Source organism: Oncorhynchus nerka, linkage group LG9a, assembly GCF_034236695.1.
Source record: "Oncorhynchus nerka isolate Pitt River linkage group LG9a, Oner_Uvic_2.0, whole genome shotgun sequence".
Classification (NCBI taxonomy): domain Eukaryota; kingdom Metazoa; phylum Chordata; class Actinopteri; order Salmoniformes; family Salmonidae; genus Oncorhynchus; species Oncorhynchus nerka.
Genome location: NC_088404.1, coordinates 30,955,772 through 31,099,950, shown reverse-complemented (window position 1 = coordinate 31,099,950; position 144,179 = coordinate 30,955,772). Strand labels below are relative to the sequence as shown.

The following is a 144,179-nucleotide window of genomic DNA, read 5'->3' as shown; positions in this document are numbered from 1 at the left end:
TTTGAAAAAGCTAGCCTTAGCTTTCCTAACTGACTGTGTATATTGGTTCCTGACTTCCCTGAAAAGTTGCATATCGCTGGGGCTATTTGATGCTAATGCAGTACGCCACAGGATGTTTTTGTGCTGGTCAAGGGCAGTCAAGTCTTGGGTGAACCAAGGGCTATATCTGTTCTTATTTCTACATTTTTTGAATTGGGCATGCTTATTTAAGATGGTGAGGAAAGCACGTTTAAAGAGCAACCAGGCATCCTCGACTGACGGGATGAGGTCAATATACTTCTAGGATACCCGGGCCAGGTCGATTAGAAAGGCCTGCTCACTGAAGTGTTTTAGGGAGAGTTTGACAGTGATGAGGGGTGGTCATTTGACCGTGGACCCATTACGGACGCAGGCAATGAGGCAGTGATTGCTGAGATCCTGGTTGAAGACAACAGAGGTGTATTTAATCAAATCAAATCAAATTTATTTATATAGCCCTTCGTACATCAGCTGATATCTCAAAGTGCTGTACAGAAACCCAGCCTAAAAACCCCAAACAGCAAGCAATGCAGGTGTAAAAGCACGGTGGCTAGGAAAAACTCCCTAGAAAGGCCAAAACCTAGGAAGAAACCTAGAGAGGAACCAGGCTATGTGGGGTGGCCAGTCCTCTTCTGGCTGTGCCGGGTAGAGATTATAACAGAACATGGCCAAGATGTTCAAATGTTCATAAATGACCAGCATGGTCGAATAATAATAAGGCAGAACAGTTGAAACTGGAGCAGCAGCACAGTCAGGTGGACTGGGGACAGCAAGGAGTCATCATGTCAGGTAGTCCTGGGGCACGGTCCTAGGGCTCAGGTCCTCCGAGAGAGAGAAAGAAAGAGAGAATTAGAGAGAGCATATGTGGGGTGGCCAGTCTTCTTCTGGCTGTGCCGGGTGGAGATTATAACAGAACGTGGCCAAGATGTTCAAATGTTCATAAATGACCAGCATGGTCGAATAATAGTAAGGCAGAACAGTTGAAACTGGAGCAGCAGCATGGCCAGGTGGACTGGGGACAGCAAGGAGTCATCATGTCAGGTAGTCCTGGGACATGGTCCTAGGGCCCAGGCCAGTTGAAACTGGAGCAGCAGCATGGCCAGGTGGACTGGGGACAGCAAGGAGTCATCATGTCAGGTAGTCCTGGGGCATGGTCCTAGGGCTCAGGTCCTCCGAGAGAGAGAAGGAGAGAATTAGAGAACGCACACTTAGATTCACACAGGACACCGAATAGGACAGGAGAAGTACTCCAAATATAACAAACTGACCCTAGCCCCCCGACACAAACTACTGCAGCATAAATCCTGGAGGCTATTTAGAGGGCAAGTTGGTCAGGATGATATCTATGAGGGTGCCCATGGTTACGGATTTATGTTTGTACCTGGTAGGTTCCTTGATAATTTGTGTGAGATTGAGTGCATCTATCTTAGATTGTAGGACGGCCGGGGTGCTAAGCATATCCCAGTTTAGGTCACCTAACAGTACGAACTCTGAAGATAGATGTGGGGCAATCAATTCACATATGGTGTCCAGGGCACAGCTGGGGGATGAGGGGGTCTATAACAAGCAACCACAGTGAGATACTTATTTCTGGAAAGGTGGATTTTTAAAAGTATAAGCTCGAATTGTTTGGGCACAGACCTGGATAGTATGACAGAACTCTGCATTCTATCTCTGCAGTAGATTGCAACTCCGCCCCCTTTGCCATTTCTATCTTGTCTGAAAATGTTGGGGATGGAAATGTCAGAATTTATGGTGGCATTCCTAAGCCAGGATTCAGACACGGCTAGGACATCAGGGTTGGCGGAGTGTGCTAAAGCAGTGAATAAAACAAACTTAGGGAGGAGGCTTCTGATGTTAACATGCATGAAACCAAGGCTTTTACGGTTACAGAAGTCAACAAATGAGAGCACCTTAGGAATAGGTGTGGTGCTGGGGGCAACAGGGCCTGGGTTAACCTCTACATCACCAGAGGAGGAGTAGGATAAGGGTACGGCTAAAGGCTATAAGAACTGGTCGTCTAGTGCGTTGGGGACAAAGAAGGAAAGGAGCAGATTTCTGGGCGTGGTAGATTCAATTCAGGGCATAATGTACAGACAAGGGTATGGTATGATGTGAGTATAGTGGAGGTAAACCTAGGCATTGAATGACAATGAGAGTGGTTGCGTCTCTGGAGGCAACAGTAAAACCAGGTGAGGTCTCCGCATGTGTGGAGGGTGCAACAAAATAGCTATCTAAGGCATTTAGGGCAGGGCTGGGGGCTCCATGGTGAAATAAAACAATAATAACTAACCTAAACAGCAGTAGACAAGGCATATTGACGTTAGGAGAGGCATGAGTAGCCGAATAATCATAGGGTCCAATGAGCAGCAATAAGTGAGTCGGGGCATTTCTGTAGTTGCTAGTACGCTAGGTGAGCTGGAGACACAGCGATTCAGAAAGCTAGCGGGCTTTGGCCAGCAGATGGATCTTTGGCGATGTCGCAACGGAAAAGCCTGTTGAAACCACCTCGGACAATTATGTCGGCAGACCAGTCGTGATGGATCGGCGGGGCTCCGTGTCGGCAGTAAAGGGTCCAGGCCAATTGGCAAAAGAGGTATTGTAGCCCAACAATTTGCTGTTGGACCTCTTCGGCTAGTCGGGAGATGGGCTTAGCTCGAGGCTAGCTCAAGGCTAACTGGTGCTTGCTTTGGGACAGAGACGTTAGCCAGGAGTAGCCACTCGGATTGCAGCTAGCTAGTTGCGATGATCCGGTGTAAAGGTTCAGAGCTAGCGGTAGGAATCCAGAGATGTGGTAGAGAAAAGCAGTCCGATATGCTCTGGGTTGATGTTGCGCTGGTGTCCTAGTTAACTTTGAAGACCGCTAGCAGTGGCTAACTGAGTACTAGCTAGTAGCTAGTTAGCTGGCTAGCTTCTGATGGGGGTTCCGGTTCTAAAGTATAGAAAAAGCAGATCCGTACCACATTGGGTGAGGCGGGTTGCAGGAGAGTATATTCAGCCTGTAGTTGGAAAGTGAGATTAAAATATGTACGAAATATATACAGAAAAAAACGAGGAAAACTATATTTACACCAGACAGGACGGGACAAGACAAAACACACGTCCGACTGCTACGCCATCTTGGATACTGAAGAATATACAGTCTATATTAGGAGGGTAGAGATTATTGTCTGAATCTGATTTCCTTTAATCAGTGTTCATTTGGAGGAAGGTTGGTGTGTTGGAGACAACTCTGACCAAACTTTACAGCTCTTATCACTGAGCAGCCGTATCGGATATGTTTTGTTTATATTCAACTGTTCTAGAATGCTGGATAAATGAGTTAGCCAGCTAACAAAATTGCTTGAAATAAGTTCCTCTTTTTGAGAAATATAGACTTATAATTGACTCAACAACCCATATACAAATGTAGCTTTCTTAATCAACCAGACAATCAAGTCATATGTGGCTGTTTTATCAATGTTAGCTGGGTAATTTAATAATCCTGCTTCCTGGAATACCCCACTAGTATACCTACCTCAGCAACAACAACAAAAACATCCCTTTTTCAGGACCCTGTCTTTCAAAGATAATTTGTAAAAATCAAAATAACTTCACAGATCTTCATTGTAAAGGCTTTAAACACTGTTTCCCATGCTTGTTCAATGAACCATAAACAATTAATGAACATGCACCTGTGGAACGGTAATTAAGACACTAACAGCTTACAGACGGTAGGCAAATAAGGTCACAGTTATGAAAATTTAGGACGCTAAAGAGGCCTTTCTACTGACTCTGAAATACACCAAAAGAAAGTTGCCCAGGGTCCCTACTCATCTGCGTGAACGTGCCTTAGGCATGCTGCAAGGAGGCATGACGACTGCAGATGTGGCCAGGGCAATACATTGAGACGCTTAAGCAGGACGGACAGCTGATCGTCCTCACAGTGGCAGACCACGTGTAACAACACCTGCACAGAATCAGTACATCCGAACATCACACCTGCGGGACAGGTACAGGATGGCAACAACTGCCCGAGTTTCACCAGGAATGCACAATCCCTACATCAGTGCTCAGACTGTCCGCAATAGGCTGAGAGAGGCTGGACTGAGGGCTTGTAGGCCTGTTCTCACCAGACATAACCAGCAACAACGCCGCCTATGGGCACAAACCCACCGTCGCTGGACCAGACAGGACTGGCAAAAAGTGCGGTCGGATTTGCGTTTATCGTCGAAGTAATGAGCATTACACCGAGGCCTGTACTCTTGAGCGGGATCGATTTGGAGGTTGAGGTTCTGTCATGATTTGTGGCGGTTTGTCACAGCATCATTGGACTGAGCTTGTTGTCATTGCAGGCAATCTCAACGCTGTGATTTACAGGGAAGGCATCCTCCTCCTTCATGTGGTACCCTTCCTGTAGGCTCATCCTGACATAACCCTCCAGCATGACAATGCCACCAGCTATACTGCTCGTTCTGTGCGTGATTTGGCCAGCGAAGAGCCAGGATCTCAATCCCATTGAGCACATCTGGGACCTATTGGATCGGAGGGTGAGGGCCAGGGCCATTCCCCCCAGAAATGTCCCGGAATTTGCAGGTGCCTTGGTGGAAGAGTGGGGTAACATCTCGCAGCAAGGAACGGGCAAATCTGGTGCAGTCCATGAGGAGGAGATGCACTGCAGTACTTACTGCAGCTGGTGGCTACACCAGATACTGACTGTTACTTCTGATTTTGACCACCCCTTTGTTCAGGGACACATTATTCCATTTCTGTTAGTCACATGTCTGTGGAACTTGTTCAGTTTATGTCTCAGTTGTTGAATCTTATGTTCATACAAATATTTACACGTTAAGTTTGCTGAAAATGAACACAGTTGACAGTGAGAGGACGTTTCTTTTTTTGCTGAGTTTATTATTCTATGGCGTGAACTCAAATCAAATACCAGGACGGCCCAGTAGAGGGCATACATGGGCTGTCACTGTGCATTCTCAGTGCTGTGATATTCACATCTTGAAAACAAATGTTCAAAATTATTCCTGTATGTGGGTGTTATCATGTATAGAACATTGGTTTTGCATTGCACGGTGCCCCAGGTAGGCAGCGTTTGTACATTTTAGACCAATCCATTGGTCCTTAGCCGAAATCTCCACCCACCTGGGGCACCGGGTTATGCAAAACACACTTGCCCAATGATGGAAATGTTACTAGTGACCAAAACAAGTGCATATACACCACAGCCACTGCTGCTGGAGGTGGGGCATGTGGTCTACATGTGCCTCTCCTCAGGTTACAGGTGTTTGAATGGAACTACAATATAAGCTCACAAATCATTGGCTCACTTTAATTGGACTTAATTTTTTTCTTCACATTTACAATGTTTCTCTAATACTTAGCTATTTATTTGCATGGTAGGTCATTAAATATGGATATGTTGGTCATCAGTTAAACAAGCACAGTGTTAATGTGCAGACTTTGTCTTTGGATTATTGAGGATCTTGTATTGTGATATTGATAAACTAACAACAATTCAACATAGAAATAAAAAATATTACACTGAATATGAACCAAAGTACCTCAATTTCAAGTTTATTCTACATCATTTAACACAAACATGATACAATACAATCAAGCAGTTATCTTCACGAAGGCACATAATCAATATACAGTATTAGTTTCATTACAAATATTTTCTAACGTCCCAAAATCACAGATTTCAGTTATAGTGAAACAGCCAAGCAACTTAATAATCAAGTATGTATAATTGACTACTACCCTCTCAGACTTCACCATCATTCCCTCCACCATTGAAGTGCACATATGACTCATTTGTTTACACTTTGTTTATACTTAATTTGCTTATACATATTTGTTGATTGAACAATCATTTTGTGGTTTTCATATACATATTGTTGCTGTTGTGGTTTTCATATAAATCCTCTGGTTTCCAACGTTACCTGCACTGTATGTCTTTCACTCGTTTTTTTGTGTGTGAATAACTAAACTGTATATGCGTATCATTGAATAGGTGTCAGTATCCTCACAGATGAGTCATCATAATACAACCCAAACGCTGTGTGTGTGGTCAGAACTCTGTGGAGGAGGGTCATTGTGTCAGAGACACTAAAAGGACAGAGTTCCTGCCCTGTGGTCCATGTACACTCTTACTCTGGAGGGGCAGGGGACAGGGATATCCGTCATGTTTTGATTGTGCCAGAAAGTGTGAATGGGTGAGTTGCAGTTCAAACACCAGAACTGATAATTCCATCGAAAATCACTCTCATATTCCTCTCCATCCCTGCTGATGCTTCTGTATGAGACAGCTACTTCAACTCTCTCCCTGCTCCACTCTACTTCCCAGTAGCAGGCTCCAGACAGACCCTTTCAATGTCGATAAATCTGTCTGGATGGTAAGGATAGGACTGAGACTCTTCTACATATCCCCTTTCTGTTCCCCTCAGACAGCCAGAGGTACTCATTGGCTGGGTCTGGATCCAAAGTGAGCTAGCAGGAGTCTGAGAAAAACATATACAAATGTTTTATGAAATGCCGTTAGGTGTGTGGGTTTGTGTTTCTGTGATTGCTAGTAAATGGTCATGAGTATACATACTTATGGGGTATATACACTGTACTGTATGTATATTTCGTAGTAGAATTAGAACAAAATTGCTTACATTTCAAGAACTCTCTGGTATTGGGATCAGTAAGTGGAACAATGTAAACCTTTTTGACTAATGAAGAAAAATAGTCATATTAATGGTCATTGTCCACAATTATCACTTGGTAACATTGTGTATATTCTTGTAAAAATATTCAATTTCCCAGATATATTTCTGTCAATATGTGTTCATCATTACCTGCTCCAGATATCTTCACCATGTTCTTTTTCATCAAGTTTTGTAGTGGCTTTTTCAGGTCAGAGACACATTTCTTCACACAATCATAAGATTTGTGTTAGTTGACAGAGATGCTGGGTACGGCTTTAGATCCAGGAAGGACACAGAGAGACTGGAAACTCTACTGAGAGATAAATAAGTGAAAGAAAAAGACTGAGAAGCAAAGGCATTTACAATCTAAAACTATTTGAGATCAGGGAAAATTAGACAGGTGTCCCATAAAATGACAACAATTCCACATGGTCTTTCAGAGGACAAGATGGAGCAAACACCATATTGCCTTACCTATCCAATCCTCTCTGATCTACACAAGCGCCTATGTATGGGATGATTTGGTATTCAGGGATCATGTGAGACTGCTCAGGACTGTACAGAACCAGTGATGTAACCTAGGTTGTCACCTGGAGGAAATGGATGTGGGCCTCTGTGTGAGAGAGCTGCTTTAGAAGACAGTCTTTATACTGTCACCTGACCTGGAGGAAATGGATGTGGGCCTCTGTGTGAGAGCTGCTTTAGAAGACAGTCTTTATACTGTCACCTGACCTGGAGGAAATGGATGTGGGCCTCTGTGTGAGAGAGCTGCATTATATCCACATCTTTCCTCCTCAGCTCAGCCACCTCCTGCTCCAGTTGCTCCAGGAGTCCTTCAGCCCAACTCACTTCAGCCTTCTCCTGGGCTCTGTTCAGCTCCTGCACCTCAGAGTGCCTTGTTTTAATGGAGTAGATCAGCTCAGTAAAGATCCTCTCACTGTCCTCCACTGCTGCCTGTGCAGAGTTCTGTTAGGACACACAGAGAGCAGGGGGGGTCCATTTGAACAGCCCATTCACCCAGCTCTCATCAGGATCCTAGACAGCCTGTAATATATATACAGTACCAGTCAAAAGTTTGGAAACACCTACTCATTCAAGGGTTTTTCCTTATTTGTACTTTTTTCTACATTGTAGAATAATAGTGAAGACATCAAAACTATGAAATAACACATATGGAATCATGTAGTAACCAAAAAAAGTGTTAAACAAATCAAAATATATTTTATATTTGAGATTATTCAAAGTAGCAACCCATTGCCTTGATGACAGTAGGTGTGTCCAAACTTTTGACTGGTACTGTACTTATGGTATGACACCTCCTCTCTTTCCTGGATTATCTGGTTGAATTTCTGATGATTCTTCCCAATGGGTTTGTGCAGAGAAATACATCATACCACATTGAAACAAGTGTAGTGTCTAATGCATCAAACAGCCCTATGTGAACTTAATGAGAGACCATGTATAAATATAGTTTAGGCTGAAATTAAATAGTGTGGGGTGGCATGCTATCTGTTTAGATGATGTATATAGCTAGAAGATAGACACATTTTTGTAAATAGCCTGTGTGAGATGTTACAGTGGGGTTCCTATCCTTACCAGTTTCTTTATCCTTTCTGGTGCAGCTAAACCAGCATCACGGCCTTTATGTTCATCCATCGTACACAGATACAGCAGTAAATCTCTAGCAGTTTGTCATGATGAGATTATATTTTCTCCTGTAGTTGTGTCAATGCTTTGACCAGTTTGTGCTTCTTAAAGGCAGGGGATCCATTGTGAGTTTGAGATGAGTCTCACAGTAAGAGGCCAGACACACCAGACAGGACTTGACTGCTTTGAGTTCTCCCAGTGCAGACGTCACACTCTACATTTCCAGGTCCAGTTTAACAGAGAGCTGGAGGAGCAGCTCGGGGTCCTGTTTTCTTTAGTTTTCCACCAATTCAGCCAGAAGAGTGTTTTTCTTCAGAACAGGCCTGGGAATTAAGCTGTCTTTACACAGGGGATAGATGTAGACAGCCATCGGGTCATCCTGATCCCATCATCCCTGAATACGGGTGGGTATAATTTGTGGAACGTTAAAACAGGAATCTGTTCCAAAAACTTCGTAAAGTACACGGTTGCCAACAAATGCATACAAAGTAACATTATCAATTCACCTAACGTTAGCGAAATAGCTGCCATATAGGCATCAACTCACCACGTAACGTATTCTTAATGTTTGTCAATAGGCTACCAGAGTGAGGACAGACATTTTTTCGGAATAAACATGGTGAGTGAAAAACGTAATTAATTAGTCCACTACCTACCCGGTATCATATTCTGCCGCAATACAACTTTGTATGCGTTATTTGTAGGCAACCTTGCTATTTACGAAGTTTTTGGAACAGATTCCTGTTGAAACGTTCAACAAATTATACTCACCCAACAGCTGAACCTAACCCGATATTTTAAAAAGACCTACCTACGTGTAGTTATTTAGTGCACCACCGATTAAAACCTGTTTCTTAACAAGTTTACAGTTTTAATGAGGAATTTTAAAAAATCACGACACTAACGGACAGTGTGTGTAGTAGAGTAACAAAGACCATATACGTTTCCTTATTTTCCTGTGGCTTCCTGGTTTTGTCCGTGATGATAGGTACCAGGTCTGCCCAGAAGAGGGTGCAAGTGGTCTGTCACTGGACTGAGAATAGAGATGCCGAAATCTCACAACAAATCACTGTCTCATTTTTGTTAGACTCATAGTAGGATACTTCATCCATAATATCCTACTAAATATCCTACTAAAAATGTAGAACTAAGAACAGATGTAGCCCTTGGTTCACTCCAGACCTGACTGCCCTCGACCAGCACAAAAACATCCTGTGGCGGACTGCAATACAATAGAATTATCCCAACAATATGCAACTGTTCAGGGAAGTCAGGAACCAATACACACAGTCAGTTAGGAAAGCAAAGGCTAGCTTTTTCAAACAGAAATTTACATCCTGTAGCTCTAACTCAAAAGAGTTCTGGGACACTGTAAAGTTCATGGAGAACAAGAGCACCTTCTCCCAGCTGCCCACTGCACTGAGGCTAGGTAACACGGTCACCACTGATAAATCTATGATAATCGAGAATTTCAATAAGCATTTCTCTACGGCTGGCCATGCTTTCCTCCTGGCTACCCCAACCCCGGCCAACAGCTCCGCACCCCCCGCAGCTACTTGCCCAAGCCTCCCCAACTTCACCCAAATCCAGATAGCGGAGGTTCTGAAAGAGCTGCAAAACCTGGACCCGTACAAATCAGCTGGGCTAGACAATCTGGACCCTTTCTTTCTGAAATTATCCGCCACCATTGTTGCAACCCATATTACCAGTCTGCTCAACCCCTCTTTCGTATCGTCCGAGATCCCCAAAGATTGGAAAGCTGCCGCAGTCATCCCCCTCTTCAAAGGGGGTGACACTCTAGACCCAAACTGTCACTGACCATTTCGAATCCCACCATACCTTCTCCGCTGTGCATTCCGATTTCCGAGCTGGTCACGGGTGCACCTCTGCCACGCTCAAGGTACTAAACGATATTATAACCGCCATCGATAAAAGACAGTACTGTGCAGCCATCTTCATCGACCTGGCCAATGCTTTTGACTCTGTCAATCACCGTATTTTTATCGGCAGACTCAACAGCCTTGGTTTCTCAAATGACTGCCTCGCCTGGTTCACCAACTACTTATCAGACAGAGTTCAATGTGTCAAATCGGAGGGCCAGTTGTCCGGACCTCTGGCAGTCTCTATGGGGGTACCACAGGGTTCAATTCTCGGGCCGACTCTTTTCTCTGTATATATCAACAATGTCGCTCTTGCTGCGGGTGATTCCCTGATCCACCTCTACTCAGACAACACCATTCGGTATACCTCTGGCCCTTCTTTGGACACTGTGTTAACAAACCTCCAAACAAGCTTCAATGCCATACACCACTCCTTCCTTGGCCTCCAACTGCTCTTAAACGCTAGTAAAACTAAATGCATGCTTTCCTACCGTTCGTTGCTCGCACCCGCCGCCCGACAAGCATCACTAATCTCTTGAATTCACATTAGTTGACAACTCAACCAAATGTAAATCAAAACTACAAAACTACACATGGAATAAACAAGCGTACAGTCAATAACACAATATAAAAAAAGAAAGTCTATATACAGTGTGTGCAAATGGCGTGAGGAGGTAAGGCAATAAATAGGCCATAGTAGCAAGTAATTATAATTTAGTAAATTAATGATAGATGTGCAGATGATGATGTGCAAGTAGAGATAATAGTTGACCAAATATAAACTCAACAAAACATTTCACCATGTCATTGGATTTAGGTAAAAAGTTAGGTGAAAAAATACTAAATTCCCTTATGTTGATGACTTTTTGCAAATCCAACACATTTTCCACATTGGTTTATTTTGTTGAAAGGACATGTAAACAACATTGATTCAACCAATTTTTGTGCAATTTTTTGACCTAAGATGTTTTGTTTGACTTAGTATAATTAGGGGTTCACAGCCATGGTTTGCATTCTGTATTCTTTTTATAAGCAGTCCCACATAAACACTCATATCTGCTGCCTAATTTGACATAGAGACTTGAAACTATGTACTACTAACCTATGTACTGTAGGTGTCTTTCCTAATGCTGAACAAATGTGCATCAAGGATCCATAAGGTCTGTCAGGCTAGATTTTCCACCATCATGGACATTTTTTTAACCTTACAAGCCAGCCGCACCAATGTGTCGGAGGAAACACCGTGCACCTGGCGACCTGGTTAGCGCGCACTGTGCCCGGCCCGCCACAGGAGTCGCTAGTGTGCGATGAGACAAGGATATCCCTACCGGCCAAACCCTCCCTAACCCGGACGAAGCTAGGACCTCCCGGTCGCACCCGGGATGTCCTCAACTATGCAGTTTTAAGAAAAATAAGTGTTAAGTAAAGAATAGATAAGTAAAAAAATAAAAGAATTAACAAGTAATTAAAGAGAAGCAGTAAAATAACAAGGGGGGTACCGGTCCAGAGTCAATATGCGTGAGCACCGGTTAGTCAAGGTATATAGGTAATATCTACATGTAGGTAGAGTTAAAGTGACTATGCATAGATAATAAACAGAGAATAGCAGCAGCGTAAAATAGGGGGGACAATGCAAATAGTCTGGGTGGCCATTTGATTAGCTGTTCAGGAGTCTTATGGCTTGGGAGTAAGCTCCCTGCCATCCAGGACCTCTATACCAGGCGGTGTCAGAGGAAGGCCCTAAAAATTGTCAAAGACTCCAGCCAACCTAGTCATAGACTATTCTCTTTGCTACCTCACAGCGAGTGGTACCGGGGCGCCAAGTCTAGGTCCAAGAAGCTTCTAAACATCTTCTATCCCCAAGCCATAAGACTCCTGATCAGCTAATCAAATGGCTACCCAGACTATTTGCATTGCCCCCCCTCCCTATTTTACGCCACTGATACTCTCTGTTATTATCTATGCATAGTCACTTTAATAACTCTACCTACATGTAGATATTACCTCAATTACCTCGACAAACCGATGGCCTGCACATTGACTCTGTACCGGTACCCCCTGTATATACGTCGCTGTTGTTATTTTACTGCTGCTCTTTAATTATTTATTACTTTTATTTCTTATTTTTGTTAGGTTTTTTTCTTAACTGCATTGTTGATTAAGGGCTTGTAAGTAAGCATTTCACTGTAAGGTTTTACACCTGTTATATTCGGCGCATGTGACAAATGCAATTTTATTTGATTTGATTCCAGTCTGTGTTAACAAAACAGTCCTGTAACTTAGTATCTGCTTCATCTAGTTTTTCCTTGTAAGCAGGAATCAAGAGGATAGAATTATGGTCAGATTTGCCAAATGGAGAGAGATCTTTGTACGTGTCTCTGTGTGTGGAGTAAAGGTGGTCTAGAGTTTTCTTCCCTCTGATTGCACATTTAACATGCTGGCAGAAATGAGGTAAAATGGATTTAAGTTTCACTGCATTAAAGTCTCTGACCACTAGGAGCGCCACCTCTGGCGGAGTGTTTTCCTGTTTGCTTATGGCTGTATACAGCTCATTGAGTGCGGTTTTAGTGCCAGCCTCGGTTTGTGGTGGTATATAGACAGCTACGAAGAATATAGATGAAAACTTTCTTGGTAAATAGTGTGGTCAACAGCTTATCACGAGATAATCTACCTCAGGCGAGCAAAACTTCAAAACATCCTTAGATTTCATGTACCGGCTGTTGTTTACAGATATACATAGACCGCCTCCCCTTGTCTTACCAGAGGCTGCTGTTCTATCCTACCGAAAAAGGTAAAAACCCATCTAGCTGTATGTTATTCATGTCGTCGTTCAGCCACGACTCTGTGAAACATAAGCTATTACAGTTTTTAATGTCCCGTTGGTAGGATATACGTGCTCGTAGCTCGTCTATTCATCTTATCCCTTTTATTATTGGCTAATAGGACCGATGGTAAAGGCAGATTATCCACTCAACAATAGAAATTGGTTAGGGGACCATAAAACGGCAACCATCTCCTCCAAAGCCATTATTATATCATACCATAACACTTTTAACTTAGTTTGAGAAAAGTCAAGGGATTGGTTAAGAGATGGCTGAGTTATCGATAAATCAGGAAATCAGATTTAAGTGTAAATCCACAGTGGCCTATCAGACAGTGGTGTAAATCCACAGTGGCCTATCAACTTGTCATCGCGTTCATGGATGTCCCTAAAATGAACTACACTGAATTTGGTATTGATTTCTCAAAAAACAAGGCAATTATTAACAACTTATTCTTTGCACATGTAACTAATGCTCAAAATCATCTTCCCGTCATGAACCATACGTCAGATTCCCTCCAGATGTTGTATTTAGACTCATGATTGCGCATAAAGGAAGGTAGTTCCTACATGATAGAGTGCTTTCTTTGTTAACCAACTGATCTTGAGTCCTTTTTGTTATTGTGTGAAACCTGTTCATTGCTGCTTGCAGCTCTATTATTGAATGAGTTTCTGCATTGGGTTAGCTTCTGAATGTGGTCCATCCATAATGTTTTCTTCCAGATATTATCAGCAGGCAGACCTACACATGTGCCTTTACTGGCCTCTATAGGCCTATAGCCTTTATATATCCACAGTTTTAACGTTATACCTTTTGCCATTAGCATGTGTAGCCTGCATTTATCTGGGTTTATATTTCTCTGCTATTATTTACTTTTTCATATGCATGTTTATAATACAGATTTGTCACTGATCGTATGGAATGCTTTCATACAACTGCCTGGTTCCTATTGAACCCTCTGTGGATCCTTAGCATTCAGCATTTAGCGGGTGGTTCAGAAGCTGACCACTCAGAACGGTTCCAGCTAGCTTTTATTTTTTTAATTTATTTTTACAGTCAGTGAACATGAAGTATGTGTGTGCATGCGTGTTTGTACTTTACTCACATTCTCTCTGGTCTTTTGCTCAGAAGGGTGAACAGTTGGAACAGACACCCATCATCAGTTGGCTACAACAACTTTTAGGAGGGCAACATCACTGAGTGATGGTAATTTAGCCATCAAATAGCACAAATGATTTAATATCTAGCAAAAACTAATTTACAAAAATAAGACTTTAGCGCTTCCCAGATATCCTGTCAATTTCTTCCTTGCAGATGGCTTGCAGTCACTCTTTCAGTTCAGAGTCAAATTTCCTTGCATGCGAAAATGAGACTGAACCTTTATTTAACTAGGCAAGTCAGTGAAGAACACATTTTTATTTACAATGACGGCCTACCCACGTCAACCTGGACGACACTGGGCGCCGCCCTATGGGACTCGCAATCACGGCCAGTTGTGATGCAGCCTGGATTTGAACCAGTGACTCGAGTGATGCCTTTTGCACTGGGATGCAGTGACCGCTGAACCACTCGGGAGCTTAATGATAGTGGGTATAGCCTCAGATATAGGAGGGACACAGAGGGACTGGAAATTCTACGCTATTGACAAAGACAAAGGTTGTTTTTTTTAAGTACATTTCACTGAGAAAGAAGTCTAGAGATAGTCACTGAAAAGTCATTTGTGAGGGACATCTAGGATAGAGAAGTCACCTGGAGGAAATGGATGTGATCTGTGTGTGAAAGCTGCTCCAGCTCAGCATCTCTTCCTTAGCTCAGCCAGCTCCGGCTCCAGTTGCTTCAGTCACATTTTAGCCTGTCTCACATCAGCCTTCTCCTGGGTTCTGATCAGCTCCTTCACCTCGGAGCGCCTTCCATCAATGGAGCGAATCAGCTCAGTAAAGGTCCTCTCACTGTCTTCCAATTACGCCTGTGCAGAGCATTTTTACGACACAGAGAGGATGGGGTCGATTTCAACCACCCTATTCACTCAGCTCTCGCCAGGACCCCAGACAGCCTGACTGTAATTTCACTATATATGGACCTAACATTCACCTTCAGAGAGACCACAGCCTGTCTCAGCTTCTGCATTTCCTTCTCACTATCCTGGGTTTTCAGCTCAGATTTCTGCTGATTCTCCTCCAACTGCTTCTGCAAAGAAATGTATCATACCCATAGGATGATTCAATTGCTATCAGACAGGCTGCTGTGCATCTGACAAGGTAGTATCTGAATGTTGTCACTGTTTCATCTTGCTCCATCTCCTCCCATTGCCTTGCCATTGGAGTTGCTTCTTTATGTGAGAAATCTGGCTTTTCTGTACAATTGGTGATATTACTGAACAGACAGAAAACACTCCATTCTCAGCTCAAATGGGTTGGGCTTTACACTGATTGGATGACCTCTTTTCAAATGTAACCTATCATTCTCTGTTTTATATGTAAACCTAATAATAATAATGTAAATGTAATATTAACCAGATGGAACATGAGGTAGCAAAGAGTTAGCAACAGGTTGTGTGAGTCTCTCTACTCTTCGTATTACACTTTTCTCAGTCACTGGTCTCGATGCTAGAGTAAAAGAGATGAACAAATGTTTATATGTAGATGTATGATATTTAACTGTTCCAATCCTTACCTGTTTCTCAGTCCTTTCAGCTACAACTGACACCGTATCATGGCCTTTATGTTCATCCATCACACACAGCAGACAGATACAGTGTTGATCGGTACAGCAGTAAACCTCCAGCAATTTATTGTGATGAGAGCAGATCTTCTGTAGTTGTCCAGTGGCTTCATGTTTTTTTCCCAGGTTGAGGTCATTATGAAGTTTCAGGTGAGACTCACAGTAAGAGGCTGGACACAGCAGACAGGACTTGACAGCTATGAGTTTTCTCCCAGTGCAGAAGTCACCCCACACCTAAAGGTCCATCTTATCAGAGATTAGGAGGAGCAGGTTGGAGTCCTGTCTTCAATTTCTCCACTAATTCAGTAGAGTATTTTTCCACAGAACAAGTCTTGGGGTGAAGGTCTGTCTGCACAGGGGACAGCTGTAGACACCTTTCAGATCATCCTGATCCCAGCAGTCCTTAATACAGCCCATACAGTAACTGTGTCCACAGGCAGTAGTCACTGGATCCTTCAGTAGGTCCAGACAGATTGAACAGGTAATCAAATCCTTATCTTCTAAAGTTGCTTCTGCCACGGTGATACACAGACTAACAGACTAAGCAGCAGAGTCTCAGAAATACGTTTAGTTTCCCTGTTTGTTCTGAGCAGTAGGAGTGGCTTCCACTGAACTTGAAACTTGGCTTTCTGCCTGGTTCAGTGTGAACTGAGATATCAGACCGTGTCTGGCTAGCAGAAGGCACATGTGGTCCATCACAACCAGAGAAAACCGGTTTATTGATACTGAAACATTTCAAGTTTTATGAGTCGTATGTACGGGATACACATGAAATGCTTACTTGCAGGTTCCTTCTCAACAATGCAACAACAATTAGAAATAAAAAAGGATAAGAATACGAACAAAGTAAATGGCTCGGTAGAATAGAATAAACATTTTAAGGAAGGCACAATTTATAGATACACAATTTACAATATTTACATGTGTTTTGGGGAAGGGGGGATTGGGGGGCAAGGGTTTAAATTGTGCAATATTTAGCAATCATTGTAAGAGTGCTAGCAGCAGTTGTAATGTGTGTGTAGCATGAATGTATGTATGTGTGTGTGTGTGTGTGTGTGTGTGTGTGTGTGTGTGTGTGTGTGTGTGTGTGTGTCTGTGTGGGTGTGTGAGTGAGTGAGTGAATGTGTGCTAAGTTGCGGAGAATCAGAGCAGGTGGTCAGTCCAGTTCAAGTGTTCAGCAGTTTGATGGCTTGTAGATAGAATCTATTTCTGAGCCTGTTGGTATCAGACCTCATACTCAGATACCGTCTACCTGATGGTGAGAGAGTGAAAGGCTCGGGCTGGGGTGTGTCTTCACATACCTGCCGGAGGACCTTGCGTTCATGGACAGAGCAATTCCACAACCAGGCCGTAATGCAACCAGGCAGGACGCTTCGATGGCGTAGCGGCAGTATTTGGACGGACCCGGGGGACCCGGGGGGGACATGCTGAATTTCTTCATCCGCCATAGGATGTAGAGACGCTATTGCATCCTCTTGACAAGAGTGGTGGTTTTATTGGTCCATGTCAAGTCCTCTGTGTCCACCGAGGAACTTAAAACCACTGACTCTCTCTACTGCAGTCCTGTTGATGTGGATTGGGGCATGTTCCCACCTCTGCTTCCTGAAGTCAACAATCAACTCAATATTGGGAAGGTGTTCTTATGTTCCTAATGTTTTGTACCCTCACTGAATATGGACAGCATGTTATGTACTTTAGAAAGCAGCCCACAATCTGCACTGAGACTACACATTGGAACCGTAGCAAGACTTAGTTTGTTGTTAGATTTCATTAGGGCGGCAGGTAACCTAGCGGTTAAGATCTTTGGGCCAGTAACTGAAAGGTCGCTGGTTAGAAACCCCAAGCTGACTACGTGAAAAATCTGCTAATGTGCCCTTGAACAAGACAGTTAATTGCTCCTGTAGTCGCTCTGGATAAGAGTGTCTGCTAAATGACTAAAATGTTCCAAAACTTCAATTCAAATTCAATAACTTAGTAAGAGAACAAGTGGTCATCCCTAATACCGCTGGCCTGGCAGACTTACTCAACACACATGTATATATTGTAAATAATGTCTGAGTGTTGGATTGTGCCCCTGGCTATCCATACAATTTTTAAACAAGAAAATGGTTACGTCTGCTTTGCTTCATTTAAGGAATTTTAAATGATTTATTATTTTACTTTTGATACTTAAGTATATTTGAGCAATTGCATTTATTTTTGATACTTAAGTATATTTAGTACTTTTAGACTTTTACTCAAGTAGTATTTTACTGGCTGACTCACTTTTACTTGAGTAACTTTCTATTATTAAGGTATCTATACTTTTACTCAAGTATGACAACTGGGAACTTTTTCCACCACTGCTTATTCGTAACCTATGAAATGTGTACGTCTGCTGTACTGAATAAGACATGATTCTCTCTCAGCAGAAAGCTGTCAAGAATGGTATTTATCTGTTTGACACTATCACAGTTCGTCTTGGCAGGTTTTCAATCCTCTCTCTTCGGTGTAGCAAAGGAAAAATGTTCAGTGTTTGTTTTCCTGACACACACACACACACACGTGCACACACACACACACACACACACACACACACACACACACACACACACACACACACACACACACACACACACACACACACTAACACGCAGCTGTAGCAGGTGTGGAGCAGCTGAAGAGATAAGCCATTTCATTATGGTATGCTGTAGGGCCCAGACCATGTTTATGGAGCATGGCGTAGTGGATTTTTCTCATACAAGCAATTTTTGAATCCGTGTTGAAATGTATCTATAGCAGAACAGTAATGATCAAATGCTCAAATACATTCACAGAACTTCTGATCATTTCTTTGCCTTTGTACATGACTTGCATATCTTAAACCACCTTTTGCAAAACTTAAAATACAAATGTCATCAGCGAATTGTCACCCGGGAGGCCCATTATTTGCAATTTTGACGGTATAATATAGTATCGATGAATGTATTTATGTTTTGCAAAAGGCCACTGAGTTCTGTGTCTTGTGGACTCTGTTTTGAAAATCGACAGCATTGTTCCAAAAAATACCTGTACGCGATTAATAAAAACTATAATAACTGGGTGGTTTATTTCTCTCCTCCATTCTTCCCTTCTTCATTAATGATTAGCTGCTAGCTCCTAGGTCAGGCTAGCACCCCCAGCGGAAATGGGCCGGCGGTATGTATTTGCGTCTCTGTGTGTATGTTATGCGTGCATGTGTACACAATCTGATCTCAGAGCTTTTTGTATTATTCTGTACGTAAATCTGAGACACTCCATTTAGTGTGATATGTTAGGTTGTGAGTTGGAATCTCATTATGAACAACTTTAGCATTTTAGCTAATTAGCTACTTTTCATCTACTTACTTCTTTTGAGCTACTTTGCAACTACTTAGCATGTTAGCTAACCCTTCTCTTAACCTTAACCCTTTTATCTAACCCTTCCCCTAACCCTAATCTTAACCCTTTAACCTAACCCCTAAACTTAACCCTAACCCCTTAACCCTAAGCCTAGCTAACATTAGCAAATTCATAACATATCAAACATTTAGCAAATTGTAATTCATAACATTCATTCACAATAATTCTAATTGTAATTCATAACATATCACATGGGTGGTGGACATCCACAACATAATACACACCATACGAAATGTAACATATCATACTAAATGTAGAGTCTTGGTTTACGTACAGAATAATACAAAATGCTCTGAGACCAGGATGGTGTACAAGACTCCCTCCATATACAGGCCCCACCCTCATCAGGCACTCTACACCTATACAGTATACAGTACACACAACAGACCCTGACAGTTACATCAAACCAACTGTCTCTTTTTCACTCCCCCTCCCCCTCTCTTTCCTTCCTTCCCCCATCACTCCATCCCACACGCCTTCTCCCACCAACCACCCTCCCCATATTTCCTTCCTCCTCCTCATCCCTTCTCCCCTAGCCACCCCTCCCCGAGGCTTCCAGATCTTTCTATATCTTTCATTGTCCCTGACATCTGTTCTGCAGGCTGATTAATTGAGAGTAGCGTGTTGGATGAGACCCCCCCTAGGTAATAACTGAAGTCAGAGAATGAACTTTGAAGAATGACTGACTGGCACATTATGTTCACTGTCAATAATAGATCAGGGCCAACCCAGGTTAGACTGACTGTCTGTCAAACTGTCTGTCCGAATATGCTTGGCTGTACACAAATAGACGTTGATTGAGTTCTAGGAAATAGAGCTAGAAAAGCAAAACTGTGGATAAATGTGGCCATGAGCAAACTAGTATTTGGTGGTGTAGGAGTTTCTATATCACTTTGTTTCTGCAGTGTTATTTTACCCTGTTTAGGAGAGGAGGTCTGACATTGTCATCAATTTCTCTCCTCCCTTTCTCTCTTTCTTCCTCTGACTCTCCGAAAGTGAAGTGATTAATGTCTCCCCAGGGACAGAGGGAGAGCAGTAATAGAGCCCAGTTCAGAGGTCACAGGCTCAGGTCAAAGGTTAGGGGTCAGTGGTCAGGGTGCTGAGTTAAGTTCAAAAGCCACTTGGGGAGCGTTGTTGATGTGACACATTATATAGTAGTGACTCTTGTGTTTCCAGTCTGCACAGTGAATGGTGGTCAGGACAGGGTGAGACAAAATGGCTGACAAGGTGAGACAGGGAGAGGCAGAGAAATAAAGAGAGATAATTATAAAAAGACAGAGAGTGATATGGCCATTGGCTCCGCAGTGATACACCATCTGGACAAACAGAGCAGGGCCAAAGATACATACGCACACACACACACACACACACACACACACACACACACACACACACACACACACACACACACACACACACACACAGTAGGCTAATTTCATGTTCAGTTTGACTGTGGCTCTGCTCACATGTTTGGACAGACAGATGTATAGATGGTAGAGAAGGGGGGAAAGAGAGAAGGAGAGAAAGAGAGCGAGAAGAGGAGGAGAGAGTGGGATAGACAGATAGAGAGGGAGAGATGGATAGAAAGACTAAGAAAATTCTCACTACAAGAGATTCTCTAGATGTTTTGAGAAAATACCCTCTGCTAGCAGCCAGGTCTCTCAGGATCCAAAGCGAGATTCGACGTATGTGCAGGTACCCAGGACGTCTGGAGATGACTTAAAAACTGTCCACTAGGGGCAACGGGGAGCCCTATTATCAGGCGGTTTGCTAGGGTGTCGTGGACAGGGATGGTGGATGGGCATAAGCTGTGAGCTGCAGCTCCGAGAATCGCGTGTTCAATCCCAGTGATAGGCACTCGTTTATACATGTTTTGTTTGAACCCAAACCATAACCCTTACCTCAAGGGTCTCCAATTACACTCAGCCGTGGGCCGTTTTTCCTTGAGCAGAAGGTCAGGGGGCAGTAACATAATTTGTACACTGCATATTGACCGCAAACAGATATAGTATTTGCTCAAAAAATTATCCTTTTAAACCTTGATTACATTGGGATACGATCAATAAATGAAATTAGCTGGGTCTATGTCTTCTACAAAGGATAGGGAAGGTTGCCAGATATTATAAAATGTAATTGCAGATGCCCTAACGGAGTAGCGCATTTTCTCTAGTATTAGATGTTGCATAACTTCCTTTATCCAATTGCTAAAAGTAGGAGGAAACCGATCCTTCCATTTAAATAGTATGAGAAGTCTAGCTAGAAGAGTAGTATATGCCAGCATGTTGCCCATATAACTGTTTAGAGGGGCCTCCTGTGGTGCCACTCCCAATAATGCAATAAAGGCAGAAGGTTTTACAGGTCGCTCCATGATCTTAGATCATGTCTGAAAAATTGACATCCAGAAATTTGTCAATTTCAGGAATGTCCAAAACATGTACAGTAAAGTACCAGGAGCCTGCTTCCATAGGTCACAAGTGGGATCTACGTATTTCTGGTCTAATCTTGGATCATTTTGCCTTTGACTAATTCAGTCGATGAACTATTTTAAATTGAATTACAGCATGTCTTAGACATGTGGATGAAAAATGTATTCTCTGAAGCATACTCAAATTTCATCTGAAAGTTGTTCACCTAAATCATCTTCCCATCGGTTCTTAAGAGAGTCCAGGGATTCCAAATTGTGCAAGTTTAATAACGTATAGACCAAGCCTATGCCCCCTTTGATATAAGGATTGACTTTAAAACATAGTCTGGAAGGTGGGCATGATGGGAAGTGACTAGAGCATGAAGATACAAAACCATGCAGTTGCAGGTACCTAAAGACATGGGATCTAGGGATATTGAACTGCTCAAAAGATGAAAAATCCATATACATGTGCAAGTGGTTCAGTGAGGAGATCCCTTTTCCAGACCAGATATGAAACGCCCTGTCTAATAATGATGGAGACACGGTATGGTTCGGTAATAACGAGGCAGAAGTTGAAAATTCACTGAGAGCAAATGATCACCTGAACTGTTTCTCAATTTTTTTTAGAATGTTTCACAATAGGGGTTTTAGTGTATTTGGAAACAGGCTCAGCTAAAATGAGTTTTGAGCAGAGTGTGGCAGCTAAGGAGGTGGGGCCACGGGATGAAATCTCTAAGGTCAACCATTTCGGGCCTGCAACATCAAGGAATTCTGTCATCCAATATAGAATGATTCCTATATTAGCTGCCCAGTAATAATATTGAGTGCTAGACCACACTGGGGGTGAGATCTCTGCAATACGTTTTAACGTATCCAAGGGTTTTTGTTGTTCCGGATAAAAGCAGATATCAGTTTATCTATGGAGATAATGGACAGTGTTATTTATTCCGCCAAAAGAAAGAGAAAGTTAATCCCAGTGTTCAAGATAGTGTTTCAGGTGGAGTATCAAGGGAGGGAAATTGGCTTTACAGAGGTCTTTGAAACCAGCTTGATCTGTAGAGATAATGGAGGGAAGGACTGACTCAAAAAGACAGGCAAGTATCTTAGAAAGTATCTTTACATCACAATTGAATAAAGAAATTGGCATATATGAACCACACTCAAGAGGAGAAGGTTGATCTGAGAATTTTTTAAAGAATTCGCTCGGAAATCCGTTGGGCCCAAGGAATTTACCACACGGCATAGATTTAATTGCCAACACAATCTATTCTACAGAGGACTGTTCTTCTATTTCAGCAGCTATCTCAGGTTCAAATATGGGAATATCTGAGTTCGCAAAGAAGGTGTTGAATAAGGTAGCATTAAGTTGATTACGAAGTGTATAATTGTGAAACCATGAATAGTTATGAAACCATGAATTGAGCTCTAAATGATCAATTGAATTGTTACCCAGCTCGTCATTTTTCTCAGGTATGGTTTGATTTGCACTTCTCTGACGCAGCGGGTGTGCTAATTTCCTGATTTCTTTCCATGTTCATCATTTTGGTGTCATGACGTTGCCCTGTTGGTAAGGTTTATAAATACCTTTCCCAATTTCCTCAGGCTACTACAGATTTGACTCTTGGAAAGCCCTTTGTTAACATAGAGAGAGTCTGGTAACATCAAAGGTGTGGGGAACGGAACCATATTTTGGTAATCCAACCAGTTGAAAATATCAGCTGGTACTTAAAGAATATGATGTCAGATCAGTTGTCGTCTGAGACTTTATTACTGATGATAGAATGACATAAACTGTATCTTGGAAAGTCTATACATTCTAGTTATCAGATCCATATGGAATTGTTGTGCAATTTAAATGTTTAAATATTAAACTATTTGTGAAAAGATGAAATGTTGAAATGAAAAGATAACATTTTAGCTTCTAAATGAGAGAATTGTTTTCATAAGAGAACTATACTCAACTAAGTGGCCCCGCCCATGAGAACAGACATTGGTTGTAAACTATTACATTTACATTTACATTTAAGTCATTTAGCAGACGCCCTATGAAACACACCACTACAAAAGCCCGTTGACGAAAAGTCAACCTTGTGTTCCCGATGACATGAGGACTGCTGTCCATACATTTAAAAGGGCTAATATCAACTACAGAACTAAGCCAACCTCAGCGTGAGCTCTGGTTGCGAATGGTTGAATGACTACAACCTAACGAAATTAACATTGACGTCAGGACTGATGTCCATATGCTTAAAAGGGCAAATTTCAACGTGGAGGTGATGATCGACACGCTGGAAGGATGAATTTCGACTATACCAGCCAGAATATAGCATGAGCTTATAGTATGGCAACTTGGTATGAACTTTGAACTCTTATTCACTAAAGAAGTGATACATCCTAGACGTAGAGTTAGCAGCAGCAGATGTAAATGTGGGCTAGGAAAGGATGGACAATTTCTTCAGAAAGACAGGGTACTACAGCGTATCCGTTCTACCACACGACGACGGTACTACAACGTATTCGTTCTACCACAAGACATATTCTTCAAAGGACAAGAGAGATCTCTGCTGGGCAACCCAGCCTTCAATCTACGACCAATCTATCGAAGTGCAGCTCAGAGTAAATATTTATTGCATTTTCCTTTTCCAAATGGGCGGATATTTAGAATGCATAAGATTCTGTATTTACGATAGCATAGCTTCATAAGGTCCGATAGCGACCCAATCCTTTTGTTCCTCAGTCTTCCCGCGCTTTCATTCAAACCCAACCCCCTTTCTTTATGTAACGAGCCGTCATATCGGTTCCGTCCGCTAGGGACGTTTTCTTGTATGAGATAATTAGTAATCAATGTATGATCCATCCTGTGTATATGTAATTCTGTGTGATTATTTAGGTATTTAGTAAATAAATAATTGAGCCAAATTTTGTATTGCTGATTCAACTTGTTAGCCAGGGTTCGTGAAGAAGAAGAATAATTTTACAACGTTCAGAAGAGACTGAATGAGGTGACGATTATTAATAGACTGCTATTGATATAAAAGATTACCAGGTCTTAAAGAGTTTATTCGGAAGACAACAGCTCTATAAACATTCTTCCGTGGTGCCCCGACTTTCTAGTTAATTACATTTACATGATTACTTTAATCAGGTAATATTAATTACAGAGAAATTATTTTATAAAATAGCATGTCATATCACTTAATCCGGCATAGCAAAGACACAACATTGGTATTGAGATTTAATAAATATGACTTTCAGCTTGTCGAGTTGAAAGAAGATCAAATTGTGTCTGAAGTGTCAAACGTTTTAGTAGGTCTGTGGATGAAGAGTGTGAATGTGCTATATCCAAATCCAAGATTTTATTTGTAAGTTCGGCAAAGGCATTGAATATTGCACTGCCTTATAATCTTCGTGCGACTCTCAAACCCGGATCCGGGAGCGTAATCATCGCCTGAAATGAATTAGCATAACGCAGTGGACATAAATATCCCTAGAAAATATTCCTATTCATGAAAATCACAAATGAAATATATTGAGACACAGATTAGCCTTTTGTTAATCACACTGACACTGTCATCTCAGATTTTCAAAATATGCTTTACAGCCAGCGCTAGACAAGCATTTGTGTAAGTTTATCATAGCCTAGCATAGCATTATGCCCTGCTAGCAGCAGACAACATTTTCACGAAAATAAGAAAAGCAATCAAATTAAATAATTTACCTTTGAAGAACTTCGGATGTTTTCACTCACGAGACTCCCAGTTAGATAGCAAATGTTCCTTTTTTCCCAAAATATTATTTTTGTAGGCGAAATAGATCTGTTTGTTCTTCACGTTTGGCTGAGAAATCGACCGGAAAATGCGGTCACTACAACGCCAAACTTTTTTCCAAATTAGCTCCATAATATCAACAGAAACATGGCAAACGTTGTTTAGAATCAATCCTCAATGTGTTTTTCACATAACTTATCTATTCGATAATATATCCACCGGGACAATTGGTTTCTCATTAGAAGCGATTGGAATAATGGCTACCTCTGTACTTTACGCAAGATTTTCTGCGGGAGCCATCATGTGACCACTTGCTCAATGTGGTTCCTTACGGCTATTCTTCAACATAAATGCATAAAAAGACGTCACAATGCTGTAGACACCTTGGGGAATACGTAGAAAGCGTAAGCTCATTCGTAGCCCATTCACAGCCATATAAGGAGTCATTGGCATGCAGCGCTTTCAAAATATGGGGCACTTCCTGATTGGATTTGTATCTGGGTTTCGCATGTAACATCAGTTCTGTTGCACTCACAGACAATATCTTTGCAGTTTTGGAAACGTTAGAGTGTTTTCTATCCAAAGCTGTCAATTATATGCATAGTCGAGCATCTTGTCGTGACAACGGGAACGTTTTTTATCCAAAAATGAAATACCGCCCCCAGAGTTTCAAGAGGATTTATTCTTGCGTTGTACTAAATAATTTGACCCCTAAGATAAGCCTTCATTGATTACCATACTGTTGTAGCTAATTTTGAGATTATATAAAAGCAACAAAGGTTTCTTCTGATAGCAGTAGTGAGTTAAACCGCCTAGGGTAATAATTAGGCTGTGTATTTGGTATAAGTCATTTCATGGTAAGGGGAGAAAGATCCAAAATGACTATAGCTTGGTAATTACACTCCATGATAAGTGGCAGAATTATATTGTCTAGGGAAAAGTAGTCTATAAGTGAGAAGGTCTTATGAACTGTTGAGAAGAAATAATACTCCCTGTGGGATTGTGGAAACGCCATGCATCAGATTTGCAAAATGTCTAAGAAATAGCTGAATTGCGAGTACTGTCTTTGATGGAGATGATACTGTAGGAGAGCTAAGATCCAGATTGGACGATAGTACACAATTCATATCACCCCATGTATCATGTGGTATTATTGAAGTGTGTAATGGTTTAGATGAGAAGCTGCTCGCAAGGAATTCTTACAAACGGTCTACTTTGTGATTCATGGTACTTAGAGGTATGCAGGCTGAAGGTAGCAGTGCAGAAGCCACGGTAAGTGTAGCTAATGTGATCACAAAACGTGAATATCTGCTGACTGACGAGAGAACAGTGCAGGTAGTCTGAACGGGCTTCATGCGTCAACAGTGAAGAGGCGACTCCGGGATGTTGGACTTCTAGGCAGAGTTCCTCTGTTCAGTGTCTGTGTTCTTTTTCCCATCTTAATCTTTTCTTTTTATTGGCCAGTCTGAGAGTGGCTTTTTCTTTGCAACTCTGCCAAGAAGGCCAGCATCCCGGAGTCACCTATTCACTGTTGACGTTGAGACTGGTGTTTTGCGGGTACTATTTAATGAAGCTGCCAGTTGAGGACTTGTGAGGCATCTGTTTCTCAAACTAGACAAACTAATGTACTTGTCCTCTTGCTCAGTTGTGCACTGGGGCCTCCCACTCATCTTTCTATTTTGGTTAGAGCCCGTTTGCTCTGTTCTGTGAAGGGAGTAGTACACAGCGTTGTATGAGATCTTCAGTTTATTGGCAATTTCTTGCATGGAATAGCCTTCATTTCTCAGAACAAGAATAGACTGATGAGTTTCAGAAGAAAGTTATTTGTTTCTGGACATTTTGAGCCTGTAATCGAACCCACAAATGCTGATGCTCAAGATACTCAACTAGTCTAAAGAAGGCCTGTTTAAATTGTTTCTTTAATCAGGACAAATCAAATCAAACTTTATTTGACACATGCGCCAAATACAGGTGTAGACTTCACAGTGAAATGCTTACTTAAGAAAATATTTACCAAGTAGACTAAAATAAAAAGTAATAATAAAAAGTAAGACAATAAGAATAACTATAACGAGGCTATATACAGGGGGCACCAGTACCGAGTCAGTGTGCGGGGGTACAGGTTAGTTGAGGTAATTTGTACATGTAGGTAGGGGTGAAGTGACTATGCATAGCAGCAATATACAAAAGGGAGGGGGTCAATGTAAATTGTCCGGTGGCGATTTTATTAATTTTTCATAAGTCTTATGACTTGGGGGTAGAAGCTGTTGAGGAGCCATACCAGGTGGTGATGCAACCGGTCAGGATGATCTCGATGGTGCAGCTGTAGAACATTTTGAGGTCTCCTGAGGGGGAAAAGGTTTTGTCATGAATGTCTTGGTATGTTTGGACCATGGATAGTTCGGTGGTGATGTGGACACCAAGGAACTTGAAACTCTCGACCCGCTCCACTACAGACACGTCGATGTTAATCGGGGCCTGTTTGTCCCGCCTTTTCCTGTAGTCCACGATCAGCTCCTTTGTCTTGCTCACATTGAGGGAGAGGTTGTTGTCCTGGAACCACGCTGCCAGTTCTCTGACCTCCTACCTATAGGCTGTCTCATTGTTGTCGGTGAACTACCACTGTTGTATCGTCAGCAAACTTAATGATGGTGTTGGAGTCGTGTTTGGCCACGCAGTTATGGGTGAACAGGGAATGCAGGAGGGGATTTAGTACACACCCCTGAGGGGCCCCATTGTTAAGGATCAGCATGGCAGACGTGTTGTTGCCTACTCTTACAACATGGGGGCGGCCCTTCAGGAAGTCCAGGATCCAGTTGCAGAGGGAGGTGTTTAGTCCCAGAGTTCTTAGCTTAGTGATGAGCTTCGTTGGCACTATGGTATTGAATGCTGAGCTGTAGTCAATGAACAGAATTCTCACATAGGTGTTCCTTTTGTCCAGTTGAGAAAGGGCAGTGTGGAGTGCGATTGAGTCATCTGTGGATCTGTTGGGGAGGTATGCGAATTGGAGTGGGTGTAGGGTGTCCGGGAGGATGCAGTTGATGTGAGCCTTGACCAGCCTTTCAAAGCACTTCATGGCTACCGACTTGAGTGCCAAGGGGCGGTAATCATTTAGGTAGGTTACCTTCGCTTCCTTGGGCACAGGGACTATGGTGGTCTGCTTGAAACATTATTACAGACTCAGTCAGGGAGAGGTTGAAAATGTCAGTGAGGACACTTTTTAATTGTACCTTTATTTTACTAGGCAAGTCAGTTAAGAACAAATTCTTATTTTCAATGACGGCCTAGGAACAGTGGGTTAACTGGGGCAGAGCGACAGATTTGTACCTTGTCAGCTCGGGGATTCGAACTTGCAACCTTTCGGTTACTAGTCCAACACTCTAACCACTAGGCTACCCTGCCGCCCCACTTTACAGTTTGTCCGCGCATGCTTTGGGTACATGTCCTGGTAATGCGTTTTGCCTGGCGACTTTGTGAATGTTGACCGGTTTAAAGGTTTTGATCACATCAGATATCAAGAGCGTTATCACACAGTCATCCAGAACAGCTGGTGCTCTCGTGCATGCTTCAGTGTTGCTTGCCTCAAAGCGAGCATAAAAGGCATTTTGCTCGTCTGGCAGGCTCGCGTCACTGAGCAATGGTTCGTCTGAGGGCATAGCAGGAATTCTTATAAGCATCTGGATTAGTCTCCCGCTCCTTGAAAGCGGCAGCTCTAACCTTTAGCTCGATGCGGATGTTGCCTGTAATCCATGGCTTCTGGTTGGGATAGGTACGTACGGTCACTGTGGGGATGACGTCGTCAATGCACTTATTGATGAAGCCAATGACTGAGGTGGTGTACTCCTCAATGCCATTGGATGAATCCCGGAACATATTCCAATGCCATTGGATGAATCCCGGAACATATTCCAGTCTGTGCTAGCAAAACAGTCCTGTAGTGTAGCATCTGCGTCATCGGACCACTTCTGTATTAAGCAAGTTACTGATATTTCCTGCTTTAGTTTTTGCTTGTAAGCAGGAATCAGGAGAATAGAATTATGATCATGTTTGCCAAATGGAGGGCGGGGGAGAGCTTAATTTTGGTAAACTGATTTTAGTTTGCCTGCATTAAAGTCCCAGGCACCTAGGAGCACTGCTTCTGGGTGAGCATTTTCTTCTTATGGCGGCAGGGTAGCCTAGTGGTTAGAGTGTTGGATTAGTAACCTAGAAGGTTGCAAGTTCAAACCCCTGTAATTCTAAGCACTCCTTTGTTTCAATGGCATGTTGTTTTTACCTTTATTTAACTAGGCAAGTCAGTTAAGAACAAATTCTTATTTTCAATGACGGCCTAGGAACAGTGGGTTAACTGCCTGTTCAGGGGCAGAGCGACAGATTTGTACCTTGTCAGCTTGGGGGTTTGAACTTGCAACCTTCCGGTTACATAGTCTAACGCCCAGCTAATTCAAGTTTATCATTTTAAAATTCTAATTGATCATTAGAAAACCCTTTTGCAATATTGTTAGCACAGCTGAAAACTGTTGTTTTCTAATGTTAAAGAAGTCTCGAGGTATTGCTCGCCTGAGGTAGAGTACCTTATGATAGCTGACCTGTGTCACACCCTGATCTGTTTCACCTGTCCTTGTGATTGTCTCCACCCCCTCCAGGTGTCGCTTATTATCCCCGGTGTATATATCCCTGTTTCCTGTCTCTCTGTGCCAGTTCGTCTTGTTTGCCAAGTCAACCAGCGGTTTTCCTTGCTCCTATTTTTTCCCGTCTCTTTTGGTTCTAGTTCTCCTGGTTTCAACCCTTGCCTGTCCTGACTCCGAACCCACCTGCCTGACCACTCTGCTTGTTCTGTCTATCCCCTTGTGCTGTTTGGACTCGGATCTGGTTATTGAACCCCTACGCTCCAACTTCCGGGTTGGAGCGAGCGGTCGCATCCGCACTTCGGTCCGCAGGTAGTATAACTTTTCATTACATTTCATTACATTTCATTATAGTACAACGGTTTGATTTGTCTAATCTTAGCAATTTCTTCTTAGCTAGCTACATAGCCGTCATTGTATCAAAGATAATTGCGTAATTATCGTATTTCGTCGTCCTAACGTAGTCTACACTGCTATCTGCCCAGCAGCTAGCCAGCTAGCAAACGTCCACCGTCTACCGAATAGCAGCACTGTAGAAACTATTACACTCAACTGAACAACTTTATTAGAGTAGTGTTAGCTAGCTACATAGTTGTCTTTGCTGTCTTCGTATCCAAGATAATTGTGTAGTTTAGAGTGTGTAGTTTTAGAGTGATTATCTTAATTTACCGAGGTTAGCTAGCCAGCTATTTGTCGTCCTTAACGTAGGAGACACTGCTAGCTAGCCAACAGCTAGCCAACGTCTACCGAATAGAACTTCCGCACTCAACAACCCGGTCGCATTCCGCTTCGCTCCACAGGTAGTATCACATTTTCATTTCATTTCATTACAGTACAACGGTTTGATTTGTTTGATCGTAGCTAGCTACATAGCTAGCTACATAGCCAAATCTTTGTATCAAAGATAATTGTGTAGTCTAGAGCGATTTTCTAGGTTAGCTAGCCAGCTATTGTCGTTCTTTTAGCAACGTAACGTAATCAACACTGCTAGCTAGCCAGCTAGCCCCGAATAGCAGCACTGTAGCCACTGCCAGCTAGCCTACAAAGTCAACAACGCAGCCACTGCCAGCTAGCCTACTTCAGCAGTACTGTATCATTTTAATCATTTTAGTCAATAAGATTCTTGCTACGTAAGCTTAACTAGTTGCTGAACATTCTACTTTTTGAACATTTTGTTAAAAATCTCCAACATTTCAGCGCCTCTTCTACTCATGCCTGTCAATATAGTCGTTCATATGGTTAGAATGTGTGTATAGGACACCCTCGGACGTTTTTAAAACTGGTTAAATCCGACTGTGGCTATTACATAACTGGTGGTACATCGGAAAGCGCAGGAAAACCTGATCACAGAAAATGGAAATAAATATCTGCGGTAGCTTCCAGGAACTGTTAACAGTGAGCGAATTAATAAGACAGAGTTCATCTCCCACAGCATCCCCATGTAGTCGAGTATCTTGTGAATTTAATCCTCTTTGATTCTTGGTTGAACCGAAAGAGGGGATCACCTCAGATCTCCGCTAGATCATTCCGGAAGAGCTCTCTCCTGAAATTTTTCCAAGACGACAGCTAATGATATGTACATCGCCACGGATGAATTTTATCAGCGGGGTAACGTTTACGGGATCCTAAAGTAGCATTACAAACGTATTTCGAAGTGTTTTCTGAAAGTTTATCGTCGCCTTTTGAATTAAAAAAATGCTGTCACAGTTGAAATCAGCTGTTTTTTCAAGTTTATCACACAGTCTATCATTTATCTTGGCTTTAGGTTCCCCGGATTTAATCAATAAAGACCCAATAGTGTTTATGGGACATCTAGGAGTGCCAACAAAGAAGATGGTGAAAGGTAATGACTGTTTTCTATTTTATTGTCTCTGGTTCCTTCTTTCCACCGAAATGCTAATTATTTTGTTTACCCTCTCCCTGCTGTGCTTTTCTGTTGTAGTGTATTGGTGCATGCTATCAGACCATTTTAAAAAATCTGACTTGCCTCATCTTTACTAGATGCTGTTCTTCCACTAACCTCATTGCAACTGCCTGGATTCCAAGTGTAGCTTTAATTTGATACCTGCATGTGTATTTTAATGAACTTTGAGTTTTAACTAATACTATTAGCATTTAGCGTAGCACATTTGCATTTCCAGAGCTCTAGTTGGGATGGTAAGCGTCCCAGGTCCCAGAGGTTAACTTTCTGAACATTCGAGACGTGTAGTCCACTTGTCATCCAATCTCCTTGCATTAGCGTAGCCTCTTCTCCAGCCTGTCAACTATGTGTCTGCCTCTCATCCCTGTTCTCTCCCTTTCTGCACAGACCATACAAACCCTATCCTCCAGGTGGCTCGGTCCTCCCCTAATCTCCGTGGTCCCAGCGCGCGGCGCACGTGGAGTTCCAGGTCTCCGGTAGCCTCTGGAACTGCCGATCTCGGCCAACAAGGCAGGACCTGGCATCCTTTCCTCCCTCCTCTCTACATTTTCCTCTTCTGTCTCTGCTGCTAAAGCCACTTTCACCACTCAGATTCCAAGCATCTGCTCTAACCCTACTGCTCTCTCTTCGTCCGCCCACGTGCTCTTTGCCGAGAGCTTCTGGTCTCCTGGGGTGGTGGCCCCGGGATCCTCATCTCTCTGCAGATGGTCATTCTCTCTTTTGAAACCCATCTGTCTATCGCCTCCTTTGAATTCCATGCTGTCACAGTTACCAGCCCTTTCAACTGCCTAACATCCTTATCATTTATCTCCCTCCAGGTTCCCAGATGAGTTCATCAATGAGCTTGATGCCTTGATAAGCTCCTTTCCTGAGGACGGCTCTCTCTTCTCAGACCAGTTCTGGGCGACCTTTTAACCTCCCCTCGCTCTCAACTCATCCCTGACCGCTGGCTACGTCCCTTCCGTCTTCAAGAGAGCGAGAGTTGCACCCCTTCTGAAAAAACCTGCACTCGATCCCTCCGATGTCAACAACTACAGACCAGTATCCCTTCTTTCTTTTCTCTCCAAAACTCTTGAACGTGCCGTCCTTGGCCAGCTCTCCCGCTATCTCTCTCAGAATGACCTTCTTGATCCAAATCAGTCAGGTTTCAAGACTAGTCATTCAACTGAGACTGCTCTTCTCTGTATCACGGAGGCGCTCCACACTGCTAAAGCTAACTCTCTCTCCTCTGCTCTCATCCTTCTAGACCTATCGGCTGCCTTCGATACTGTGAACCATCAGATCCTCCTCTCCACCCTCTCCGAGTTGGGCATCTCCGGCGCGGCCCACGCTTGATTGCGTCCTACCTGACAGGTCGCTCCTACCAGGTGGCGTGGCGAGAATCTGTCTCCTCACCACGTGCTCTCACCACTGGTGTCCCCCAGGGCTCTGTTCTAGGCCCTCTCCTATTCTCGCTATACACCAAGTCACTTGGCTCTGTCATAACCTCACATGGTCTCTCCTATCATTGCTATGCAGACGACACACAATTAATCTTCTCCTTTCCCCCTTCTGATGACCAGGTGGCGAATCGCATCTCTGCATGTCTGGCAGACATATCAGTGTGGATGACGGATCACCACCTCAAGCTGAACCTCGGCAAGACGGAGCTGCTCTTCCTCCCGGGAAGGACTGCCCGTTCCATGATCTCGCCATCACGGTTGACAACTCCATTGTGTCCTCCTCCCAGAGCGCTAAGAACCTTGGCGTGATCCTGGACAACACCCTGTCGTTCTCAAATAACATCAAGGCGGTGGCCCGTTCCTGTAGGTTCATGCTCTACAACATCCGCAGAGTACGACCCTGCCTCACACAGGAAGCGGCGCAGGTCCTAATCCAGGCACTTGTCATCTCCCGTCTGGATTACTGCAACTCGCTGTTGGCTGGGCTCCCTGCCTGTGCCATTAAACCCCTACAACTCATCCAGAACGCCGCAGCACGTCTGGTGTTCAACCTTCCCAAGTTCTCTCACGTCACCCCGCTCCTCCGCTCTCTCCACTGGCTTCCAGTTGAAGCTCGCATCCGCTACAAGACCATGGTGCTTGCCTACGGAGCTGTGAGGGGAACGGCACCTCAGTACCTCCAGGCTCTGATCAGGCCCTACACCCAAACAAGGGCACTGCGTTCATCCACCTCTGGCCTGCTCGCCTCCCTACCACTGAGGAAGCACAGTTCCCGCTCAGCCCAGTCAAAACTGTTCGCTGCTCTGGCCCCCCAATGGTGGAACAAACTCCCTCACGACGCCAGGACAGCGGAGTCAATCACCACCTTCCGGAGACACCTGAAACCCCACGTCTTTAAGGAATACCTAGGATAGGATAAAGTAATCCTTCTCACCCCCCCCTTAAAAGATTTAGATGCACTATTGTAAAGTGGCTGTTCCACTGGATGTCATAAGGTGAATGCACCAATTTGTAAGTCGCTCTGGATAAGAGCGTCTGCTAAATGACTTAAATGTAAATGTAAATGTACCTGGCCTGACCTCGAGACTGCCCTTCATCTGGCACTGTTTTGGACTCTGACTCGGTTTATGAACTCTCCTCCGTCCCGACCTACCTTTTGCCTACCCCTTGGATTAATAAATATCGGAGCTCAACCATCTTCTTCCTGTGTCTGCATTTGCATCTCGCCTTGTGTCCTTATACTATGTGCTTAATTTAGAGTTATTTATGTTACTTTAGTTGTGATACAAATGTTGGGCTATAAGTTGTGATTCTAATGATGATTTGAAAAAAAGTTGCATTAAGGGCATGAGCTCTGCTTTGTTTTTTTTGCGCAGGCTGTACACACTTCATCAGTCTCTCATTCAGCAAATTTGACAAGCACTCGATAATTCCTCGAATGTCCCAGCTGCATCCCCTTTGTGTGACCGCAAGGTCCCCCCAAAAAATCCATGTCTTTTGTGGCCAGTGGCCATTGTGCCCTTGGGCTGAAAATGAGTATTACCTTCTCCCGGCTGTGTGCCGAAGCACCTCTCACTCACATGGCTCATCGTCACGTGATCGGGTCTTTCTCACAGGCCACAACTGCATGCATTCTTATTTAATTCCGAGGAAGATATTGGAAGAAATGTTCACATTTACTTTTTGTCAGCCAACAAGATGAGTAGGCCTAATGAACAGCAAAAGCACTAACCTTTGTCAATCTACTATCCCCCATAGTACAACATTTGACCTATTCTGTGCGAGAAATAAATATTCCAAACATAGTCTGGGACAGTTGCGGGATGAGATAGATCCCAAATGAATACAACCAGCATCAAAAAATCTGTTTTAAGCAATGAGCCTTAGGCTTTTTCTAGGATGATGGATGATGGTGTTATGAGTCATGATCATTTCACGGCTACAGATGTGAGGGCTTTGGGGCGATAGTAATTTAGACAGGTTACCTTGGTGTTCTTGGGCACAGGGACTATGGTGGTCTGCTTGAAACATGTAGGTTTTACAGACTGGGTCAGGGAGAGGTTGAAAATGTCAGTGAAGACACTTGCCAGCTGGTCAGCACATGCTCTGAGTATGCATCCTGGTAATCCATCTCCCCCTGCAGCCTTGTGAATGTTAACCTGTTTAAAGGTCTTACTCACATCAGCTACCGAGAGCATGACCACACAGTCATCTAGAACAGCTGTGCTCTCATGCATGGTTCAAGTGTTGCTTGCCTTAAAGAGAGCATATAAGGCATTTAGCTCATCTTGTAGGCTCGCGTCAGTGGGCAGCTCGTGGCTGGGTTTCCCTTTGCAATCCATGATAATTGGCAAGCTGAGGTGAGCAGAACCTCAAGACTTCCTTAATATTAAAGATTGCGCATCAGCTGTTAACACCCTTAAGCTTACCCGAAGCTGCCGTTATGTCCTGCTGATACAGAGACAAACCATCTAGATGTAAATGATCCCTGTCCTTGTTCAGCCCCGACTGAGAAACATAGGATATTACTGTTCTTCAGGTCCCGTTGATAGGATAGTCTCGAATGGAGCTCATCCAGTTATTCTCCAGTGATTGTATGTTTGCCAATAGAATGTAGGTTTATCTACTAGCCAACATAGTTTAGCCAGGGTGTCCACACGTCGGCCTCTCTTGCGCTGTCTCTTTCTCGTCTCGGGGATTAGGGCCTGGTCTGGGGTGAGCAGTATGTCCTGCGCCTCCTCCCCACCTTTCCTGGAGGATCTCTACTCACTCACACACACACACACACACACACACACACACACAAGGAGTGAGGGGTAGGGGGGTGGACTGTGCTAACTATAGGTGTGTAGCAACAAACCAGAGTGCTGTGTGGTTTGCTGAGTTCAGCTGTAATTTAACTGTTTGACTGTGTTGAGCTGTGTTTAACTGTGTAACTGGAGTGCTGTGTGGAGATACAGTAAGGTGATACCTGTGCTTCCTGCAGGTTGTGCTGTCTGTCATTGGCTCAGCAGGTGAAGCCTATTTTATTCTCCAGCCAATTAATTGCATGGTCTGATGGGGAGGTTATGGAGAGTAGAGGTGCAGTTGTACACACACACAGGGAGACAGGTGTACACTACCAATATGGTATTAGAGCCTAGGGAGGAAGGGGGGTGAGTGAAAGAGAGAGTTAGGGGGGAGAAAGAGTGACAGAGGGAGGGAGGGAGGGAGGGCAGAGTTTGATTAAACAATGCTCTTTACTTCCTGAATTTTTCATGCTGGTTATTGAATTATACATCTGCTTTCATAAATGATTGAACCAAAGTGATTATGTGATGCTTTGTCATCATGTGAGTGTGCATGTGTGTGTGTGTGTGTGTGTGTGTCTCTGTGCGTGTGTGTGTGTTTCTCTCCTTGTCTACAGAGTGAATGGGCTCCCAGCCCCCCTCCTGGTCTAAGTGTGGTTGCTGTGGAGACAGTGTGTCAGCCACATCTACTAAGGCTCTACAATGATTATTTGGCAACAGCAGAGAGGGGGAGTGATGGACGGGGAGATAGGGAGAGGTAAAAAGGAGGAGAGAGAGAGAGGGAGAAGAGAGAAGTGGCCCTGATAGGATAGAGCTCTATGTGACCTTTACAGACTGTACCCCAGTGGTGGTTTGACTGTGCGGACTCTCTCTCTCACACACACACACACACACACCAGATAATTTATCATGAGTCAATAAGGTCAAAAAGCAGAATGGTTGACGTGTATGTTAGTCAGCCATATTTATTAGCTGTTGTGGCATTTCTAGGAGATGGGTGGCTGTGTATGACTTGACCCCTGCATGGATTCCCATGATGTGTGAGAGCTACAAGGACACCAAGCCTACTACACCCATAAACCCCCCCCCATAAACCTTTTTCTCACACACACACACACACACAAACAATGGGTTATCATGCTGTTAATGTCACACACACACACTGCTCACACAGTGACAGTCACACACACACACACACAATGGGTTATCATGCTGTTAATGTCGCCAGTGACACAATATGTCACGAAGCAATTGCTGCTCACTGACAGTGACAGTGACAGTCACTGACTGCTCACCCTAGTCGGGTTTTTTGTATATCTATGGGGTTTTGGTAAGTCTAGGTATATGTAGGTCTATGGTGGCCTGAATTGGTTCCCAATCAGAGACAGCTGTTTATCGTTGTCTCTGATTGGGGATCCTATTTAGGTGGCTATTTTCCATTTTGGTTTTGTGGGTTATTGTCTATGTGTAGTTGCATGTCAGCACTAGTTGTTTATAGCGTCATGGTTGTGTTGTTGTGTTGTTGTTTTGTTAGTTTGTTTAAGTGTTCTTCGTTTTAATAAAAGAAGAATGTATTCCAATCACGCTGTGCCTTGGTCTCCTCGTTACGACGAACATGACAGAATAACCCACCAAACCAGGACCAAGCAGCGTGAAAGGGAGGAATGCGCTTTGTGGAAAAATGGACCTGGGACGAAATACTGGACGGTAAAGGATCCTGGACGTGGGAGGAGATTTTGGCAGGAGAGGATCACCTACCATGGAGGCAGGTGGAAACTGCGCAGGAGGAACGGCGAAGTAAGAGAGGACATCAACGACGTCGGGGAGGTAGGCCACACAAACTCCAATATTTTTTTTTTGGGGGGCACATGGAGCAGTCGGCGAAGTTGAGGGGTGAGTCTGAGATTGTCGGAGTTATTGGACAGATTGGAGGAGAGTGAACGGAGGGGAGATTATGAGACATTCGAGGAGTTGTTGATGAAATTGGAGGAGAGTGAAGAGAGAGAGCTGTTGCTTTGGCGTAGTATGCACGGTATTCGCCCTGAGGAGTGTGTTAGCTGACCGATGCCACCTGTGTCAGTTCCTCGTACTCATCCTGAAACGTGTTAAAGTTCTAGAACAATTGATGCCGGCTATACACACCAGGTCTCCAGTGTACCTTCACAACCCGTTGTGTTCTGTTCCTACTCCTCGCACTCTTCTTCCAGTGTGCCTACAGGGTCCAGTACACCCTGTTCTTGCTCCTCGCACTCGCCCTGAGGTGCATGTCACCAGCCCGGTACCACCAGTGCCGGCACCACGCACCAGGCCTACAGTGCGCCTCCAGGGTCCAGTACGCCCTGTTCCTGCTCCTCGCACTCACGCCCTGAGGTGCGTGTCCCCAGCCCGGTATCACCAATGCCGGCACCACGCACCAGGTCTATAGTGCGCCTCGGGAGTCCAGAGCGTCCGGCGACAGGCCACAGCCCGGGGTCTCCAGCGACGGTCCCCGGCCCGGGGTCTCCAGCGACTGTCCCCGGTCCAGAACATCCGGTGATGGTCCACGCAGCGAGTGTCCCCAGCACGGGGCCTACGGCGAGGATCCGCAGTCTAGAACCTCAGACGATGATTCACCGGTCAGTGCTACAAGAGCGGACTCAGGGTAAAGAAGGGGGCGGGGTCCAGAACCAGAGCCGCCGCCGAGGTTAGAAGCCCACCCAGACCCTCCCATATAGGTTTAGGTTTGCGCCCGGGAGTCCACACCTTTGGGGGGAGGGGGTACTGTCACGCCCTGACCTTAGTTATCTTTGTTTTCTTTATTACTTTGGTTAGGTCAGGGTGTGACGAGGGTGGTATGTGTGTTTTTGTCTTGTCTAGGGTTTTTTGTATACCTATGGGGTTTTGTATGTCTAGGTATATGTAGGTCTATGGTGGCCTGAATTGGTTCCCAATCAGAGACAGCTGTTTATCGTTGTCTCTGATTGGGGATCCTATTTAGGTGGCTATTTTCCATTTTGGTTTTGTGGGTTATTGTCTATGTGTAGTTGCATGTCAGCACTAGTTGTTTATAGCTTCACGTTCGTTTTGTTGTTTTTGTTAGTTTAAGTGGTCTTCGTTTTAATAAAAGGAGAATGTATTCCAATCACGCTGCGCCTTGGTCTCCTCGTTACGATGAACGTGACACCGTCATTGTAAATAAGAATTTGTTGCCGAGTTAAATAAAGGTAAAATATATATATATATATATATATATATATATAGGAGACCATGACAACAGCTTTATTACACAGGGTACAGAAAACACACACACACAGCGCCCCAATCATGTGTGAACAAGACACCTCTCACCAAGATGAACATAACGTAAAGAATTCTCACACTGTCTATCCTTCAAAGATGGAAACTATGCACAGAAGAGGGATGACTAAACAAGTGTGTTTGGGTAACGTCTTGGGGGCGCAAAACAAGCATCCAAACAGCTCGAATTGATCAAAGGAGCTGCTGTCTCTAACGAGCTGTTAATTAACTGTCATTTCACTTAGCACACACACATGCAAAAGCACACACAGTTCTACAGCTGCACCATTGAGAGCATCTTGACTGGCTGCATCACCACTTGGTATGTCAACTGCTTGGCATCCGACCACAAGGCGCTACAGAGGGTAGTGCGTACGGTCATGCACAACACTGGGGCAAAGCTCCCTGCCACCCAGAACCTCTATACCAGGTGTTGTCAGAGGACGGTCCTACAAATTGACAGACTCCAGCCACCTAAGCCATAGACGGTTCTCTCTGCTACTGCACGGAAAGTTGTACCAGTGCACGAAGTATGGACCCTGAACAGCTTTTACCCCCAAGCCATACGACTGCTAAATAGTTATCCCTTTCCTGCAGTCAATGACCAAAAGCACCCTCTTTGGTCACAATGGTGGAACACTATTCATATTTTTCATAATATCATTTTTTTATTTTTTATTACAAAAATATGATGTTTCTATGTCAAACAGTTTTGTTATATTTCAGTCTTCTGTGATGTATATAAAGTGCATAATTGGGATGCAAACTCAAAATGTAATATTTTTCAACTCTATTTGACATGGTACAGGCGTCTTCTTCTTTTAAGCCCATAGCCATGTGTGTGATATGTGTACTTTTGCTTCAAAGTAGACCTGTTCAAGACTACTATCGATCTGTCTTTGTGACCATGATTTAGCCCACTGCAGTAAAAGCTTAACCAAACAGCTACCAGACTATCTGCATTTGATCCTCCTTAGCACTAACTCTTGACTCATCACATATACTGCTGCTGTTTATCTATCCTGCTGCCTAGTCACTTTACCCCTACCTCATTTACCTCGTACCCCTCCAGATCGACTTGGTACTGTTACCCCGTGTATATAGCCAAGTTATGGTTACTCATTGGGTATTTATTCCTTGTGGGGGGGCTTTTCTATTGTTTTTTAATTTCTCTCTGCATTGTTGGGACAGGGTCCGTAAGTAAGGATTTCACTGTTAGTCTACACCTGTTGTTTACGAAGCATGTGACAAATACATTTTGATTTGATTTGACAAACAGAAACACACACACACAAATGCACAGACGCACAAACTCACTCGTGCACACACACACACACACACACACACACACACACACACACACACACACAAACGCATGTGCACACACAAATGCAAGCACACACGCTCACTCTCTATTCTGTCCACTACTCTGTGTTTACTTGAAGTTGTAACAAACTAAATGCATTGAAGCAATTAATTAAAGAGGATCCACTGTTATCAATTAATTAAAGAGGATCCACACACAACACACACACACACACACACACACACACTGAAAACAGGAGTTTTGATAGGTGGAGTTAGTCTAGAAATGACAAGAACCTCTGTCATATAGAGAATAGGACATTGTGTTGTATACTGTATGTTGCATTTATATAACCGTGGTATAACACAGGCTCAGAGAGTTTTACACACACACACTCACACAGTTTACAAAATGAGCGCGAACACGCTCGACCACGCACACACACACACACACGCACACATTCGCACACACACACACATACATGCACGCACACACACACTGACTCAGTGAAATGGGGAGGGCATGTGGCACAGAGTGTGTGATCTTTGGCCTGAGATGATAATGGCAGCTCCTCGTTGGTGTGCTCACACACACACACAAACCACACACCACACACACAGGGCAGTAACTTTTTAATTCAGCAGCTCATTGTGTGACGGGGAGCAGATGGGAGCAGGATTAGCCAAATGAAAATACACTGGCTAACATTAACACTGTTAATATCTGACAGGGAGATAGACCCCATGCGCACACAGACACACACACACACACACACACACACACACACACACACACACACACACACACACACACACACACACACACAGTGATCCCTCAGGTCATATTTGCACCATCTGCATGTTCATGAAGCATTTCAAGGTGGAATGTGTGTGTGTGTGTGTGTGTGTGTGTGTGTGTGTGTGTGTGTGTGTGTGTGTGTGTGTGTGTGTGTGTGTGTGTGTGCGCGTGCGTGCGTGCAGGGGTCTATCTCCCTTTCAGTTACGAACAGTGTTAATGTTGTGCGTGTGTCTGTGTGTGTGTTCTTTATGGGGGAGTGCAATCCAACTGAGGTGCGCAAAATGATACAAAACAAAATGATACACAGAAAAATAATACAAAACAAAATGATACACAGAAAAATGATACAAAACAAAATGATACACAGAAAAATGATACAAAACAAAATGATACACAGAAAAATAATACAAAACACAATGATACACAGAAAAATAATACAAAACACAATGATACACAGAAAAATAATACAAAACACAATGATACACAGAAAAATGATACAAAACAAAATGATACACAGAAAAATAATACAAAACACAATGATACACAGAAAAATGATACAAAACAAAATGATACACATAAAAATAATACAAAACAAAATGATACACATAAAAATGATATAAATGCTTCAATATTCAGCCTCTGTTGAGTGCCTGCCACCTGGCCACAGCATGCAGGAGGTTACTGTTATCACTGAACACACACACAAACACACACACATATATATACACACATACACTCACAAACACACTCAGGAGTATAGACTTACACAGCGTGTGTCAGTGTGCAGTTTTGCAGCATGTGTATGTGTGCACACACTCGTGTGATCTCTCACCACCTCTTCCCGCTTCTGACCTAATTTGCATAATCTGCATAACGAGCCTGGTTGTAATTGGCCATGGTCAGGCATAGGAGATCATGTGGTTTAGTAGGAGATGAAAATGATTTCACTAATTGGCCTGACCATTACAAGCTGCTCCTCTACATCTACCTCATCTGGAAAGGAGGAAGGTGGGTTGGAGAAGAGGAGGAGGAGAGAGAAAGGGTGGGTTGGATCAGGGAGAGGAGGAGGGAGGGTGGGATGGAGCAGGAAGAGGAGGAGGGAGGGTGGGATGGAGCAGGGAGAGGAAGAGAGAGGGTGGGATGGATCAGGGAGAGGAGGAGGGAGGGTGGGATGGAGCAGGAGAGGAGGAGGGGGTGGGTGGGATGGAGGGGAGAGGAGGGGGGGGTGGGATGGAGCAGGGAGAGGAGGGGGAGGGTGGGATGGAGCAGGGAGAGGTGGGGGAGGGTGGGATGGAGCAGGGGAGGGAGGGTGGGATGGATTAGGGAGAGGATGGGATGGAGCAGGGAGAGGATGAGTGGGAGAGAGTGAAAGGAAGGAAAAAGGGGACGATATGTGTGAGGGGGATGACAAGAGGGGAGGGAAAGAGGGAGGGGGAGGTAGGGAGGGTAGGGAAGAAGGAAGGACAAGGGGAGGAAGATGGATGGAGAAAGGAGATGAGAGTCAGAGAAGAATGGGAAGGGAGAGAGGAGGGAAAAGGAGAGAAAAGGATAGAATGAATCCCTCTAATGTACTGCTGTTGTCATGCAGAAAAATCTATCTGCATAAGACCATAGTACAGGGATCCATCTCTCTATCTCTCTTCTTCATCTCACTCTTACTTAATTTATTTCTATCTCTCTAGCCTTCAGCTCACACACTCCTTCGTTCCCTCTATCTTTGTGTGTGTGTGTGTGTGTGTGTGTGTGTGTGTGTGCGTGCATGTGTGCGTGTGTGTGTGATATTGCCACTGTATCTGCTGCACAGACAAACAAAGGAAGGTAATTCTCTCTCTATAGGACACAGTACACTTCAAAAAAGCAGAGAAAACACACATACACACACACACACACACACACACACACACACTCCTCCCCTTTTTCTCCCTTAGCCCCCAGGAGTAAGCTGTTTGTGTGTGGAGGGCAGGGGTGTGTGGGGAAGGGTAATGAACAGGATTATAGCTCATCTAACAGCAGTGTGTGTGGCAGTGTGTGTGTGTGTGTGTGTGTGTTGTGTGTGTGTGTGTGTGTGTGTGTGTGGTGTGTGTGTGTGTGTGTGTGTGTTGCTTAAGATAAACAGCACAAGCAGCTAAACCCATTAGTTGAAACAAAGACTGTTGAAAATATCATGAACTATCCCTCTATCTCTCTTTCTCTCCCACCCACCCACCCACCCACCTACCTCTCTCTCTCTCTCTCTCTCTCTCTCTCTCTCTCTCCCACCCACCCACCCACCCACCTACCTCTCTCTCTCTCTCTCTCTCTCTCTCTCTGGATCTCTCTCTCCAAAATCTTCAACTGGCTTTATTTTCAGGGAAACATATATTGGGATGGAGCAAAGAAAGGGAAATAGATAATGAACAGTAGAGGAGGGGGAGGGTTCCAACAGGGAGGGTGGGAGACATTTCAAATGTGGGATGGATGGAGTCTATAGAGGAGTGGGGTTGTATGGAGCAATGGTTTTTGTTCTTAACTAGTTACCCTTTTCTTGTGGCAACAAGTCACAAATCTTGCTGCTGTGATGCACACTGTGGTATTTTACCCAAAGGATATGGGAGTTTATCAAAATTTGATTTGTTTTCGAATTCTTTGTGTGTCTGTGCAATCTGAGTTTATCTCAATACTTTGTTATATACCCTTTGTTGGCAATGACAGAGGTCAAACGTTTTCTGTAAGTCTTCACAAAGTTTTCACACACTGTTGCTGGTATTTTGGCCCATTCCTCCATGCAGATCTCCTCTAGAGCAGTGATGTTTTGGGGCTGTTGCTGGGCAACACGGACTTTCAACTCTTCACTGAGTCTGTACATAGTCAGAGCTTTCCTTCATTTTGTGTCAGTCACATTGGTCAGGTATTCTACCACTGTGTACTCTAAGTTTAGGGCCAAATAGCATTCTAGTTTGCTCAGTTTTTTTGTTGATTCTTTCCAATGTGTCAAGTAATTCTCTTTTTTTAATGATTTGGTTGGGTCTAGTTGTGTTGCTGTCCTGGGGCTCTGTGGAGTGTGTTTGTGTTTGTGAACAGAGCCTCAGGAACAGTTTGCTTAGGGGACTCCTCCGGGTTCATTTCTCTGTAGGTGATGGCTTTGTTTTTATTTATTTATTTTTTATTTCACCTTTATTTAACCAGGTAGGCTAGTTGAGAACAAGTTCTCATATGCAACTGCGACCTGGCCAAGATAAAGCATAGCAGTGTGAACAGACAACACAGAGTTACACATGGAATAAACAATTAACAAGTCAATAACACAGTAGAAAAAAAATGGGCAGTCTATATACAATGTGTGCAAAAGGCATGAGGAGGTAGGGAATAGGGAATACAATTTTGCAGATTAACACTGGGGTGATAAATGATCAGATGGTCATGTACAGGTAGAGATATTGGTGTGCAAAAGAGCAGAAAAGTAAATAAATAAATAAAAAAACAGTATAAAAACAGTATGGGAATGAGGTAGGTGAAAATGGGTGGGCTATTTGCAATAGACTATGTACAGCTGCAGCGATCGGTTAGCTGCTCGGATAGCTGATGTTTGAAGTTGGTGAGGGAGATAAAGTCTCAACTTCAGCGATTTTTGCAGTTCGTTCAGTCACAGGCAGCAGAGTACTGGTGAAGGCGGCCAAATGAGGTGTTGGCTTTAGGGATGATCAGTGAGATACACCTGCTGGAGCGTGTGCTACGGATGGGTGTTGCCATCGTGACCAGTGAACTGAGAAAGGCGGAGCTTTACCTAGCATGGACTTGTAGATGACCTGGAGCCAGTGGGTCTGGCACGAATATTTAGCGAGGGCCAGCCGACTAGAGCATAAGCTGCAGTGGTGGGTGGTATAAGGTGCTTTGGTGACAAAACGGATGGCACTATGATAGACTGCATCCAGTTTGCTGAGTAGAGTGTTGGAAGCCATTTTGTAGATGACATCGTGAAATCGAGGATCGGTAGGATTGTCAGTTTTACTAGGGTAAGTTGGCGGCGTGAGTGAAGGAGGCTTTGTTGCGGAATAAAAGCACGACTCTTGATTTGAAACGATTGGAGATGTTCCCACCCACCCACCCACCCACCTACCTCTCTCTCTCTCTCTTTGAGTCTGGAAGGAGAGTTTGCAGTCTAGCCAGACACCTACCCTTATAGATGTCCACATATTCAAGGTCGGAACCATCAGGGTGGTGATGCTAGTCGGGCATGCGGGTGCAGGCAGCGATCGGTTGAAAAGCATGCATTTGGTTTTACTCGCGTTTAAGAGCAGTTGGAGGCCACGGAAGGAGTGCTTCAACTGGCATTGAAGCTCGTTTGGAGGTTAGATAGCACAGTGCCAATGAAACGGGAAATAGTATAATGAACATGGTGTCGTCTCGTAGAGGTGGATCAGGGAATACAGACAGCAAAGCAACATCATTGATATATACAGAGAAAGAGTGGCCCGAGAATTTAACCCTGTGGCACCCCCATAGAGACTGCCAGAGGACCGGAAATCATGCCCTCCGATTTGACACACTGAACTCTGTCTGCAAAGTAATTGGTGAACCAGGCAAGGCAGTCATAGCCGAGGCTATTAGTCTGCCGACTTACAAATGACATCCAGTGGAACAGCCACTTAAGAATATGGTGATTGACAGAGTGAAAGCCAGTGGCAGGTCGATGAAACGGCTGCACAGTACTGTCTTTTATCGATGGCGAGTAATGATTATCATTTAGTACCTTGAGCGTGGCTGAGGTGCACCCGTGACCGGCTCGGAAACCAGATTGCACAGCGGAGAAGGTGGTGGGATTGAGATGGTCAGTGACCTGTTTGTTGACTTGGCTTTGAAGACCTTGGGGGCAGGGCAGGATGGATATAGGTCTATAGCAGTTTGGGTCCAGGGTGTCTCCCCCTTTGAAGATGGGGATGAGGGAGCTTTCAATCCTTGGGGATCTCAGGGATATGAAAGAGAGGTTGAACAGGCTGGTAATAGGGGTTGCGACAATGGCGGCAGATAGTTTCAGAAATAGAGGGTCCAGATTGTCAAGCCCAGCTGATTTGTACGGGTCTAGGTTTTGCAGCTCTTTCAGAACATCTGCTATCTGGATTTGGGTAAAGGAGAACCTGGAGAGGCTTGGGCGAGGAGCTGCGGGGGGTGCGGAGCTGTTGACAGAGGTTGGAGTAGCCAGGCGGAAGGCATGGCCAGCCGTTGAGAAGTGCTTATTGAAGCTTTCGATAATCGTGGATTTATCGGTGGAGACCGTGTTACCTAGCCTCAGTGCAGTGGGCAGCTGGGAGGAGGTGCTCTTGTTCTCCATGGACTTCACAGTGTCCCAGAACTTTTTGGAGTTGGAGCTACAGGATGCAAACTTCTGCCTGAAGAAGCTGGCCTTAGCTTTCCTGACTGACTGCGTGTATTGGTTCCTGACTTCCCTGAACAGTTGCATATCACGGGGGCTATTCGATGCTATTGCAGTCCGCCACAGGATGTTTTTGTGCTGGTCGAGGCAGTCAGGTCTGGAGTGAACCAAGGGCTGTATCTGTTCTTGGTTCTGCATTTTTGAACGGAGCATGCTTATCTAAAATGGTGAGGAAGTTACTTTTAAAGAATGACCAGGCATCCACAACTGACGGGATGAGGTCAATGTCCTTCCAGGATACCCGGGCCAGGTCGATTAGAAAGGCCTGCTCACAGAAGTGTTTTAGGGAGCGTTTGACAGTGATGAGGGTGGTCGTTTGACTGCGGCTCCGTGGCGGATACAGGCAATGAGGCAGTGATCGCTGAGATCCTGGTTGAAGACAGCGGAGGTGTATTTGGAGGGCCAGTTGGTCAGGATGACGTCTATGAGGGTGCCCTTGTTTACAGAGTTAGGGTTGTACCTGGTGGGTTCCTTGATGATTTGAGTGAGATTGAGGGCATCTAGCTTACATTGTAGGACTGCCGGGGTGTTAAGCATATCCCAGTTTAGGTCACCTAACAGAACAAACTCTGAAGCTAGATGGGGGCGATCAATTCACAAATGGTGTCCAGGGCACAGCTGGGAGCTGAGGGTGGCCGGTAGCAGGCGGCAACAGTGAGAGACTTATTTCTGGAGAGGGTAATTTTCAAAATTAGTAGTTCGAACTGTTTGGGTATGGACCTGGAAAGTATGACATTACTTTGCAGGCTATCTCTGCAGTAGACTGCAACTCCGCCCCTTTGGTAGTTCTATCTTGACGGAAGATGTTATAGTTGGGTATGGAAATCTCTGAATTTTTGGTGGCCTTCCTGAGCCAGGATTCAGACACGGCAAGGACATCAGGGTTAGCAGAGTGTGCTAAAGCAGTGAGTAAAACAAACTTAGGGAGGAGGCTTCTGATGTTGACATGCATAAAACCAAGGCTTTTCGATCACAGAAGTCAACAAATGAGGGTACCTGGGGACATGCAGGGCCTGGGTTTACCTCCACATCACCCGCGGAACAGAGAAGGAGTAGTATGAGGGTGCGGCTAAAGGCTATCAAAACTGGTCGCCTAGAGCGTTGGGGGCAGAGGATAAGAGGAGCAGGTTTCTGGGCATGGTAGAATATATTCAGGGCATAATGCGCAGACAGGGGTATGGTGGGGTGCGGGTACAGCGGAGGTAAGCCCAGGCACTGGGTGATGATGAGACAGGTTGTATCTCTGGACATGCTGGTTGTAATGGGTGAGGTCACCGCATGTGTGGGAGGTGGGACAAAGGAGGTAACAGGGGTATGCAGAGTGGGTCTAGGGGCTCCATTGTGAACTAAAACAATTATAACTAACCTGAACAACAGTATACAAGGCATATTGACATCTGAGAGAGACATACAGCGAGGCATACAGTAATCACAGGTGTTGAATTTGGAAAGCTAGCTAAAAACAGTAGGCGTGGCTAATCCGCTAGCACAACAAACAGCAGGTAAAATGGCGTTGACTAGGCAACGGGCCGACAGATAAGACAAACAAGCAGAAAGGAGTACCGTGATTAATGGACAGTCCAGCGTGCGTCAGCTATGTAGCCAAGAGATCAGTGTCCAGGGGGCAGCGGTGGATGGGCAGGGGGCTGGGCTGGCGAGTGTTATCCAGGTTTTTTTTTTTATTTTTTTTAAAAAAAATTTTTTTTAAACTAACAATGACTAACTAGCTTGTAGCTAGTTAGCTGGTTAGCGTCTGGAGGTTCTTGAGTGTGTCATAAAAATAAAAGTAAAAGTAATAGCGATTCCGTATCACATTGGGTGAGGCAGGTTTCCGGAAGGTATAAACAAATTAAAAATCAAAAAGAGATAGAAAGTAAATGGGGTCAGAGAGTGATTGGGACGCGGTGGTTCAGACGGTTAGCAGGCCTGTGCTAACAAGCTAACAGTTCGTAGGCCCGAGCTAGACAAGGTAGCAGTTAGCGGACCGGAGCTTGACAAGCCGTTAGCAGGCTGAATTAGCAAGCAGGGAGATAGCGAGGGCTAGAGAGTTAACCTTTGGGGACGTCGCGATGGGGGAGTCTGTTTATTCCTCTTCATGCGGTGAGCTGGAGATACAGCGATTCAAAAAGCTCGCGGGCCTTGGCCAGCAGATGGATCTTTGGCGATGTCGCAGCGGAAAAGCCTGTTGAAACCCCTCGGACGATTATGTCGGCGGACCAGTCGTGATGGATCGGCGGGGCTCCGTGTCGGCAGCAGAGGGTCAGTAGAGGGTCCAGGCCAATTGGCAAATTAGGTATCTTTGGACCTCTTCGGCTAGTCGGGAGATGGGCTTAGCTCGAGGCTAGCTCCAGGCTAACTGGTGCTTGCTCTGGGACAGAGACGTTAGCCAGGAGTGGCCACTCGGATTGCAGCTAGCTATTTACGATGATCCGGTATAAAGGTTCAGAGCTTGCGGTAGGAATCCGGAGATGTGGTAGAGAAAAAGCAGTCTGATATGCTTTGGGTAGATGTCGCGCTGGTGTCCTAGTTAGCGTTGAAGACCGCTAGCAGTGGCTAGCTAGTAGCTAGTTAGCGGCTAGCTTCTGATGAGGGTTCCGATTCTAAAGTATAGAAAAAGCAGATCCGTACCACATTGGGTGATGCGGGTTGCAGGAGAGTATATTCAGCCTGTAGTTGGAAAGTGAGATTAAAATATGTACGAAATATATACAGAAAAAAAACGAGGAAAAACTATATTTACACTATACAGGACGGGACAAGACAAAACACACGTCCGACTGCTACGCCATCTTGGAAAGCTAAGGGATTCACTTCCTTTTAGGTGGTTGTAGAATTTAACGGCTCTTCTATGGATTTTGACAATTAGCTGATATCAGCCTAAATCTGCTCTGTGTGCATTATTTGGTGTTTTATGTTGTACACAGAGGATATTTTTGTAGAATTCTGCATGCAGGGTTTCAATTTGGTGTTTGTCCCATTTTGTGAATTCTTGGTTGGTGAGCGGACACCAGACCTCCCAACCATAAAGGGAAATGGGTTCTAAAACTGATTCAAGTATTTTTAACCAGATCCTAATTGGAATGTCAAATGTTATGTTCCTTTTGATGGAGTAGAAGGCCCTTCTTGCCTTGTCTCTCAGATCATTCACAGCTTTGTGGCGCTGATGTTTAGGCTGAGGTAGGTATAGTTTTTTGTGTGCTCTAGAACAACAGCGTTTAGATTTCATTTGTATTTGTGGTCCTGGTGACTGGACCTTTTTTGGATCACCATTATTTTTGTCTTTCTGAGATTTACTGTCAGGGACCAGGTCTGGCAGGGACCAGGTCTGGCAGGGACCAGGTCTGTCAGGGCCCAGGTCTGGCAGGGACCAGGTCTGTCAGGGCCCAGGTCTGGCAGGGCCCAGGTCTGGCAGGGCCCAGGTCTGTCAGGGCCCAGGTCTGACAGGGCCCAGGTCTGGCAGGGCCCAGGTCTGGCAGGGCCCAGGTCTGGCAGGGCCCAGGTCTGGCAGGGTCCAGGTCTGGCAGGGACCAGGTCTGACCGAATCTGTGTAGAAGATCTAGATGCTGCTATAAGCCTTCCTTCGTTGGGGACAGAAGCACTAGATCATCAGCAAACAGTAGGGATTTGACTTCAGATTGTAGCAGGGTGTGGCCGTGTGCTGCAGACTGTTCTAGTGCCCTTGCCAATTCGTTAATATGTATGTTGAGCTGCATCCCTGTCTCACCCCAAAGCCCTGAGGAAATAAATGTTTGTGTTTTTTGCCCATTTTAACCGCACATTTGTTGTTTGTGTACTAGGATTTTATAATGTTAATAATTTCTGTATTGTTTTAGTGATTCACCACAGTGAAGGCATAGGCTCAATTTCTTTCTTAGGTTTTTGCATTCTTCATCAAGCCATGTGTCATTGTTGTCTGCTTGAACGTTTTTGATTTGATAGGTGAGCTGAGAGGTCAAATATTTGTATTTTTTATTTCACCTTTTTATTTAACCAGGTAGGCTAGTTGAGAACAAGTTCTCATTTACAGCTGCGACCTGGCCAAGATAAAGCAAAGCAGTGCGACACAAACAACAACACAGAGTGACACATGGAAAACCAAACATACAGTCAATAATACAATAGGGAAAAAGTCTATATACAGTGTGTGCAAATGAGGTAATGCAATATTAGGCCATAGTGGCAAAATAATTTCAATTTTGCAATTAAACACTGGAGTGATAGATGTGTAGACATACTGGGGTGCAAAGGAGCAACAACAACAAAAAATAACAGTATAGGGATGAGGTAGATGGATGGGCTATTTACAGATGGACTATGTACAGGTGCAGTGATCTGTGAGCTGATCTGACAGCTGGTGCTTAAAGTTAGTGAGGGAGATATGGGTCTCCAGCTTCAGTGATTTTTGCAATTCGTTCCAGTCATTGGCAGCAGAGAACTGGAAGGAAAGGCGGCCAAAGGAAGAATTAGCTTTGGGGACGACCAGTGAAATATATCTGCTGGAGTGCGTGCTACGGGTGGGTGAGCTGAGATAAGGCAGGGCTTTACCTAGCAAATACTTATAGATGACCTGGAGTCAGTGGGTTTGGCGACGAATATGAAGCGAGGGCCAGCCTACAGGTCACAGTGGTGGGTAGTATATGATGCTTTAGTGACAAAACGGATGTCACTGTGATAGACTGCATCTAATTTGCTGAGTAGAGTGTTGGAGGCTATTTTGTAAATGACATCGCCGAGGTCAAGGATTGGCAGGACAGTCAGTTTTACAAGGGTATCTTTGGCAGCATGAGTGAAGGAGGCTTTGTTGCAAAATAGGAAGCAGATTCTAGATTTAATTTTGGATTGGAGATGCTTAATGTGATTCTGGAAGGAGAGTTTACAGTCTAACCAGATACCTAGGTATTTGTAGTTGTCCACATATTCTAAGTCAGAACGGTCCAGAGTACTGATGCTGGACGGGCTGGCAGGTGCGGGCAGCGATCGGTTGAAAAGCATGCATTTAGTTTTGCTTGCATTTAAGAGCGGTTGGATGCCACGGAAGGAGAGTTGTATGTCATTGAATCTCTGTCCAAAGAAGGGCCAGATGTATACAGAATGGTGTCGTCTGCGTAGAGGTGGATCAGAGAATCACCAGCAGCAAGAGTGACATCATTGGTGTTTACAGAGAAAAGAGTCTGCCAGAGAATTGAACCCGGTGGCACCCCCATAGAGACTGCCAGAGGTCCGGACAACAGGCCCTGTGATTTGACACACTGAACTCTGTCTGAAAAGCAGTTTCTGAACCAGGGGAGGCAGTCATTTTAGAAATGAAGGCTGTTAAGTCTGCCGATAAGATTGTGGTGATTGACAGAGTCGAAAGCCTTGGCCAGGTCGATGAATACGGCTGCACAGTATTGTCTCTTATCGATGGTGGTTATGATATTGTTTAGGACCTTGACCTGCGGTGCACCCATGACCAGCCCGGAAACCATATTGCATAGCGGAGAAGATATGGTGGGATTCGAAATGGTCGGTGATCTGTTTGTTAACTTGGCTTTCGAAGACCTTAGAAAGGCAGGGTAGGATGGAAATAGGTCTGTAGCAGTTTGGGTCTAGAGTGACCACAGCAGCTTTCCAATCTTTGGGGATCCCAGACGATACGACGGAGAGGTTAAACAGGCTAGTAATAGGGGTTGCAACAATTTCGGCTGATACTTTTAGAAAGAGAGGGTCCAGATTGTCTAGCCCAGCTGATTTGTAGGGGTCCAGATTTTGCAGCTCTTTCAGAACATCAGCTAACTGGTTTTGGGTGTAGGAGAAATGGGGAGGCTTGGCAAATTGCTGTGGGGGGTGCAGGCCTGTGGCAGGGGAAAGCATGACCAGCCGTAGAGAAATGCTTATTAAAATTCTCAATTATTTATCGTTGGTGACAGTGTTTCCTAGCCTCGGTGCAGTGGGCAGCTGGGAGGAGGTGCTCTTATTCTCCATGGACTTTACAGTGTTAGTGCTGCAGGATGCACATTTCTGTTTGAAAAAGCTAGCCTTTGCTTTCCTGACTGCCTGTGTATACTGGTTTCTAACTTTCCTGAAAAGTTGCATATCGCGGGGGCTATTCGATGCTAATGCCGAACGCCACAGGATGTTTTGTGCTGGCCAAGGGCAGTCAGGTCTGGGGTGAACCAAAGGCTATATCTGTTCTTGGAGCTACATTTTTTGAATGGGGCATGCTTATATAAGATTGTGAGGAAAGCACTTTTAAAGAATAACCAGGCATCTTCTACTGACAGAATGAGGTCAATATCTTTCCAGGATACCTGGGCCAGGTCGATTAGAAAGGCCTGCTCGCTGAAGTGTTTTAGGGAGCGTTTGACAGTGATGAGGGGTGGTCGTTTGACCATAGACCCATTACGGACGCAGGCAATGAGGCAGTGATCGCTGAGATCTTGGTTGAAGACAACAGAGGTGTATTTGGAGGGCAGGTTGGTTAAGATGATATCTATGAGGGTGCCTGTGTTTACGGATTTGGGGTTGTACCTGGTTGAACCTACCAGTAATATACTGTTTAGGTTTTCTACAAACAAGTTTACACATTCACTTATAAATGGATATTTTTTGTTCAGGAAGTAAAAGGGATTGAATTTGTCATTGCCTCATTGTTTTTCTTAGGTTTCTAAACTACATTCCATCTATAGCATTTCTTAATATTACTCTGTTCCTTTGGCTTTGATGCCTCATGATTGAGTATTGCTCTGTTCAAGCAGGCTGTGATTTTTTTTTGTGATCTGATAGGGGTGTCTGTGGGCTGACTGTGAAAGCTCTGAAAGACTCTGGGTTGAGGTCAGTGATAAAGTAGTCTACTGTACTCAATACAACTCAAAAGGGCTTTATTAGTATGGGACACATGTTTACATTGCTGAAGCAATGCTCTGTCATTCTCGCTGCGTGTCTGTCCTTAGTAATGGCTACAGTGATATATCAGGCATTTCTCTCTTGGCTGGGTTAGTTGGACTGCATCTCAACAATCTAACATGACATCCCTTTCTTGTTCTCTTCCAACACTCTCTAAAGGTCACACTACTCTCTCTCTCTTTCTCTGTCTCTGTGTCTCTCAAAACACGTTGCAGCTGCCAGTGTTGAATGATGTGATGAAAAATAGAGACTGGAAAGTGAGAGAAAGAGAGCTTCTGTGACAGTGCTTGTTACAGTGTGTGTGTGTGTGTGTGTGTGTATGTGTGTGTGTGTGTGTGTGTGTGTGTGTGTGTGTGTGTGTGTGTGTGTGAGAAAAAGGTTTATGAGGGGGGTTTATGGGCGTAGTAGGTAATGACGGGGTCTCCAGCAGCAGTAAGACTATTAATGTTATTATTACCACTGTAGATTTACACAGTATAATGGCCTCAGTTACACGCTTCTTACTGGAGGGTGTACACACACACACACACACAAACACACTGTGATCCCTGTGTGTAGAAGGTCAAAGCGGAGTAGAGAAGGTTGGACCCCCACCTCTCTGAGGGGAATAGAGAGTGTCTGCCTACACAGCTACACCATTAATCATCTCTGTGGCTACTCTCTGCAGGCAGGCACACCACACACACACACCCTCACGCACGCACGCACGCAAACAAACACACACACACATTTTCCTGTCGCTATTCTGTGGCAGATCCTACTACCTATATGCTTTTCTCTCTCTCTCTCTCTCTCTGTCTTTCTCTCTTTCTCTCTCTCTCTCGCTCTCTCTTTCTCTCTCTCTCTCTCTCTCTTTCTCTCTCTCTCTCTTTCTCTCCCTGAATGTCAGTTACTCAGTTACTCCTTCAGAGGTTTGCTACTTGTTGTTTTCACAAAGAGTAGGGGGGCTCTGATCTGTGTGTGTGTGTGTGTGTGTGAGAGAGAGAGAGAGAGAGAGAGAGAGAGAGAGAGAGAGAGAGAGAGAGAGAGAGAGAGAGAGAGATGAGGAGAGGGAGGAGGCAGACGTCTCAGGAGAGATTGAAGAGATGAGGCAGGTTATGAAGTGCATGAGGTGGAATCAGCAAGTGGAAATCCTTTCATTTATTCATTAGCTCGTTCCTTTATTTTACACGGCTTATGCTGCTTATCTCCAAAAATGTAAGTTTTGTCAATAGTTTTGTGATAAAACACCCATCAATCTCTCCAAGGGTCCATCACTATAATCTAATAGTGTAACTGATGTATAGCCCTGTACAGGACTTTTCCTATTTGCTGTCTCTTACCTAGGGCATGTAGAGATAAGTTATACATGTATTGGGTGTGAGTGTTACCAGATAGTTACTGCCTGGCCATGCTATTACAGCAGTGTTATAATAACCCTTGAACACACATGGGCCTTCTATACCTGGCACACATTAAAGTCAGACATGTTGGCTCTGGACAGGGCTGTAAAACGTTATTATTCCCTGCCTCCTATCGCTCTCTACATTTTTAGCCTATATAGTGGCTGACTGCATGGAGATTATAATGATAATATTTCCATGTAAGCGACTTTGTTTTCACTGGAATTCTGTAGCATAGCCTTTGAAGCAATGGGCCTGCCTCTTTGTCCTACACATTTTGTTTTGTTTTTGTAGAAATGAGAGTGGCAACTGATGACTAATGATAATATAGGATTATAAAATACTGATGATTTCTTCCTCACAATGGGATTCGCCCATAGACTCTCAGTTATGGGCTTTGTTGCTACACATCAAATTGGCCACTGTTACCTAGTGTTGGTTTTTCAGTGTAACATTTATAGTGTTTATCCAAGAGTTAAATGAAATATTTAAGTGTTAAATTAACACGCATTAGTTTAAAATAACCCCAGTGTTGATGTTAATAACCAGACCCACACCCATCATTATCATATTTCCCAGCATACCATGTTGCAGGTTGATTTTTGAGAATAGTTTGTTTCAATATCTATGTGTTTAAATGTACATTTATTGATTCATTAACCTTATGATACTCAAATATAAATAAACAAATTCTAAATGAATCCAATCTGTTACTTGGATTTATTGCACCCGCTACTGAAATGGTTGTTCCAGTTTAGATGCTTTAAGTAGTCTCATATCTTAGTTTCCCCAACCTTGGAAGTCATTCTGAATGCAGGTTGCGGGTGACCTAAAATTTCCAAACGTTGGATATGTCCACTCTCTCTGGCTTGATTCCAATAGGAATTATACATCACTTTGCAAGCCAGAATAATAGAACTTGCAGGCCTGATGTGGCCTGTATACCATGAGCCACTGTATTAGGGCGAAACTAGGCTCCCAAAATAAGGACTTATTGTCTTTAACTGAACAATTACATTTTTATGATAAAATATTAACTTAGAATCACACTTGGTGAAGGCCTCAGCGCTAAACATATTTGCATTCAACAGCTATGTCTCTGTCACTAACAAATACAGTCACGGGTGGTAAATCTACAACTCACTTGAAAGGCACACGGGGAAATATGCAAATAAGGCTTTACACTAAGCAATATGTTAATCAAACACTGAAAATGTTGGACCATATAGACACTGTAACACTCTGTGTTGATTTAACACTGGAGAATTTGCTGTGTATCTTATCTGATCTATCAATCTGTGTCCTCGATGTCAGTCTGCAGCCGTGTCTCTAAGGGCGTGTCCATCTGAGCAGGTGCTTGCCCTCCCACCCTCTGCAACGAAGACCCGCCTCTCGATCGTGCAGCCGGAGCGAGCGAGAGAGAGAGAGCGTGTGTGTATGTGTGTGTGCGTGTGTGTGCGTGTGAGGCGGTAGCTGTTTCACACATCACTTTCATTTGAGTCTACGCCAAGGAACAGCGGTAGCCTATGGATATGTTTCTATACTGGGATTCATTTAAAAACGAGGATTTGCATGTACGTGGTAAGTAGCCTAAAGTCATTGAAGTAGTATATGGGCAATTAGTGTCCCCCCTCGTTAATTTATGTTGTAGTCCTACGTGTGAAATATGTGTTATCACTCCAGAAGTTCATTAAATCAGATAGAGGGAAAGATACACACTGCTGATGATGACTCGGCCGTCTTCATCTCTGCTCTTCATGTAGACTAGGTTAACCGCTGTGTGCTTTGTCTGTAGTGAGGGGATGGATCTCTCTCAATCTCTCTCGCTCTTGTTGTGTGTTTTACATGATTAATTTAATACCCGGGTATGATTATATTATAGAATTTAAGTCTAGACCAACCTATTGTCTATAATAGCTTGTGTGTAAATGTTTGCTATGGAAGTTCAAGCAAGATGTTTTGTTTAACCGTGTGGTTGGAAAGGCATTGCTCCATGAAGACTATATACGCATCAGGTTATATGTTACATGAGTTCGTCTGTAGATAGACGGGACCTTTAACAGCACCACTTTGTTTATCTGAGTTAATGCCACCGGCCTCATACAGCGGATCACGTTGCGTTGTGTGTAGGCCCTACACAGCCCGCAGGTGGAGTTCACAGACGCGCATGCACGCACACACACAACGGTGTGCCATGTGCTGCTGAGCTGCAAGCAGCTGTGTAGGGGGTAGAGTTGCCTACACTAAACCAACAACAATTCTGTCCTCTTCTGTTAAGGCTCTGGGGCCTCATTTATGAACGTTGCGTAAAAGTAGCATAGCCTTGTGTAAATGGGGGGTATATGATGACGCTCTTATTCCTAACAAAAAGGTAGATAAATATAATACCAAGAGGCAATAATTTACCGTTAGTGAGAACAGCTCAAATCGATTTATTTTATATTTGCATTCAAAAAATATTTGAAATAATAATATATCCTTGATAATCGCAGAATAAATTCCTCACCTTTTCCGTCTGTGATTGTTTCATACTGGAGAAATAGCCTATAGGCCTACAAGTGAGGATAGGCTACCATTCGTCCCGTCTCTCCCTTAATAATTAGACCCACTTCACAGTAGTAAATAGATGAACTAGTTCAAGTATTTTTCTCTATTCATCCGATCCGAAGCGCAGTTTAACGGTAGAACAGAGGTTCGCCCTTTCCGTTGGCATTGTAGGCTACATCTTAATACTGTAATGTCACATTTAACTAGTAGACAATATTTCATTTATAAACATAATCAGGTATTGCTCCTATCGCACAGCAATACCGTAGCCTACCCATTCTGTCAAATATCTTACATAAACTACCAGTCATTTTACTGTGCTGGCAGAATGTTTTCATCTTTAGCAGGAGTGTATGCTGTATCTGTAAAAGGACTGTCCGTTTCTGAACCAGAAAACAATGGCAAATTGAAATGGACCTATCAGCAGAACGTTTGAATTCAACAATGTTTTATTTCGACTTTTCCCACAACCTAAATATGATGGACTAAATTGTAGGTCAGAAAAATTGTAGGTCAGGCTATTCCAAAAAAAATACAATTAGAGTATTAACAGTAGTTACAATTCTATTTATCTTGTGTTTTTGTTCTACTTTACTTTTTTAAATAGTGCTACTGATATTCATTACTGCATTGTTGTGAAAGAGCAAGCAAAAAAGGCATTTCACTGTACTTGTGCACGTGACAATACAAACTTGAAACTTGATACATAGGCCTACTCAATGATGTAAAGTACTTATTAAGTAAAAAATACTTTAAAGTACAGCTTAAGTAGTTTTTTGGCATATCTGTATTTTACTTTACTATTCATATTTTGGACTACTTTGACTTTTACTTCACTACATTCCTAATAAAAATGTGGTACTTTTTACTCCATACATTTTCCCTGGTGCCCAAAAGTACTAGTTACAATTTGAATGCTTAGCAGTACAGGAAAAAGGTCAAATTCATGCACTTATCAAGAGAATGTCCCTGGTCATCCCTGCTGCCTCTGATCTGGTGTACTCACTAAACATAAATACTTCCTTTGTAAATGATGTCTGAGTGTTGGATTTGCCCCTGTCTGTCAAAAAAAAGTAATAAAAAAGGAAATTGTGCTGTCTGTTTTGCTATATATAAGGAATTTGATGTATAGCATTTATTTATACTTTGAGTACTTTTTCCACCACTGTACTTTTACAATCTGATACTTTTAGACTCAAGTAGTATTTTACTAGGTTATTTTTACTTGAGTCATTTTATAAGGTATCTTTACCTTTACTCAAATATGACAATGGAGTACTTTTTCCATCTCTGGGCCTAATTCAGGGTTAAAGATCAGCTGTTAAATTCGACTGTAAACTGGTATTATCAGCCAGGTCACCCGTTATGCAAGTCAGTATACGATGTCCATCCGTGTCTGAGGAAATCGGGTAGATTACATGGAAACCTGCCACTAGGGGCAACAGTGAGCACTGTTACCTTCAAGTAAGTTTCGGTTTTGCTAGGGCATTGTGGACAGGGATGGCGGATGGGTGTAGGTATCTGCCTCTGGCGACAAAGTTTGCATGTCAGAATCCAGGATAGAATATTGTTTTTGAGGATTTAGTTTTAAGCCTATCCCAAACCTTAACTCTACCTTAACCATTTTGAGTTAATAATGCCTAACCTTAACCATTCTGAGCTAATAATGCCTAACCTTAACCATTCTGAGTTAATAATGCCCAACCTTGACCATTCTGATTTAATAATGCCTAACCTTAACCATTCTGAGTTAATAATGCCTAACCTTAACCATTCTGAGTTAATAGTGTCTAACCTTGACCATTCTGAGTTAATAATGTCTAACCTTGACCATTCTGAGTTAATAATGCCTAACCTTGACCATTCTGAGTTAATAATGCCTAACCTTGAGATTACGGAGTTAATGCCTAAACTTAACCTTAAACACTCTGAAATTTGACGTTTTGAACAACATCAACATTTTTGTTTGAGAGACATGGATGAACGTCTAATTCTGACATGAAACTATGAGAGCTTGTTGGTATTATAAATCCTGATACCTATGATATTAAACATTTCAAATAGATATAGCCTATCTATTTACTAGGATACTAGGTCCAATTAAGTAGATGCACATTGTAATTTGTTGTGGTAAACATAGCCACAAAGGTTGAGGAATATATTCTGCAAAGGTTATGAAAATTGTATAAATAGGAAAACGATTCATATGTCTAATTTTAAATTCTAAAAATCAAACACAGATTTTCACTCTTCTCACTAATGGTAAATGGTTGCATTCTTGTTAATATATTTTCCAATTTTTAGCTTTTTGATTAATAATCTTTTCATCATATCCCCCATTTGCACAAAATCCTTACGTGTCAGCTTGCAATGCAATATTTCAACCACTAGCAGATGTGTGTACACATGGCCTACATTTTTTGCGGGGAGGTGAACACATTGTCACATCAAGTACATTTTTTGCGGGGAGGTGAACACATTGTCACATCAAGTACATTTTTTGCGGGGAGGTGAACACATTGTCACATCAAGTACATTTTTTGCGGGGAGGTGAACACATTGTCACATCAAGTACATGTTTTATAAATGCTAACCTTTGTGTGTAAACTGGCGCACTACACTGGTCCTTCACCTTTCACTTCAATTAACAAAACAGTATAGGCCTATTCTATTTCAATCCTTACCTTTGCACTTTGATTTGGTATGATAATGATTGATTTACAAACAATTTACAAATGGTAAACAAGTGAACTAATAATGATTTATAAACAGATAATAAGCATACCATCTAATACATTGTTCTAGTTATGCTTTATAGCTCTTTATTCAAATCGAATACAGTACCAGACTCGCTTCCTGTACCTTTTAATACTCTCTGTATTAAACACCTGTCTGTGGGGAGCGGTTTGTGTGTGGAGACAAGATGAGGATGATTCCACTATAGACTGCTGAGATACAGACAGTCAGTCCTAGGGCCTAAGGCTGGGTTATACCAGGTGGCTAACCACTCTGGCTAGACCACAACCTCCTGAGCAAACACAACATACATACATACACACTCAGAGAATGCGAGAGAGCGAATATAGCACCGTTTCATAAGATCTCTCCTAATCCTGGAGACCATAAGAGAAACAGTGAGATTGCTGACAAACTGCCCATGGAAAGGTTTTAATCTGTTATCTTCCCTCAATGGGAGACGCCAGGAACAGTCATATCACAACTCTACAACTTCCCCTCACCCTTCATTGCTCTCTTCTTCCCTGGTTTATGGTTAATCTGGGTTAATTGCTCAAGGGCACATTAACATATTTTTCACCTAGTCGGTTCAGGGATTCAAACCAGCAACCTTTTGGTTACTGACCCAACACTCTTAACCTATCTAGTTAACCTATCTAGTCCTTTCCAGATCAGTGTTCAAAACAGAAGATAAACTTGTCAGGGAAAGAGGATGAGGAAAGGATGCGATTCAAAACTATTAGGACACAGCCTCCTGTTCTGATGATTGGCCAGATATCCATGCAGGTCCCTTGTGGGCCATGTTTTACTAACTTTCTATCCTCCCCTCCCTCACTTTCTTTCCCCCCTCTCTCTCTCTCTGTCTCTCTCTGTCTCTCTCTCTCAATTCAATTTCAATTTAAGGGCTTTATTGACATCGGAAACAAAGCAAGTGAAGTAGATAATAAACAAAAGTGAAATAAACAATAAAAAATTAACAGTAAACATTACACTCACAGAAGTAAAAAAAAAAAATGAAGACATTTCAAATGTTATATTATGTCTTTATACAGTGTTGTAACGATGTGCAAATAGTTCACCTTTTCACATGTACCAACACGCGGGTGTGATCATTCTACAGTGGTCCCTGTAGCATACGCTCCAACCGGTGTGAGTAGAACGCTTATTTAGAACGGCCAGTTTCGAATGACGCAACCACCAGCATTTGAGCTGGCCACACTGTTTTCAGAAACTATTTACACAAACACAGTCCTTACAAAGTTTTGTCCAGAAAGTGAGCAGTTTATTTTTGGATGCAGTGTTCAGACATTCACAGAAGTAGCTACAGCAACACAATCATCCAAACCGGAAAAAGATAGGCTACATTTGTCCGAGCGCTAACTGAGGAAAGATTGAAGTAACACAAGCGGTCATATTTGTAGAACTCTTGCTGACAAACTACAATATGAATTAGCTAATAGAAATGACTATTTAGAATTCATCACATCACGGGTAATAATTGAGTAAAACACTCTCTAGAAATCGAAAGTAATCTGACGATGGGTAGTTTCAGCACGCTGCCATGCTTTTACCCCCTCACAGAAACCAAAGATAATAAGAGGAGACAAGATGAGTTTGATCTGTTTATAGTATGGGGGGGGGGGGGGGGGTTGTCTACCATCGTTCACATCCCACCATTCATTTCCGGAAGTCCTCAAAAAATGATTGAACCCTTACTCACCTCATTTTGTTATAACATCTTTGGTCCAACAGATGATTACGTGAAACCCAGAATGTATTGTATGTCAACAAACATGGCTACACATAGCTGGAATTAGCTTAGCTCATCATAATCAGTACAACCTTCAAAAAAGTATTTTACACATATAATATGTGCCCATTACAATCTATGCAAGAATCGGAATGCATGATTTATCACTGGTAATTGAAAAACATGAGAATACTGTAAATATATCAATAATTACCACACAAAACATTTTCTGATAGTGATTTATTGATATAAATGACGCGTGCAGGCAGTCAATCACGTAACCTCTCACTCCCACTCTGAGCCATTCAGTGCTGTTGTTAATGTATGTAGCTAGTGAGCTAAGCTGTAGCATTAGCAATGTCTTTCAAAAGGAGACAGCTCACAAATGTGGAAATTCTGGAGATTTCTGAGTATGAAAGTCAGGAATCAGATTCTGACAGTGAGGAGCTGCCCCCCAACCTTGTAGCCATTGAGAACCCTGAATCTGAGGATCCCTTGTCCACTGAGGAAGTACCAGGTCACATGAAGATGCTGGTGGTGATGGAGGCAGACCGACAGTGGATGAAGTACAGGAGCACCACGCCCATCGGCGCCCATCCACTGGGGGGTCGTCCTGCTGCAGACAATCCCCTACACCTCACTGCGCAGCATTTTCCCTGCAAAGTCCCTCAAACTGCTGCTCAAGGTAGTTGCACACAGAGGCACTGCAAAGTCTGCCTGTCTGGCACCAGGAGAAGTAAGCAGAGGAAGTTGACAAAATACATGTGTTTAGCATGTGATACACCTCTATGTATTTCACCATGCTTTGGGGAGTATTATATGCTCAAGCACTATTGAGCACATCTGCAGCAATTAGTGACTGACTGACCTGACAGGTGACTTGACAGGTGACCTGCCATGATACTATGCCTTTAGAGATGGGGGTGGGAATGCAGTTGTTGTTCAGTCACTGCATGGATATTAAATATTAGTTATGCGTATTCAGTTTTTTCCCCCTCTAGTAAAACAAGTTGTTGTTGAACTAACCACCAATACAGCAATAATATAGACGACTATTACATATTGGCCTGTGTTTTCTTGCTGTGTTTTCATCCAGTATAATTCTAGCCTAAAATGACACACCAAATCTAACTGCCTGTAGCTCAAGCCCTGAAGCAAGGATATGCGTATTCTTGGTACCATTTGAAAGGAAACACATTGAAATTTGTGGAAATGTGAATTGAATGTACGAGAATATATCACCATATATCTGATAGAAGAAAATAGAATAAAAAAAACAACCAGTCTTTTTCTACGGCCATCTTTGAAATGCAAGAGAAAAGTCCCAGTTCTAGCCATCACTCTGGATGTAATTCCAATGGTGTCCACAAGATGGCAGCAGTGCATGTGCAAAGTTTCAGACAGATAACTTATGAGCTTTCTCATGTGAAGTGTGAAGTCACCCAGGTACATTTGGACAAATTGTGAAGGAAACCTTTGCATTCATATTTTATTTTTCTGCAAGAATATCGTCAAATCTGTATATTTGGACTTTGATTTAGCTTTTCCAGTATTAGCAGCCATTTTATAAGTTCAACATTTGCAAAACAACCAGTTTTCATAACTTCATAACTCTGAATATTCTTAGACTTTTTGTCCAAAAGGAAAAGGCATGCTGTCGCAAAAGGTTAGCACCTACATTTTGCGACAGACACAAGGTTTCCGGTTACTCCCGTAAATCCAGTTCATTGGCTATCTAGCTAGCTTTGTTTGAACCCGATTGGTGCTGATGTGACAAAGATACAGTCGATCAAATGAAGACCGGCTGCGTCATTGTCGTGCCATGAAGGCATCGCTCTCTGACCAAATATGGTGTCCTATAGGATATACTACACCCCTAATGATATAGTGAAGTCTGGTTACGTTCTAGGATCTCTGAGGAATAGATATGAATGTGATTTGACCGGTTGAAACAACGTTTAGGGTTCGATTTTCACAGATTCCTTTCTTTGCAAATTGAACGAGTGGAAATACAAAATCGATCGTGCATGCTATATGGACCTTTTTAGGATATGAAAAGGGATTTTATCTAACAAATTGACTGACACCTCATGTTATTTCTGGGGCCCTTTGGATGATAAATCAGAGCAAGATTTCAGGTTGTAAGTACACATTTCACTCTCAGAGGTGAATTTATCAAACCTATCGTGGTGAATAAAGTGTTTTGTTGTTAGGAGCTCTCCTCAAACAATAGCATGGCGTTTTTTTGCAGCAATAGCTACTGTAAATTGGACAGTGCAGTTATATTAACAAGAATTGAAGCTTTCAGCCGATAAAAGACACTTATATGTACCAACATTAGTTGTTTCTCTAAAATCTGCAGATTCATCTCTCTGTAGGTGATGGCTTTGTTATGGAAGGTTTGTGAATCGCTTCCTTTTAGGTGGTTGTAGAATTTAATGTCTCTTTTCTGAATTTTGTTAATTAGTGGGTATCAACCTAATTCTGCTCTGCGTGCATTAATTTGTGTTTTACGTTGTACACAGAGGATATTTTTGCATGATTCTGCATGCATTCTCAATTTGGTGTTTGTCCCATTTTGTGAATTCTTGGTTGTTGAATAAATCGAACTTAATATGTTTCTCTAAATGTACATATTTTATGTGAGGATAACCAAAGATAGAGAACATTGAGTGATTGAACTAATTAGAAGTATTTTAATCTCCTTACACTTCCTATCTTATCACATGGCTCTGTTTTTAGTGCGTTGTGGGTAATTCAACATTTTAAAACTTTGTGATTGTTTTACACAATGTTGCATGTTTGAAGATTGAAAATAATACTTCTAAATAGTAGTATTAATCAGTTTGTTGTGCCATGGGGCATAATGGATCATGTTGAAAGGATATCCAAAATGACAGGCAAAATGATCATCAATGATGAGACGACCCATTGACACATTTCCAACTTTTAATGCCCGCTGTAAAACCTGCCAAAATGGGTTAAACTGGCAAATGGTCAGATACATCAATTCATGAAAATACACCAGAAGAAGTGATCTAGACAGGATTTGAAACACCAAAATAGTGTTTTCATCCTTTTCTGGTAGGGCTCCCAGTCCCTGGCAAGATGTTGCACAACACTTGATTAAGTGGTGTTACAACATACCGTGTCATGTTTCAAAACATCTCAGGATGACGTGTTTCGATACTCCAGCAAAGTTGAGGTTTAGTCTCCTTTGTGTTGGTAGCAGCTCAGTTGCCACTAGTTTTGCTGTTACAAAACACTTCATTTTAACAGTGCACATATCGGTGGGGGGTTTAAATAGAGAGTGGCAGGTAGTCTACCACTTCCATTTTAGTAGCAGTGAATGCATACATTTTCCCTTTACTGGTCCCCCATGGGAATCAAACCCACAACCCTAGCATTGTAGCACTATGCTCTACCAACTGAGCCATACAGTATTCAAACTAGGTCGCTGGTACCTCAGCTGACAAGGTGAAGTATCTGTTGATGTGCCTTTGAACCTCATTGTCTCCAGGGGCACCGTACTACTACGTCTGACAATGAAGAAAGCCCAGTACTGCCAGAACTTTGATGGTTTACCTAATAAATGATTTGGACTTTATACATGGAGTGTGCCACTCTCTTTGTTTTTATAGCTTCCAGTTTATTCACCGTTATTCAGCACCTCTACACTAAATCATTTTCTCTGGGTGTGTGCCAGCTCATGCTTTTTATATGACCTTGTAAAACAACACATTTCATTGCACCTACAGTATCTTGTATATGTGACAATAAAACATAAATATATGTTTTTATGTTTGCACTCTATGTTTAGTTATCCACTAGTATATCGTTTTTGCTAACATGCTACTGTAGATGTACTAAACCCTACATTTCCTCAGCTGCTCAGCGTTGAAGATGCTAGCTGGCAGTGTTGTCCCTGGAGATGAGATGATTAGGGCCATACGTTGTGTGATAAATGATACACAAATACTGAGTCAGCAGGTAGTGTGTGTGTGCATTTGCGTACGTATGCGTTTGCGTGCCTGCGTGTGTGCGCTTAAGATGTCAGTGTAACTGACATCATTATGTTATGTGATTGTGAGGCTGTTAACTCAACATATTAAAATTCCCCATGCACACACACGCACACATTGTACTGAATGATGTTATAGACATGTTTACAAGGGTTGTAAATGTGTTTGGCTCAGAATCTACTCTCTAAGTCAGTGGAACATAAAATACTCTGCCAGCTACTGTATAACACTGACATGGAGGGAGGAGGGATATGTGTTAACAGAGGAGGGAGATGTGTTTACAGAGGAGGGAGATGTGTTAACAGAGGAGGGAGATGTGTTTACGGAGGAGGGAGATGTGTTTACAGAGGAGGGATATGTGTTAACAGAGGAGGGAGATGTGTTTACAGAGGAGGGAGATGTGTTTACAGAGGAGGGAGATGTGTTTACAGAGGAGGGAGATGTGTTAACGGAGGAGGGAGATGTGTTTACACAGGAGGGAGATGTGTTTACGAAGGAGGGAGATGTGTTAACAGAGGAGGGAGATGTGTTTACGGAGGAGGGAGATGTGTTTACACAGGAGGGAGATGTCTTTACAGAGGAGGGAGATGTGTTTACGGAGGAGGGATATGTGTTTACAGAGGAGGGATATGTGTTTACGGAGGAGGGAGATGTGTTTACGGAGGAGGGAGATGTGTTTACACAGGAGGGAGATGTGTTTACAGAGGAGGGATATGTGTTTACGGAGGAGGGAGATGTGTTTACGGAGGAGGGAGATGTGTTTACGGAGGAGGGAGATGTGTTTATGGAGGAGGGAGATGTGTTAACGGAGGAGGGAGATGTGTTTACACAGGAGGGAGATGTCTTTACGGAGGAGGGAGATGTGTTAACGGAGGAGGGAGATGTGTTTACACAGGAGGGAGATGTCTTTACGGAGGAGGGAGATGTGTTTACACAGAAGGGAGATGTCTTTACGGAGGAGGGAGATGTGTTTACACAGGAGGGAGATGTGTTTACACAGGAGGGAGATGTGTTTACACAGAAGGGAGATGTCTTTACGGAGGAGGGAGATGTGTTTACACAGGAGGGAGATGTGTTTACACAGGAGGGAGATGTGTTTACACAGGAGGGAGATGTGTTTACGGAGGAGGGAGATGTGTTTACGGAGGAGGGAGATGTCTTTACGGAGGAGGGAGATGTGTTTACGGAGGAGGGAGATGTGTTAACGGAGGAGGGAGATGTGTTTACGGAGGAGGGAGATGTGTTTACAGAGGAGGGAGATGTGTTTACAGAGGAGGGAGATGTGTTTACAGAGGAGGGAGATGTGTTTACAGAGGAGGGAGATGTGTTTATAGAGGAGGGAGATGTGTTTACAGAGGAGGGAGATGTGTTTACGGAGGAGGGAGATGTGTTTACAGAGGAGGGAGATGTGTTTACGCTCTGTGTTTGTGTGTGTGTGTGTTCCATTCTCTTCCGTGGTGTAATGACAGAGCAGGAAATAACACACATATACACTGTAATTGCTTGTTCTCCAATCCTAATGACACACACACGCACACACATTCACACACATGTGTACACACACACACGCGCACACACACACACGCATACACACAAACACAAATACAGAAATACAGACACACACTTCAGCTTTTATGAGCTGAGAGGGCAGAGCAGGTGCCACACAGTGTGTGTGTGAGAGACAGAGATCTGAGTTGTTTCTTGTTTATACCGTATGTGTCTAAAGTGCTGGGCTGTCATGTTGTCCACTCTAAACACTTCACCGTCCCTTGTCAGCCCCTGTCCCCCTGGCCAAGCATAGACTCGGGTGATAGGTCACTGTCAGGGCCCCTGCAGCAGACAGGGCTGATGGGTGGAGACAGAGTGATAGATGAAGTTTACCTCTCCTCCTCCCTCCATCCTCCTCCTCCTGTTCCTCCTCATACTTAGGAGGGAGTAAGAATGAGGGGGAGGAGAGAGGGAGAAGAGGGGAGTGGAGGTATGAGAGGGAGGGGGTAGACAGAAAGGGGGAGTAGGAGAAAGGGGGAGAGAAAGCGAGAGTAGGAGGGGTATAGAGAGGATAGAGATAGAGAGGAGAGGAAGAAAGATAAGGGAGGGGGACAGAATGAGGGAATCACGTGACAGTGTAGCAGCTGCACAACTGAGAGGGCTGTTCCTGGAGGAGAGAGAGAACGACACAGAGAGAGAGAGAGAGAGAGAGAAAGAACAAGAGAGAGTGGGGCAAGAGAGAAGAAATGAGAGGGAGAGAGAGGGAACGTGAAGAGGAGTGAGCGAGTGTGAAAGGGAAAAAGAGCGTGTGGGAGAGAGAAAAGATAATGCAAGCAGGAAGAACACGGAGCCAGCCGGTGAGTGTGTTTGTTTGTTGTATGTCAGTTTGTATGTGTGCATGGTGTGTGTGCGTGCATGGTGTGTGTGTGGTGAGCATGTGTATCAGTGTGTATGTGTTTGTATGAGAGAAAAAGAGACACACTGAGTGAGAGAGAGAAAGATAAATGAGCCAAAGAGAACATGGAAGGGAAATATGTGTGTTAGAGAGTGTGCATGTTTGTTTTGCTAAATAAGCATGTGAGTGAAACAGAGATAAACAGAGAGAGAGGTGAGAGAGAGGAGGGTAAAGGAGGGGGATAGGAGAGAGATAGAAGAGGGTACAGGAGAGAGAGAGAGGATATGACGATGTCTCAACAAACAGGCAGCCGTAAGGATCAGAGCCTTTGCTGTGTGTGTGTGTGTGCCTAGGTGGGGGTGGGGCAGTATATAGCTGTATGTGGGTCACTGGGAGGGCAGTGGGGGAACACGAATAATGTTAGAATTGTGCGTGTGTGTTTGTTAGAATTTGCGTGTGTGTGTGTGTGTGTGTGTGTGTCATGGCTCTGACAGACTAACCCGACCTCTGACCTGATACTTCACCTCAGTGTCTGCTCTTTCCCCCTCTCAGAGCTAACACACACACACACACACACACACACACACACACACACACACACACACACACACACACACACCCACCCACACACACACACACACACACACACGTGCACACACACACACACACACACACACACACACACACACAGCCTCTCAGTAGCTCCCTCGCTTTCTCTTTCCCACACACACATTGTTGTATTACGATAGAGAAGAAATATTCTTCTCCCTTTCCTTTCTTTCACTACCCTCCTGTCCCTCATTTCACTTTTTTGTCCACCCTTCCATCCTCTCTATCTCTCCAGATATGAGCCATTAGTCAAAGTTGCGGTCATTAGGAATGATCTCCACGCCAACTCGCACCACGGCCACGGTCAGCCCTCTCACCCCGCTAGCCAATGGGAGTGCGGCTGCTCAGTCTGCTCACTCTGGATTCGCTGCCGCCCTCCGTCAATTGGCCAAACAGGCTGAAGATCCCAGAGGTGAGCACTGTGACCCCACCTCTCTCGTCTTACCTCAGGAAATCAATAACATCTATTCTATTCACACCCAAAATCCATCCATCATCTACAGTCTCCTCCCTCCTACCCACTCACTCTTCCCCTCTTTCCTTTACATCGATCTGACATCAGATTCATGTCCAACCGTGCTGTGTGTTTGTGTGTGTGTGTGCATGTGTAGGTGTGTGTTTGTGTGTTAGCTCCTAATGGAGGTAATTACCCACAATTACACTCTCCCTCTCTCCCTCTCTTTCCTTCTCTCTCACTGCTTCTCACTGTATCTCTCACACTCTCTCCTTATACTCTCTCCCTTATACTATCCCACTCTCTTCCATTTGTTTTTCAGGCATCACTCTATCCTGCCATCTCGCTCCACCCTCATTCCTCTCGGATGAGCCCCATTAGCTGCTTTTGTGTGTGTTGATTAGTGTTATGTCTCGTTTTTACAGTAATGGCTTCCTGATGGCCTTTCTACCTTGCTATTCCTCTCTCTTTCTCTCTCGTGCGCTCTCTATCTATTCAACTCTCTCTGTCGCTCTCTCTTGTTCTATCCATCCATCCCTCCCCTAGGTTCTTCTCCCAGTAGTGAGTCTTCAGTCTCCTCTCCAGCCACCTGTCTCAGTAAATCAGTCACCACTCCTAAGAGGGGGGTGTCAGGGCCACTCCAGACCTCAAGTGGGGTAGACAGCCTTCCCTCCACCCCTCCTGGAGTCACCATCGCCCCAACTCACAGCAAGACCAGCAACATTCTCTGGATAGGAGAAGGGCACCAGGTAAGAAGAAACGGTCCCGCTTTATTTGAAGTGCATCTTATGAAGGCTTTATAAAGCACTGCATAGATGCTTCACAAATAATCTATAACTGTATCTATATCATGCTCTATAGAGATTCATAATGTGGCAGAACTGTGTGACATAACCATCCATTTAGTTGTTCACATTTATTGATCCTTTATAAAGAATCAAATACGTTTATAGATGATTTGTCACCCATTTATGTGTTTTGTATTTGTTTTTATTATGGATCCCCATTAGGTGCTTCCAAGGCAGCAGCTACTCTTCATGGGGTCCAGCAAAATTAAGGCAGTTTATACCATTTAAAAAAAAACATTACAATACATTCACAGATTTCACATATGTCTGTTCTGGACTTGGGGACTGTGAAAATACCTCTGGTGGCATGACTTGTGGGGTATGCATGGGTCCGAGCTGTGCACCAGTAGTTCAAAGAGACAGCGCAGTGTAATTCAACATGTCAATACCTCTCATAAATACAAGTAATGATGAAGTTAATCTCTCCTCCACTTTGAGCCAGGAGAGATTGATATGCATATTATTAATATTAGCTCTCTGTGTACATCCAAGGGCCAGCCGTGCTGCCATGTTCTGAGCCAATTGCAAGTACTTTTTTTGTGGCACCTGACCACACTACTGAACAGTATTCCAGGTGTGACAAAACTAGGGCCTGTAGGACCTGCCTTGCTGATAGTGCTGTTAAGAAGGGAGAGCTTTGTTATGGACAGACTTCTCCCCATCTCAGCTACTGTTGTATCAATATGTTTTGACCGTGACAGTTTACAATCCAGGGTAACTCCAAGCAGTTTAGTCATCTCAACTTGCTCAATTTACACATTATTCATTACACAATTTAGTTGAGGTTTAGGGTTTAGTGAAGGATTTGTCCCAAATATAATGCTTTAAGTTTTGGAAATATTTAGGACCAACTTATTCCTTGCCACCCATTCTGAAACTAACTGCAGCTCTTTAAGTGTTGCAGTCATTTCAGTCACTGTATTTGCTGACGTGTATAATGTTGAGTCATCCGCATACATAGACACACTGGCTTTAAAATAACATCAAATTGACCATAAATACAGTGTAGACATTGTCAATGTTGTAAATGACTTGTAGCTGGAAACGGCAGATTTTTTATGGAATATCTACATCGGTGTACAGAGGCCCATTATCAGCAACCATCACTCCTGTGTTCCAATGGCACGTTGTGTTGGAGATAATTGCAAAAGGGTTTTCTAATGATCAATTATCCTTTTAAAATTATAAACTTGGATTATCTAACACAACGTGCCATTGGAACACAGGAGTGATGGTTGCTGATAATGGGCCTCTGTATGCCGATGTAGATATTCCATAAAAAATCTGCCGTTTCCAGCTACAAGTCATTTACAACATTAACAATGTCTACACTGTATTTATGGTCAATTTGATGTTATTTTAATGGTCAGAAAATGTGCTTTTCTTTCAAAAACATGGACATTTCTAAGTGACCCCAAACTTTTGAATGGTAGTTTACTTGGATGTGTAGTGTCAGTGTTTGTTGCTGGCATGTCATGCCTAAATTTGCTCATCTTGCCAATGAAAAATCATTAAAGTAGTTGCCAATATCAGTTGGTTTTGTGATTATTTTTTTTAACCTTTATTTAACTAGGCAAGTCATTTAAGAACAAATTCTTATTTACAGTGACGGCCTACACCGGCCAAACCCTGTCACACCCTGACCTTAGACATCCTTATTATTCTCTATGTTTGGTTAGGTCAGGGTGTGACTCGGGTGGGAAAATCTAGGTTTCTGTTCTTTGTGTTGTTGGCTGCGTATGGTTCCCGATTAGAGGCAGCTGTCTATCGTTGTCTCTGACTGGGGATCATATATAAGTTGTCATTTTCCTTTTGGGGTTTTGTGTGATCTTGTTTTCTCTGTAGTTTATTTTGCCTAACAGATCTGTGCGCTTTCGTTTTTGTCGTTGTCATTTTGCCTTTGGTGTCATCAATAAAAAGAACGATGTACACCTACCACGCTGCACCTTGGTCCGGTCATCCCACAAACGAGAGCCTTGGCGCACCAATCCCTTTAGCGGGATCATTTTCGTCAGAGCGCCAAATTAAAATTAAATTACTAAAAATATTTAATTTTCATGAAATCACAAGTGCAATATACCAAAACACAGCATAGCTTGTTGTTTATCCACCTGGCGTGTCAGATTTCAAAAAAGCTTTACAGCGAAAGCAAACCAAGCGTTTATGTGAGCACAGCTCTCTCAGCAGACAAAACATTACAAACAGCTAGCAGCAAAGTAGATTGGTCACGAAAGTCAGAAAAGCAATAAAATGAATCGCTAACCTTTGATGATCTTCAGATGTTTGCACTCACGAGACTCCCAGTTACACAATAAATGTTTGTTTTGTTCGATAAAGATTATTTTTATGTTAAAAAAAATCCATTTGGTTGGCGTGTTTTGTTGAGTAATCCAAAGGCTCGTGCAGGTCACGACTGGCAGACGAAAATTCCAAATAGAATCCGTAAAGTTCGTAGAAACATGTCAAAGTTTTTTATAATCAATCCTTAGGTTCTTTTTACAATACATAATCGATAATATTTCAACCAGACGGTAGCTTTTTCAATAGGAGAGAGAGAGAAAAGGTCTGCTCCAAGCTGCTCGCACATGCAAAACTCTGGGGACACACAGCTATCCACTGACGCGATGTGATCATTCTCGCTCATTTTTCAGAATAAAAGCCTGAAACTATGTCTAAAGACTGTTCACACCATGTGGAAGCCATAGGGAAAGGAATCTGGTTGATATCCCTTTAAATGGAGGGTAGGCATGCAATGGAACAGAGAGGTTTCAAAAGAACAGCACTTCCTGGTTGGATTTTCCTCAGGTTTTAGCCTGCAATATCAGTTCTGTTGTACCCACAAACAACATTTTGACAGTTTTGGAAACTTTAGAGTGTTTTCTATCCGAATCTGACAATTGTATGCATATTCTAGCTTCTGGGCCTGAGAAATAGGCAGTTTCATTTGGACACATTTTTCATCCAAACACTGCCCCCTAGTCTCAAGAGGTTAACAAACACAACGCTGGGCCATTTGTGCACCACCCTATCGGACTCCCAATCACGGCCGGTTGTGATACAGCCTGGATTCCAACCACGGTTTCTGTAGTGACACCTCAAGCACTAAGATGCAGTGCCTTAGACAGCAAAGCCACTCGGGAGCTCGCTATGATTGATAATGACAAAAATCTGCACTGAAGTCTAACTAAACAGCCCCCACAATCTTTTTATGAATGAGCCATCTGATTCAATGAATGATGGAGCTGAGTTGGCCTTTTTTCCCAAAATGTAATTGAAGGTGCTCCAAAGCTTTTCACAATCATTCTTTATGTCATTTATCTTTGTTTCATAGTGTAGTTTCTTCTTCTTTTTATTCAGTTTAGTCACATTTTCTCAATTTGCAGTACAGACTTATTTGCCATTCCTTTTGCCTCCTTTCTCTTAACCATAAAATTTTTCATCAATCCACGGGGATTTAACAGTTTTTACAGTCATGTTCTTAATGGGTACATGCTTATTCGTAACTGGGATAAGCAATTTCATAAATGTGTCAAGTGCAGTGTTTGTTTGCTCCTCATTGCACACCACGACCCAACACATATTCTTTACATCAACAACATAGGAAGCACTACAAAACTTATTGTATGACCTCTCATACACTATATTAGGCCCAGCCTTTGGAACTTTGGTTTTCCTAGATATGGCTATTATATTGTGATCACTACATCCAATGGATCTGGATACTGCTTTCAAGCTAATTTCTGCAGCATTTGTAAAGATGTGATCAATACATGTTGATGATTTAATTCATGTTCTGTTTGTAGCTACCCTGGTAGGTTGACTGAGGTTGCAGGCACTGGTTACAGTTTGCAGCTTTTTCTTGAGTGGGCAGCTTGATAAAAGCCAGTCAATATTTAAATCACCCAGAAAATATACCTCTCTGTTGATATCACATACATTATCAAGCATTTCACACATGTTATCCAGATACTGACTGTTAGCAATTGGTGGTCTATAGCAGCTTCCCAACAGAAAGAGCTTTAGGTGAGGCAGATGAAACTGTAACCATATTGCTTCAACAGTATTGTGGCTCTGAATATGAACAGCAACACCTCCACCACTGGCATTTCTGTGTTTTCTGTAAATGTTATAACCTTGTATTGCTACCACTGTATCATCAAAGGTATTATCTAAGTGAGTTTCAGAGTCAGAATATGAATGTCATCTGTTACAAGCAAATTATTGATTTCAGGAACCTTGTTTCTTAACCTCTTGCTCCTACCTGACACGCAGGCGTCCCATCTAGACATCTGGAAATGCAAATGCACTACGCTAAATGCTAATAGTACTAGTTAAAACTCAAACGTTCATTAAAATACACATGCAGGGTAGTGAATTAAAGCTACACTCGTTGTGAATCTAGGCAACGAGTCAGATTTTTAAAATGCTTTTCGGCGAAAGCATGAGAAGCTATTATCTGATAGCATGTAACACCCCAAAAGACCCGCAGGGGACGTAAACAAATAATTAGCATAGTCGGCGCTACACAAAACGCACAAATAAAATATAAAACATTCATTACCTTTAACCATCTTCTTTGTTGGCACTCCTAGATGTCCCATAAACATCACTATTGGGTCTTTTTTTTCCGTTTGAATCGGTCCATATATAGCCTAGATATCGATCTATGAAGACTGTGTGATCAAGGAAAAAAACATCGTTTTTTAACGCAACGTCATTTTTTTAATTAAAAAAGTCGACGATAAACTTTCACAAAACACTTCGAAATACTTTTGTAATGCAACTTTAGGTATTAGTAAACGTTAATAAGCGATCAAATTGATCACGAGGCGATGTATATTCTATAGCTGTACGTCTGGAAATAATGTCCGGGTAAATCTCAACCAAAATATCCGGTCGGAGACCGGAAGAAAGGCGTTGCCTTGCGTCTGTTTGACCAAGAAACAAATAGTAGGCAAATGACAAGACTGTTGACTTCGTGTGGAAGCTGTAGGTATTGCAACCTCGGCCCCATTTAATGTGGTTCACCTTTATCAATTGGTTGAAGTGGCGCATGGATATATTTTTCCATTTTCAGTGATCAGATTTTCCTGCACTTTTCGATGAAACGCACGTTCTGTTATAGTCACAGACGTGATTTAACCAGTTTCATAAACGTCTGAGTGTTTTCTATCCACACATACTAATCATATGCATATACTATATTCCTGGCATGAGTAGCAGGGCGCTGAAATGTTGCGCGATTTTTAACAGAATGTTCGAAAAAGTAGGGGGTAGGAGTAACAGGTTTTAAGCTACATATGTTAACATGGGCTATTTTTAGCACTTTTCTTCTGGGATGCTTGCTTGTTTTCATTGCTTTACTGGGAAGCTTAGCAGAAGTAGATATGCTCATGTTATGTATGTTAGTGCAGTTTGAGCTGCACACAGTGGACTTGCTCCTAGGGCACACCGCCTCAGTGCTAACAGTATAAATCTGGTTCATAGGCACATGATGACTGCATACAATATCTGTAGGATCAGTAGAGGCATTCAGTGCAGTTAACGGGACATAAATTAGGTTACTTACATTGTGTCTACCAACACCCCTGGTGTAATGTACAATTGCTGAAGCATCATGACAACTCTGTGTCACAATGGTAGTGATTAGCTGAGCTGGACTTGAGACATTGATAAGTCATTGTCTCAATGCAGCCTTATAGTGCTCTGAAAGGATCCAGAATCCCAAATGACTTGAGTGGATCCCATCCTCCTTATAAAACATGTTTTGTTTCCAAAAGGTATCGACATTGTCAACAAAAGTTACACGTTGAGCTGCAATAATCAAGTGACATCCTTTGACTCTGTTATCAGATAGGGGAGCTCCAGGCAACACTGGCCAGTCGGATAACGACAAGGCGGAGATGCATCCAGCAAGCGCGAACTGCGTCCAGCCACCGGCGGAGAAAATGTAAACATTCTACTCTGAGTGTTCCCCAGTTTCTTACGTAGGCTGGTGACCTGCGTGATTAAGGAAGCCACCTCAAGACTATAATCCTGGGCAAGCAAACAATTGCCACATTGGAACGCTGAGTGATCCGGTTTGTTCCAAAACAAAGCGTAGTAGATACAGCTCTGGAACTGTTCATGTATTTCTCCAGACAAAGAGGGCCCCATTGCAAAACTCATCTGGTACCAACTTCGTTCGCTTGATGGCTAGAAGCTTAACGTCTCAGTCAAGCAGGCTTCAACTTGTCTGTTAAGCGGGATACCGGGATAAGAAATAGCGGTCCTAGCTGTTAAAAGCTAACCGTGTCGCGGAATCCACACAAAAACAAGTTTGGTATTTGTATTTAATGAATAGCGGTTTTGTTTGAATAAAAATGAGTGTTTCCAGGATACAGTGTTCCGCTGCACACTTTATGTAGTGCTTATGGAGCCTATATGAATGCTTCATGAAGCCTTCATAAGATGCACTTAAAATAATGTGGGAGAGAGAGAGAGAGTGAGTCACCCAGTGGACCCATACTGGAAAGAAAAGTGGTAGCTGTAAACACTGTCTCCTATGATGTTGTGTGTGTGTGCAGTATGCTGTGAATAGTGAGCTTTGTGTGCATTTTCTTGTGTCCCTTGTGTCCCAAGAGCCCTGTGTGTATTTGTGTTTGTATTTAAGATGGAGTGAGGAACTAGGCCCTCTAAACAATCCAGGGGTTAGCCCCCCGAGCAGCCTTTCTCCCCCTCACAAAGAGCAGTCTGTCTGGCTCGGCCTCCTACCCTAGGGTTCCTATTCAGAGAGGGGGTAGTGGAAGAGAGAAATAGAGAGCAAGGAGAGAGAGGGTTAAAAGAGAGGAAGAGGAAGGAAGAGGCAGGGAAATGGACAGAGTGTGGTAGAGAGAGAGAAAGAGAGAGGGGGGGTATAATCAGAGGGAGTTGAACTGAGTGAAAAAGAAAGGGGGACAGGGGATAGAGGAAAGTAAGTATGAAGGAAGTTAAAGTGGAACTGACAGCATTTTAGCAACATTAAATCTTTGTAAAAATCTGTTCATATACATCCCCAGGAATAATATTTGTATTTTTTTAAACATTTTCTGACAAGCGAGCACTTAGATATGGTCATTTCCACGTTTTCAAAATTCTTAGTATACGTAATTTCCAAACATTCTAAGGCAGTTGTGAACATTCCAAACATTCTAAGGCATCTAGCCATATAGAGTGGGAAAGCCTGTCGTTCTGCCCCTGAACAGGCAGTTAACCCACTGTTCCTAGGCCGTCATTGAAAATAAGAATTTGTTCTTAACTGACTTGCCTAGTTAAATAAAGGTAAAATTAAAAATAAATTTAAAAAATAACATTCTTAAAATATAGTGGTGATCGCAACTGACCTAAGACAGGGACTTTTTACTAGGATTAAATGTCAGGAATTGTGAAAAAACTGAGTTTAAATGTATTTGGCTAAGGTGTATGTAAACTTCTGCCTTCAACTGTATCTAGCAGGTATTGCAAGTTCATAAATTCATCAGTTATTCTGCACTCTCAGACGAGAGTGCTCTGAAATCGGAGTAGATAGCCAGAGTGAATTTGCAAATGCAAGAGATATGCTAACTGGATAACAGTCATTCAAGTTCTTGCTAGCTAACCAAATGACACCTGCATCTCTAGCTGTCTATAGCCACCGAAAAACAATATGAGGGGGAAAAGTCAGTCACTCACCCACTCCTACAATGACATGACATGACGTCCTCCTAGCAGCTAGCTATCTGGCTAACATGAGGCTCAGTGTTTTTAGCTTGCTACATAATTAGATTAGCCATGTTATGACTGACTTGTGATCATTGCTCTTGCTAGTTTGATTGTATTGACATTCCCAGCATTAGTTACATTCTTCAGTTTTTGTCCAAAGTATTGAGTCATTGAAACTGAAACAGTGCATCCGAATGGAGGCAACAATGTACCAGGCCAGCTGTGATTTACTACCTGATAGCAATATGTTTTGGAGTACCAAGAAATGTAGTCCCTCCGATGTAGAAATCTCGTCCCTCCGATGAGAAATGGGGACAAGGTCTTCCAGCTGACTCATGCACCAATTCATGTTTTTACTATGACCAGAGAAAGTGAAATATTCATAGATATTAAAAATACACAAGCTGCTAATAACACAAGCTTATGGGAACACATTGCTATAGTAATTCATTGCAGCTGCGGTGCTGGTTGTAGTGTGAGTGGAAGGAGGGAGAACATACATTTTATGGCTTATAAAAGTGTTGAATGAAGTGTTGACAGGGCTGAACAACAACTTAATCATGAACTTACTCATAAAAACAGCATCTCTTTGCTGTATTCATTGAGTCTCTCTAGTCATGGTTTTAAACGTTTAGAAATCTCACAGTATCAACTTTGCTGTGCGTTCAAGTTTTTTTTACACCAATGTTTGGTGATCGACTAGGAATGACTTGGATTGCGATCGACCAGTTGGTGACCACTGCTTAACAACCACAGCTTAAGCCTAGTCATTAGCACTGGGAGCTAATATGTCCTCAGCAAGGTTACTCATGTGTGGGAGTAGTTTGGTAGAGTGAGTGAGTGTGTGGTTGTTTATACTTGATGGGGAGAGAGGTAGACAGCAGAGAAAGATGAAGGGGGTTGTAGAGGAGGAGTTTTAGGGGTTGCCTCCTGCCCTGATCTTAACTTGCTCTGACATATCAGAAGCACTTCTCCACCCGGGTGGGCTTTTAGCTTGCAGCTGAGAGGTCATCTCCCCTCCCTTTCATCTATTTCATCCTCATCCTCCCTCTCTCTTACTCTCCCTCCTTCCCCCCGCTCCATTTCCCCTCTCCTTCTTCCACTTTCCACTACCTTCCCCCTCTCCCCTGTCCCCCTCTCCCTCCCACCCCCTCTCGCTCTGCCCCCTCTCCCTTTGCGCCCCTCTTCCTCCGTTCCCCCTGTCTTCGTCACCCTCTCCCTCCACTCTCCTCACCCTCTGCCTCCCACTTCCTCCGTTCCCCTCTCCCTCCATTCCCTTCTCCCTTGTCCCCCACTCCCTCTGTTCCCCTCTCCCTCCATTCCCTTCTCCCTTGTCCCCCACTCCCTCTGTTCCCCTCTCCCTCCATTCCCTTCTCCCTTGTCCCCCACTCCCTCTGTTCCCCTCTCCCTCCATTCCCTTCTCCCTTGTCCCCCACTCCCTCTGTTCCCCTCTCCCTCCATTCCCTTCTCCCTTGTCCCCCACTCCCTCTGTTCCCCTCTCCCTCCATTCCCTTCTCCCTTGTCCCCCACTCCCTCCGTTCCCCTCTTCCTCCATTCCCTTCTCCCTTGTCCCCCACTCCCTCCGTTCCCCTCTCCCTCCATTCCCTTCTCCCTTGTCCCCCACTCCCTCTGTTCCTCTCTCCCTCCATTCCCTTCTCCCTTGTCCCCCACTCCCTCTGTTCCCCTCTCCCTCCATTCCCTTCTCCCTTGTCCCCCACTCCCTCTGTTCCCCTCTCCCTCCATTCCCTTCTCCCTTGTCCCCCACTCCCTCTGTTCCCCTCTCCCTCCATTCCCTTCTCCCTTGTCCCCCACTCCCTCTGTTCCCCTCTCCCTCCATTCCCTTCTCCCTTGTCCCCCACTCCCTCCGTTCCCCTCTCCCTCCATTCCCTTCTCCCTTGTCCCCCACTCCCTCCGTTCCCCTCTCCCTCCATTCCCTTCTCCCTTGTCCCCCACTCCCTCCGTTCCCCTCTCCCTCCATTCCCTTCTCCCTTGTCCCCCACTCCCTCCGTTCCCCTCTCCCTACATTCCCCTCTCCTTCCCTGCCTCAAGCTCATAGAGATATTAACATGAGAGTCTCTTGCTGTGACCTAGAAGAAGGTGATGTGTGCGCGCAGGCGAGTGTGTGTGTGTGTGTGTGTAGGGGACAGACATGACAGGGGTGTCAGAGTAGTGATGAGAGCATTGCTGGCAGGGGATTCAGTGATGCGTGTTCCAAACAGAGTGGGGGTTTGGAGTAGCTACATTGATAGCCAATGACAGTGTTAACATGCTATGGTTAGCTCAACATTAAGGGACAAATCCTGACATGAAAATAGTTTCACATGTTATGAGTGGGAGATTTTTTTTTAACTTAATTAACAAACATGATCTATTTCCGTCTCCCTCTTCTTCTCCCTCCCTCTCCCTCTCTCTGTCAGGCTGAGTCAGGTGTTTGTGGAGTGAGTAGGGAGAGTGTTGGGTCTGAGCTCAGCCCTACCCAGGAGAAAGGAGGTTATCCTGTCCCCTCTCATCACGTCTTGGCTCACCCCTCTTACCCCTTCAGCCTCACCCCCAGCTCTGTCATGCAGGACCGGCGACTACAGGGCCTTAGGTGAATCACTCCTGGATGTCTATACACACACATACAAATACACCACACACATGTACACAGACACACACCACAAACAAACACAAACACACACACACACACAAACCCATCAACAGTGCAACGGATAAGTCTCTCTTGCTTAAACCACATATGCACTATCCTCCGTTCACCCCAAAACAGCAGACCCAAATTTGCAATCTAATCCCCAACTCCTCCCCCTCCTGTAGTCTACCTGGTCAGGTACACCCTGCAGTTCCCTCGGGGATGGTCCCAGAGGAGTACCTGAGAGGACTCCGCCCCTTTGCTACCTCAGATGACCTCCGCCTACCCTCGCTGCACCTGGGGCTTGACCCCGTCACCGCTGCCCATGTTACTGCTGCTGCTGCCTACTACCACCCTGCCTATCTCCACCACCTACACAGGTCAGTCTATAGACCACCCTGCCTATCTCCACCACCTACACAGGTCAGTCTATAGACCACCCTGCCTACCTCCACCACCTACACAGGTCAGTCTATAGACCACCCTGCCTACCTCCACCACCTACACAGGTCAGTCTATAGACCACCCTGCCTATCTCCACTACCTACACAGGTCAGTCTATAGACCACCCTGCCTACCTCCACCACCTACACAGGTCAGTCTATAGACCACCCTGCCTACCTCCACCACCTACACAAGTCAGTCTATAGACCACCCTGCCTATCTCCACCACCTACACAGGTCCGTCTATAGACCACCCTGCCTACCTCCACCACCTACACAGGTCAGTCTATAGACCACCCTGCCTATCTCCACCACCTACACAGGTCAGTCTATAGACCACCCTGCCTACCTCCACCACCTACACAGGTCAGTCTATAGATCCCCCTGCCTACCTCCACCACCTACACAGGTCAGTCTATAGACCGCCCTGCCTACCTCCACCACCTACACAGGTCAGTATATAGACCACCCTGCCTATCTTCACCACCTACACAGGTCAGTCTATAGACCGCCCTGCCTACCTCCACCACCTACACAGGTCAGTATATAGACCACCCTGCCTATCTCCACCACCTACACAGGTCAGTCTATAGACCACCCTGCCTACCCTGCCTACTCCACCACCACCTCACACAGGTCAGTACACATATAGACCACCCTGCCGATCTCCACCACCTACACAGGTCAGTCTATAGACCACCCTGCCTACCTCCACCACCTACACAGGTCAGTCCATAGACCACCCTGCCTACCTCTACCACCTACACAGGTCAGTCTATAGACCAATCTACCTACCTCTACCACCTACACAGGTCAGTCTATAGACCACCCTGCCTACCTCCACCACCTACACAGGTCAGTATATAGACCACCCTGCCTATCTCCACCACCTACACAGGTCAGTCTATAGACCACCCTGCCTACCTCCACCACCTACACAGGTCAGTCCATAGACCACCCTGCCTACCTCTACCACCTACACAGGTCAGTCTATAGACCAATCTGCCTACCTCTACCACCTACACAGGTCAGTCTATAGACCACCCTGCCTACCTCCACCACCTACACAGGTCAGTCTATAGACCACCCTACCTACCTCAGTCTGACTCTATAGAATCAGTGTTCTACAGATGAGACAGAGAGACAGGCAGACAGACAGGAAGACAAAGAGACAGACAGGGACACAGAGAGACAGACAGGGAGACAGAGGTTTGAAGCAGCCTTTGTTGTTTGTGTGTTCTGGGTTGGGATGTATAAATGGCGACTGAACCACAAAATGTGCCAAAGGTTGAAATGAATTGCTCCCTCTCTCTTTGCCTCTTCTGCCATTCCTTTTCCCCTCGTCTCTCTCTCTGTGTGTTCCAGGATGGAGGAGTCTCTGTGTCTGTCTGCACTGCGCTCTCAGTTCTACTCTGTACCAGCAGGCGGAGCCTTCTCTACCCTCCACCCCTCTGCCCTCCACATGCACGTGCCTGGGGCACGCTACCCTGGGGAGCTCAGCCACACACACAGCGCAATAGCTGAGAGGTAACACACACACTTATAATACACACACCTGCACCTGCTCTGAGGGCTGCTACCTTTGGAAGCTGAACAATCCCTCTGGCTGAGAGGTGTTACACTCATACATGCACACACACTTTGTAATCTCTCTGCAGGAAAGGCACAGGTTGCTGACTGTGTTAAATTTTGCTACTATATACACATCACACACACCAATACACACATCGGTGTCTGTGTGTGTTTATATCCTGTGGTTACCTATTAATTGTTCATCTTCTCTTGCTCACTCATGCTGTCTTAATGCTCTGTGTGTGTGTGCGCGCCTGCAAGCGTGGGCATGTGTGTGGATAGGTGTGTGTGTGTTTAACAGTGTGTGGTTAATCTGCCCCATGTTGGGTGTTGCATCTCTCGTCATCTCTCCCATGTGTCTGTGGTGTGTGGATGTGTGTGTATCTTTTAACCTCCCCACAGACTACAGATGGAGGAAGACCTTCGCCAACGAGAGAAACAGAGGGAGCTTGAGCTGGAGCGGGAGAGAGAGAGGGAGCGGGACAGAGAGAGAGAAAGGGAGCGAGAAAGGCAAAGGGAGAGAGAGAGGGAGAGGGAGATGGTGAAAGCGGTGGGGACTCAGTACCTTGCTGGACTGAAGGCTCTCACGGCTCTGCCGGAGGACAGGGTCAGACCTGGGGAGAGGCTGACACCCAAAAGGCTGGGTGCGGTGTACATACACACACACACACACATACACACACACACACATATACAGTAAAGATTAAATACACACACTGATTGGTTGATTTCCCGTTAATTAAGCACCAGATATTTCTCTTGAAAGTAGAGACTGGTCACCATCCATATCATGCATTATAAAGTGCATAATGTAGTGTTTAATTATAATACTTCATCTCTTTTCCCCAGGTAAGCCCACCCTCCCTGCCCTCCCAGTCCCTAAACCTCTACAACCAGACCTCCAGTCCTCCAGGGGGTCAGCCTCTCACCCCATTCCCACCCTGGTGCCCTCTCAGATGGGGAACGCACACACTGCCTCAGCCTCTACCGGGGGGCTCCATGGAACACTGGCCTCTGCAATGAAGCAGGCCAATGGGGAGAAGCTCTGGTTGTCAAAGCAACGCCGGCAGGGGCAGGAGAGTGAGGCGTGGTCACCTGGGGAAGGGGTGGAGCCTAGGAGACACAGCTACAGGTGAGTGTCTAATCAGGCAGGGAACAAGCAGTTGAGAAATGCAAGTTAATCAGTTTCCCCAGCAGGAACAGGATCCGGCACCTTTCAGTTTTTAAATGTTTAGTTCCGGAACCCATTTTCTAGGATCCGTTACCTCTTGTGGTGTAAAGTACTTAAGTAAAAAATACTTGAAAGTTCTACTTAAGTAGTTTTTTGGGTAGCTGTACTTTACTCTACTATTTATATTTTTGACAACTTTTACTTCTAGTTCACTACATTCCTAAATAAATTATGTACTTTTTACTCCATACATTTTCTGTGACACCCAAAAGTAATCTTTACATTTTAAATGCTTAGCAGTACAGGAAAATGGTCTAATTCGGAGAGAATATCACTGGTCATCCCTACTGCCTCTGATCTGGCGGACTCACTAAACACGTGCTTGGTTTGTAAATGGAGTCTGAGTGTTAGATTGTGCTCCTGCTCCTGGCTATCCGTCAATAAAAGATAAAAGGAAAATGGTGCCGTCCGTTTGCTTATTATAAGAAATTTGAAATGATTCTACTTTTTTTACTTTTGATTTTTGATATTTTAGCAATTACATTTACTTTTGATACTTAAGTGTTTTTTTAAACCAAATACTTTTAGACTTTTACTCAAGTAGGATTTTACTAGGTGACTTCCACTTTTACTTGAGTCATTTTCTATTAACTCTCACAGAACTAGAATGATATTCACTGTCTATGATCTCTCTCTGCTCTGATAGACATGAGCCTGCAACTCTCATCTCTCCAGCGTTGCACTTCATTATTTATTTCCTTATATAATCATAATCATAGCCGCGGGAAGCGTGCTGGAGGTGCCACAGCACTCCTCTTGAATTGAAATACATTTGCCAAAGTTATAGAATTACTGCTGTCAGTTCAGAAAGAAAGGGAATCATTCAGGAGTGGGCCTATGCCTATAATTTAGCCACAGAGGAGAAATAGCAAATCTGTCAGTGAACAGCATCTAGCCGAAACAGGCCTTTTGCAATATTTCAAATACAATCGTTGGAAAGCATATGGCTCCTGCTGAAAAGAGAAGACTAATCTGTCTATAATCTACCAAAATATTTGATCAACTTCCAAATAGGCCTTTTAAGTGAACAGCACTGTTTTACAAAGTAAAACAAGAGAGAGATGAGCTTTTGGCACAAGCGCATTGACCATCGCTGGTGAGTGAGCTGTGCATCATTGGCTGAGTCAGTGAAACTGGAAAGCTTTTTTAGGACTATCATTTCCTCCTCATATTGTACACTTTGTGTGTCTCCTCACACCTAGGCTTAGACTATTTTTATTGATCTGAGATTCTCAGTTTGTCAATGTCAAAATGTAGCCTGTCATTTTGATCATTTGTGAGGTAATAAGAAAAGATTCTGCTAAAGTATCCAGTCATCAAAAATGATGTGGAATTGTGTTAAATGTGTTTCTAAAAGACAACATTTTCCTAGACCCTAGGTTCCACATTTTCCCCCATGTGTGCAACTTCTGCAAGCACCTCTACTCTACTGCTCTATGCCAGTATGCAAAAGCAATGGTAATGCAAAAGCAACGATAATGCAAAAGCAATGATAATGGAAAAGCAATGGTAATGCAAAAGCAACGATAATGGAAAAACAATGATAATGGAAAAGCAATGATAATGGAAAAGCAACGGTAATGCAAAAGCAATTGTAATGGATAAGCAACGATAATGCAAAAGCAACGACAACGGAAAAGCAATGGTAATGCAAAAGCAACGGTAATGGATAAGCAACGACAACGCAAAAGCAACGATAATGCAAAATCAATGGTAATGGAAAAGCAATGATAATGGAAAATCAATGATAACGCAAAAGCAACGATAATGCATTCAATGATTTATTATTATACAGGTGATTTTTTTATCTGGCACTTCAGAGCTCCCCCCCCCCCTCCCGGGCTCACTTTTACAAATGAAACACTGATGTGCGTGCGTTTATGCATGTATTAAGATAACACTGCAGTATCCTCTGAGTCAGTACTCGTTCTACTCTGCTTTTAGCTTGGCTGCATCATCAAGGTCAACTCTGATAAAACCAAGTGTGTTTGTGTTTGTGTGTGACTATATTGTTTTTCTTGTCTTCACAGGTCCAACGCCAGCCAGTGTGACCCATGCAACAGAGAGTCTCAACCCCACCTAGGAGCCCCACCTCCACTCATCTCCCCCAAAGCTCACCCTCACCTCCTCCCCCACCCCCCTGTCCCTCCCACCACCCTCTGGAACCCTGCCTCTCTCACAGAGACCTCCCCAGACCCTCGTCGCAGGTTTGACTCCCCTATTCCCCCCTCCCGCCCTCCTCCTGGTCTGACCAGAGCTGAGTGGCCCCCCAGCTGGGAGCGGGGGGAGGAGGGATGCAGGAGGATGGGGGAGGGCCCAGAGAGGTTTTCCTTTATCAGGGGACCCGTTCTGCAGATTTCTGGCCTCTGGAGCATGGCTGAGCTTGAAAGATCCACTCACAGTCTCCACCACCAACATAACCACCACCATAACCACCTCCACCAGCAGGGCTCACTGCTCCTGTCCTCCCCCAGCCCCAGCTCTGACCTGGGGGTCCAGCGCCCGCCCAGCTCCCCCTCTCCCTCCAGGGACCTCCAGAAGTCTGAGCGGCCAGGCCAGGAGCCTCAAAACCCAGTGGTGTACGATAAGATCCTTCAGCAGCAGCACAGGCTGGTCAGCAAGCTGGATCTGGAGGAGAGCAGGAGGAGAGATGCCAGGGAGGGAGGTAAGACGAAAGGGGATGTAAGAGGGAGGGAGGGAGGAAGGGAGGTGAGGAGAGTGGACATTCAAGTGGGGATAAGACGAGATCTGGGTGGGCCTTAACAAAATTCTGGTCTGTACTCTCTCTCTCTCTCTCTCTCCCCCCCTCTCCCAGGGTATTACTATGATCTAGATGAGTCGTACGATGAGAGTGATGAGGAGGAAGTGAGGACCCACCTCAGAAGGGTTGCAGAGCAGCCCCCCCTAAAACTAGACACATCCTCAGAGGTAACTACCACACACATTAACCATTTTCAATTGTTCTTCTATTATATTGTTGTATGATTTAATTCTCTGTAATCTGTCTCTCTGTAGAAGGTGTGTTTTCTGCGCGTGTGTGGCCTGACCACGCTGGCCCATCGTGACCAGCTGTTTCATCAGAAGAGGAGGAAGAGGAGGAGGATGCTGAGAGAGCGCAGCATCTCCCCTCCTCCTGTACAAGGCAAGAGGAAGACCCCTTGTTCTACTGTGGCACCTGTTCCCCCCCTCAGCACCACTCTCACCCCTGAAGAGATGAACTGCTTCCCCCAACTGGAGGACAAGAAACACTTCCTCAACATGCTTAGCCTGTCCCATGTCACTAGCCAGCAGAGGAGAGGTAACATACAGTACACTAACCCCAGCACAGTACACCCTAGCTCTTATTCTCCAACCCCTATCCACTACAACCTAGTGTACTCTAATGCCCTATCCAAGGGGTATTAAAATCTTACCCTAGGAGTTCCGAAGTACTGCTGTTTTTCTGTTCTACCTGATAGTTAATTGCACCAACCTAGTGTCTAAATCTCTCCCTGAATAGAGGAGAAGAATAAAAAAAACTGTGGAACTGGCTTTGAGGTCCATATTTGAATTTGAGGAATCTATCCCATTTTCACCCCTCCCCTTGCTCTCTTTTTCTATCTCTCTCTTGCTCTGTAGATAAGGAAAAGATGGAGGGGTTGCTGAAGGCTATAAAGCTAAAGAGTGTGACATTGGACACCATCAGATACAACCCATTACCCCTCTGTAGCAGCACTCCTGCTCTCTCAACTGGTAAGACGCACACACACACACACACACACACAGACACACACACACACACACACACACACACACACACACACACACACACACACACACACACACACACACACACACACACACACACACACACACACACACACACACACACACACACACACAAAGGGTAACACCCATGAGATCCTTATACTGTGTTTATGTTTTCAGGCGACTACACACCTGACCTCCCAGCCTGCAAGTCAAACGGACTAGACTACCCAGACTCCCCAAGCCCCTTGCCTCCCTACCCCCACCATCCCGACAACCTTCACACAGACCCACTAAACCCCCACCCCCTCCACCCCGCCACCCCCCTCCCCTGGGCCTCCACCCCGACAGGGCAGGACTGTGCGAACGTCACCCATCTAAGAGGCTCCAGGGTCTCCAGAACGGAGCAGGCCACCTTAGCCATCCTACCCAACTGAAGGTGCCCCTGGCTGGACAGAATGGGCAGAACAAGCCCTGGGAAAGATTCATCCGGGAGGACTTCGCCCAACACTTCCACCAGGCTGTGTTGCAGTCTACCCACAAGACACTGGGTAGCTCCATATGCGTTCCGGAGTCCAGTATAAAGTCTGAGCCCTCAGCGCCCTACAACATCCCCCCTCTGAAGAGACCAGACCCCCTCCACACACCTCCACACCCCACCAATGAGCATCATCCCTACCCTTCTCCACCCCACCATGACCCTGATGGCGTACGGGTTGAGCGCTCAGAGGAAGATGAGGAAGAGGATGAGGAAGAAACCCCTAGGAAGTGGAAGGGCATAGAGTCCGTCTTTGAGGCGTATCAGGAGTATGTGGATGGTGAGTTAACCTTTCATCTACAAATAGTTTTTAGTCAAATTTTCTTTCTCTTCCCCAACACACAATTTCTCATCCTCTATCTATGCCCATCTCCCTATCTGTCTTCCTCCCTCTCCCTCTATGACCCCATATCTTCCCTTTACCCTCCTGTCGCTCTCTCTATTTCTCTCTTCCCCCTCTCTCTCAGAGCGGGGTATGGAGAGACAGGTTCTCCACAGTCAGTGCAGGAGGCTGGAGACTCAGAACTACACTCTCAGCCTGACAGCTGAACAACTCTCACACAGCATGGCGGTAAGAAACTCAGCTCCCATATCCACAAAGTGTCCACAAGTCTCCCATATCCACAAAGTGTCCACAAGTCTCCCATATCTACAAAGTGGTACCAGTACTGAGTCGATGTGCAGGGGTACGAGGTAATTGAGGATGATTGGCTCCCCAGATCCTCAAAACGTTATACAGCTGCACCATCGAGAGCGTCCTGCCCGGTTGCATCACCGCCTGGTATGGCAACTGCTCGGCATCTGACTGTAAGGCGCTACAGAGGGTTGTGCATATGGACCAGTACATCACTGTGGCCAAGCTTCCTGCCATATAGGACCTATATACTAGGCGGTGTCAGAGGAAGGCCCAAAAGGTTGTCATAGACTCCAGTCACCCAAGTTAGAGACTGTTCTCTCTGCTACTGCACAGCGAGCAGTACCGGGGCGCCAAATCTAGGTCCAAAAGGCTCCTTAACAGCTTCTACCCCCAAGCCATAAGACTGCTGAACAGTTAATCAAATGGCCACCCAGACTATTTACTTTGACCCCCCCGCCCCCCTTTATTTTTACACTGCTGCTACTCGCTGTTTATTATCTATGCACAGTCACTTTACCCCAACCTACATGTACAAATTATCTCGACATTGAGTCCGTACCGGTAACCCCCTGTATATAGCCTCGTTATTGTTATTTTATTGGGGCGGCAGGGTAGCCTAGTGGTTAGAGCATTGGACTAGTAACCGGAAGGTTGCAAGTTCAAATCTTCGAGCTGACGAGGTACAAAATCTGTCGTTCTGCCCCTGAAGAGGCAGTTAACCCACTGTTCCTAGGCCGTCATTGAAAATAAGAATTTGTTCTTAACTGACTTGCCTAGTAAAATAAAATAAATAAAAATTGTTATTTTATTGTGTTACTTTTTACTTTATTTTGATTTTTTTTAAATGTAGTAAATATTTTCTTAACTCTATTTCTTGAACTGCATTGTTGGTTAAGTAAGGGCTTGTAAGTAAGCATTTCACAGTAAGTACACCTGTTGTATTCGACGCATGTGACAAATAACATTTGATTTGCGTGGAGATATGTACATATAGATAGGGATAAAGTGACTAGGCAACAGGATAAAAGGAAAGGTCAATGCAGATAGTTAAATAGTTAGCCAATAGCTACCCAGACTAACTATTCAGCAGTCTTGTGGCTTGGGGGAAGAAGCTGTTCAGGGTCCTGTTGGTTCCAGACATGCGGTAGCAGAGAGAACAATCTATGACTTGGGTAGCTGGAGTCTTTGACAATTTTTAGGGCCTTCCTCTGACACCGGCTGGTATAGAGGTCCTGGATGACTGGAAGCTGGGCTCCAGTGATGTACTGGGCCGTACACACTACCATCTGTCGTGCCTTGCGGTCGGATGCCAATCCTCAACTTTTTGAGGATCTAGGATTATGATCTGTAAAAAACTAAATACAATTTGTCTTTATCTGTGATGTGTGTCTGTGTGTCTGTCTGTCTGTGTGTCAGCACTCTGTGTGTCTGTGTGTCTGTGTGTCTGTGTGTCTGTGTGTCTGTCTGTGTGTCTGTCTGTCTGTCTGTCTGTCTGTCTGTCTGTGTGTCTGTGTGTCTGTGTGTCTGTCTGTGTGTCTGTCTGTGTCTGTCTGTCTGTCTGTCTGTCTGTCTGTCTGTCTGTGTGTCTGTCTGTGTCTGTCTGTCTGTCTGTCTGTCTGTCTGTGTGTCTGTCTGTCTGTCTGTCTGTGTCTGTGTGTCTGTGTGTCTGTCTGTGTGTCTGTCTGTGTGTCTGTGTGTCTGTCTGTCTGTGTGTCTGTCTGTCTGTCTGTGTGTCTGTCTGTGTGTCTGTCTGTCTGTCTGTCTGTCTGTGTGTCTGTCTGTCTGTCTGTCTGTGTGTCTGTGTGTCTGTGTGTCTGTCTGTCTGTCTGTGTGTCTGTCTGTCTGTCTGTGTGTCTGTCTGTCTGTCTGTCTGTCTGTCTGTCTGTCTGTCTGTCTGTCTGTCTGTCTGTCTGTCTGTCTGTGTGTCTGTCTGTCTGTCTGTCTGTCTGTCTGTCTGTCTGTCTGTCTGTCTGTCTGTCTGTCTGTTTGTGACTGTTTGTTTACACCAATGTGCTTTGTTCACCCCTACTCACTCTTAGTAAACACTCTGGCTCTTTCTCTCTCTTGCTCCATTCCCTCTCTTTCTCTCTAGGAGCTGCTGAGTCAGAGACAGAGGGTGAGACATGAGAGAGAGAGACTGCAGGCTCAGCTAGAGCACTTCAGGAAGTGTCTGACCCTTCCCAACGTGCACTGGGGCAAGGGGCAGCTCAAAGGTCACCTTCCCCGCTGACTCCCTGCTCTGCTCCTGACAGATTGACAGAGACAGACAGACAGACTGACTGTCCTCTGGAGAGAGGAAACTGGATTGGTTCCCAGTCAGAGGCAGAGATGGAAGAGAACTCTGGACTGGGAAGGAAGAAAGGATGGTAGAAAGGGAGGAGTGCCACACTCCTAGACTCTGTAGTGTGGTCAGACTCACCATTGTTGAAAGACTAGAAGTCTAAAAGCTAGAGGTCGTAGCTACAGTGGGGAGAACAAGTATTTGATACACTGTCGATTTTGCAGGTTTTCCTACTTACAAAGCATGTAGAGCCAAAATCCCTGCTGCAGTGTGTGAAAACCTGGTCAAGAACTACAGGAAACGTATGATCTCTAATTGCAAACAAAGGTTTCTGTACCAAATATTAAGTTCTGCTTTTCTGATGTATCACATACTTGTCATGCAATAAAATGCTAATTAATTACTTAAAAATTATACAATGTGATTTTGCGGATTTTTGTTTTAGATTCCGTCGCTCACAGTTGAAGTGTACCTATGATAAAAATTACAGACCTCTACATGCTTTGTAAGTAGGAAAACCTGCAAAATCGGCAGTGTATCAAATACTTGTTCTCCCCACTGTACATAAGAGTATGGCATAATATTGGCACCCACTTTAACCAATTCTAGAATTTGGGACAATAAAATGACGAGTATATCCTCCTTTTTTCCCTCCTTGATTTTGAAGGGTTTGGAAGCAACCAATAGCAAGCTCAAAAGGGAATGCACAACCAATAGCAAGCCAACCAACCACTGAACTGGAAGGACAAATCAGCCAAGATGCACTTAAAGACCTAGAAGAGCTACTAGGGATCATACTAGTGACATTGCTGTTAGAACTATCTAGAACAGTAAACACTGTGCTATAGAGATATTACTATTCTGTTTTTTTCCCCACTTGGGTTCATGGACTTACAAAATCATAGTTGTAGAATATTTAAGACAGTGTTTCTATAAGAAAATAACTGGAGGTTGTGAAAATGTTTATGTATATATATATACACACACTACCGGTAAAAGGTTTCAGAACGCCTACTCATTCAAGGTTTTTTTCTTTCTTTTTTACTATTTTCTACATTGTAGAATAATAGTGAAGACATCAAAACTATGAAATAACACATATGGAATCATGTAGTAACCAAAAAAGTGTTAAACAAATCAAAATATATTTTATATTTGAGATTCTTTAAATAGCCATCCTTTGCCTTGATGACAGCTTTGCACACTCTTGGCATTCTGTCAACCAGCTTCACCTGGAATGCTTTTCCAACAGTCTTGAAGGAGTTCCCACATATGCTGAGCACTTGTTGGCTGCTTTTTCTTCACTCTGCGGTCCGTCTCATCCCAGACCATCTCCATTTGGTTGAGGTCAGGGGATTGTGGAGGCCAGGTCATCTGATGCAGCACTCTCCTTCTTGATAAAATAGCATTAACACAGCCTGGAGGTGTGTTTTGGGTCATTGTCCTGTTGAAAAACAAATGATAGTCCCACTAAGCCCAAACCAGATGGGATGGCATATCGCTGCAGAATGCTGTGGTAGCCATGCTTGTTAATTGTGCATTGAATTCTAAATAAATCACAGACAGTGTCACCAGCAAAGCACCCCCACACCATACCACCTCCTCCTCCGTGCATTAAAGTGGGAAATACACATGCTGAGATCATTCGTTCACCCACACTGCATCTCACAAAGACACAGCGGTTGGAACCAAAAATCTCCAATTTGGACTCATCAGACCAAAGGACAGATTTCCACCGGTCTAATGTCCATTGCTCGTGCTTCTTGGCCCAAGCAAGTCTTTTCTTCTTATTGGTGTCCTTTAGTAATGGTTTCTTTGCTACAATTCGATCATGAATGCCTGATTCACACAGTCTCCTCTGAACAGTTGATGATGAGATGTGTCTGTTACTTGAACTCTGTGAAGCATTTATTTGGGCTGCAATTTCTGAGGCTGGTAACTCTGCAGCAGAGATAACTCTGGGTCTTCCATTCCTGTGGCGGTCCTCATGAGAGCCAGTTTCATCATAACGCTTGATGGTTTTTGGGACTGACTTGAAGAAACTTTCAAAGTTATTGAAATGTTCCGTATTGACTGACCTTCATGTCTTAAAGTAATGATGGACTGTCGATTCTCTTTGCTTATTTGAACTGTTCTTACCATAATATGGACTTTGTCTTTTACCCTCAAAACACCAGTCTCAACGTCAACAATGAAGAGGCGACTCCGGGATGCTGGCCTTCTAGGCAGAGCTCCTCTGTCCAGTGTCCAGTGTTTTTTCTTTGCAACTCTGCCTAGAAGGCCAGCATGCCGGAGTCTGCTCTTCACTGTTAACACGGACTGGTGTTTTGCGGGTACTATTTAATGAAGCTGCCAGTTGAGGACTTGTGAGGCGTCTGTTTCTCAAACTAGACACTCTAATGTACTTGTCCTCGTGCTCAGTTGTGCACCGGGGCCTCCCACTCATCTTTCTATTCTGGTTAGAGCCAGTTTGCGCTGTTCTGTGGAGGGAGTAGTACACAGCGTCTTCAGTTTATTGGCAATTTCTCGCATGGAATAGCCTTCATTTCTCAGAACAATAATAGACTGACGGGTTTTAGAAGAAAGTTCTTTGTTTCTGGCCATTTTGAGCCTGTAATCGAACCCACAAATGCTGATGCTCCAGATACTCAACTAGTCTAAAGAAGGCCAGTTTTATTGCTTCTTTAATCAGAAAAACAGTTTTCAGCTGTGCTAACATAATTACAAAAGGGTTTTCTAATGATCAATTATCCTTTTAAAATGATAAACTTGGATTAGCTAACACAACGTGCCATTGGAACACAGGAGTGGTGTTTGCTGATAATGGGCCTCTGTATGCCTATGTAGATATTCCATTATAATCAGCCGTTTTCAGCTACAAAAGTCATTTACAACATTAACAATGTCTACTCTGTATTTCTGATAAATATTTTGTTATTTTAAAGGACAAAAAATGTGCTTTTCATTCCAAAACAAGGGCATTTCTAAGTGACCCCAAACTTTTGAACGGTAGTGTGTATATATATATATATATAAGGTTATATACTGTTACATTTTTTCTTAATAGGAATTAAGTCTAAATAATGTTTTTAATAGTTTTGCCATTGATAATATCAATACTTATTAAGCCAGAATGGTGTGTTTTTTAAATCATTTTAATTATAGTTATTTAAAAGCCTGCTTTAGAATACAAATTAGGGGTTAAACAAGACGCTTGGGATATTTGTACTGCTGCTGGTCAGTGTTTAAAGCACAGGAGGTTGGTGGCACCTTTTTGGGGAGAACAGGCTCGTGGTAATGACTGGAGTGTAATCAGTGGAATGGTATCAAATACATCAAACACAAAGTTTCCAGGTGTTTGATGCCATTCCGTTTGCGCCGTTCTGGACATTATTATGAGCCGTTCTTCCCTCAGCAGCCTCCACTTATTTAAAGATAAATAAACATGTTATAAGAGCTGTATGTGGAGTGTCCCAAACTTTATGAAAACATTTTGGAAAGGTGAGGAAGAAATACACTGCAGGTGAGGGACAGGAAGTGTAATATTTTGATCATGATAGCTATTTTCTATTATTTATTCTATTTTCTATTATTTTCTATTATTTAAATCTGAGTCTCAGCCACAAACCCCTCATAACCTGTCTGTCATTGAGATATCTTCTGCCACAGGACAGAAGTGCCAAAGTCACACAGAAAATTGTAAACAGATTCTACCCAATATGCCACAGGTTTTTCCACACCCTAATAAGGGCTCTACAGTGCTGCCATTTTGGGACATATTTTCCTAAATATTTTGCTATGCTACCTGGAATGTTAATTTGGGAGCACCAGTGCCCCTAGAAAAAAAATTGCCCAAATAATAATTGTTGTAATTATATCTTTGCTGTCCCATAGCCTCAGTAGTATGCAAACATGGAGATGAGCTTCAAAATAAGCTAGGATTCATAGGACCAATGTAAGGCATCAATCTTACAAATCTATTTTCCTGGTGCTTCTAAACCCTGCATTTTGTCATTGCTGGCAATTCTTATCATTAAAGGGGCACTCTGCAATCACAACATATATTTTGACTTATAAAGAATGATATACTGTAAATCCTTTGATGATTGAAGAGTTTAACTTATAAGCGCCCCAGAGCTTAGTTCCACTGTCGTACCCCATCAGAAGCCAAAATATAGGGCTCTATTCAACATGTATTGCTAATGCATTACAGGCTGCGTGATAGAAAGGTGAAGGTCATTTCAGATTGAGCCGACATATGCAGCGTTTACCGTGAAAGCTGTCTCCACTGTAATGCTGAACTTCCGTGATATGGATTGAATATAGCCCATGAGCTTGTTTTTACAATATTTGTCAACAAAATGAATGTAAACAAACACTGTATAACCTCCAAACATTGTTCAAACTGTAATCATGGATGAACAGTTCCTTGCATCTATATGTGGCTCTGTCAATGACTTTGAGTGTGGTTACATTTCTCCAGGCCCTTAACCTTTTACCGAAACAGTGGCGAGGAAAATTGCAGATTTCAGATTTAATACCTCTAATATTTGTCATTCTGCTCCTAAAATGGTTAAACTTAGGAGCAGATGTGTCACGTAGAGCCCTGCTGTAATAACAGGGCATCTCTCTACATCCTATTGACTCTAGAGGAACTCAGCCCTGTCCATTGCAGATACCCAGTCTAAGGCCAAAGTCTGCCTCGCTCTACCTCACGCCTACCCTACCTACATAACCTCTACCCCCCCCACACACAAACATATGCTGTTAAATCATGTTTCTATATGCTCTAGTTTTTATATTTAGCTTACAGTAGGCCTATCATGTAATATACAGTGCCTTCAGAAAGTATTCATACCCCTTGATTTATTCCACATTTTGTTGTTACAGCCTGAATTCAAAATGGATGAAATTGATTTGTTTTCTCACACAATACACCATGATGACGAAGTGAAAATGTTGTAGAAATGTTAGCAATGTTATTGAAAGTGAAGTACATAATGATCTCATTTCCATAATTACTCACACCCTTGAGTCAATACATGTTAGAATCACCTTTGGCAGCGATTACAGATTTGAGTCTTTCTGGGTAAGTCTATAAGAGCTTTGAACACCTGGATTGTACAATACTTGCACATTATTATTTCAAAAATTCTTCAAGCTCTGTCATGTCTTGCCATACTGTAACTAGGTCACTCAGGATCATTCAATGTCGTCTTGGTAAGCATCTCCAGTGTAGATTTGGCCTTGTGTTTTAAGTTATTGTCCTGCTGAAAGGTGAATTCATCTCCAATGTCTGGTGGAAAGCAGACTGAACCAGGTTTTCCTCTAGGATTTTGCCTGTGCTTATCTCCATTCCATTTCTTTTTTATCCTGAAAAACTCCCCAATCCTTAACAATTACAAGTATACCCATTACATGATGCAGCCATCACTATGCTTGGAAATATTGAGAGACGTACTCAGTAATGTGTTGTATTGGATTTGCCCTAAACATAACACTTTGTATTCAGGACAAAAAGTTAATTGCTTTGCCATCTTTTTTTCTGGATTAATTTAGTGCCTTGTTGCAAACAGGATGCATGTTTCGGAATATTTTTATTCTGTACAGGTTTCCATCTTTTTACTCTGTCAATTAGGTTAATATTGTGGAGTAACTACAATGTTTTTGATCCATCTTCAGTTTTCTCCTATCACAGCCACGCTGTAACTGTTTTAAAGTCACCATTGGCCTCATGGCGAAATCGCTGAGCAGTTTCCTTTCTCTCCAGCAACTGAGTTAGGAAGGACGCCTGTATCTTTGTAGCGGCTGGGTGTATTGATACACCATTCAAAGTATATTTAATAACTTCACCATGCTCAAAGGGATATTCAATGTCTGTTTAAAAAATATATATCTACCACTAGCTGCCATTCTTTGTGAGGCATTAGAAAACCCCACTGGTCTTTGTGGTTGAATCTATGTTTGAAATCTCCTGCTCGACTGAGGGACCTTACAGTTAATTGTATGTGTGGATTACATAGATGAGGTAGTCATTCAAAAATCATGTTAAATACTATTATTGCACATACATAGAGTGAGTCCATGTATATTATGTGACTTGTTAAGCAAATGTGTACTCCTGAACTCATTTAGGCTTGCCACAATAAAGGGGTTGAATTCTTTATTGACTCAAGACATTTCAGTTTTTAATTTTCAATTCATTTGTAAAAAAATCTATAAACATAATTCTACTTTGACATTATGGGGCATTTTGTGTAAACCAGTGACACAAAGTCAATGGGTGTGAATTCTTTCTGAAGGCACTATATTAATTTGATTGAACATTAATAATGAGCTATTTATGGAAATTCTACTGTAATTTCTAAAGAAAACTTTGTAAAATGTAGAACATGTCTGGATCAATTTCAATGGGAATCACCTGGATAAATAAAGAATCATTTTAATCGATAAAATGCATCATGTTCAAGTTGGTTGACAACATTTACTCCTCAGCTAGATTACATCTCCTTTCCTCCATCTGCACTGAACTGGCATGCATTTTCAGATAAGTGCAGATGAGGGACAGGAGACAAGGAAAGGAAACCACTATCCTACAGGTAACTGCCAAAATAAAGGAAACACACCAACATAGTGTCTCATTAGGGTGTTGGGCCACCACGTGCCACTAGAACAGCTTCAATACGCCTTGGCATAGATTCTTGAACTCTATTGGAGGAATGCGACACCATTCTTCCACAAAAACTTCTACAATTTTATGTTTTGTTTGGATAAACCTAAAACGCTGTCTCAGGCGCCGCTCCAGAAACTCCCATAGTGTTCAATTGGGTTGAGATCTGGTGACTGAGACACATAACCTTTAAACCCCTTATGCTACATTGACTCACATCTTTAAAAGTCACTAGGTCTTTCTTCGAGCCATGGTAGCAAAAGGAATGGGCAACCGGGCATTTTTATACATGACATTATGCGCACGAACATTGCAAAATACATTTACACATACATGTCATTCAATCATTTCATCCAAACTGCTTGTGCGCGTCAACGAGCGTCTGCATAGCTGGGTGCAAAAATAGAACTTGGCACTACAAGTCCTGCTTCTCCCATCCTCATTGGTTTTTAGGAGCATATACCCACGTGGGTGATTGGAAGATTAACTGAGGTCTACACTCCAGTCTAGCTGGTGGTGGTAATGCACCTTAAAGTTGGTTGCCAACCGCCATATCATTTGATTTATTTGACCTTTTATTTAACTAAATATATATTTAATTAATCAATATTTTAAATATAAAGTCCAAAGAAGAAGAAAAAGACTGAAGGAGGAGAGATTGCTAGAAACTAACTAGGTTTATCCTTTTATCTGTGGTTTAGTAGTCGGATTAGAGGACCTTGTGCATGCTGACAAGACCTGCCCGGTCTATTCAGCATGCTTGATCAGATGTTAATTTCTTAGTTAACTTGGGAACCACAACTGTGTTGGAGGCACCTGCTTTCAATATACTTTGTATCACTTAATCACTTAATCAAATGTTTCCTTTATTTTGACAGTTACCTGTATATACACGTTGATCTGAGAATAGGTACAACCAAATTCAGTAAAGAGGCTTATAGTACATATGTAGTTTATGCCCTCTGCTGGGCAGACCTTGTATAACACCTGCATTATCTTATTCTGGTGTTGCTCTCTGTCAGGCTGTGCATAAAGAAATATGGTAGAAAATTGAGTCTAAACCATGGTTACACCAATCACAATGCTTTGAAATTTACACAGGAGCATGAACAGATGCAAACTTCAGGGAGAATGTGGAAAATCAGACCGCAGAACAGTAGTAAAACAGATCATTTTGAAGGAGTTTGTTTTCATATTTTTGTTTATTTCTTTACTAACGTTACAAGGGAAGCACATTTATTTATTCACTTATTTGCCTTTACAAACATCTGTATTTCTGGTCTTGTACATCCTTGAAGGGTTAAAACAAGTCAAACAAATAGCGTAGGTTTCAAATATATATCTCATCATTCAAATGATACTGTAATGACTGTCCTGATGCTAAATAGCCATGGGAAAAGGGTAATGTCTGCTCACTAACCACGTTTACATGTGCCCAGTATTCCTGATAGTGGCTGATATTCTGCTTAATTAAGGTCTTACTCGGGATAAGCGGTTTACATGCACATTGATTATCCTGCTCACGAGTATCCCTGCATTCATGGAGAAACAGAATGTTTCTGATGGGTTCATATGGGTTAAATGGAATAGTAACTGAAATCTGAACACTGACTGTGGGCCTATAACCTCTCACATGTATCAGAATATAATATTAACTCCTGCAGAATTATGCATTTCTTGCAGTAAAATTATACAACAAATGTTAATTCTGTCAGCATATCTTGAGAAAATGCAAATACACATGTCATGTGTTATCTTTGACACTGTTATGCAAGCATCAGACAGTTTTTCAACCACACAAAATATGCACACAAAACTAACTGAAGTCTTATATGAAGCTGTGCTTAATCATTTTCTCAGTTTATAACTTCCTTTAAACCGGTCAAACTGATGACATTTGGACATTTTGCACAGGACCAACCTTTCAACTGTTTTGGAGTTAATGCGTTTTATTCCCGGTCCGGAAACAGATAACTTTACCGGTGTTAGCGAGATCACTCATGCATTCATTACATCAATGTAAGACATTATTCTGGCGAGCACTACTTTATTTAGTCTTCTGGTGTAACATGTTGTAGCATATCTAAGACAAACAAATGGCCTACCAAATGTCGGAAACTATAAACAGAAAGTTGTCTAAATTAGGGGTAAGTAGCAAATAGGCTATATGGTCCATTACCGAATATCAGCTAAATAAATTACTATGATGGATCGAATTGCTACTTTTGGAAGTGATTTGTTTGACAATAAGATGACATCATCAAATATGCTAAACAGCCTGCGCAGACCGCGGAAAACAAAAAAATTTGATAAAATGTTTACATGCCACAGTTCCCATCCAAAAATCAGCATATCCCAGGCATTTTATCCGTGTTTCAAGCTTTTTCGGGTAATTGTAAACGAGATATGTTTACATGTGTTAACTCAAAAATATAATACTTGAGTATCCCAAATATTAACGGGATATTAATGTGCAGGTAAACGTGGTCACTGATTTCTGCTTTCAACAAGCTTGCAACTCAGTAAACAGTGAGAGCAGACATTACATTTTTTACTTTGTAACTTTTTGGTCTGCTTCTGTGGAAGTTGCTAATAGACAACATACTTGTGTATATATATTGTATGTGGACACCCCTTCAAATGAGTGGATTCGGCTATTTCAGGCACACCCGTTGCTGACAAGTGTATAAAATCGAGCAAATAGCCATGCAATCTCCATAGACAAACATTGACAGTAGAATGGCCATACTGAAGAGCTCAGTAACTTTCAATGTGGCACCGGCATAGGAAGCTACCTTTCCTGAGTGGTGCAGCAGTCTAAGGCACTGCATCTCAGTGCTAGAGGCATCACTACAAACCCTGGTTCGATTCCAAGCTGTATCATAACCGGTCGTGATTGAGAGTCCCATAGGGCGGTGCACAGTTGGCCCAGTGTCGTCCGGGTTTGGCTGGGGTGGGCAGTCATTATAGATAAGAACAAATGATTTACCGACTTGCCTAGTTAAATAAAGGTTTTAAAAAATGCAAAAAGTTAGTTCGTCAAATTTCTGCATAGCTAGAGCTGCCCTGGTTATCTGTAAGTGCTGTTATTGTGAAGTGGATACATCTAGGAGCAACAATGGCTCAGCCGCGAAGTGGTAGGCCACACAAGCTCACAGAACATGACTGCTGAAGTGCATAAGCATGTAAAAATCACCTGTCCTCGGTTGCAATACTCTAAACTGCCTCTGGAAGCAAACAAAGAATATGATATGGATTTTCACGGCTGAGCAGCAGCACACAAGCCTAAGTTTACCATGCGCAATGCCAAACGTCGGCTGGAGTGGTGTAAAGCTTGCCGCCATTTGGCTCTGGAGCAGTGGAAACACGTTCTCTAGAGTGATTAATTACCGACGGACAAATCTGGGTTTGGCAGATGCCAGGAGAAAGAACGCTACCTTGCCAAAGGCATAGTGCCAACTGTTACGTTTGGTGGAGGAGGAATAATGGTTTGGGCTAGGCCCCTTAGTTCAAGTGAAGGCAAATCTTAATGCTTCAGCATACAATAGCATTCTAGACAATTCTGTGCTTCCAACTTTGTGGCAACAGTTTGGGGAAGGACCTTTCCTGTTTCAGCATGACAATGCTCCAGTGAACAAAAAGAGGTGCATACAGAAATAGTTTGTCGATATCGGTGTAAACTTGACCGGCTTGCACAGGGATGAATTGGAACACTGACTGCGAGCCAGCCAGACCTAATCTCCCAACATCAGTGCCCGACCTCTCAAATGCTTTTGTGGCTGAATGGAAACAAGTCCCTGTAGTAATGTTCCAACATCTAGTGGAAAGCCTTCCCTGAAGAGTGGAAGCTATTACAACAGCAATGTTCCAACATCTAGTGGAAAGCCTTCCCTGAAGAGTGGAAGCTATTACAACAGCAATGTTCCAACATCTAGTGGAAAGCCTTCCCTGAAGAGTGGAAGCTATTACAACAGTAATGTTCCAACATCCGCAGAGTACGACCCTGCCTCACACAGGAAGCGGCGCAGGTCCTAATCCAGGCACTTGTCATCTCCCGTCTGGATTACTGCAACTCGCTGTTGGCTGGGCTCCCTGCCTGTGCCATTAAACCCCTACAACTCATCCAGAACGCCGCAGCCCGTCTGGTGTTCAACCTTCCCAAGTTCTCTCACGTCACCCGCTCTCCGCTCTCTCCACTGGCTTCCAGTTGAAGCTCGCATCCGCTACAAGACCATGGTGCTTGCCTACGGAGCTGTGAGGGGAACGGCACCTCAGTACCTCCAGGCTCTGATCAGGCCCTACACCCAAACAAGGGCACTGCGTTCATCCACCTCTGGCCTGCTCGCCTCCCTACCACTGAGGAAGTACAGTTCCCGCGCAGCCCAGTCAAAACTGTTCGCTGCTCTGGCCCCCCAATGGTGGAACAAACTCCCTCATGACGCCAGGACAGCGGAGTCAATCACCACCTTCCGGAGACACCTGAAACCCCACCTCTTTCAGGAATACCTAGGATAGGATAAAGTAATCCCCCTTACTAGATTTAGATGCACTATTGTAAAGTGGCTGTTCCACTGGATGTCTTAAGGTGAACGCACCAATTTGTAAGTCGCTCTGGATAAGAGCGTCTGCTAAATGACTTAAATGTAAATGTAAATGTAACATCTAGTGGAAAGCCTTCCCTGAAGAGTGGAAGCTATTACAACAGTAATGTTCCAACATCTAGTGGAAAGCCTTCCCTGAAGAGTGGAAGCTATTACAACAGCAATGGGGGACCAACTCCATATTAATGTCCATGATTTTTGGAATGAGATGTATTTTTTATTTGATTTTTTAAACCTTTATTTAACTAGGCAAGTTTGTTAAGAACAAATTCTTATTTTCACTGACGGCCTAGGAACAGTGGGTTAACTGCCTGTTCAGGGGCAGAACGACAGATTTGTACCTTGTCAGCTCGGGGGTTTGAACTTGCAACCTTCCGGTTACTAGTCCAACACTCTAACCACTAGGCTACTCTCAGTGCTACTCTCAGCCCCTAGCAGGTGTCCACATACTTTTGGTCATGTAGTGAAGTTACACGCTATGGCTGTGGTAACCATTACGATACACCATATGTTTGGTGCCCATGTTATTGAGACAGAGTTATAATGCTAAACCTACAATCATAATGTATGAAAATTCTAACTCCAACCATCTCAACACTAAGGCAGTTCCCCCTGTCAGTACAGACCGTGCATGTTTTTCAATGCAATATTATTTCAAATAAATGTAATTCTCCTGTCTCTTTGACTCTCCTGTTCTTAGTTTAATGGAGGCAAAATACAAATTACAGACAAGTAGCAACAATAGCATCAGAATGTAGGGATGAGGTGGGGGTTCGGTATGTTTTCTGTAACTTCAAACCTGAAACCTAATACGTTAAATATTAATTGCCAACATTATACATTTTACAGTTGTTGCATTTTGTGAAAAGAAAAACAAAGGGATTAACTCAATTGTGATTAAATTCTAATGTTTATGACTAGAATGTCCCCAATGAAAGAGATTGGTTTTCTTAAAGAAATACAGCTCTTCTCATCTGACCCAAGACAAGTGGCCAGTACACTTCTGTAACAGGCTTATGTCAGTCTTACCACATGTTATGACAGTGTTTCGAAGCATTCTGACATCTGCTTAGTGCAAAGAGTCCCCGTCATTAAACCAGTAATATGCAACCAGCTCCTTCAGTCTAGGACCTAGACCTTTCACTTACATCACTAGTAGCATATTGAATTGATGCACAATGTTAAGAAAATCATAAATAGATCTGTCATGTACAGAATGGACAAGATCCTCTCGTGTGGAACAGACAACCATGACCAATTTCTATCTGAAACAATCAGAATGTGACCTATAGGATATTATATAACTAAGCACACAGATGAGGATAGGATATAGAATTGGGCACATTGGGATAGGTTTGGGCACATATAGTTTACTGTGGCAGGAATGGGACACCCTGTGTAGGTTGATGAGTAGCATTTTAATGATGACAATAGTAAGGGAGAAAAATCGTGGAACACTCCCAATGTGCTGCTCCTGAGTTAGTGATCACACAGGCTGAAAACCAAAAACACTGTCTGCTAGCCAGTCTGAGTATGTAGGTGCACTCATCTAGCCTGGATATCAGACAGTGATTTCTGCATTTCTGCTTTAAACCAAATTTACATAAGAACAACGACAAAAGAGTTGGCTACAGCAGACAGCCAGACACCCAGGCTAGATGAGTCCACCTGCACACTGAACTGAGAATACAGACAGAGGGGGGTATTTTCATAAGGGAGAGGAGACAGGGATGCAACATGTCTTTGGAGGATCAGATTCAAACCAGGAGAAAAAAAGAAGTCAACTCAAATTAAAACAAAATGTATTTATCTGTTCACCTTTACAGGATGATAGAAGAAATAAAACTATAGATTATAATTATGACTCACCACACAGCACACTAACAAGCCCTAAACTACACATATTATAGTTTAACATAAGCAACAGGCAACAAGGACCTGGTTTGTTCCTTCCCCATCCCACCCCATGTCACTCCCTATTCCATCCAACACGTCCCAAGGTAGCCTTCCAACCTCCCAGCCCTGCCCTGCCCGACACAACTACTCAATCCAACCCAACCCCTAGATCAGGACTGTCCAGTCTTATCTACAGAGGGCCAGTCGTATGGCTCCAGGCTTCTGTTTCAACCAAGCACTAACACACCTGATTCAACTAATAATAGTCTTCTATGAAGGCAGAAATCCAAACAGTGCTTGGAAGGAATGAAACCTGGCCATATACTGGCCCTCAGTGTGGATACGACTGGACACTGCTGACATCTAGATAGAAACCCATCCATCACACAAGAGGTGTCTTTTCTCTTTTTCTACAGCATATAAACTCAATGTCCTACACAACTTCACTTCTGTATCATGTCACAAGGTACCAAAGGATGCTTGGAGAATCACAAACACTTTCCTAAAACGGAGAGGAGGAAGAGGAGGAGAAAGCGGATGAAGAGGATAACTAGGAGGAAGAGGATGGCTAAAGGAGTGACTGGTGCATGATTATGTGAGTTTGTTTAGTGACAGACAGCTCCTGGAATGACAGTAGTTAGTCTCTGTGGTTCTCTCCTCCAGAGCGACAACAGTGTGTTGTTTCATGTTGTGTTGTGTGTTAGGGTTGTCACTGAGGATGACAAACTACTATGGCTCTAGTAGTCTGGTTCGCTTCCATTGGGATCAGTTGGGTCTGAAAACATAAGATTGGTTCTCTCACACAGACACATCAGAGAACTCCTACCCTCCCTTTGTGAAAACAACAAGTAGCAAGCCTCTGAAGGAGTCACTGAGCAGAGAGGAGAAAAAAGAAAGAGAAAATAAATGATGTTCAGTCCACCTTCAACACCCCTTTCAACTCTGGTGTGAAGAGGTGTGGTAAGGTGTCTCTTGGTTGGTGCGCTGGTGCTCCTGACTACAGGGTAAAAGGCTTGTTTAGAGAACAGTTTCTATGACAAACAGGGTGTGGTGGTTGGATAGGATATACTGGCCTCTGGGGTGAGGCCTGACAGAGAGGTCAATGGCAGCCATATTGGATTGGTCTGGATGAAACCCACTAACTGATCCTTGGGAAGGAGTGATCATGTGGTGGTCCTGATGGTAGCTTCCAACCCCCAAAATGTAGAAAGTCAACAAGTGAAATTGCATCTCAAAGTGTGATTCCTTATTGTGGTAATGACTCCAGAAACAGTGGGCCGTGCACTAGAGCCAGAGAGCTTCTCTGAGAGCAAGGGGAGGGTAAAAAGCTGTGCCTGTCAAAACAGTGATTCACACACTTAATCAAATATAGAACAATTCTGAGAATTAAAAATCAAACTAGAGTGGGGGGTGGCCGGGTTACTGAATATAAACATTCCATCCCTGTCTCCGTCATGACAATGACAGTCTGACACTCTTGTCTTCCCATGGTGCACTGCTCTCTGGTCTCAACCCATCAGTTCTATCAGGGTTGGGTCAAAGGTAACCTAATGTAGCAGGCGCCTGAGCTGAGTCCCCACATCCGTTTTTAAGGGGAAACGGAAGTTATGTTGAAAATATTGTATCCCTGAAAAACTGAAAAATCCGCTTTCTGCCTACCCCGTGGATAGTGGGTCAACGGTCGATGAGAATACGACCCAGACCACAGCAGAGGGAATTTAGGATCCTGGGAATGCTGCACTCCTTTCTGGGTAAGAGGGGGTAATAATGTGGTTGTGGTGGTGGAGGTAAAGGTGGAGGTGGTGGTAGAGGGGGACTATGACTGAATTATAAAGAATATCTAGACGAGGGTGACATTTTCACATTTCACACCGCCGCTTCTCATACATACAATCCATAAAAATCCTTGGTTAGTAATAAAAAAAATGGCCATGTTTATATGTATATAATAGTCTTTCTGCTCTTTAGGAAATTATAGTCTGTGTGTGAGGGGAGTGGGGGTTGTCTCCCCTTCACTACAATTCCATGTCCTGAGCCTCATCCTCGGAGAAGTCTGACATGGAACTCTCAGATGAGGAGTCGCCTCCCTCCTCCTGCTCCTTTAGAGCCTCCTCTGTCGCATACTTCTGGAGATACTCTGGAACAGAGAGAAGGAAGAGAGAGAGGGAGTCAGATGGGACATCTGGTGTGTGTGTGTGTGTGTGTGTGTCTCACCTTTGATCTTGTGTTTGTAGTCCTCTGGTCGGTGCAGGTACATGGCAGCAGCGTCTCCGTTGAGAGGATCGATGGGGTTGGGGTAGGCCAGCAGCTGGGGCAGGAATGCCTCAAAGATGTTGGTCAGGTCTGCAAGGGGAGGAGGGACGACCAGAGTTTTACATTATGGGGGTAGAGAGGTGATAAAGTGCACCCTACTCAAGGCAAACACTCAATGAGCTGTACTAGGACTATTTTTATTTATTTATTTATTTTTATTTCACCTTTATTTAACCAGGTAGGCAAGTTGAGAACAAGTTCTCATTTACAATTGCGACCTGGCCAAGATAAAGCAAAGCAGTTCGACACATACAACGACACAGAGTTACACATGGAGTAAAACAAACATACAGTCAATAATACAGTATAAACAAGTCTATATACAATGTGAGCAAATGAGGTGAGAAGGGAGGTAAAGGCAAAAAGGGCCATGGTGGCAAAGTAAATACAATATAGCAAGTAAAACACTGGAATGGTAGTTTTGCAATGGAAGAATGTGCAAAGTAGAAATAAAAATAATGGGGTGCAAAGGAGCAAAAATAAATAAATTAAATACAGTTGGGAAAGAGGTAGTTGTTTGGGCTAAATTATAGGTGGGCTATGTACAGGTGGCAGTCGGTGATTGTCATGCAAAAATGCTAATGGTCTCACGGTAATTTACCGTGAATTAACTTAATTAAACACATTTAGCATCTCCTAGCTTCCACACATAGCCTACAAGCCACTGATGCGGAACTTAGGAACATCTACATTTTAAAGTCTAAAACATCCATTTAATATAGCCTATACCATTACAATAAACCCATTATTTATTTTAGACCGGTCTAAAGAAACATGATATGAAGAAAATGCAGCCAATTTCAGTATAACAGAACAGCACATTCTGAGATGTGCTTACGTTAGGCCCTGATCTGGCTATTTCAGCAGATAAGATTTGCTTAGAATTCCATGGCATTATTTTATAGTATGAAGAATGCAACTGCTGAATAAAATAGAAAGGATATTTTCCCCAAACGATTTCAGAGGGAGTGCGCACATGCGGCTATTCTGTGTTGAGCCGTTAACAAAGAAATAGATCCTCCTCTATATGCTTAATTTACATCATTCTTACATAGGTATTCTTTGTTAGGTACATTGGTACATTTTGTCACATAGTGTGCTTAGACAAGCATCAGACAAGCTAAATGCATATAGTTGATTTTATTCAAACACATACGGTGTGTCTATATATGGAAAGATATACGTTTAAAAATGTTGACCCGTCAATTGGTGGAAAGAACAGATGACTTTCAGTTGACCAAGATTTTTGACAATAATGCTCATTTGGGAGCTACTTAAGTTTATACAGACATTCTATACCTGTTTTTTCAGTCTGTCCCTCTTATATCAGCTTGTCACAGCTGCTCCTTACAGTCAACAGTTCAGATTTGATGAGAGAAAAGGTATGTACCCATGTCATGGAAAAAACCATTCAGTAGGTTTCAAACATTGTCAAACTGAGGTGGTACCATGTCCATTATATATCCAAGTAGACATTTTGGAACTGTTACTCACCGTACAGGGCTGTCCATGTCTGGTTGATGACATCTAGACACACTGTACCTGACCTGAAGGAGAGGGGAGATGAGAGAGAAAGAATAAAATGATCAAAATTGTGAGAATAATTTTGTGATATAGGCTAACATCAAACAAACATCATGGATAATTGATAATATTGTCCAGGCCTATACATCAACATGCATTAATTGCTAACTACTAAAACGAACTTACGCTTCATCAATATTAGGATGAAAGATTTTATTCATGAATCCTGCGAGGAGAACAATAACAGTCAGTCTGCATAGAAAACCTGTGGCTTGAAAAGGTGTTACTGTCATTTCCATAATGCTTTCACCAGTTGTGTTTATAATTGTATATTACATAGAGTGTTGTGACCGAGGCATTGATACACTGTACCTATAGATGGAGACTTGAAGGGGTATTTGTCCGGTAGGTCTACTCGTACCTTCCATACACCTCCTTCATACGGTGCTAAAAACAACATTTGATTAGAAACACGCACACCTGCACATACAACCACATGTTCACACACTGGGAGGAAGGCATACAGATATTGCATTGACACAATTAGCCAGTGAGGATGTTTATGAAAACACTTACTTACCATATTAGTGGCCTTGTGGTTAGTGTCCACCCTGAGATTTGTAGGTTGTGAGTTTAATCCCTAGCTGAGTCATTCATTTTATTTAACCTTTATTTAACTAGGCAAGTCAGTTAAGAGCAAATGTTTATTTACAATGACGGCCTACCAGGGAACAGTGCCTTGTTCAGGGGAAGAACGACAGATTCGTACCTCGTCAGCTCAGGATTCTATCCAGCAACCTTTCGGTTACTGGCCCAATGCTCTAACCACTAGGCTACCTACTGCCCCGGGATACTGAAGACTATAAAAAATGGGACCTGATGCATCTCTGCTTGGCCCTCAGCATTATGGGGGTATTGCCCTGCGATGGATCCGGTCCAGGGGGTGTACTTGTACATCAAGCTGCCTCGTGCTACAGAAACTGGAGACTCCTGCCCTATGAGCCGTTCTGGCTCAAGGCTACTTACTTCCTTGTGGGCCGTAGAACTTGACCACAAATTCGTTGAGTCCACTGAGGATGGTGACCTCATGCTTGCTCTCGATGCTGAGCATTTGTTAAGGAAAAGACACGACTGAAAATGAACTAACAATGAGAGGGAAACAGTACAAACAAATATTGAAATGTCTGTAAACAAGCAAATTAAATGAGCTACAAATAAGATACAATTCGTTGGGAGAAATGGTACTAGTCCAAAGTAGTGCACTAAATAGTGTGACAGAGGTCTGTGTGAGTGAGTGAGTGAAAATGACACAATCTCCTAAACTTCCCTTCTCAATAAGGCAGTCATAGAGCTTATTCCAGCTCACTAGAAGGCAAAATTGCTAGCTTGTTGTGTACTGTATATGGGTTGATGTATTTTATCTCATGTGCATTACACTCCTCGTGGGGATCTCAAGTCTAATCCAGCTCAAACAGGCTGAAAAGCAAGTTGAAGCAAGAAAGGATTCATCCAACATTCACCTCAGCTGCCGACTTGCCCCTAGGATCTGATATCTGCCGCTCACACCTGTACTTTTACAGTGGCAAGACAAAGTGTGTGAACCCTTAGGAATTACCTGGATTTCTGCCTAAATTGGTCATTAAATTTGATCTTCATCTAAGTCACAACAATAGACAAACATAGTGTGCTTAAACTAAAAACACACAAATTATTGTATTTCTATTGTCTATATTGAATACATAATTTAAACATTCACATTGTAGGTTGCAAAAATTATGTGAACCCCTAGGCTAATAACTTCTCTTAAAGCCAATTGGAGTCAAGAGTCAGATAACCTGGAGTCCAATTAACAAGACGAGATTGGAGATGTTGATTAGAGCTGCCTTGCCCTATGAAAAAAAAACTCACTAAAGTTGAATTTGCTATTCACAAGAAGCATTGCCTGATGTGAACCATGCCTTGAACAGAAAAGATCTCAGAAGATCTAAGATTAAGAATTATTGACTTGCATAAAGCTGGAAAGGGTTACAAAAGTATCTCTAAAAGCCATGACGTTCATCAGTCCACGGTAAGACACATTGTCTATAAATGGAGAAAGTTCAGCACTGTTGCTACTCTCCCTAGGAGTGGCCATCCTGCAAAGATGACTGCAAGAGCACAGTGCAGAATGCTCAATGCGGTTAAGAAGAATCCTTGAGTGTCAGCTAAAGACTTACAAAAATCTCTGGAACATGCTAGCATCTCTGATGAGTCTACGATACGTAAAACACTAAACAAGAATGGTGTTCATGGGAGGACACCACGGAAGAAGCCACTGCTGTCCAAAAAAAACATGCTGCACATTTGAAGTTTACAAAAGTCTACCTGAATGTTCCACAGCGCTACTGGCAAAATATTCTGTGGATAGATGAAACTACAGTTGAGTTGTTTGGAAGGAGAACACATCACTCTTTGTGGAGAAAGAAAGGTACAGCACACCAACATCAAAACCTCATGCCAACTGTAAAGTATGGTGGAGGGAGCATCTTGGTTTGGGGGCTGCTTTGCTCTCGTTGACGGAAAAAGGAAATCAAGTTTATCAAGACCATATTGCAGGAGAATGTAAGGCTATCTGTCCGCCAATTGAAGCTCAACAGAAGTTGGGTGATGCAACAGGACAACAACCCAAAACACAGAAGTAAATCAACAACAGAATGGCTTCAACAGAAGAAAATACACCTTCTGGAGTGGCCCAGTCAGAGTCCTGACCTCAATCCGATTGAGATGCTGTGGCATGACCTCAAGAGAGCAGTTCACACCAGAAATCCCAAGAATATTGCTGAACTGAAACAGTTTTGTAAAGAGGAATGGTCCAAAATTACTACTGACCGCTGTGCAGGTCTGATCCGCAACGACAGAAAACATTTGGTTGAGGTTATTGCTGCCAAAGGAGGGTCAACCAATTATTAAATCCAAGGGTTCACATACTTTTCCCACCCTGCACTGTGAATGTTTACACTGTGTGTTCAATAAGGACATGAAAACAGATAATTATTTGTGTGTTATTAGTATAAGTAGACTGTGTTTGTCTGTTGTTGTGACCTAGATGAAGATCTGAAGATCAGCAAAAATTTTATGACCAATTTATGCAGAAATTCAGGTATTTCCAAAGGGTTCACATACTTTTTCTCACCACTGTATATATAAACCTGATAGGTAACTGCCAGAGACCTTCTACTGACCTCACTGTTATGGTAATCAGATGCAAACATGAACCCTGAGCCATACTCAGACCTGGAATAACCTGTCTGTTAAACACAGACTCCACCTACAACCAGAGCAGAGGGCCTGGTGAAATAGGTTTACCAAAATGGTGTCTTTTCATGTCAATCAGGAGGACCCACAGTTGGGTTTTACTTAGCCTGTCTTGAGTTGCAGCTAGACTAACACCTAGGTTGTGGTTGCGTGTCTGTGGGTCTAAAGGAAATGTTTATTTTATTGGGTTTAGGAAATACTAACCTAGAGGATAGGGCAGATGCCACTGATTAGTTGAATCAGGTGGTGTGTTAGTGTTGGGCTGAAACAAAAGCCTGCACACCCTGTGGTCCCTAGAAGCCAGGTTAAAGACCAATGGCCTAAAATAAAGGACTATGACCTACAACAGACAGGACCTAGAAATAAGCCTGGTTACAATGATGCAGTTTGGAACGGTGCATCTCGGTCTTGTCTTTCCACAGGGGGTTGCCCTAATAGACCTAGGGTCCAACCTGTTGTGCACACAACACAGGAAGATGCTGAGAGCTATGGCTCATAATAAAAGTCCAAAACAGAGCAAATGGAATGGCATCAAACACCTGGAAACAATGTGTTTGATATTTGATACCGTTCCACTAATTCTGCTCGAGCCATTTCCATGAGCCCAGCATCCACAATTAAGGTGCCACCAGCCTCATGTGGTGCACCCACAGACATAAGCAAACACTGAAAGAACCAGAAGTGCAAAGGAAGAGACTAGGGCCTGACAAACACAGTCATGTGCTGTGTTCTACATTGAGCACACTCTACATTCACAGGTCTTCTGCTGCCTGGAGTAAACACCAGCCAGTCCTCACACTGGGTGGCTGATATCATGGACATGCCACATTTCTCCACTAGTGCTGGGTTAAAAACACTCAGTTTACTGTGTGCAGGATTTTCTACCAGGCTCATCAGATAAGAGAGCTGAGGGCTCAGAGACTTTACTTGACTGAGTAAAGGCAACAGACAATGCTGGTTTGGCAAAGAGAAAGGAAGGATTTACCACAATACCCAGACCCCACCTGCTGCTAAGCTTCAGGAACACCCACAAGTGCATAAACATGCATGAAGACACACAAAAACACAGAAAACACTAAATATCCAAATGGCAAAAAACAAACATGCTCAAATATCAAGATGAGAGTGTATCTCCCTTTCCAACAGTCAAAAGTGCTGTGTGTGTGAACCTGCTCCCAGGCATCACAGCGATGGCAGCAAGCTCAGCTCAGGGAGCCCCAGCTGCCTGTTAGATCAGCCAGTCTCCTGCATCTCCAGACAGACCCCTCAGACAGACCCCTGCCCCACTCAATAGGCCACTGCTCATTTAGTTGATAGAACCCAAATCCATCCTTTATTTATCCAACCGATCCATTTGAGATGATTGTCTTGAGAGAACTGCCTGGGAAGGCAGCTAATTACTCATGATATCCATGCATTGATTTCAAACCAGACAGTATACAGTGCATTCGGAAAGTATTCCGACCGCTTCACTTTTTCCACATATTGTTATGTTACAGCCGTATTATAAAATTCAATAAATGTTTTTTTCCCCTCATCAATCTACACACAATAACAAAGATGACAAAGAAAAAACAGATTATCATTTATAAAACATAAATATCACATTTACAGAAGTATTCAGACCCTTTACTTAGTACTTTGTTGAAGCACCTTTGGCAGGGATTACAGCCTCGAGTCTTCTTGGTTATGACGCTACAAGCTTGGCACAACTGTATTTGGGGAGTTTCTCCCATTCTTCTCCGCAGATCCTCTCAAGCTCTGTCAGGTTGGATGGGGAGCGTCACTGCACAGCTATTTTCAGGTCTCTCCAGAGATGTTCGATTGGGTTCAAGTCCGGGCTCTGGCTGGGCCACTCAAGGACATTCACACTCGGGTGTGAATACTTACAGTACCATCAAATGTTTGGAAACGCCTACTCATTCCAGAGTTTTTCTTTATTTTTTTTTTACTATTTTCTACATTGTAGAATAATAATGAAAACAAACTATGAAATAACAAATATGGAATCATATAGTAACCAAAAAATATATTTGAGATTCTTAAAAGTAGCCACCCTTTGCCTTGATGACAGCTTTGATTCAGACCCTTTGCTATGAGACTCAAAATTATAGTCAGGTGCATCCTGTTTCCATGAATCATCCTTGAGACGTTTCTACACCTTGATTGGAGTCCACCTGTTGTAAATTCAATTGATTGGACATGAATTGGAAAGGCCCACACCTGTCTATATAAGGTCCCACAGTTTACAGTGCCTGTCAGAGCAAAAACCAAGCCATGATGTTGAAGGAATTTCCATAGAGCTCTGAGACAGGATTGTGTTGAGGCACAGATCTGGGGAAGGGTACCAAACTCTTTCTGCAGCATTAAAGGTCCCCAAGAACACAGTGGCTTCCATCAATCTTGAATGGAAGAAGTTTGGAACCACCAAGACTCTTCCTAGAGCTGGTCGCCCGGCCAAACTGAGCAATCAGGGGAGAAGGGTCTAGGTCAGGGAGGTGTCCTAGAACCTGATGGTCACACTGACGGAGCTCCAAAGTTCCTCTGTGGAGATGGAAGAACCTTCCAAAAGGAGAACCATCTCTGCAGCACGCCACCAATCAGGCCTTTATGGTAGAGTGGCCAAACAGAAGCCACTCCTCAGTAAAAGACACGTGACAGCCCGCCTGGAGTTTGCCAAAAGGCACCTGAAGGACTCTCAGACCATGAGAAACAAGATTGAACTAATTTGCCTGAATGCCAAGCGTCACATCTGGAGGAAACCTGGCACCAGAAAATGTGTAAGAATTGAAGGTGCCAACAAATGTGTCATCATAAGAATGTTTTACCATCATATACAGCGGTTGCTCCACTAAAGGTTTTGCGATTATGCTGCGGTACTTAAGAGGTAATTTGTGGTTTAGTATTTTGTGGTTCACCATTTCATTGTTCCAGACCAGCGCAAGGGGGAGATGGATCCAAAAGCATAATCAGTGCTCTTACCGTGTCTCTAACTGACAATGAATGGGCGACATAAACCTAAATAGAAACTGATAATAGTGCACAACCATAATTTTTTTAATTTATTATTTTAATGTTAGGATTATTTTGCTCTTACTGTAGTACTGTAGCCCACTCCCGACCGGTCACATAGTACCCTGAGTGGCACAATGGTCTAAGACACTGCATAGCAGTACAAGCTGTGTTGCTACAGATGCTGGTTCAATACCTGTGCCGGCCTCGACTGGGAGACCCATCAGATGACTGTAGGTTTTTGGTTTCTCTCCCTCTAAAAGCAGAAAGAAGTAATTCTAGGTAACAAACTGGCTTTATTTACAAATTAGTAATAATGTCTCACCCCATGTTCAGGAATGGCCTTGTTCTCGCTCATTTTACGTTATTTGAAAACAAAATCTCCAAAATACTGTTATTTTTTAAACAAAGCGATTATTATTATTAATTTATAATTATATAAAAGCCCCTTGGATATTCTCAGATATATTATTAACCCTGTTAGTAGCAGGACAATATATTTTGGTCATCGCTCCCGAGTGGCGCACAATGGGATTGCCTTGCAGTTCTCCAGCTGTATCTACTGAAAGCTCGCGAAGCTCAATGCACAGAGGGCAGGGGGCACGGGATGGGCCATAGAGCCGCACACAGAAGTTAGCCCATGGGGAACGGAGGAGGGAGGGAGTTTGACCCCCACCCGTCCACACTGGGTAGCACAGAGCAACACTAAGGGGCATTGCACTAATAATGGCGCTGACTAAGGAAACGTTCCCGCTGTTGTAGCAGGTAGCTGGACAATAGACTTGCATAGATGGAGGGTAGGGGGAGAATTATATCATAGCACCGTTTTAGCAATGTTTCACGCTGCTCTGACACAAGCATGGGGACTCCCGACCGTCACTTTGTACAGCGCCATATTTTCCATTCCTAACAGAAACCCAGAGGGTTTTTCGTTTAACTTGGAATATGAATACCATAATATTAATCAAATGAATACCAAACTCTAAAAGTAATTGGAAAGGTAGATACAAATGATTTGTAACATTGTGGTTACAATAAAGAATGTAAACAAGATGTAAACAAGATGCTGTGCTTTTATTTACAGTAGTGATGGACATCTGGTTGCATTTTGCAAATAGGTTTTCAAACACTTGTAGCCCAATTATCAGGACAATAGACTCTTGATAGCCCGGCTAATTTTGGTGTGAACATTACCCTACCTGCAATGTATTCAATGCTTAAGTACTCTGAAGTGTTACATTTCTAACTCAAAACAGTGGTACAGTATTTCTTCATCAACATCTATGTTTTCGTTAATAAAATAACTAGAGACAAGACACTCAAAATGCAGATGGTTATTTAAACTACATTTTAGTTGCAGTTCCACCCTGCTCCACGACCACGGTTAAAACCTTGCTGAGATGATCAATGTATTTTTTTTTGTAGTATCGTCTCGAATGCCTCAAACGTTTGGACACACCTACTCATTCCAGAGTTTTTCCTTTTACTATTTTCTACATTGTAGAATTATAGTTATGACTTCCCAACTATGAAATAACACATGGAATCAGTTAAAAAAAACTTCTTAAGGATATGTGTCTTATATCGGCTGAAAGCTTAAATTGAAAGCTTATATCGGCTGAATGCAGTTATATTAACAAGAATTTAAGCTTTGTCCAATTTACACTAGCTATTACTGCGAAAAAAATGACATGCTATTGTTTAAGGATAGCTCCTAACAACAAAACACTATTTAAAGGGATAGGTTAGACAAATTCACTTCTGAAGTTGAAATGTGTACTCACATTCTGAAATCTTGCTCTGAATTATCATCCAAAGGGTCCCAGAGATAACATGAAATGTTGTTTTGTTAGATAAAATCATTTTTCATATCCTAAAAAGATCCCTATAGCATGCACAATCGATTTTGTATTTCCACTCGTTCAATTTCCAAAGGAAGAAATCTGTGAAAATCTCACCCTAAACGTTGTTTGAACGAGTCAAACCACGTTCATATATATTCCTCAGAGATCCTAGAAGGTAACAAGACTTCACTATATCATTATGGGTGTAGTATATCCTATAGGATACCATATTTGGTCAGAGAGCGCCGCCTTCATGGCACGCGGGAAAACGAATGTATCTTTGTCAAATAAGCACCAATTGGGGTCAAACAAAGCTAGCTAGATAGCCAATGAGCTGGGCTTTACTGGAGTATCGGAAACCATGTATATGTCATAAAATGTAGCTACTAACCTTGTACGACCGCATGCCTTTTCATTTTGGACAAAAATTATATGAATATTCAGAGTTATGAAGTTATGAAAACGGGTTGTTTGCAAATGTTGAATTTATAATATGGCTACTAATACTTGGAAAGCTAAATCAAAGTCCAAGTATACAGATTTGATGATATTCTTGCAGAAAAATAGAATATGAATGTGAATGTCTTCTTCACGATTTGCCCAAATGTACCTGGGGACTTCACACTAAAATTATTGTAGGTCAGTCATTCTTCAAGTTATCCATCTGAAACTTTGCACATACACTGCTGCCATCTTGTTGACACTAATTACAACCAGAGTGATGGCTAGCACTATAAACTTTCGCTTGCATTTCAAAGATGGTTAGGAAAAAAAAGACTGGTTGGTATTTCTTTGTATTTTCTTCTACCAGATCTATTGTTATATTCTCCTACATTCAATTCACATTTCCACAAACTTCAAAGTGTATCCTTTCAAATGGTACCAAGAATATGCATAACCTTGCTTCAGGGCCTGAGCTACAGGCAGTTAGATTTGGGTATGTCATATAGGCGAGAAACATTTTAAAAAAGGGTGCTATCCCTAAGACATTTTAAGAACAAATTCTTATTTATAAGGACAGCCTACTCCTTTCCTCCCCATTGGGGAATTTAACCCCAGTCTCCCACGTGTCCGCGCACGACACAGGGATTCTTTAGCTAAATAGCCCAGCACTGTAGCCTACTCCCGACCATCACGTTGTACAGCACCATATTTTCCGCTCCATCCTAACAGAAACCCAGAGGGTTTATAATTTTTCTTGGAGTAGAAACACCATAATCAAATCAATTAAGTAACATTTCTTCAAATCTGTCCCATATACTATGATCTTACAAAAAAAGGTTTTCAATTCTCTAGTACAGCCACTATTGAAGGCTATCAAATGCTTCTCAAAGATGCCCTCTGGTGGTCAAACTAGCATTAATGGTACCAGTGGTTGGCACTTAAATAACGTGCCATAGAATTCTGCAGCACAGCTTACACTGCAACTTTTAAAGGACGAACCACTGTACAAGACAATCTGCTCTTACCTCGACGGGGACCCATCAACTTCCCTCTTTTCTGCTTCGGCCCACCACCTAAGTGGAAGAGAGGACAGTAGCAGGTAGCTGTGGTTTGTGACTACTAGGATTTCCCATTGTAGCCAATTCAATTGCAGCCATTCTGTTACTGATTTTCAGTGAGTTTTAATCACTTAATAATTCATAAACAAACTTATCAGTAAAAACAACTAATTGGTAGGTAAACCTTTACTTGTTACCTCTGAAGTTTTATTATATTCCCTCCTCATAAGGGAGAGAAATTAAAGTATCTTAAATATATGTGGGGTTTTGGTAACAGAATGACAATATTTCTTAAACTTACAGAAGGCAAATCATTTTTACAAAACTAAATTTAATTATTGATATTAGTTGGCAGGGGTCTTTACTTCAACATTATTGTGTTTTGATGTATTCTTAATACCTTAATATACTTTTTCTGGTAGATGTTTTCTTAGACCACTTTTCCATCTGTTTGACCAGAAATCAAAGCCTTTGCTTATTCCTAATTTGTGGGATGGAAAATGGTAGCCTTCATTTCTCTAAAATAAGACTCTTAGCTTTGATTTGGCACCCAATTTGACATGCTTCTATTAATTTATTTTTACATTGAAATGCTCCTATTCTGACATATAGAGTGATCATGAATCAGAAAACTCTCTCTCTCACACACATCATGAGATTAGGACACTATATATTTTTTAAACACCAACCGTCTGTAACAACAAAATCGAATGGTTTCTCCAAAAATGGCCTATAGTGTAAAATATTACTCAAATTTAACAGCATGCATTTTACACCAAAATAAAACATATTTTGAAATTAGACAGGGCCATTCTGCAGATTATATGCAGAGACAAATAGACACAATGATTAATTTCCACTGGATTGATTTCATATCGCAGGTGAGCCCCTCTTTAAAACCGATAGGCCTAGCTACTAACTAGTACATTCGGTCAATTCCCAGCCCCCATCCTGTGCAAGCAGGGTTTGTTGTCACTCGATCAGCTGCTTATCTAGTCCCGCCCCCTACCAGTTTCCGGGTAGTAACAGGTTGACCAATCGAGGAGCTGGCTCAGGCTGCAGGAGCACAAAAACAAAACAATTCAAGTCATGCCGTCTGAACCTTTCAGGCAAACTTAAATAACTAGACGTGAGAAAATATAATGTCTACATTCTGATACCTCGGTGTAAAAGGTTACAATACACGTTTTTAAGAACTAGTGTTAATGAGAGCTTGGATTATATTAGTAATTCAATTACCACTACATCACAGCTTTGTTAGGGAGGAAAACACAAATGCAAAAATATAACAATAATAACTAGTTAGCAACTACAATATTTACTACTTTAAGATGGGAATACATTTTTACCACAAACATTTCCCCATTGTTTAATATATTTTCCCAATGACTCACGGGTGGAAAACAGAAGTAGGCCTGTCTGTAGCGAACTGGCAAACTTGACACATGTAAACGACTCGTAAACAAGACAATGTCAATACTGATTCGATTATATATTGATCAGCTAACGTTACAATGACGGGACTGTCAACCGAAATGACTTTACAAAATCGATATATCTTAGCTAAATACCCAGACATAAAGCCAATTAAACATTATTAGATTGTAAAGAAAGACCATTACATTTGGACGGATGACGGATCATAGCTCGCAGAAAATGGTGCTCAACAAGGCCAGCGTCGTTTAGTTTTTTTTCTAGCCATCGTCGTTTGAAGGATAAAGCTATGTTAATTGTCCATAAAATAAATTATTCATTGTAGAAAACAATCAAGGGCTGTTTTGATGAGAGCTTCACTATTAAGCAAGCCAAAATTACATTGTTTGATAACTGCCCAAAATGTCATCCAATAGGCCTACTGGCACCTGTAATTTACTGATCTGAGCAAACATGCAAAAATGTTTGATCACACATATCTAGCAAATATTACTGTTGGGTAAAATATTTAACCTATATCTGGCAACAATGTAACGTTAACCTTACAGAACTGAAACGAATCGTGTGATGCCTGATCAAAACAAAAACAGAATCTGCTTTTCTTGTCAGATAATCTAACAACCATCAGCAGTTATTGTTCACTTACAACACGTCAGTTGTCTTTTATCAATAAACAATCAATGCTAGAGACCTGTAACTAACTAGTTAAAATACGACAAAGATTTTTCGCCTGTCTGTTGTTTATGTTCAGAAAAGGATACAGTTTTACCACGTCGGTATCCATTCGCCTCTTGCCTGGACTTGGCGACGACATTGTTGTATTCCTTTGAGAAGTGTCAACGTAATAACGTTAAATCCGATGCTAGCTCAATACTTAAAATATACCGTATCCCTTTCACGTTTGTCCATCGATCTAAATCTGCACTTTCTCTCAACAGTAGCTAACGTATGTCGCTCTCTCTCTACCTCGTTCGTTTCTGTCCTGTCCTGAAGCTTTGGGCGCGTTTGAGCAGATTACTTTTGTTACGCCTTTCAAAGTGTGTTGCATTATGGGGATATAAATTATCTGACTTGTACCCGTGTGTGGACTGCATGAACAGAAATCATGTGATCACAGTACACTACGTTTTGCAGTCAGAGAGGAAGAGGCAAAACGGCAGGTAGTCTGCTGGGTAGGAGTGTTGGGCCAGGAACTGAAACATTGCTGGATTGAATCCCCAAATTGACAAGGTAAACATGTGTCATACTTCCCCTGCACAAGGCAATTAACCCACTGTTCCCCCTGGCGCCAATTGGTTGATTAAGGCAGGCCTCCCTGCCTTGTTTAAATGGTAAGGCAAAAACAACCAACTGTAGGCAAAAGTCGGGGGAAGTGCATTTGGGAAAGCCGAAATTCAGACACTGATGTGGTTTTCCAACAGCAAGAATCAGTGCACATGGCAGTGTTGCCATTGTTTATAAAAGTTGTTCTTTATAATGATATAAACATGTCTCAAACCCCCATATCACACACTCAAGCTGAAAATATGTGTGTACAATCAATTGGTGAGAGAAAGAGGCTCATAACACATTCATTTGTACATATCCACTGTATACATGAATTGAGGCAAAGTTGGTTCATGTTTCAGTCATGTCTTTGATCATGTTCACGTGGGTCAAACAAAAACACCCCCATGATTGGTTGACAATAGAGTCAATGCAGGTGATTGCTGCAGGATGAAGTTGGTGAAGAGCAACTGCAGAAATTTGAAGTCGACTGCAGACAAAACTTCATGACCTTTGATCACATTATTTTTTATAAAGTTCATGCAGTCAACATGTAGGCACAAGTCGGACATTTTTTATCCCCATAATGCAACACACTTTGATCAAAGTTGGTAAGGGCTTATCAAAAGTAATCTGCTCGAACGTGCCCAGTCTTTGCTGCAGTCCACTACAAGTTGCTGTAGTTGATCTTCACCAACTTCCTGGGCACGCTAGAGCAGATCACTCTTGTCAAATCGTAAACCATCGTTGATTCAAAGTTAATGTGCAATCAGTGAAAGCATTACCATTTTTATCTCTCAATACCAAAAGTATGACGCAAGTGAAGTGTAGTCTAGTGCTGTAGGTTGGTTATATTTTAATGAAGCAGCACTAGCATACCAAACACTCAATCAGCCTCCAAAGATAGCACTATCAACACGTCAGAAGCCATGGCAATGTTTAGAATTACAGGAAATTTGCTTTAAAACTGAAACATTTTCTCTCACCCTTATAGAAAAATGTGTAGAATAGCAGGACATTTGCTTTAAAAATGCAAAAATGTATCTTAGTCTCATGGCAAAACATGTAGAATAGCATAAGATTATCTGTAAAACTGCAAATGTTTCTCTCTGTCTCATGAAAAAATGTGTAACAGCTGGTGCTCCTACCTAAAAACGTGGACCTCTAGTGGTTTGAATATTGCATTTGATCTCAGGCCCTTTCTATGAACATTTCAACCCAATGAACATCATTTGCCCACAGTCTATTAGCATATCATGTTTCCCATGTTGATGATGTTCATTATGCATTATGTTTGAACCACAAGAAGATAATAAAACAAATATGAAAGTACATGATTATATTTGCCTGTATTTACCCCCAACAAATTAAATGTTAATTAGCTGATAATGTGGCTATCATAAATAACTACAAATGCCATGATGATCTGAACCGAATTGAGGCAAAGGTAACAATCTCTGGATTGACTATCTAATGTAGCTAAATGCAGTGGAGATTTTAGCATGAAAATCTTGGTGGGGGAAAAAAAAGTGGTATGCAGGCCAGCAAAACCACTATACAACATAACACTAAACAATACATTAATTGCACTATAATGGTGACAAACGGTGCCCACAAACTGTTAGGACCTACATAAAGCTGTCCCAACAGCAGAGTCCCAATAGCAGTCCCAACACCTTACCACTGCTACACCTTGCTATCAGCAGAGCCTTGTCTGGCAGCGAAACAGTTCATTCAGCTTCATTTATTGCCTTTAAAAAAAACATAGCTGATATGGCTGACTTGCTTAAACAAATGTGGTTTCTACTGACAATTGAGATGTACAAGCTATGGCATAAAGGGGACGACATCCGGATAAGAGGCCATTTGTAATTTCTATTAAGACATTAATGAGCGAACTAGGACGGATGTAGTCAATATAACTATTTGTTCAGCACTTTTTAAATGTACAGCGACGGAATTTAGAACATACACCAAGTCAGAAACCGTAGGATAAATAAAGGGGGCATATAAGCAGACAATGAATGCTCTTACAATATTCAATTATTTGATTTCTCAAAACAGGTTATAGGCTACATATGCACCACCAAGTCAGAACAGTAGGCGAAATTAAGAGGTGAAAATAGACCAAATGATTAGGGTGAGGCACATGGGCTACTAATAGCTTACTTACTACACAACATATACTTAGTATTACTTTCTTAGCTACAGTATACATATGTCCCTCGCATATTACATAATTTACGCAGCAGCATACAGTACATTTTTGGACTCACCTTGTTGTGCTGTGCTCACTTGAACAGGAAGGTGGCGCGGCGGTCCTTCGTGGGCATATTTTGTCATCAAACTTTGTCATCAAAGTCTGGAATTCTCTGGATTTACAGTGCTTTCAAGACAAATGGGAACTGAAAAAAAGGTTGAATGATGATGACATCAGGTTGTAGCTCTAGAAAGAGCCCCAAGTTCCCATTTTACAATTCCGATTTGGTTGAAAGTTCAAAACTTATTTTCCCAGTTGTAGCTCAGTACCCAATTGTCATACTTGAGTAAAAGTATAGATACCTTAATAGAAAGTTACTCAAGTAAAAGTCACCCAGTAAAATACTACTTGAGTAAAAGTCTAAAAGTATTTGGTTCTAAATATACTTTTAAGTATCAAAAGTAAAAGTATATGTAATTTCAAATTTCTTCAATTAAGCAAAGCAGGCGGCACCATTTTTTTGTTTTAAAAATGTATGGATAGCCAGGGGCACACTCCAACACTCAGACATTATTTACAAAAGGTGCATTTGTGTTTAGTAAGTCCGCCAGATCGAAGGCAGAAGGGATGACCATGTGTTGTCTTGATAAGTGTCACGTTCTGGCCATAGATCTTTTGTGTTTTCTTTGTTTTAGTGTTGGTCAGGACGTGAGCTGAGTGGGCATTCTATGTTTTGTGTTTCTATGTTGGGTTTGTTGTTTGGCCTGATATGGTTCTCAATCAGAGGCAGGTGTTTGTCATTGTCTCTGATTGGGAACCATATTTAGGTAGCCTGTTTTGTGTTGGGTTTTGTGGGTGGTTGTCTTCTGTCTTTGTGTCTATGCACCAGATAAGACTGTTTCGGTTTTCACATTTGTTATTTTGTAGTGTTCTCGTTTATCGTCTATATTAAACATGTTGAACACTAACCACGCTGCATTTTGGTCCTACTCTCCTTCAACGGAAGAAAACCATTACAGAACCACCCACCAACCAAGGACCAAGCGGCATGGTAACAGGCAGCAGCAGGAGAGGCAGCAGCAGCAGCAGCAGGAGAGGCAGCACTATTTAAAGAAATGGACTTGGGAGGATATCCTAGATGGGAAAGGACCCTGGGCACAGCCAGGAGAATATCGCCGCCCCAAAGAAGAGCTGGAGGCAGCGAAGGCGGAGAGGCGCTGGTATGAGGAGGCGGTGCGGATGGAAGCCCGAGAGTCAGCCCCAAAAATGTATTGGGGGGATGGCACACAGGGAGTGTGGCGAAGCCAGGTAGGAGACCTGCGCAAACTTCCTGTGCTTACCGGCGGGCGAGAGAGACCGGGCAGGCACCGTGTTATGCTGTGGAGCGCACAGTGTCCCCAGTGCGGGTGCATAGCCCGGTGCGGTACATACCAGCTCCTCATATTGGCCGGGCTAGAGTGGGCATTGAGCCAGGTGCCATGAAGCAGGCTCTACGCATCTGGTCTCCAGTGCGTCTCCTTGGGCCGGCGTACATGGCACCAGTCTTACGCATGGTGTCCCCGGTTCGCCTACACAGCCCAGTGCGGGCTATTCCACCTCGCCGCACTGGCAGGGCGACCGGGAGCATTCAACCAGATAAGGTTTGGCAGGCTCGGTGCTCAAGAGCTCCGGTGTGCCTGCACGGTCCGGTCTATCCAGTGCCACCTCCATGCACCAGCCTTCCGGTGGCAGCCCCCTGCACCAGGCTTCCTGTGCATGTCCAGAACCCAGTACTCCCTGTTCCTCCTCCCCGCACTCGCCCTGAGGTGCGTATCCTCGGCCCAGTACCACCAGTGCCGGCACCACGCCCCAGGCCTACAGAGCGCCTCATCTGTCCAGAGCTGCTAGAGTCTCCCGCCTGTCGAGAGCTGCTAGAGTCTCCCGCCTGTCGAGAGCTGCTAGAGTCTCCCGCCTGTCCAGAGCTGCCAGAGCCGCCAGTCTGCCAGGAGCTGCCAGAGCCGCCAGTCTGCCAGGAGCTGCCAGAGCCGGCAGTCTGCCAGGAGCCGCCAGAGCCGCCAGTCTGCCAGGAGCCGCCAGAGCCGGCAGTCAGCCAGGAGCCGCCAGAGCCGCCAGTCAGCCAGGAGCCGCCAGAGCCGCCAGTCAGCCAGGAGCCGCCAGAGCCGCCAGTCAGCCAGGAGCCGCCAGAGCCGCCAGTCACCAGGAGCCGCCAGTCTGCAAGGAGCCGCCAGTCTGCAGGGAGCCGCCAGAGCCGCAAGTCTGCAGGGAGCCGCCAGAGCCTTCAGTCTGCCGGGAGCCGCCAGAGCCGCCAGTCAGCCGGGAGCCGCCAGAGCGGCCAGAGCGGCCAGTCAGCCGCGATTCGCCAGAGCCGCCAGTCAGCCAGAACCTGCCAGAGCGAGTGGGCATTCTATGTTTTGTGTTTCTATGTTGGGTTTGTTGTTTGGCCTGATATGGTTCTCAATCAGAGGCAGGTGTTTGTCATTGTCTCTGATTGGGAACCATATTTAGGTAGGCTGTTTTGTGTTGGGTTTTGTGGGGGGTTGTCTTTGTGTCTATGCACCAGATAGGACTGTTTCGGTTTTCACATTTGTCATTTTGCATTGTGTAGTGTTCTCGTTTATCGTCTATATCAGTGGTCACCAAACTACGGCCCGCGGGCCGGATACGGCCCGTCAGCACATTTGGCCCGGCCCTCTGAACAATACCAGAGACGCTATCGAATTTTTTTCCTATTTGGCCTCCAGAAAAAAAATCCTAGGCCCGGCCCTGTCAAAGAGAGAACGGAATAATGGCGAAAAGGTTAGGTAAGAGAAAAATTGATTCAGAATGCAGGGTATTTAACCTGCAGTGGACAAACAATTTTTTTTTTTTCAATGCAAAGAAAAGGCTGTTTGTCTCATCTGTCAAGAGACGGTGGCGGTATTCAAAGAATACAATCTTCGCCGACACTATGAATCCCGTCACAAAGACAAGTACGATAGCTTGCAAGGCCAAATACGAGCAGACAAACTCTCAAAGCTAAAAAGTGGACTACTATCTCAGCAGAATACATTTGTACGCCAAGCTCAGCTGAACCAGGCATCCGTTCGGGCCAGCTTTCGGGTTGCTAAACTGATAGCAAGAAGCGGTAAGCCTTTCACTGACGGAGAGTTTGTTAAGAAATGTATGGATGCTGTCGCGGAGGAGGTGTGTCCCAAGAAGAAAGATGCATTTAATGCCGTAAGTCTGTCGGCGAGTACAATCACCAGACGCGTTGAAGAAATCGGGAGTAATGTATATGCCCAGCTGCAGCAGAAGACGAAAGAATTTGACTTTTTTCATTAGCACTGGATGAGAGCACGGACGTGCAAGACACAGCGCAACTGCTCATTTTTATTCGTGGAGTTAGCGCAAACTTTGAGATATGCGAGGAGCTGGCAGCCCTCCAAAGTCTCAAAGGGACTACAACGGGAGAGGATATTTTTGACAAAGTGTGCCAAACCATGGAGAAGTTGGACCTGGACTGGTCAAAGCTAGCTAGCATCACGACTGACGGGGCTCCTAGCATGGTGGGCGAAACTCGCGGTCTAATAGGACGCATGAACCGGGAGTTGGAAAAAAGGGGTCTCACCGCCCCGCTACGAGTCCACTGCCTAATTCACCAGCAAGCACTGTGCTGCAAAGTGTTGAAGTGGGATTCTGTAATGAAGGTTGTGGTGTCGTGCATAAACTTCATCAGAGCAAAGGGACTTAAACACAGGCAGTTCCAAGAATTCCTGTCTGAACTGGAGTCTACGCACGCACGGAGATGTGCTGTACGATGGCTGAGCCGGGGCAGAGTTTTGAGGCGTTTTTACGAGCTGCTACCCGAAATTAACGCATTTCTTCATTTAAAAGACAAAACGGTCCCAGAGCTGATCGACCCAGAATGGAAATGGCACCTCGCATTTTTAACAGATGTGACAGAAATACTTAACAGCCTTAACTTGCAGCTACAAGGCGAGGGGAAACTCATTTGCGACATGTATTCACACATAAAAGCATTTGAGGTGAAATTAGCGCTGCTTTTGGAACAAGTGAAAAAGCGCAACTTCGTCCATCTTCCTGCTACCCAAAACCTGTCGACAGAGAACCCAGCGGTCCCGTTCCCAGCTGAAAAGTGCCTGGAAGCACTGGAAATGCTGAAGGCGGAGTTCGGTGTGCGATTCAGTGAACTACATGTTCATGCAAAAGAAATCCGTCTTTTTCAGAACCCCTTTGTTGCCGACATTGATGAAGCCCAGCCTTCATATCAGTTTGAGTTGGCTGAGTTACAGAACTGTGATGTTCTGAAACACGCATTCAAGCCCAACAGTCTCATTGACTTCTATGCCGCCCTCCCAAACGACACATATCCAAACATCAAAAAACACGCAATGAAAATGTCCACAGTTTTTGGCAGCACCTATATCTGCGAGAAAACCTTTTCTCGCATGAAACTGCTGAAAACCCCGATGAGATCAAGATTGACAGATGAACATTTGCATCAGTGCTTGAGACTGGCTGTAACTAGAATGGAACCTGATATTCAACTTCTCACCAGCCAGATGCAGGCCCACAGTTCACACTGATGAACATACATAGGTAAGCTCACTTTTCTGACTTGAATGAGTCATTCTGAGCATAAACAAATATAATCATAATAAAATCTACTGGGATAAAATCCATCTTTACAACCATACTGGTAGTGAAATGTATTGTGCTGTGTAGGTGCTGTATCACTTAGTTCAGTTTCTCAACCTGCTTCTTTTGTGGTTTCACAGGGAAGTTGATGAGAGAGAGCTGCAAACAGCGGTGTCTACAAGCCTACTGGAACCTACAAAAGGATTATAAGGAAGGAACACAAGAACTTTAAGAGACTGCTCATATGTGTCAGAGAGATTCTGCTCTGACAACTGAGCTGAACTTTTATCTGTTAAGATTGTGCATGGCACGACAGAAAGTTAATGTTCCATGGCTTTTTTTTCTATGAAGAACCCAGAGAGAGTTATTTAGTTATTATTTATTTCCTGTTTTTTCTGTGAAGAACTCAGAGAGGGTTATTTAGTTATTATTTATTTCATTAATAGTGTTATTATTTGTTTCCTGACTTTTTTTCTGTAAAGAACCTGGAAAGGGTTATTTGGTTATGTGTGGCTTTCTGGAAAACAATAAATTTTTTAAGCTCCCCTACAATCGTCACACTTTTTCTGTTACAAACTGACACCGGCCCCCCATCAGAGAAGGGAAAAGTTATGTGGCCCTCACAGGAAAAAGTTTGGGGACCCCTGGTCTATATTAAACATGTTGAACACTAAACACGCTGCATTTTGGTCCTCCTCTCCTTCAACGGAAGAAAACCGTTACAATAAGTGCATGTATTGGACCATTTTCCTGTCCTGCTAAGCATTCAAAAAGGACTTTTGGGTGTCAGGTAAAATGTATGGAGTAAAAAGTACATTATTTTCTTTAGGAATATAGTGAAGTAAAAGTTGTCAAAAATATAAATAGTAAAGTACAGATACCCCCAAGAAATTTCTTAAGTAGTACCTAAAATGATTTTGACTTAAGTACAATTTCCAACTTGTTGTGTAATGTTTATGTCCAATGGTCGGTGAGCACCGATACATTTTATCTATAATTTCTCTATTTCTCTTCATATGACAAGGATTAGAAAGTATTTGCCAGAAGATTGTCGACTTGATTCATGAGGATGACTGCTAGCTAACATTTTGAAAGTATGACGTTGACATCAGTCCAATCAAAGCTACTGTAGATATAACGTGATTTGACGTCATTTTATCTGTTGCCAATGACCTTGAGCCTTTGTGGATGGGCACTTCTAATGGCAGCACCCAAGGGGCTTGAATTTTCAAGCTCTACCATTAGACTTGGCGGTGACAGTGTCCCCATGAGTGACAGAACACTGAGCCAATCACAGCACAACGCTCCGTATTTTCTTCTGGCTTGCACCACCACCATAGAAAGCACTGAGCTAGGCAGGTGGGTCACCACTGGCTAAATGTAGTGATGAGTAGGGCTGTTACACACAGGTGGTCACATCTCATGAAAGCAGTCAAATTCCACGTAAACATTTACTCACAGTAATTAGGCTTCTCCAAACTCTGATGCTGCTGCTGGTTATTAGTAGCCTACCAAACTTGCTACCTGTCAGGTACTCAGCACTCTATTATCCCTCTAATCACTATGACATCAATGCAAATTTCATCGAAAATCTAAACAAACACTTCATGAGAGCATGAGCGCATGTTGCGCAACATTTCTATATGCTATGCAACTGCGTGAGAAAACAGAGTGATGGCCTCTATTAAAAAGAAGAGGATCACATCAGATTTCTATAGGTTTAGGCCTATATTTATTTCTCAACTTTCATAATATTAAGCACATTGCTTCTCTTAACAGGAATATAGCCTACCAGGCTGGCATGAAAATGAACCCCATATTTTTCCCCTTTTTTGAGACAGGTGCATGATAATGGTCCATTCTAAATCAAAACAAATTTCACACATATATTATTTAGTATATGTAAAGACAAGATTAAATAAAGAATAGTCTGATGGGTGACAATATTAGCTTATCACTTGTAAATTGTATATTATCACTTGTGAATGATGGCCAGCGTAAGGCAAGAAACAATGCCTTTATTTGTTGTAACTTTTTCAAATCAAAGTCGCACACCTCATCTAGCCTATCCCATAGGCCTATGTTTTGATAAGGTCTGTAACACAACTAAAGTGGCCAAATAACTTTTTTAAATTAAGCACATTAATCCGCTTTACAAGGAGTGTAGAGCCTAACTGGTGTACATACGCAGCGTGTGAGTTTGAGGAAGATAATTTTCACCATAAAAATGCACCTTTATAATAAAAGCAGTACATGCATAATCCCATTTGCGGTCAATTTTGATAATGGTGTTTCCAGCTAATGGAACATTCGAGCTTATAGTCTACTGCAATGCATTGCTGCGCTTATAATATGAAGAAATAGCCTAATAGTTTATCAACATTTTAAGCTAAACGTTCTCATCTGTTGCGTCAGCCTCATTGCTTTAAAACATTTTTTTGATGCTAGTAGTTGTATTAATTTGGGATCTATCGCATCCCACGACTGTCCCAGACTGTTTGGAATATTTATTTCTTGCACAGAATAGGTCAACATTTGTACTATGTGGGATAGTAGATTGACATAGGCTAATGCTTTTGCTGTTTGCTAGACCTACTCATGTTGTTTACTGATGGAAAGTAAATGTGGACAGGTCTTCCGATATCTTTAATACGCACCTCGGAATTGGATAAGAACGAGCACAAGTGGATGGCTGCAAACTTTCTACTTTTAAACTCGGACAAAACAGAGATGCTTGTTCTAGGTCCCAAGAAACAAAGAGATCTTCTGTTGAATCTGACAATTCATCTTAATGGTTGTACAGTCGTCTCAAATAAAACTGTGAAGGACCTCGGCATTGGACCCTGATCTCTCTTTTGACGAACATATCAAGACTGTTTCAAGGACAGCTTTTTTCCATCTACGTAACATTGCAAAAATCAGAAACTTTCTGTCCAAAAATGATGCAGAAAAATTAATGCATGCTTTTGTTACTTCTAGGTTAGACTACTGCAATGCTCTACTTTACGGCTACCCGGATAAAGCACTAAATAAACTTCAGTTAGTGCTAAATACGGCTGCTAGAATCCTGAACCAAAAGAAATGATCATATTACTCCAGTGCTAGCCTCCCTACACTGGCTTCCTGTTAAGGCAAGGGCTGATTTCAAGGTTTTACTGCTAACCTACAACGCATTACATGGGCTTGCTCCTACCTATCTTTCCGATTTGGTCCTGCTGTACATAACTACACATACACTACAGTCACAAGACGCAGGCCTCCTAATTGTCCCTAGAATTTCTAAGCAAACAGCTGGAGGCAGGGCTTTCTCCTATTGAGCTCCATTTTTATGGAATGGTCTGCCTACCCATGTGAGAGACGCAGACTCGGTCTCAACCTTTCAGCCTGACTAACCGGTGTCTGCATGTAGCCTCGCTACTTTTATAGCCTCGGGTGCTGTATATAGCCTGTCTTTTTACTGTTGTTTTATTTCGTTACTTACCTACTGTTCACCTAACACCTTTTTTGCACTATTGGTTAGAGCCTGTAAGTAAGCATTTCACTGTTCACTGTTGTATTCGGCACACGTGACAAATAAACTTTGATTTGATTTGAGAAGCTTTTTTCGGTCATAAGAGACGGTAGCAGCAACATTATATACAAAATAAGTTACAAACAATGCAAAAAATAAAAAATTAGCACGGTTGGTTAAGAGCCAATAAAACGCCAGCCATCCCCTCTGGCGCCATCTTTAGAATGTATCACAGCTGTTGGTTGTGGTTGGTGATGACTGGCAGGCTCTAAGAAGAGAATAAGATGGCTTCAGACTCGGCGGATCTTCTCCCCTATGTGCCCCAACCTCCGCATCCCTAATAGGTTTCTGAAAGAAGGTGGGTAATTGTAACACCCCAAGACAGCAGCCGAGACCTCCTCTCTTCACAGACCAATACTAACGTAACTTTAGTGCATTCAGACTCCGCTAAAGAATGATGGGATTAGATTAAGCTGGCCCGGGTTGAACCAGGTTTTTTAAAATTGTATTTTTATTTACCCTTTATTTAACTAGGCAAGTCAGTTAAGAACAAATTCTTATTTACAATGACGGCCTACCAGAAGGCAAAAGGCCTCCTGCGGGGACTGGGGCTGAGATAAAAAAAAAAATATATATATATATAGGACAAAACATATTATGGCCAGTAACTTGTCCGGGCGAAGCCGGTGAGGGAGGCGCACCCTGCTCAAATTGAACAGTAATCTGTGTCGCTCGGTCATGTTGTCTATAAGGCATCATGATGCATTGTTCAGAAACATAAATCTTATTTACATAAAATATGTGTTTCAATTTTCAAAGTAGATTTCATTGGTTATGCAGCTAAAGCATTTTTCTCAAAAGCAATCACTTTTGCATGTAAAAACCGGATCCTGCTCATTACCCCACATGCTTATCCTACGTCACTTTTGCATGTAAAAACCGGATCCTGCTCATTACCCCACATGCTTATCCTACGTCACTTTTGTATGTAAAAACCGGATCCTACTCATTACCCCACATGCTTATCCTACGTCACTTTTGCATGTAAAAACCGGATCCTGCTCATTACCCCACATGCTTATCCTACGTCACTTTTGTATGTAAAAACCGGATCCTACTCATTACCCCACATGCTTATCCTACGTCACTTTTGCATGTAAAAACCGGATCCTACTCATTACCCCACATGCTTATCCTACGTCACTTTTGCATGTAAAAACCGGATCCTGCTCATTACCCCACATGCTTATCCTACGTCACTTTTGCATGTAAAAACCGGATCCTACTCATTACCCCACATGCTTATCCTACGTCACTTTTGCATGTAAAAACCGGATCCTACTCATTACCCCACATGCTTATCCTACGTCACTTTTGTTTTCAGCCGATAAGGGAAATCCACCTGTACCCCTCTGCTTCCTCCTCTCTTCCTATCCAAACCACCTCCTTTCCCTTTTCTCTGCCTTGTAATGGTTGTCGGTCAACTCCACCTCTTCTCTTCCTTCCTGTTCTCTTCCATCACTTGAGCTTCAAATCATCCCTCCCAGTAAGAGTCTCTCTTCCTCTGATTGGCCCCGGTTCCTCCTCTCCTCACTCCTCTCCAGCTTCCACTATTGGACCAGGGAGGCTTTCTCTCCTTCAGTGTATGTCTCTTGGTTTGGAAGTACGTTTGTCATGGAGTGGTGTTCTCTGAGGTCTCGCTTTCTCTGTTCTATTTATCTATGAGTCTGTTATGTGGTGGTTATTGTCATAATCATTATAGGAAACAATAGACCTGTGTGGCCCCCTATTTTCCAGTGTCTGAATTTTTTAATACACCTCATCATACTGATATGACGGATGGGCAGTTAATCATTACACACAGTAAACTAAACTACCTCCCCATCCACAGTGCAGATGTTACAAAGCATGTCAATAAGAAATAGTTGATTATTCATTTAACCTGGTGACTATTTCCAAATTAACTTGTCGTATAGAGAGCACATTAAACAAATGCTTGCTATTCTGATGTTTACTTCGTGTGTCACGCCCTGACCTTAGAGAGCCTGTTTATTGCTCTATTTGGTTAGGTCAGGGTGTGATTTGGGTGGGAATTCTAGTTTTCTATTTCTTTGTTGGCCGGGTATGGTTCCCAATCAGAGGCAGCTGTCTATCGTTGTCTCTGATTGGGAATGAACTGTACACAGTTCAGTGCAGTCATGTTCCTGGTAATCTGTGCAGCAGATTATAGAATTACTAGAGGGATAATGGCTCTGTGTAGATATCTGCTGGAAACCCACTGGATTACTTCGCCGCAGTTTATTATACTAATTTATGTCTCTAGGTCCGCTGTCTATAACACACCGATGCGAAATGACAGAGCCTAGGCCTACACGTCTATGGCTCTCCAGCCCATGCAAATCATGTAGGGGAGGTCAAGTCAACAAGGGTAGAGGTGCAGGATACACATTTTTAGATTGGAATCTAGCCAATGTTTCAGGGCTGCATTCCATTCCATAACGATCCCCTCCGCTCTATGGTTCCCTCCTGACCTCAGTCCCCCTCATGGATATGGCTGGACTAAATCAGTGAAAACAATATGGCAGATCAAAACTAGGTGGCACTATTGCTTACATCTACATGGTTATCTCCCCCACCTCAGGTCACTGTGCCTTCCTAGCGTGCAGTGGGCACCGGTGTGTGGCAGACAGTGCCAACCTGTATGTTTTTGGAGGGTACAACCCTGATTTTGAGGAGGAATGCGGCTCAGAGAACGAGGACTAGCCTCTGTACAGGGAGATTCCACTTCGCCACGGCTACCTGGCAACAGATCTACACAGAGGGCAACATGCCCACCGAGCTGGCTTCAATATCGGGAAAGAGTTGGAGATTGTCTGTCTTTCTGTCCATTATATGTACATCTATCCATTACAGAATTAACTTGTTAAACCATTAATTTCAGTCCCTGGTCAGACTACGAGCAGACAGTTGAACAGTTTTGTTTTTTTCTGTGTCCCAGCTGTCTTACACAGCAACAATCTATTGATGTTTGGGGACACTGGGATTCCTTTTAGAGAAAGCAACGGGAATGACATACGTCTGCAACGTTCACAACAAACACTGGAACCTGCTCAACAGCGAAAGGAAGAAACCCAACCAAATCTACGGGCAGGTAAAGAGCTGTCATCTGCTCCCCACTGACACATTGTGTGGTCTGTGGAGAGTTGGCGGTTAGCTACAAACCTGGGCTGTGGTATGTTCCAATGGTCCTGTGTGGCTTCCTTTCCCTATCTCCTTTCCTTTCTGACCTCTGATCTAAAAAGATTGGATTGGTCAAAGTGAATAACTGACACATAATTACCTTGTCAAGTTATTTACTTTGTTACAGTCAAACCTACTACATAGGATGATCACATTGAAAATACTCAAATGTAGGCCTACACACACACACACACACACACACACACACACACACAACCCCTGCAGCACAAAGCAAGCTTATTGAAGCATACCTAGCCTACTTCTTTGCCTCTTGACAAACTTGGTGATGCAGAAACAAGAGACAATGGTTGTCGGAATATCTCAGAATATTTTGCCAAGGAAACATTTTGAGTGGGTCTCAAGGTATGTCAACAGTTAGGGAGACTTTTTCAAATGGGATTGAGTGAAGTAGCAGCAAATATGGTGAATGAGCAACTAACGAGCATAGAGAGCCTCACAAGTTTGACGAAATTACATATATTTTTGTATAATATGTCTCTTGACTTACTTTTGTAGCTCTTCGTTAGAAATGCGCATTTTGTAAGAAGCCTAGTTATCTATCCTTTCCAAGTTGAGCTGGATTCCTTTTGGAGAAAGCAACGGGAATGATGTACATGTCTACAACATTCTCTACAAATGCTGGAACCTGCTCAACAGCGAAAGGAAGAAACCCAACCAAATCTACGGGCAGGTAAAGAGCTGTCATCTGCTCCCCACTGACACATTGTGTGGTCTGTGGAGAGTTGGCGGTTAGCTACAAACCTGGGCTGTGGTATGTTCCAATGGTCCTGTGTGGCTTCCTTTCCCTATCTCCTTTGCTTTCTGACCTCTGATCTAAAAAGATTGGTTAAAGTGAATAACTGACACATAATAACCAAGTTATTTACTTTGTTACAGTCAAACCTACTGCAAAGGATAATCACATTGGTGCTGATGCACACCAGAGAGAATATAGTAGACAGTATGTGTCAAAAAGGTATTGACGAGCTATTTCTGTGTCCATGTCCTTTCTGGATGTCCTCATGCTATTTGTGGTGTGCTTATGTAACATGATAGTGCAGCTGTTTCTTTGAAGTAAAGCAAATGTTTGCAATTAAAGTAATGGCCTGATGATTGATGTGTGGTGACCTTGTTGAACTGAAAGAAAAATGTGATACAGTTGGGAATTTTTGTTGTGAACTTGTGGAGCTGCTGTACATCTTGTGACCCCTTGTATTGTACGGACAGACGCAGGACATGAGAAGCAGGTATGGGGCATCAACATTTAATCAGCAATAAACAGGTAACAAGACAGGCACAGCGTCGGCACATGGGTAAACAAGGACATATGACAATCCATGCTGAAGCAGGGAACAGAGTCGGGAACCATACATATATAGGGAAGGTAATGACAGAGGTGATTGAGTCCAATAATCGCTGATGCGCGTGACGGGGGGAAGGCAGGTGTGCATACTAATTGTGGAAGGAGTACGCAATGCTGGGGATGCCCTCATGCACCAGGGGGGTAAGAGCGGGAGCGACATGTATGGAGAAGTAATGTCCGGGGTAGGTCTGCCTGAGTATAAGTAAGTGTTAGACTTGTCTTGTGCCAAGTCTAACACATAAACTACAGAAAACATGTCTCCTATACCAATTGTAGGTGTATTGTGTCCTTCATGGTCTGGGACACAATGAAAAAAACATCTTAAGCCATTTTCTCCTGCGTTTCTATCAAGTATGAAGGTAAGACCCAGATGCAGACCACGTTGAATAAACAATAGTTTAATGATCCAATAGGGGCAGGCAATAGACAGGTCAAGGCAGGCAGGGGTCAGTAAACCAGAGGTGAGGCAATGGTACCGGACGGCAGGCAGGCTCAGGGTAAGCAGAGGTCAAGACAGTCCTTCTCATGGGGATAGTAAAATAAGAAATCCCTAAGAGAATACTGGAGCACAAATCCTATGTTTGCAACTCTCTTCTTTGCCTCTTTTCCCAAGACCGCTTTCTAGTTCTGCTGCGATGCCTGCATTTCGTCAACAATGTTACTGCCATCCTAAATGACCCGTTATACAAAATAAGAAATATCTTACCAGCCTGACATCAGCATTTGGTCGGGTCTTTGTGCCATACAAGGACCTATGCATTGATGAGTCCCTGATGTTATGGAAAGGTAGGCTGGCATTACATCAATATATTCCCTCCAAAAGGCACAGGTTTGGGGTCAAGTTCTTTGTCATGTGCGACGTGAAGACAGGATTTGTCCAGGACATTATAGTTTACACAGAGTCCACCACTGATATCCAACATTATAAGGGGCTTGAGGTGTCCGGTCCATGGTGATGACCATGCTGGCTCCTCATCTTGGCAAGGGACACACTTTGTATGTGGACAATTGGTACAGCAGTCCCACACTCTTCCAGCATCTGCTCTCCAACAGCACAGGGGCCTGTGGCACAGTCAGGTCGAACAGGAAGGGGATGCCGGCATTCAGATGCAGAGAGGGAAGGTGGAGTTCAAGGAGAATGGTCAACAGCTGGCAGTAAAGGGGCATGACAAACGAGACGTCCATACAGCAACCATGTCGGCCACAGGGAAGCTGAACCACCTGACGGGAGAGAGAAAAATCAAACCAGACTGTGTGCTTGATTATAACCTCAAAATGGGGGCAGTGGATACGGCGGACATGATAAACAGCTTTGTGGAATGCACTTGGAAAACTACCAAGTGGTATAAGGAGATATTTTTTCCATCTGATCGACACTGCTGCCCTCAACGGCCACATAGTTCACCGCCAACTAACAGGTGAGATGATCACTGAACAAGGTATTTTTTGTAATTGGATGTACAGTTCCATTATGCAATTAGTGACAATATCTCACCCACGTACCCACTGCCTCATCATCATCTCCCTTCCCTGATAGGTAAAGCAATTACCTACCAAAAGTACAGAGAGAACCTCGAGAGAGCTGCTGGAGGAGCACCACACCCCTCGGCGCCCATCTACTGGGGGTCGTCCTGCTGCAGACAATCCCCTACGCCTCACTGCACAGCATTTTCCCTGCAAGTCCCTCAAACTGCTGCTCAAGGTAGTCGCACACGGAGGCACTGCAAAGTCTGCCTGTATGGCACCAGGAGAAGTAAGCAGAGGAAGTTTACAAAATACATGTTTTTAGCATGTGATACACCTCTATGTATTTCACCATGCTTTGGGGAGTATTATATGCTCAAGCACTATTGAGCACATCTGCAGCAATTACTAACTGAATGACCTGACAGGTGACCTGCCATGATACTATGCCTTTAGAGGTGGGGGGTGGAAATGCAGTTGTTCAGTCACTGCAGTTTTTTTTCCTCTAGTAAAAAAAGGTTGTTGAACCAACCACCACCAATACTGCAATAAAATAGACGACTATTACATATTGGCCTGTGTGTTCACTAGCATACAAAAGCTGGCCTCAATCTTCAGCTCGAAAGATGTCCAGCTCCAGTTATGATATTGGTAAATACTGTTTGTGGTTTCTGAAAGTACAGAGTAAAGGAATTATTAGTAATTAGAATACAATAAGGATATAGCAATAAAACAATATTACAAAGTGGTAACAAACACAGCTATAAAAATAGTATATTGCATTGACAAAAATCACAAATTTGAGTTTATACAGTAAAACGGAGGGACAGGAGTCACATAGCGACATCTTTACCTCAGACAGGGTGGTCGAAGACTCTCCTCATCTCCTCCGTGAAGCTGGAGTAGGAGGAGCAGAAGGGGGACTATTTCTCCCACACAGCCTTGGACCAAGAAAGCACTGTTCCACAGACGCTGTCAATCAGAAAGAAAATCTTGGCCCGCTCGCTAGCATCAGCGTAGGGCTGTTGCTCGTATACCAGTGAACATTATACCAAAAGGGCTCTGCAAGCTCCGAGGTTGCCATTGTAACGCTTGGGGGCTGGAACAAACAGCTCACAGAGTAGATGAGAAGTACTAGGGCATGGTTGCGAGCTCTGGGCGAAGGTTCGACCCTGCAGGTCCAAAAGGCTCCGCGATGTGCTCCAGAAGGATTTTCAGGGCTTGGTGATGTTGTTCGAGCAGGGCGCCTTGGCTGGCGAAGGTTTGGTGGAGAGGATCTGAGTCTGCTGGGTTCATCTCTTTGGCCAGATCGTACTGTTACGCAGAGATTGGAACAGGTGAACACGAGAGCAGTCTCAGATGAGGAGACTGGGATGAAGTAACCAAGGTATTTATTGAAACACATGGGGAAGATGGGGTGCAGGCCAGGGGAAGCTTGGGTGGGTTGCAGGAAACCAGGTGCGGAGGCTGAGGCTGGAGCGAGAGGTGTTGGGACAGGGTAAGCAGGTCCAGAGGAGAATCCAAGGGAGCAGTAGAGTGGGGGATCCAGGACAGAGTAGCAGGACTGATGAGCGTGGGACTGGAGACAGGGACCAGAGTCAGAGTGGGCAGAACTGTAGTGGAGAGGAAAACGGCGTCAGGCAAGGGCAAACAGGATAAAAGGATCTAAACAGAAACAAACGGGATGAAACGTAGACTGGCTGAGCAGAGATTACGATCTGGCAGCGTGGAAGTGGCAGGGCTGAGTATTTGTAGAGGTCTTCATTATGGAACAGGTTGCAGCTATTGGGGATTTGCTCTGACTCCAGCACACCTGTCTCTGCCCACACAATCACACAAAAAACACACACACACACACACACACACACACACACACAAACCACCCCCATCAACAAATAGCTGCCTGTTAGCTCTTATTTGAATGAGCCTAATACTTTAAATCTCGTAGGGTGCTTGGGATAATGCTCCTTTAATATGCAAAGTGTGATTTCAAAAATCAGCAAATTGACATTTGGATACAGGACTCATGTCCTGACATTCAGGTTCTCTCAGAAACATGGTCAAATGTTTCTGTCTCTGATAAAGGCTTGAAGTAAATGATTACAATGTATTTAAATTTGTCAATTATTATAGAAAGGGGGAGGAGTGGCCATTCATGTAAAATCAAATTTCATGGGAATCCCAATCTTTAAATATTTATGTTTCCAAGAAATTTGAGCCCCTGGTTGTAGATGTGTCCATAAACCAGAATACACATGTATTTCTTGTTGGGATCTACCTCACCCCTGCTGCCATGGCAGATGGTTTTGGTGCTATATCGGTGTTTAACACACTGTCCTCGGAGTTGGTCATTTTAGGGGATTTGAATCTGTATTGTTTATCCCAGGATTCAGATCAATTTAGGAGTATTTGCATTGATTTGAATCTCACACAACTGATCTCAAAACCCTCCCTGGCTAAATGTGAAAAACCTGTTAACCTGTTAACTCTTCATTGATTCATTTTACTCTGACTAATAACCACCATAAATCAAATCAAAATCTATGATTATTACTCACATGCGCCAACAGGTTTCACCTTACTGTGAAATGCTTACTTACAAGCCCTTAAACAACAATGTTTAGGGGGGTGTGTCTGCAACCTGTCCTCCTGAACGCATCTACGTCCCCATGGAGGGGCATCGGCTGTTGACCTGGTCACATACATCCCTCGCCGCTGGACACAAACGTATCACCCGCACTAGTCAATCCATCTCCGCTAAGTACTGGTTTCCCAATTTGGCACAGGACGTCGCCCGTTATTTGAATTCATGCTCCGTCTGTGCCCAAACAAAATCTCCCTGGCACACTCCAACAGGGAAACCCCGCCCCCTTCCCATGCCTCAGAGGCCTTGGTCCCATCTGTCCATAGATTTTGTCACGGATCTTCCTCCATCTGTTGTTTTCATCACTATTATGGTTGTTGTGGACAGATTTTCTAAATCCTGCAGTTTTTTCCCTCTCTCTGATCTCCCTACCACCCTCCAGGTCACGGAGGCACTGTTCCAGCAGGTCTTCCGACACTATGGCCTTCCAGAGGGCATTGTCTCCGACCATGGCCCCCAATTCATGTCATCGGTGTGGAGGGCTTTCATGGAGAAGCTGGTGCTCACGGTCAGCCTCACTTCCGGGTACCGGCCTCAGTCTAAGGGGCAGGTGGAGATGATATGCTGTCAGATCCCTCCTGGACTCCCAACGTCGTGTGGGTTGGCTCCAGTACCTGGTGGACTGGGAGGGGTATGGTCCAAAGGAGCATTGTTGGGTTCCGGTGGATGACATTCTAGATCCCATCATCATCCGAGTTTTCCACCTTCGCCTTCCGGACTGGCCCGCTCCTCGCCCTCCCTGCCATCCCCCTGGCAGTGAATTTCAAACACAAATTCAACCACGAAGACCAGGGAGGTTTTCCAATGCCTCTCAAAGAAGGTCACCTATTGGTACTCCACAATACTACCCTAACTGACAGAGGAGAAAAGAAGGACAGAATACAAATATTCCAAAACATCCATCCTGTTTGCAACAAGGCACTAAAGTAATTCTGCAAAAAATGTGCCAAGCAATACACTTTTTGTCATAAATATAAAGTGTTATGTTTGGGACAAATCCAATACAACACATTACTGAGTACAGTTCTCCATATTTTATATTGGGGGCTGTATCATGTTATGGCTATGCTTGTAATCGTTAAGGACTTGGGAGTTTTTCAAGTTAAAAAAGAAACGGAACGGAGCTAAGCACAAGCAAATTCCTAGAGGAAAACCTGGTTCAGTCTGCTTTCCACCAGACACTGGGATATAATTCCAGCAGGAATATAACCTAAAAGACAAGGCCCAATCTCAAATCAAATTTTATTTGTCAAATACACGTGGTTAGCAGATATTATGCGAGTGTAGCAAAATGGTTGTGCTTCTGGTTCCGACAGTGCAGTAATCTAACAGTTCTCCAACAACTACCTAATACCCACAAATTTAAAAGGGGTAAATGAGAATATGTACAAATACATTTATATATATGCAGGTGCATTTATACGGAGACTTGATTACACACAGGTGGATTGTATTTATCATCATTAGTCATTTAGGTCAACATTGGATCATTCAGAGATCCTCACTGAACTTCTGGAGAGAGTTTGCTGCACTGAAAGTAAAGGGGCTGAATAATTTTGCACGCCCAATTTTTCAGTTTTTGATTTGTTAAAAAGGTTTGAAATATCCATTAAATGTCGTTCCACTTCATGAAATACAGTTTTATATCTTTATGTTTGAAGCCTGAAATGTGGCAAAAGGTCGCAAAGTTCAAGGGGGCCGAATACTTTCGCAAGGCACTGTATACAACCTTACAGTGAAATGCTTACTTACAGGCCCTAACCAACAGTGCAATTTTAAAGTAAAAAATAAGAATTAGGGGAACAATAGATAAGTAAGTAAATAAAAAATAACAGTGAAAAGACAGTGAATAATAACAGTAGCGAGGCTATATACAGTAGCGAAGCTAAAACAGTAGCGAGGCTATATACAGGCACCGGTTAGTCGGGCTAATTGAGGTAGTATGTACATGTAGGTATGGTTAAAGTGACTATGCATATATGATGAACAGAGAGTAGCAGTAGCGTAAAAGAGGGGTTGGCGAGTGGTGGATGGCGGGACACAATGCAGATAGTCCGGGTAGCGGGGGCACCGGTTAGTCAGGCTAATTGAGGTAGTATGTACATAGTACATGTATAGTTAAGGTGACTATGCATATATGGTAAACAGAGAGTACCAGCAGTGTAAAGAGGGGTTGGGGGGACAATGCAAATAGTCCAGGGAGCCATTTGATTACCTGTTCAGGAGTCTTATGGCTTGGGGGTAAAAGCTCTTGAGAAGCCTTTTGGTCCTGGACTTGGCGCTCCGGTACCGCTTGCCATGCGGTAGTAGAGAGAACAGTCTATGACTGAGGTGGGTGGGGTCATTGACAATTTTTAGGGCCTTCCTCTGACACCACCTGGAATAAAAGTCCTGGATGGCAGGTAGCTTAGCCCCAGTGATGTACTGGGCCGTACGCACTACCCTCTGTATTGCCCCGTGGGTCAGAGGCCGAGCAGTTATCGTACCAGGCAGTGATGCAACTGTAGAATATTTTGAGGATCTGAGGACCCATGCCAAATCCTTTTAGTATCCTGAGGGTGAATAGTCTTTGTCGTGCCCCCTTCACGTCTGTCTTGGTGTGTTTGGAACATTCTAGTTGGTTGGTGATGTGGATACCAAGGAACTTGAAGCTTTCAACCTGCTCCACTACAGCCCCGTCGATGAGAATGGGGCGTGCTCTGCCCTCCTTTTCCTGTAGTCCACAATCATCTCCTTAATCTTGGTTACGTTGAGGGAGAGGTTGTTATTCTGGCACCACCCGGTCAGGTCTCTGACCTCCTCCCATATAGGCTGTCTCATCGTTGTTGGTGATCAGGCCTACCACTGTTGTGTCGTCTGCAAACTTAATGATGGTGTTGGAGTTGTACCTGGCCATGCAGTCGTGGGTGAACAGGGAGTACAGGAGGGGACTGAGCATGTACCACTGAGGGGCCTATGTGTTAAGGTTCAGCGTGGCAGATGTGTTGTTACCTACCCTCACCACCTGGGGGCGGTCCAGGATCCAGTTGCAGAAGGAGGTGTTTAGTCCCAGGATCCTTAGCTCAGTGATGAGCTTTGAGGGCACTATGGTGTTGAACGATGAGCTGTTGTCAATGAATAGCATTCTCACATAAGTGTTCGTTTCATCCAGGTGGGAAACGGCAGTGTTAAGTGCAATAGAGATTGCATCATCTGTGAATCTGTTTGGGTAGTATGCAAATTGGAGTGGGTCTAGGGTTTCTGGGATAATGGTGTTGATGTGAGCCATTACCAGCCATTCAAAGCACTTCATGGCTACGGACGTGAGTGCTACAGGTCTGTAGTCATTTAGGCAGGTTGTCTTAGTGTTCTTGGGCACAGGGACTATGGTGGTCTGCTTGAAACATGTTGGTATTACAGACTCAATCAGGGAAAATGTCAGTGAAGACACCTGCCAGTTGGTCAGCACATGCCCGGAGCACACGTCCTGGTAATCCGTCTGGCCCAGCGGCCTTGTGAATGTTGACCTGTTTAAAGGTCTCACTCACGTTGGCTACGGAGAGCGTGATCACACAGTCGTCCGGAACAGCTGATGCTCTCATGCATGCCTCAGTGTTGATTGCCTCGAAGCGAACATAGAAGTGATTTAGCCCGTCTGGTAGGCTCGTGTCACTGGGCAGCTTGTGGCTGTGCCACCCTTTGTGGCTTGTAAGAGTTTGCAAGCCCCACATAAGACGAGCGTCGGAGCCTGTGTAGTACGATTCAATCTTAGCCCTGTATTGGCGCGTTGCCTGTTTGATGGTTCGTCAGAGGGCATAGCAGGATTTCTTATAAGCTTCCGTGTTAGAGTCCCGCACCTTGAAAGCGGCAGCTCTACCCTTTAGCTCAGTGCAAATGTTGCCTGTAATCCATGGCTTCTGGTTGGGGTATGTACGTGCAATCACTGTGGGGACGACGTCCTCGATGTACTCATTGATAAAGTCAGTGACTAATGTGGTGTACTCCTCAATGCTATTGGAAGGATGCCAGAACATGTTCCAGTCTGTGATAGCAAAACAGTCCTGTAGTTTAGCATCTGCTTCATCTGACCACTTTTTTATAGACTGAGTCCCTGGTGCTTCCTGCTTTCATTTTTGCTTGTAAGCAGGAATCAAGAGGATCAGATTTCCCAAATGGAGGGCGAGTGAGAGCTTTGTACGCGTCTCTGTGTGTGGAGTACAGGTGATTGCGAATTGTTTTCCCTCTGGTTGCGCATTTCACATGTTGATAGAAATGAGGTCAAACTAATTTAAGTTTCCCTGCATTAAAGTCCCCGGCCACTAGGAGCGCCGCCTCTGGGACAGCGTTTTCCTGTTTGCTTATTTCTTTTTACAGCTGACTGAGTGCGGTCTTAGTGCCAGAATCTGTCTGTGGCGGTAAATAAACAGCCACGAAAAGT

The 144,179-nt window shown here is 43.4% G+C and overlaps 1 protein-coding gene and 2 pseudogenes across 5 annotated transcripts; 1 reads left to right on the top strand and 2 right to left on the bottom strand.

Moving 5' to 3' along the window:
- Positions 1 to 14,447: 14,447 nt before the first annotated feature.
- Positions 14,448 to 17,197, bottom strand: LOC115134862 (E3 ubiquitin/ISG15 ligase TRIM25-like; annotated as a pseudogene).
- Positions 17,198 to 68,419: 51,222 nt separating this feature from the next.
- LOC115134176 (genetic suppressor element 1-like) lies at positions 68,420 to 97,510 on the top strand (annotated as a pseudogene).
- Positions 97,511 to 103,293: 5,783 nt separating this feature from the next.
- LOC115134175 (ubiquitin-conjugating enzyme E2 H) lies at positions 103,294 to 120,462 on the bottom strand. Of its 5 annotated transcripts, none has more exons than XM_065022479.1 (8): positions 119,625 to 120,167; positions 118,403 to 119,058; positions 117,970 to 118,017; positions 108,723 to 108,797; positions 108,537 to 108,576; positions 108,321 to 108,373; positions 106,728 to 106,856; positions 103,294 to 106,650 (listed from the first exon to the last, which is right to left on the bottom strand). In XM_065022479.1, the coding sequence occupies exons 3-8, from the start codon at positions 117,983 to 117,985 to the stop codon at positions 106,529 to 106,531; spliced, it is 435 nt and encodes a 144-aa protein (XP_064878551.1). In that variant the 5' UTR covers positions 117,986 to 118,017; positions 118,403 to 119,058; positions 119,625 to 120,167; the 3' UTR covers positions 103,294 to 106,528. The 5 variants fall into 5 exon arrangements, with proteins under 5 accessions (XP_064878551.1, XP_029523748.1, XP_029523747.1 ...); XM_029667888.2 differs by having other exon boundaries at positions 119,012 to 119,058; XM_029667887.2 differs by lacking the exons at positions 117,970 to 118,017; positions 118,403 to 119,058; positions 119,625 to 120,167 and adding exons at positions 109,377 to 109,453; positions 120,198 to 120,462.
- Positions 120,463 to 144,179: the final 23,717 nt, after the last annotated feature.

What these genes read in the sequence shown, in the direction of transcription:
- LOC115134175 (XM_065022478.1), bottom strand. Translation starts at nt 108,933, where the DNA reads ATGGTAAGTAAGTGTTTTCATAAACATCCTCACTGGCTAATTGTGTCA. An exon ending in CTTCAAGTCTCCATCTATAG is followed by an intron (nt 108,577 to 108,722) that starts GTACAGTGTATC and finishes TTCTCCTCGCAG; the next exon opens with GATTCATGAATAAAATCTTT. An exon ending in GACATGGACAGCCCTGTACG is followed by an intron (nt 106,857 to 108,320) that starts GTGAGTAACAGT and finishes CTCCCCTTGCAG; the next exon opens with ACCTGACCAACATCTTTGAG.